A 144,179-nucleotide genomic window follows, 5' to 3' on the forward strand; every position below is an offset into this window, starting at 1 on the left:
GGCGTCACTACCGACTTCAAAGGCTTCTCCACCCTTGGAAGTGACTCGTGGATGTGTAGGTGGCAGGAGGAGGGAGCTGCAAGCAGGACTCCAGCCTCTTGCCTTTTGGCAAGGAAGCAAGGGCTGCTGCAGAGGCCAGAATTAATTCCTCCTGCTAGCCAGGAGGCCAACACGTTGGGATGAGCCAAGCACGCACCCCACACTCCCACAAAAGCAGGCTTCCCTTTCCTTAGGGTAGATTTCTCCACTCCACTTTCATTAGTCTGGCTCCACAATCTGATAGTGGGTGGAAAAATGGGCTTTGAAAGCAGCCAGCCAAGCTTGAACTGGAATCCGGGGCTCAGTGGAGAATGACTTCACTTTTCTAGGCCTTAATTTCCGCATCTGCAAAACCAGAAAATCACTATCTGTTTTACCAAATTGTTTTAAGATCAAGGAGAAAACTAAAATCTGTCGATGAGAACAGAGCACACAGTAGGTGCTTCCTAATTGCCAACTTCGATTACTGTCATCGTTACTGCTACTATGCCCGAAGGCCTTTGGCTGGTTTCCCTCACTAGCTTTAATTCCATTTCTCTGCTTTCCTCTCCTTTCCTTGCAAGCTAGAGGACGTAATTCATCTTGCTCCCCTCCCAAATCCTACCTCGCTTGCAATATTCTCCTGGGTTTTTTCAGAGCCATGCTACCACCTGGAATTATCCCACTGTTCTCTCTCAGAGGCAATAAGATCTTTCTTTATGAAAAAGCCACAGCAAAAACCAGTTGAAGCATTTTAGATGTGGTCTGACCACCGCCCGTTCAGCTCACCCAGAACAATGTCCCCTCTATGGAGGCTGCGTCGTAAATATCTTACTTGCTTATCCTAGGCTGGGAAGTGGTCTCCGGGGCCAAGAGATTGCTTTCTTCTCGTTTATTTATGGGGAAGACTTTTAAAATCCCACTCTTTGGGTCTGTAAAGCCCATTACTGACACGGACAATGGCACGGTTTCACTAAAGCAACATACCTATCGCTCAGTGCCTCAGTTTCCTCATCTGGAAATGTGTCATGACCTCCTGTTACTAATTATGATGCCTGCTAAGACTATTACTATCATAAATAACAGTATTAGGAGAAACACCAATTCTCAGTTGCTGAGGGTTTACAATGTCGCAGACACTGTGCTAAGTGCTGTGTTTCATTCATACCTCCATTAATACAGGTCATCGTCATTACCATCCTCGTTTCTCAGATGAGGAAATTCAGCATCAGACAGATTACATACACATAGTCAAGATTATATGATAATAAGAGGCAGAGCCAGGCTTTGAATCTAGGTCAAAGGCATCCCAAAGCCCAAAGCCTAACCAGCCCCAACAAACTACCACTTGGTAACCATGCTACCATAGTTACCATAGCAATTGAGAACCCAGTAAGAAAAACTCACAGAGCATGACCAACACCACTGGGCGGGATGGAGTTTATCTTTCCTTCTATTATTTTTATTAAAAGACCAGAACACCCTAGTAACTACCAGCCCCCGCAGCCTAAACAGGCGGTAACCAGGGCTTGCTGCGTGTTATTATGGTCAGCCTCACCCGAGAACTAATAACACAGCATCTGCGCTCTTCTATGACCCTCCAGTCCCTGGGAGCTATGAGCAAACTCATTCCCCTATAAAAACAAAGAAGCCAAATTGGTTTCAAAGCAGCTGTCTTTATTATCTGGAGGCAAGGAAAAGCTTACGAAAGCTTTCTTGGGATCTGAGCCTGGTTTTGCTGTCTTTTTGTAGAAGACCCTGAGGGGAGCGCCTTTTGAGTTAATTCTCTCAGCCCCAGTGCAGAGTGGGCACAGGCTGCCTCCTGGCCTTTAACTCAGAGCTGACATGCCCCCGTGGTCCTCTGGGAAGTTCCAGGCTGGCTTCTGGAAGAACGGACAGAACCTTGAATGCCCAGCAGGAAGGGCCCTAACTGCCCCAACTAGGAGAAGGCTTTCCACTCTTCAGCAGCAGCTGATGTGAGAAGACACAGTTTTCTTTGTTCTTGGGCTGGTCAACAAAATCTCTACACTTAGTCTTCTCAGCTTGAGGCTGGGAGCTTAGTTTCTTCCTCTCCTATGATGAAGACATGGCAAGTGGTCAGTCCCACATCCAGAAGCCTCCACCAGATGTCTCCATGGGTGCTTTCTTCTCAACCATCAAATTCTTAACCCAGTTGTCACCTCATCCAAGAAGCCTTCCCTGACTACTCAACCGAGAGCATCACATCTCCCTGTTTGTTTTCTTTTCATTATGATAAATTACCTTGTTAGTTTAGATATTTGATGGCTTATTGACAGCACTCCCCGTCCTCCCCACCCTGGAATGTAGGCCCCAGGAGGGCAGAGTCCTTATCTGTCTTGTTCACTTCCGTGTTTCTAAAATCTAGAACAACGCTTGGTTGTAAACTAGGTTTGTTGAATGAATAAATTCAACAAACAAATAACTGATTGAATGAAAGATGGAAGATGAGTACTCACTTCTATTTGCCACTTAAGGAGAGGGAGGACTGATGAAAGCAAAGCAAAATGGACAAGCCAGCAGTCCTGTGAGCTCCATGAACAGCCACCACACTTCCTCAGACCCCATCCCTGGCCCTTTTCTCTGTCCCTACTGAGTGGTTGGTTCTCCACTAGACTGAGCTCCTGGCAACATGAGGCATTGTTTCATCTAGTTTCTTATCCCTAAAACCAGCACAGATCTGGGTGTGAGCAGAGCGGGGCATCAGACTTTCTAGATTCAAACTCCACTGACCCATGTGTGATTTTTGACAAGTGATTTGTACTCTCTAAAGCCAGCTTCTTCATCAGTACACAGGGATCATAATAGAACTTCCCTCCTAGAATCCACGCAAGGATTAAATGCGACAGCTGTGTATAGTCTAGGCCAAACTCAATAATTATAATAATAATTACAATCATCACTAAATGTTTTAAGGTCTTAAATGTATTATTACAGTACCAAGTGTTTTAATATGTGTAAGTATTTATATACATATTTAAAATGTATTATTGAATATTCTTATGTCATAAATAGATTATTATAAAATGTTTTCCTGTTTAAAATGTATTATTAAATATTTTAGTGTTTTACATGTGGTATTTTTTAATGTTTGCTGAATAAAGAAATTTTTTAAATGAATGATTTCATTTCTTTCTCTTTCCCACCCCCTGCCCCTTTTCCTCTGCAAATTGAGGGCTTAGGCTCTGAAACCTGGACTATGACAGCTCCATTTCTATTTCTATCCTTGAGTCCACATTTCTTTCCATGCAAAAAGGTCTAAAGTGAGTATTCTTATGGAGAATAGCCCGAACAAAAGCTTTGAAATCTAACAGACCGGAATGTGAAGCCTGGCTCTGTTATCTATCCCTTTAAGTTTCTTTCATTATTTGCAAAAAGAGACTCAGGAAATCTACCTACTTCGCAGGTTCATTTTGAGGGTTAAAGGGGACAGTGTGTAAGAGAGGGCTCAGTCCAGACTATACACATTTATTGAGCACATACTCCATGCCAGCTCCACTACTAGGTACCGGGGATAGCTCAGCAAACAACAGAGCTCCCGCTCTTGTGGAGCCCCAGTGCAGCAGGCTGGTGTTTTTGTCTTTCTGAGTGGTGGACTCCATATTTCCTGGAAGGCCAAGATTCTCAAGTCCCTGTCTAATTATGTGGCTGTCTGCCTCCTCCAGCAGTCTTTCTCCTCCACTCACCTCTCCTTCCTCTCTTGTTCTTTATCTAACTCACAGTGGCAGACATTTAAAGAATATGCAGAGCTGAGTATGCAAGGCACAAAAAACTAGAAAGATGCTACCTTAGATGGTGAGCAACTGAGAGCAGGGTCGATGCTGTAGTGGGCACTGTGCTGATTGTCCAGATCCCACCTTGGATAGAAGCATTATTCCCTCACCTGCTGGGAATATTGCCAGCTGATTGCCAACTGGTAGCCTCCCTGGAACTGCCCTTGGCTAAATTGCTTTTTCTCTCAAGGTTACATTCCCTCAGCCAACATCCAATGACTGGTTCATGCTGGTCTCTTTCTTCCAACTCAGGACAACTCGGAAAGGCGGTCCCAGTTCCAGCAGTCCCTGTGGGTCTACCAACATCTTATAACTGCACCACTGCTCACTCTCTCCTGCTGTCTAATCTTGCTTCCTTCTTTCTCATCTCACATAGTAATCTCCATCTCAGAGTCAGCCTCCTGGGTGAATTCAACCTGCAACACAGTGCTATCCTTAGTGTCTAGCATGTAGTCAGCGTCAATCAATATTTGCAGACTAAATGGCATACTGTTTAGAATTCTTGTGATGGCAAGCAACTGAAACCCAACTCAAACATAAGAGATGAGACACTCAAGTATCTGAAGAGCCAGAGCATGTCAATGTCATCAGGACTTGCTCTCTCTTCTCGGCTAAGCTCTGTTCTCTTCCCTATTAGCTTTATTCCCAGTCCAACCATCTTCATATGGTGGCTCCTTAAACTTCAAGTTTGCATTTACCCAACTTTCCCCACATTTTACTGTTTATTATTTTAATTGGCAAATAAAAATTGTATAGGCCAGGCATGGTGGATCACGCCTATAATTTGAGCACTTTGGGAGGCCGAGGTAGGAAGATTGCTTGAGTTCGTGAGTTCAAGGCCAGCCTGAGCAACATAGTGAAACCCTCATCTCTATCAAAAAAATTTAAAAATTAGCCGGTCATGGTGACATGTGCCTGTGGTCCCAGCTACTCTGGCGGCTGAGGTGGGAGGATCACTTGAGCCTGCAAAGTTGAGGCTGCAGTGAGCCACGATCATCTCACTGCACTCCAGCCTGGGCTGCAGAGTAAGGCCCTATGTCCAACAATAGTAATAATAATTGTACATATTTATCATGTACAACATGATGTTTTGAAACGTGTACAGTGTGGAATTACTAAATCAAGTTCGTTAACATACACATTACCTACCATACTTTTTTTTTGCAGTGAAAAATCAAAGTCTACTCTCTTAGCAATTTTCAAGAATGCAGTACATTATTATTAACTATACTCACCATGTTGTACAATAGATTTCGCCACTCAGCTTTAAGACCTTCAGAGAGAGAGAACTTGTCTTTCCAACAGTACCTGAAAAACTACCAAGGCTGAATTGCCTTGGCCTGGTCACATGACCATCCCTAAGCCAATCATTAAGACTGATGAACTGACTTTCCTGATTGGCCAGGCTTGAGAGGCATGGACACACCGTGAGCTGGACAGAAGGGTCAACTCCACCTAAACCACAATGATAGCAGAGAATCAGTGGTTTTCTTAAGGAAAAACTGGAAAATTCTGCTATAAAAAGGGAGAATAAATGTAGGGCAGTGAAAACTCCAAGGGGGCCGCTACAAGTAATTTATACAAAAAATTCACCTTACAACTTTGATTCTTCCTTTTTCCATTATTCATCCTTCCCAGCACTTAGGTATTTTGGGAGAACTTTCAGTCTTCCCTGGAGATACAAACGACACTATCAGCCAAGAAAATGTATAGGCATTCTGTGCATCCACTAATAAAACAATCAGGAATCTTAAAAAGTACCTGCAAAATTCCTAGTATCTTTACAAATCCAGCTCTAATGTCATCGCCTCCTGGAAGTCTATCCTAAATCATTCCAGAAATAATCCTCTGGTCACTCTCTTCAGGGTTGCTCTGTCCCTGTTGTACTGACTCCATAAGGTGCCATTATCTATTTCAATGTCTCTTCCACTGACCTATGAAGCTATACATAATGGAGCTTCTCAGAGAAATATTCTGTATACAATGCAAGCTAAATATAGACCTTTTCAGGGTCTGTTCTCCAACTGGTAAATAGGTGTTTGGCCAGGATGTGCGAAACCTGCTAAAGGAATCCCTAAAAAGGTTTGTGGAGATTCTAGAACTTCTCTCTTTCACAGAGCTTGCCATGATCCCTGGGTGTATAGTCAATGGTAACAATTGCTTATATTCGCAAACACTCTCTTGTGCATGCCTTTTATCTGTTGTTATTATCAGCAGCAGTCATTAGTTTATGTCTCATTTGTTGAGTTCATGATGTGTACAAGCCCCTGGGGTAAGCAGTTTACCTATATCATTGTATTCATTCCATATGGCCTTAAGAGGGAGGTATGGCTTATTTTATAGATGAATAAGCTGAGACTGTCTCAGAGAAGTCAAGTGATTTGCTCATGGCTACGCAGCTAGTAAGGAGTGGAGCCAGAGCTCAAACCCAAGTCTGTTTGGCTCTAAGATCCTTGATGTTAAGCAAGGAACTAGTATTATGCATCTCATCTTTACAAAGTCCTGTGAGGGAAGCAAAAAAGATCTGCTTATCCCCATTTTGCAGATGGGAACCTGAAGTATAGATTATTAAAGGGAAATTTACAGAAAGTCACAAATACATCCTGAAGAGCATAAGGATCAGCTATGCATCTGCAAGAGACGGTTGTTATTAATTCAGAAAAGGGAAGCGAGGTGCAGAGAGCACTGAGGAATGCTTACTCTCCCAGAGATGTCTGGTTTCAGACACGTGTGTGAATGAAGCACTTGGCACAAAATAGACTCTGGATAGACATAAGCTGAGGCCGAAGCCATGGACGCAGCAAGCACAGAGGACTCCTGACAGATGTGATATTTCATGTGGAACCATTCATTCACATGATGGATGTGAGGCGGCGAGGCTGAGCCCAGGGTCCCATAGAAACCGGCATCCACGGGGAAGCACCTCACATGCCACAGCCCCCTCCCCACTTAGACTTGGAGCCAGCTCCCAATACTGCCTGCGGGCTTCCTTCCTTCCTCAGCAATAAGCTCCACTGTAGAACTTTATCAAGTGTTTCCTGACCCTGCAGTAAGTACCTAACATTGCCTGTACTCTCCCTATTCTGCCACCCCCGCCCCCGCCCCGCCACAGCCTGCACCTTGGCTGCAATATCTCCTCCTCATAAATCACACAGCCATATTAACTGTCTCTCAATCAATCTCTTCCAGGTGTTGGCTCAGACAGTCTCTCAAGCAGAGTGTCTCTCCCCTTGAGGCTTAGGCGCTAAGAGCCTCCTCGTCTGGGAACAGTTTAAAGCCAGATAGCTTCTTTTCTTTCTCAGGATTTCTTGATTCAAACTTGAGACCCCCAGGATCCACAGACTGCAGAAAGCTTTGAAAAACCCAGGAGAGGGTCAAACAGGCTCTAGGGGCATTTATCAACAGCCAAAGGCTTGGTAAATATTGCCAATGTTTGATATTTCCACCAGCACATATACTGCAAAGGAAATCTAATCCTCAAAGCTGGGGCTTGAAGCTGAAAATGTTGGATTTTCCAAATTCAACTGTAAATAGGAGTTTGTTTTAGAGAGTTGCCATTTCACATTGTCTGCTCCCTTTATTGGACACTTTGGTGGGTGTGGCAGAGATAATGCTATGTATTCATAGAATTCTATTACAATCTTTTATTTCCCACAATCTTTAGTTAGTTTGAGGACATGTGACTAGGTCTTGGCCAATGGGAGGTAAACAAGCATATCCTACCACTTCCAGGTTTGGCCATGAGATTCCCTGTGCAATCATCCATAATCTTCTTTCCTTTCCTCAATTACCTAGGAGGTTGTGTATTCAAAATGGAAGGAGTCTTGATCCCTGAATCACTACCTGGAGGAGAGCTGCCAAAGATGACCGCCTAATCCATGTGATGAAAGTGAGAATCAAGCCACTGAATTTTAGGGGTTTATTGCTGCAGCATTACCTAGCCTATCCTAATACAATTAGATTCAGAAAAGCCTATCAGTTTGCATGATATGACTTCCACCTACTTACATACTGCCTTTCATAACTCATCTTCACTTACAAATGCCATAGCAGCTGTGATTAGTGGTATATCCAGTGACAAGGAACATCAACTGTTTAGTTGATACTTAATTTGCTGTAAATCAGGCTATCAGTTTGCCCCACTAATTAGACTTTAAATTCTATCAAGGAATCATAGAACAGTGGTTAAACATGTGGGCTCTAGAATCGAGCAGACTTAGGGTTTGAATACAGCTTAATCATACACTCTAATGTGTAAACTTAGGCAAGGCTTAACTTTCTTTTTTTTTTTTTTTTTTTTTTTTTTTTTTTGAGGCAGAGTCTCGCTATGTTGCCCAGGCTGGAGTGCAGTGGCACAATCTCGGCTCACTGCAAGCTCCGCCTCCTGGGTTTACGCCATTCTCCTGCCTCAGCCTCCCGAGTAGCTGGGACTACAGGTGCCCGCCATCACGCCCGGCTAAATTTTGTATTTTTAGTAGAGACGAGGTTTCACCATGTTAGCCAGGGTGTCTCAGTCTCCTGACCTTGTGATCCACCCGCCTCGGCCTCCCAAAGTGCTGGGATTACAAGCGTGAGCCACTGCGCCAGGTCTGGCAAGGCTTAACTTTCAACTCTCTCATCTGTAGAGAAGAATAGTATTTGTAGTAGATACTGTTGCCTGCTCTTTTCCTAGATCCCTTCTTTAGAATTGAAGGATTGACTCTCCACCAGAAAGATTGTCAGCTGACAGCCTTCAGATGCCAGAAATAGCCTCATCAGCAGAAAGCTACCTCTTCTAAGGTCACAATCCTTTCCTGAGATGGCCCACGTCCAGTGATGGATTGATGGGGAAGTATAGAAGTCTGATCTTCTGGCTGGGTGCAGTGGCAAACGCCTGTAATCCCAGCACTTTGGGAGGCCAAGGCAGGTGGATCACGAGGTCAGGAGATCGAGACCATCCTGGCTAACATGGTGAAACCCCGTCTCTACTAAAAATACAAAACAATTAGCCGGACGTGGGGATGTGCGCCTTTAGTCCCAGCTGCTGGGGAGGCTGAGGCAAGAGAATGGCATGAACCTGGGAGGCGGAGCTTCAATGAGCCGAGATCATGCTACTGCACTCCAGCCTGGGCAACAGAGCGAGACCCCGTCCCAAAAACAAAACAAAGCAAAACAAAAGTCTGATCTTCTTTCTTCCTGTCCCCAACTTGGGACAGCTCAAAAAGGCCATCCCAGCTTCACAGCTTGTGATGGAGAGTCCCTAAGATGGTCCTAAAGATCTCTGCTTCTTGATTCTCATGTCTCTGTATCATCTCCTCCTCATGAGCATGGACAGGATCTGTGACTTTCTTCACTGTGATGGAACACAGTGAAGGGGAGGATGTCACTGTGATTATGTCACACAAGACTGTAAGGTCTGACTTCCCAGAAGGTTCTTTCCTTTGTTGACTTTGATGAACCAAGTGGCCATGTTGGGAAGACCCATGTGGCAAAATAAACTAAATGTGGTCTCCTGCCAACAGTCACCAAGAAATGGAAGCCCTGAGGCATACAATCTGCAAGAAACGGAATTCTTCCAACAACCACAGGGGCTTGGAATAAGATGCCCCCACCAGCTAAGCCTCCCGTTCTGTCTGACATCCTGATTGCGGCCTTGTGAGAGACCTTGAATCAAAGGACAAGCAAAGCTATGCCTGGACTCCTGACCCACCAGAACAGTGAGATACTAAATGTGTGCTATCTTAAGCTGCTAACTTCGTAATTTGTTATATAGAAATAGACCACTAATATTAAGCTTTCTGTGGGGTTGGCTAAAGACTTCATTAAGACTTATTACATGGGAGGCTGAGGCAGGCAGATCACTTGAGGCCAGAAGTTCAAGACCAGCTTGGCCAACATGGTGAAACCCCATCTCTACTAAAAATACAAAAATTAGCTGGGCATGGTGGTGTGTGCCTGTAGTCCGAGCTACTTGGGAGACTGAAGCAGAATAATCACTTGAACCCAGGAGGTGAAGTTTGCAGTAAGCTGAGATTGTGCCATGGCATTCCAGCCTGGGTGACAGAGCAAGACTCTGTCTCAAACACAAAAACAGAAAAAAGACAAATGTCCTGCTCCTTCCTCTGTTTACTCTTGCTTCCCTTCCTTCCCTTTCACAGTTGTTGGTCCCAAGAGCACTCCTGTCTTCACTCACTTTCTGCTGCTATAACAGAATACCACAGACTGGGTAATTTAAAAACAATAGAAATTTATTTGGCTCAATTGGCTGACAGTTCTAGAGGCTGGGAATTCTAAGAGCATGGCACTAGTGCCTGGTGAGAACATGAGATAGAGACATGTGGGGCATTAATCCACTCATAAGGGCAAAGTCTTCATGACCTAATCACCCCTTAAAGTCCTCACCTCTTAATACTATTACAACAGCAATTAAATTTCAGCATGAGTTTTGGCCAGGACATTCAAACCATAGCAATTCCCTAATGAATCTCTTGCACTCTAAACTCTTAAGGTCTACTTCTCAGAGAACCCAACCTGTGACACCTATTTAATATCTACTTGTTCCCTTTTCTGTTTTGCTGTTAAACTCCGATTTGTATACTTGATCTCCTTGAAATGACCGTATGCTTCCAGGGAGGCAGACCCCAACCCATGGATCAGTGAGGTGGACAGATGGATGAATGAATAAATAGAGGGATGAGTGGAGGGAGAGAGTGAGAAAGAAATTGAAAGATGGATGGATGGATGGATGGATGGATGGATGGATGGACGGAGGGATGGATGGATAGATAGATGAATTGATGGATAGCAACACTTTCTTCCTTGCTGCCTGATGTCCTTACACAGAGGTCTGATATTTCTCAAACCCTTGCCTATAGGCCTAAGCTAATGTTTGTGGTCATTTAAAGGACTTTTTATTTCCTCTATGTCAATGGCAACACAAAACATGAGACTTCTCTTCCCTAATGTGCCTCATGTCTCTTTAAATGGAAAATGGAGTGGGTATGCACATTTTTTTAATGTTCCTGTTATCCATTGTCACCTTCCCATGGAAGCACAAACAAGAGTACAAGCCTGGGATATGCTAGGTTCCCATTGAGACCAAGGAGGCAGAAGTTTTCTCTGTCAGTGGCTTACTGTCTGACCTGTGCCAGCCCCTTCCCCTCTCTGAGCCTTGGTTTCCTCCTCTGTCCAATACGAGCGTCGAATGAAACAGTGTCTGAGCTCCCCATTCTCTCTGTCATGCCCTATTATTTAGGATATATGTGAAATGAATAGGATTTCATGTGCAATGAAAAGACAACTAAGTATAGCAATAGTAAAATGTATATTAAAATATAATTAACAAGATTAAAATCTCCAGAACTGTTGAAGCTGCTCAACAATTTTGTCAAAGATATAGACTTTTCTTTTTTTAATTTTAATTTTAGATTCCGAGGGTACATGTGAAGGTTTGTTACCAGGATATATTGCATGACACTGAGATTTGGGCTTCTATTGATCCCGTTACCCAGAGAGTGAACACAGTACCCAACAGGAAGTTTTCTCAGCCCTTGTCCCCCTCCCTCACTCTCCCCAGTGTCCATTGTTCCTAACTTTATATCTGTTTGTACCCAAGATTTAGCTCCAACTTATAAGTGAGAAGATATTTGGTTTTCTGTTCCTGTGTTAATTCACATAGGTTGATCGCCTCCAGCTCCATGCATGTTCCTGCAAAGGACGTGATTTCATTGTTTTTTATGGCTGTGTAGTATTCCATGGTGTATATGTACCATATTTTCTTTATCCAGTCCACCACTGATGGACATTTAGGTTGAGTCCATGTCTTTGCTATTGAGACTAATACATGTACAGACTTTTTCAATCCTTTCTCTTCACCATATTTAACATGTTGGCTTCCAGTCTCATTCGTGTCATCTCATGGTCATATTATAGCTGCCAGAGCACCAAATATCATACTTCACTCTAGTATCCAAATCAGGAAGGAAAGACCCAACAACAACAAAAAATTGTTTTAACAGGAAGGGAAACTTTTATTAGAAGCCCCTCAACAAGATTCTTCTATGTTTCTTTGGCCAGAATTGAATCATGAGGCCACATCTTGCTGTAAGGAAAGCTGGGAAAGTGAGTACTTGACAACAACAACAAGCTGGGATTTCCATGGGTGTTTTGCTGCCTTGATCAGGGCAAGGAAACAAGATATATTTGAGGGAAGGAACTGAGAGCATTTGCTCGGGGGGCCTCAAAGGTGGGTGTCAAGTCATCCATGCTCCAGTCTACTCAGAGAGACAGAGCAGCCATGAATGAAATCATTTGAGGCCACAGTGAACACATATGAGAAAACAGGGGAGAAACAGAACCCTTGAGTACTGAGTGGTTGTGTTTGAGGGAATGGAGGCAGGGAGGAATTGGAGATATTGATTGGATGGGGATGAGCATGAAGAGACAGGAAATCCTGACCTCTCGCTCATCCTGCCTGGTTTCAGGGCCCTTCCTTTTGTCCCCACATTTGTACTTGCTGTCCTGAAATCTTCCATGTTCCCTCCTGATGGAGACCAGTGTGAACTTGCCACAGTGCTCTCTTGCTGAAACCCCTGACATTGTTTTCCATGTTCTGAAGAGTAGAGAGGAAATTCCTTCAACCAGTTCCCAAGGCCCTCTGTGATCCAGTCTCTGCCAACCTTACTGGCCCTCACCACCTCTGCTCTCCCAGCTCCCTGCGCTCTAGCCACACTGACCTCTTCCCGTTCCTAGAATTGATTTAGCTCAGTCCCACCTCAGGGCCTTTGCACATGTGTCCCCTCTACCTGGAGAACAACTGGCCCTTATTTTTGCTAGTTAATTCCTACTTATCTTCCTAATTGCAGCTTGAAGAATACTTCCTCAGAGCAGCCTTCACACTTTCCTACACCATCACATAAATCAGCCATACGGACAGGTGTTCACCTAAGTCTATCCCTACCTCCCCCACTTCCCATACACTTGCATTTCAGCTCCAAGAGGGCAGGAATGATGTTCATGTATCTTGCCAAAAGCATAATAGTGATTAAAAGTGGAGGCTTTAGAGCCCAACTGCATGGGTTTAAATCTCAGCCATGCCACACACTAGCAGAGTGACCTTGAGCAAGTTTCTTAACCTCTCTGTGCCTTACTTTCCTCATCTGTATAAAGGTAAGAATAAAATCTACTTCATAAGATTATTATAAGGATTAGATGAGTTAAATGTATATTAAAAGCTTCACATAGCACCTCATATAATATGTGTTATATATGTATTTGAAATAATAATAATAATTAGTATTATTATTATTGTTACCTTCACATTCCCAGTACCTAACAAATGCTGGCACATAGTAGGTACACACACAAAAAAAACTTGTTGAATAGATAAGTGATTGTTTATTTCTCTCACTCAAGGCAGAGATAATTGTGCCTTTTTGTTTCTTTATTCCCATTATAGGAACAGGACTTGGTGCATAGTAGTTCTGCAATAAACGGGGATTGACTCAGTGCCTGAAAGTGAAATGATTCCTCCCCAAGCCATGTGGACTCCCAATATTGCTATCTGCTTTGAGCCTTCCCCCTTCCTTTTTGAATCCAGGTGGGGATCTTCAGCTGCCTGGCCATGGGACAACCTCCCCAGCCCCCTTTGCATCCCACCACCCCAGCCAGAGATGCAGAGCAGCTTTGATCACTGACAGCAGTCTTCTTGGAAGGAAGAAAGAGAGAGAGAGAGAAAGAGAGAGAGAGAGAGAGAGAGAGAAATCTGGCCATTTAAGCTCCCTGAACATGACACTTATTAATAAAAGGAAAGGATTTCAGCTCTGCTGCAATTAGTTATCCATCATGCAGGGCAGACATGGCTTCAGGGTGGCCATAAAGCTAGAAGTTGGAAGTGGGGGGACAAGTGAGAAGTCACTGCTTTCAGATATTAAACTCAGGAGCAAGCCTGGGCTTGTGCTACTTGGTTGAGAAAGGCCTGGAACCCTTAGAATTCCCCAATCTCATTGGATTTTGACAGCCTTAGGTACTACATCCCCAATTTCCTCCTGTTTTCCTATTGTTGTTAAGTTTTTTGTTTGTTTGTGTTTGTTTTTTTCAGACAGGGTTTTGCTCTGTTGCCCAGGCTTGAGTGCAGTGGTGTGATCATTCATGGCTCTCTGCAACCTAGACCTCCTGGGCCCAATCGACCCTCCTGCCTTAGCCTCCCAAGTAGTTGGGACTATAGGCATGTGCCACCATGCCCGGCTAATTTTTATATATATATATTTTTTGTAGAAATGGGGTTTTGCTGTGTTACCTAGGCTGATCTTGAGCTCCTGGGCTCAAACCTTCCCTCCCCTTCGGCCTCCCAAAGTGCTGGGATTACAGGTGTGAGCCACTGTGCCTGGCCTGTCATTAAGTATAATTATACATTTAATACATGAATAGGTTCTTCTTGCTTAACTCTACAGATAAGGGTACATGGGCCCCACCCCACCTTGGTCTCTTCATTGTCTCCCAAGAAGTAACCATTGATAGCATTTTGGAATATATGTCTCTTTCCAGAACTTATTTTATGCTCGACTTTCTCTGTACCTCATTCAATAGATAGGCTTATTTTGCGTGTGTATATATTAATATGTAGACTTTTCAGTTGGAGTACGTTGATTTGCTTTGTTTTTCTTTCTTTTTTAATAGCACTATCTTGAACATGTGATGCTACACCTGGTTTCTTTTGTTCAATGATGCCGTATAGGTCTATACAGAACAACCTCATTCTTTTTTACTAAGGCATAGCATCCCTAAGGGTAGATAAATCCTAGTTTATTCAACCCTAGCTGCATATTAATTACTGAGGGGTGTGTGTTTATGTAAGGGAGGGAGGAGTCCTTTATAAAATATGAATGCCAAGGCCCGTCCCTGGCAGAGTTGAATCAGAACTCCAAAGTTCAGGCCTGGGCATCAGTGTGCTACAGTCCTTCAGTGATTTTAATGTGCAGCAAGGGTCAAAGCTTATTCATTTAGCCAGTCCCATACCAGTCCCCTGTTAATACACATTCAAACTGTTTCCAAGTCTTTGCTATTAGGAGGGGGAAAAAAAGCCTTTCTGGGCATCTCGTTTTCATTCTTCCCTGTGCATCTGTGCTGGTATTTCTCTAGAGAAGGTTTTTGAACCTCAACACTATTGATATTTGGAGCCAGATAATTCTTTGTGATGAGGGCCTGTCTTGTGCATTGTAGGGTGTTGAGCGCCATCCCTGGTCTCTACCCACCCAATGCCAGGAGTACCCATGCACGCACACATCATGACCATCAAAAATGTCTCCAGACATATCTGTGGCAGGGGCGGGGAGGGCAAAGTCACCCCTGGTTGAGAATGACTGCTCTGGGGAGGAACCCAAAAGGGAAGTTACTGGATTATATGGGACATGCACTTTTTCTCCTTTCTTTCTTTTCCTTCCTTCCTTCCTTCCTTCCTTCCTTCCTTCCTTCCTTCCTTCCTTTCTCTCTTTCTTTTCTTTCTTTTCTTTCTTTCTTTTCTTTCCCTTCCTTCCTTCCTTCTTCCTTCCTTCCTTCCTTCCTTCCTTCCTTCCTTCCTTCCTTCCTTCCTTCCTTCCTTCCTTTCTCTCTCTCTCTCTCTCTTTCTCTCTCTCTCTCCCCTCCTTTTTTACAAAGTAATTCCGGCTGAAGGGGAGGGGTGGATACTTCCCTCATCCTGCCCCTACCTCGAATTTCCAGAATCTACTCTCAGTCTCATTAAGGTCACTGCCTCTGTCCTGGTTGTTCTCATTTTATGCGTAATGAAAATAGTGGACAAGAGGGAGGAAGATGAGGTAAGCTGTATTGAGAGACAGAAAGAGGCTTCCCAGGGACTCTGTGTGTGTTTATGTGCACGTGCGTGCGTGTGTTGAAAAGAAAATCAAATTCACAGGCTGGGCAGGAAGAGAAGGGGGAGAAGCAACAGGCCCAGCCAGTCGTGTCTCTTTAAGCAAGATAAGCCCCCTGGCCCATCCATCTCTCCTGACACTATCGGCCTGTTGTCTAAAGTACTTACAGTTCTCTCTTGGAGGGAGGAGGCCTGACCTGGGGATGCTGGGGGAGGGGAGGAAGTGGGGCCTCCAGGACAGGGCACCCTGACTGGCCCACTTCCCCAAAGAGCAGGGACGCCTTGCAGACTGAGGTCACCCCTCCCCTCCTCCACCCTGGGCCTGGCCTGTTTTTAGCTCAACCCTGAGTGCTGGAAAGATGGGCTGGTGCTGGCTCCCTACCTGGGGCCCCATTCCCAGGGGAATGGAACCACTTGAAACTGCAACTTGTCTTTCTCAAGTGGCCGGGAGAGAGTGTGAGCCCCAGGATAGAGAGAGTGAGCAGAAGGGAAAGGCCAAACCAACCTCAGCTCTCCTGCCTTTAAAGGGTCCTTCAAAAGGCACCGTGTTCACCGTGATTCTTACTATACTATGAAATAGATATGATTATCCTTTAAAAATCCTTTATGTGATGAAATAGGTCTGAGTATTCTCCCTGTCTCAGACACTGAGACCCAGAGAAGTTAAATATCTTGACTGGGTTCACAGAGCTAATCAGAAGTGTTGGGTAGGATTAGGACTTGGACTTCTCTAAATTCCAAAACTGGTGGGGTGTGGTGGCTCACACCTGTAATCCCAGCACTTTGGGAGGCTGAGGCTGGTGCATCACTGGAGGTCAGGAGTTTGAGACCAGCCCGGCCAACATGGCAAAAACCCGTCTCTACTAAAAACAGAAAAAATTAGCCAGGCATGGTGGCAGGCACCTGTCATCCCAGCTACTTGGGAGACTGACGCAGGAGAATCGCTTGAACCAGGAAGGCAGAGGTTGCAGTGAGTCGAGATCGCACCACTGCACCACTCCAGCCTGGGTGACGAAGCGAGAATCTGCCTCAAAAAAATGAAAATAAAAATAAAATAAATTCCAAAGCTGACTTCTGGCCTCTAACAAGGATATTTCTTGCATCTCCTCTGTGATGAGAAATCATGCCGTGAATGATTGCTCTGAAGTGATGTTTACAAAGATCATTGGCTTGACCAGACTTTTAGTCGGTTTCTGAATCTTTTCCTGGGCCCATCTGTGTACTTCCTTGTAAAATCCAACCTTAGCAAGAGCCCTGCTAAGTCAGGTTAGCCTGTATCTTCAAACTCCATATCTGATCACTCTCCATATCTGATCCCGCTCCATTTGTGACCAGGTTCGTCACCCTCCACCACTCCCCAGGCGATGTCTGACCACCCTGGCCTGTCTTCAGCAAGACTCCTGTTAGGTCAGTTTAGCCAGAATTGCCCTGAGCCCTAATGCTTCCTTTCAGTAATATTCTATCCACTGACCCCCAACCCCGCTTCCTGGCTATAAATTCCCACTTGCTTGTGCTGTATTCAGAGTTGAGCCCAATCTCTCTCCCCCACTGCAAAATTCCATCTCACTGGTCCCTGCACCTATTGTGACCATTCCCCCACCTTGAACAGGCTGCCTTGCCATCTTGAACAATCATCATGAATGATTTTTTTAAATTTCAACTTCTGTTTTAGATATGGGGTACATGTTCAAGATTGTTATATGAGAATATTGCATGATGCTGATGGTACGGATCCCGTCACACAGGTAGTAAGCACAGCACCCAGTAGGTAGTTTTTCAACCCATGCTTCCCTCCCTCCTTCCCTCCCCTCTCTAGTAGTCCACTGTGCCTATTATTCCCATGTTTATATCCATGTATGCTCAATGTTTAGCCCCCTCTTAAAAGTTAGACATGTGGTATTTGGTTTTCTGTTGCTATATTAATTCATTTGGGATTATGGCCCCCAACAGCATCCATGTTACTGCAAAGGACATGATTTTATTCTTTTCATGGCTGCATAGTATTCCATGGTGTATATGCACTGCATTTTCTTGATCCTATCTACCACTGATGGACACCTGGGTTAATACCATGTCTTTGCTATGGTGAATAGCTCTGTGATGAACATGAGTGCAGGAGTCTTTTGGTAAAATGATTTATTTTCCTTTAGGTATTTACCCAGTAATGGCATTGCTGGGTCAAATGGTAACTCTATTTTAAGCTCTTTGAGAAATCTCCAGACAGCTTTCCACAGTGGCTGGACTAATCTACATTCCCACCAACAGTGTATAAGCGTTCCCTTTTTCCACAGCCTCACCAGCATCTGTTGCTTTTTGACTTTTTAATAGTAGCTATTCTGACTGGTGTGAGATAGTATCTCATTGTGGTTTTGACTTTCATTCCTCTGATGATGAGAGATGATGAGCATGTTTTCATATGTTTGTTGGCCGTGTGTATGTCTTCTTTTGAGAAGTGTCTGTTCATGTCCTTTGCCCATTTTTTAATGGGGTCGTTTTTTGCTTATTGATTTAAGTTTCTTATAGATTCTGGATATTAGGCCTTTGTCAGATGCATACTTTGTGAATATTTTCTCCCATTCTGTAGGCTATCTGTGTGCTCTATTGATAGTTTCTTTTGCTGTGCAGAAGCTCTTTAGTTTAATGAGGTCCTATTTGTCAATTTTTGTTTCTACTGCAATTGCTTTTGGAGGACATGGCCAAAAATTATTGGCCAAGGTCAGTGTCAAGAAGAGCATTTCCTAGGTTGTCTTCTGGGATTTTTATAGTTTGAGGTCTTACCTTCAAATCTTTAATCCATCATGAGTTAATTTTTGTATACAGTGACAGGTAGTGGTCCAGCTTCAATCTTCTGCACGTGGGTAGCCAGTTATCCCAGCACCATTTATTGAATAAGAAGTCCTTTTTCCATTGCTCGTTTTTTTGCTTTTTTCTTTGTTTGTTTGTTTTATTTTTTTTGAGATGGAGTCTTGCTCTGTCACCCAGGCTGGAGTATAGTGGCAGGATCTGAGCTCACTGCAACCTCCACCTCCCAGGTTCAAGCAATTCTCCTGCCTCAGCCTCCTGAGTAACTGAGATTACAGGTGCCCACCACCGCACCTGGCTAATTTTTGTATTTTTAGTAGAGAGGGGATTTTGCCATGTTGGCCAGGATAGTCTCGAACTCCTGAACTTAGGTGATTTGCCCACCTTGGCCTCCCAAAGTGCTGGGATTACAGGTATGAGCCACTGCACCCAGCCCCATTGCTTGTTTTTTTTTTTTGTTTTTTTGTTGTTGTTGTTGTTGTTGTTGTTGTTGTTGTTTTGCCTTGTCAAAGATCAAATGGCTGTAGGTATGCCGCTTTATTTCTGGGTTTCCTCTTCTATTCCATTGATGAATGATTTTTTTCTTTAATGACATTTAGCCATTCATTCTTTATTCATTCAACAAACATTGCTTGCAAATCACCTTTGTGACAGGCTCTTCTCTGAGTACAGGTGATAAAGGCCTGGACTCAATTGCTGATCAATTTCTATTAATGCTCGCCTAGATTAAAAGACCTGCAGGCCAGGCGTGGTGGCTCACACCTATAATCCCAACACTTCGGGAGGCCGAGGTGGGTAGATCATGAGGTCAGGAATCGAGACCATCCTGGCCAACACGGTAAGACCCTGTCTCTACTAAAAATACAAAAAATTAGCTGAGCATGGCAGCACATGCCTGTAATCCCACCTACTCAGGAGGCTGAGGCAGGAGAATCGCTTGAACCTGGGAGGTGGAGGTTGCAGTGAGCTGAGATCATGCAGCTGAACTCCAGCCTGGCTGTAGAGCTAGACTCCATTAAAAAAAAAAAAAAAAAAAACCCTGCGGAAGGAGCAGAAAACCAAATACCAAATACCACATGCTATTCCTTATAAGTGGGAGCTAAAAGATGAGAACTCATGGCCACAAAGAGGGGAACAACAGACACTGGGGCAGTGGAAGGTAGAAGGAGAAGGAGAGGAGAAGAAAAAAATAACTATTGGACACTAAGAGCTTGGTACCTGGGTGACAAAATAATCTGTACAACAAAGCCCCATGATACGAGTTTACCTATATAACAAACTTGTACATGTGCCCCTAAACCTAAAAGTTAAAAATTAATTTTAAAAATGTTTTAATCAATAAAAATAATTTAAGCCTTATAAAAAAGACCTGCAGAGACCTTGTATATTAATCAGGGTTCTCTAGAGAGACCAAACTAATAGGATAGATGTAAATATGAAAAGGAGTTTATTAAGGAGTACTGACTCACATGATCACAAGGTGAAGTCCCACAATAGGCCATCTGCAAGCTGAGGAACAAGAAAGCCAGCCCAAGTCACAAAACCTGAAAAGCAGGGAAGCCAACAGTGTAGCCTTCAGTTTGTGGCCAAAGGCCCAAGAGCTCCTGGCAAACCACTGGTGTAAGTCCAAGAGTCCAAAAGCTGAGGAACTCGGAGTCTGATGTTCAAGGGCAGGAAGCGTCCAGCACGGGAGAAAGATGAAGATCAGAAGACTTAGCCAGTCTAGTCTCTCCACGTTCCTCTGCCTCCTTTCATCCTAGCCACATGGGCAGCTGATTAGATGGTGCCCACCCAGATTGAGGTTCGGCTTACCCCTCCCAGTACACTGTCTCAAATGTCAGTCTCCTTTGGCAACACCTCACAGACACACCCAGGAACAAAACTTTGCATTCTTCAATCCAATCAAGTTGACATTCAGTATTAACCATCACACCTTGATAGCCAGCCCTTATCATTTTGTCCTCCAAAACACTACATGTCCCCAAATTCTGTCTTGGGATTTTGTAGCACATCTAGGGAACCCAGGAGAAACAGTCCTATAATATTTGCCATTGGGTTTACCATGATGGTGTCATGAAGAACATCATCAAAAAATTATGCAGCACTGCAACATCTTTACAAGAACCCAAGGGAGACCTTGCTCCTGGTTTTTTGCAAACATCTCAATTTGTTTGTCTTTTACGAACTCACGAGCTCTTATAGCTGACTATAATTCTCAACTTGTTTTGGCAGCTAGGAAGCTCAGAGCCAAATATATTTCTGTTAACTACACAGAATGTTCCAGTTCTGAAGGCTAAGAAGTAAAATACCCTAAAACTTCGTGGTGTAAAATGACCATTTATTATGCCTTTGGATTCTGAGGTTGGCGATTTAGACAGGGCATAGCAGGGGCTACTTGTCTCTGGACCATGATGCTAAGAGTTGAGGGTGGAATAATCGGAAGGCTTTTCACTCACATGGCTGATGGTGGATGCTGGGTTTAGGCTGGGGGTTTCAAATCCTTGCCACGTAGGCCTCTCCTGTGGTCTCTCCCTGTGGGCTAGTTTGGGCTTCCTCATAGCATGGTGGCTGGGTTTCCAAGAGCAAGTGTTCCAATGGGGGAAATTAGGTGGAAGTTGTACCACCTTTTTATGACTTAGCTTCAGAAGGGTTGCAGACTGAGGAGGTAACCCCCATTTTCCCCAACCTAGTGCCTGGTCTATTTTTATCTCAGTTCTTAGTGCTGGGTAACATTAACCCCCTGGTACATCCTATCTGTCAGAAGTAAGCTGCTGGATCCAACCCATAATAAAGTGAAGAATCACATTCCACCCCTTGATAGACACATCGAGGTTCTGAAGGAGAAGGAGTGTAAAAATATTGCTGTGGCCCTTTTGAAAAATAATGCCACACAAGACCAAATGGAACTCAGTGATAGGTGCTCGTTACTCTTGGCTTTATCACTATTTTGTACATTGTTGTCTTTGTGAGTGGCATGTAGTTTTGCAAGCAGCCTCAAATTCTTTATGGAAACAGGCAAAAGGTAGACAACAGCTGTGACCAGTGCCATTTTCTGAGTATTTGTAATGTGCTTGGCACTGAACAAATAGTTCCTTCCTGGTGCCTTCACTCATTTAATTCACAAACAGCCTCTTATCAATATTTTGCAAGTGAAGAAAGTGGAGCACAGGAAATTGAAGTTTACCAGATCTGACATCACTGAATAGTGGCAGAGGTGGGGTTCAATTCCAGGCCGTCTGATTAGCTCTGCCCAGGTAGTCACCTCATACACCTTCGTTCTTATCCTTTGAGCCTTACTTCACACCAAGGGCCTGACCTGGTGTTGTAACATGAAGGCTACTCCAGATTTGCCCCTCTCCTCTGCAGAACATCTCCCCTGACCACCAAGTGTTCTGAAACGCCACTTTTGCCAGAAAATAAGAGAGTATTCAGCAACCCCTTCATATTCATCAAAATTAGCATTCTCTCCAACTTAGATCAGCCAGCCTGAGAGAAACGAGGCAGAACGTTTCTGAGCACCCACTTCTGGCCCAGCACTGAGCTAATGCTCATGAATGCAAGAACAAAGCAGTCCATGTCACACTGGACTGAGATCTCCTCGAGGGCAGGGATTGGGGTTGTTTGGCTTTGTAGTTTGGCACATTACAAAATGCACCTAGCATGGTGGATGAAGAAAGTGGAAGTGTTTGTCTATCCCAGGAATGAGACCTTAGGTAAGTGACAACCCTCTAAGCTTCCATTTCCTCATCCATAAAACAGGGATAAGAATATTTTCCTGCACACCTCACGGGGCTATACTGGGAATCCTTTAACTCAGTAGGTCTCCCTTCTGGCTCTGACTTCCAAAAAGCTCAAGGGCAATTTTGAGACCTATGCATGATAATCTTATAAAATGCTTAGCACGTAATCAGCCCGCAATAAACAGGGCTTTGGGAGCACTCTGGGTCTTCTGCTCTGCACCCCATTGTAGTTGATGGCAAAGGGAAGGAAAGATTGAATGAAGTCATTGGTCTTCTCCCTTCCCCACCTCTGAAAGGGGCAGCCTCAGTGCAATGGGATGGAAACTCGGGCTTTGGTGTTTCAAGAACTAATGGAAATCTCCTAAAAACCTATTTTTGTAAGGCTTTGATCCTTCAAGCCAAGATCTTTGGGCCAAATGTCTGAGTTAGTAGATCTAACCAAATACAGTCAATGATGCCCAGAGGTTTCAGCCTCTTTGGGGTGTGCCTAGTGGAGGGGTGTTGAGTGAGCAGGTGGGAGTAGCAACCTGTTTGCAGAACACAAGAAGTTAGCTCCAATGGCCAGGTCTTGCTTTGTCTCTCTTGGCCCAATTAGCACTGACTGCTATTTTTATTTTTGATGTAGGATGTGGCTGGTGAGTCAGGAAGAAAAGGGTGCCTCATTATTTGTTCCTTGCTTGCTCTTGGAAATATCAAGAATACTTGGCCCTCAAGACAAACCCCAGCTCTGGGCCTAAAAGCTAAGTCCAGATATGTTATATATTTATTCAAGGCAGCAATTGGCCAGGAAACGACTATAAAACACACATTTTGAATAAAAGAGGGAGATTTATGGTGCAATGGCGAATCTGAGTCATATCTCTCTGCCTCCCCCAGGCCAGGATCCCTTAATCACTAACATACCCCCAGCTTGTACACTCGGTGGGCACAGAATTGCTTCCTTCTGGTCCTGTCCCTGCTAAAGATGTGATGGGGATTGTGCTACTTTATCTGACAGTCGGTAAATGAATTGCCAATTCATTCTGAGCTTAGATGGGGGCTGGTTTTTTCCTTGGGAAGAAAAAAAAAGTGGGGTTCTTTCATATGTATCTTTGATCAGTCGGGACTTGACAAATTATTTTCCTAGGAATTTCTCTATCCGTAATGCCGCTGGGAAAAAATGGATTTGCTCTAGAAGAATAGCTTTTATGTTTCAGAAATTAGAGCAATGTAAAAGCTTTCATTGAGTTCCTTTATCTCTCTCTCTCTCTTTTCTCTCTTCAATTGTATTTTTCTCTAGAGCAAGGAGGCAGGTAGCAGAAAGAGCTAGAAAAGTCCACTGATAATAGATAGGTTTCTGGCTGCTTATTTCAAGTGTATAAAAGTAGCAAGAAAATAAGTCTCAACTCCATTATACAATTGGTATTGAGAAAGCAAAGTCAAGTCTTCTACCCCAATTTTTCCTTGCAATAACTGAATTTTTCTCATTAGAACTCTTGTTTTAGGGACAAACTTTAACCTGTAGAATACCTGAATTGTATTTCAGCAGGATGCAACCACGCCACAACTATCTCATGCCCATGGCTTAGACATCAACTTACAAAAGGCAGAGCGCTGGGACAGAAGATCTTGAGGTTATTTTCATATCAAAGTTTTTATCAGCTATAGTACAACCTGAAAGAAAAAAATGTATTGAAAATATCATCACACAGAACCACACAAACAGTTGGGTGAGTTGTGCACTGCATAACTCCAAGAGGCACCATTGAGATGGAGTATCAATGTGAGTGACTTACCCTTAGGATTGTGCTGTGCACAAGCTGTAAAACTGTGAATGGAAGATTTGAAAGGAAACTCAAAGATAATCATAATAAAGGGCAATCTTGGGGATCTGGATCAAAGGAACTAAAAAGAGTTTTGTTAGGGACTAAATGAGCACCAGTAGTTTTGGTCTGTTTATTTCTCCACTCAAGATTCTCTCTCTGGGAAAGAAAGTCTGTAAGTGTCCATGAGTCAACTACTCCCAGCCCCTTGTCTAAGAAGGAGAAAGCTCTCTGGTTAACAGCTTTACTTTCTTAGTAAAGCATACCCTGAGATGAGGATTTGGATGCAGCATTTTATTTGGGTAAGGTGGGTAGGAAACAAGACGAGGAAGGGAAGGGAGCCAATGTGTTAAAGTAGTAATGTGCTAATGCGTAGGTCACCTCTGTGGGCAACTGGGGCTTGCTGGCAACTGATCCCTGCTGGAGATCCTCTGAAAGCGTGTGGAACATGCTCAAAATTGTCCCACCAAGGAGACAGAAGACTTGGATATTTACATACCAACCCCCATCTCTCATTGCTTAGGGGACATTCTAGGAGGCCTTAATTCCCTGGCACTTATAGCTTGACCCACACACAGGCCAACTACACATCTGTGGCCAGAGAAAGACCTCAGGCAGAGAGATACTGATGCGGGAGGTAGGAAGTTGTTGGCCTACATGAGAACTACACACCGAAGCTGCAGGCGACCTGGAGGATGGGCCCAGGAGATAGGGCCAGGCACTGACAACATCTGCATACTTGCCAAGATCAGTCATAAAGAGAGAAAGATAAATGCCTCCCACCAAAAACAATTGGGGTGGCATCTCCAAAAGAAGAAGAAATGGATTCAGGGAGGTCACAAGTCACCTAATGGCAGTCACACAAGGGTTCCAGAACAAGTACAATTTTGCCCAGGATTTTGCCCCATCTCTGCCACTAAACAGCCCTATGACCTTGAGCAAGTCACTGACTCCACTTTGGAGATACTCAGGCTTCAGGTTCCCCTTCTCAAAACTCTGTAGAAGAATAATATCTGACATTTTCAGGGGCCTCAGACCTCGGGGATAAAAACAGGGGCTCCTCTCCCAGTGGTTTCAGAGTTGTAACATAAAGCAAAGGCTAAGTGAATTGTTCTCCAGCATGAGATGTCCACTAAGTGTCTGCCCCACTTCATCAGATGGGGGTTGAGAGTTCACATCACAGCTGAGCTCAGAATTTGCCTGCAACAGGAAGGACCTTAGATGGGAGAGTTTGTGTGGGGTCTTAAAAAGCAGAGCTGAGGCTTCCCTAAAGAGAAAGAAGACATTCTGCCTGTGGACAGCAGCTTCAACCATAACTGAGAGTCACAGCCTGCCAGTTACAGAGTGAATTTTGCCCAGCCCCCACTGCCAAAAATTCATATGTTGAAGCCCCAACCCTCAATACGACTGTAGTAGAAGATGGAGCCTTAAGGAGGTAATAAAGGTCAAGTGAGTTCATAAGGGGGTTTCCTAGTCTTATAGAAAGAGGGAGAGACACCAGATCTCTCTCTCTCTCTCTTTCTCTCTGTCTCTCTCTCCTTCCCACCCTCATGTGCCCACAGAGAAAAGACCATGTGAGGAGACAGCCAGAAGGTACACATACACCATGGAATACTACTCAGTGATTTTTTAAAAAAGAATGAACTATTAATACACCCAATGCCTTGGATGAATCTAAAGGGAAGTATGCTGAATGAAAAAAAGCCAACTGCCCAAAGCTTATATACTGTATAGTTCTATTTATATAATATTCTTGAAATAGTCCTATTTATATAACCTTCTTGTCATTTATATAACATTCTGTATAGTTCTATTTATATAACATTCTTGGATAAAATTATAGAAATGAAGAACAGATTAATTAGTGGTTGTCTGGGGTTAGAAAAAGGGTTGCAGGGGTTATATGTGGTTATAAAAGAGTAACACGAGAGATCCTTGCGGTGATGGAAATGTTCTGTGTTTTGACTGTGGTAGAAGATACTACATGCATGCTAAAATTGCATGGCACTAAATACACACACCCACAAGTGAGTACAAATAAACTGGAGAAATCTGCATAATATTGGTGGTTGTACCAGCATTAATGTCCTCATTGTGCTATTGTACTAAAGTGTTGCAAGGTATTAGGATATATGGGTAAAGGGTATAGGGGATTTCTCTGTGTTTTCTTACAACTGCATGTGAATCTACACTTATTTCAAGATAAAAAGTTTGAGAGGCTGGGCACAGTGGCTCACACCTGTAATCCCACCACTTTGGAAGGCAGAGGCAGGTGGATCACTTGAGGCTAGGAGTTTGAGACCAGCCTGGGCAACATGGTGAAATGCCGTCTCTACTAAAAATACCAGAAAAATCAGCCAGGCATGGTGGCATGTACCTGTAATCCCAGCTACTTGGGAGGCTGAAGCATGAGAATCGCTTGAACCTGGGAGGCAGGGGTTGCAGTGAGCCAGGATCGTGCCACTGCACTCCAGGTTGGGTGACAGAATGAGACTCTGTCTCAGAAAAAAAAAAAAAAATTTAAGAGTTTAAGAAAAAGGGAGAGAATACAATGAGTCTGGAGAAGGAAGGCCTAGCAAGAGCTGGTCAGGCCCTGACTTAGTTTGGGCTCACCCCAAGGGCAGGATTTGGGAGGATTTGGAAGGTGATCCCAGGGAGGAAGAAGGATGAAAGGAGAAAAAGCCAAGTGATTGACTTATTGAGCTGATTACCGCTGTGGGCAACCAGAGTGCAGGCCTCTGAGGACCCTCTGAGGAATTGTGTAGAATGTACCTCCAAATTGTCCCTCCAAAGGATAGGAGGCTGGGGCCTCCTTCCACCAACTCCCCACCCACTCTACAGAGAGTGTTCCCAGAGTCATTATTTCTGGGTTGTGCCTGCGTTCAGGCCAAGGGAGCCTCAGCTTTAGAGACAGTCCTGCTGCAGAAAAGCAGATTTGTGGTGGAGCTCAAGGTGGGATGCTGTCAGCATACACCGAACCTCTGCCCTTAGTATGTCTGAAATTAGAGGTGGGCAGAGAGGATGCAAGACATAGCACAGGAATCCTCTGCTACAGCAACCTGGACAGGTAGAACCCTGTCCTCCAATGAGCACATCTGGTGAATCATTCTTAATCCATTTATTCAGATCATAGTGAACACCTTCCAGGGTGAAAATACAAGCAATTAAGACTGGAGCAATCCTGCCTCTGTGAAGCTCTCTTGGTCCCAGGAAAAAATCTACAGTTAGAGAAACGAGAAGATCCCAGTGCTTTGAGAGGCCGAGGTGGGAGGATCACTTGAGCTCACGAGTTCAAGACCAGAGTGGGCAAAATGATGATACTCCTTCTCTACAAAAAAAAGGAAGGAAGAAAGGAAGGAAGGAAGGAAGGAAGGAAGGAAGGAAGGAAGGAAGGAAGGAAGGAAGGAAGGAAGGAAGGAAGGAAGGTTAACTGTGATTAATCTTTTAAAAAAAAAAAAAAGAAAGAGAAGATTCTCCTAACTCGTTATGTTATGAGGTTGTGTCATGAGGACGGCAAAGTCCTCCTGAGGGAAGTTATGGTTTTTGAGGCTCTGTTATTAAATGTGTAGAGAGGGCCAGGTGCCCTGCTGATTGCTTTACATGAACTCTCTCCCTTTATCACTACCTCAGGTCTGCAAAATAGATCTTATCACTTCCACTTTGCAGAGATGGAAACCGAGGCTTGGGGCAAGTTAATAATTTGCTCACACGCTAGAGGGCTAGCTGGGCTTCCAAGACCAGGAGGCCAGTCTTTAGCTACAAGATTACAAATCCTCCTTTACTTGTCCTGAGGTTGACATCTCCAAGGACATGCCACCCAAAAGCACTGCTCTGTCACACTCCAGCCACCATCTCCCTCTGTCCCTCCCTCTCTTCTTTTAGGCACATGGGAAAGGACAGCGATGACATGAATCATTCCATCCCCTAAAGGAGTCTGGACAGCGTGGAGTGGAAGACAAGCCACCACGAGCTGGGGAACACTGGACATTCACCATGTTGCTTGGTATAGGGACTAGCACACGGTACATAAATGAAAGCTATTATTGCTATTGCCACTACTATTATCAACACTGGAGGGACATCAGTCAAATATCAAAACTCTGCCAGGAACAACCTTCAACTTGCAGACCAGGCTGTCTCCTCCACCCCAACACTCACAGTTCTAGGAACTGGAACCAAGTATGCCTAAACCAACATATTCACTAGGATTAACACGCATGACTTCTTTCTAAGTGGAATCAAAATGAATTCTGGCCAGGCGAGTGGGCTTCTGCCTGTAATCACAGTGACTCAGGAGGCTGAGGCAGGAAGACTGCTTGAGGCCAGGAGATGAAGACCAGCCTAGGCAACATAGTGAGAACTCATCTCTTAAAAAAAAAAAAAGCCAGGTATGGTAGTGTGCACCTATAGTCTCAGCTACACAAGAGGCTAAAGCGAGAGGATCACTTGAGCCCAGGAGGTTGAGGCTGCAGTGAGTTGGCACTGCACTGCAGCAGCATGGACAACAAAGAAAGATCCCATCTCTTAAAAAAAAAAAAAGAAAAAGAAAAAGAAAAAAGCATTCTGAAGTCAGAAAAGAAAAGGTGAGGTGCTGATAATCAGTCTTTAGAGGTATAAAAACTACTCTTCCTTCTTTGTTGCCACAAAGGTCCAAAGTCGACAGTCACTTACAAAACCAGCTATTTATTTTATTATATTATTTTTAGAGAGAAACAGTCTCCCTCTGTCACTCAGGCTGGAGTGCAGTGGCTCAATCATGGCTCCCTGGAACTTCCAACTCTTGGACTCAAGCAGTCCTCCTGCCTCAGCCTTCCAAATAGCTAGGACTACAGGTGCATTCCACCATGCCTGGCTAATTTTAAAAATTTTTATAGAGATGAGGTTTCACTATGTTGCCCAGGCTGGCCTTGAACTCCTGGCCTCAAAGCTATCCTCTTGCCTCAGCCTCCCAAAGTGCGGAGATTATAGGTGTGAGCCATTAGCCACTGCACCCGGCCCAAAGTCAGATATTTAAATAAGATTTAAGATGATGCCTGTGGGAAAGCTGTGTTTTAATTATTGTTGAAAGTGATGATACTGATGACGGTAGTGGTGGTGGCAGTGGTGGTGAGGATGATGATAGTGATGTTTTCTAACCTCTGCTGAGCTTAGGTCTATTATAAAAATAGTCGAAGATTATAGGGGCAAATTTTCCAACAAGAGAAGGAAGAGGAGAAAGACAAGAAGAAGCAGCATTAATAATTATAAATCCAGCCGGGCGTGGTAGCTCATGCCTGTAATCCCAGGATTTTGAGAGGCCAAGGCTGGTGGATCACCTGAATTCGGGAGTTCGAGACCAGCCTGACCAACATGGAGAAACTCCATCTCTACTAAAAAGACAAAATTAACTGGGCATGGTGGCACATGCCTATAATCCCGGCTACTCGGGAGGCTGAGGCAGGAGAATCGCTTGAACACGGGAGGCGGAGGTTTTGGTGAGCCGAGATCGCACCATTGCACTCCAGCCTGGGCAAGAAGAGCAAAACTCCATCTCAAAAAAAAAAAAAAAAAAAAAAAAAAAATTATAAATCCTAGTTAATCTTTTCATGAGCTAACAGCTATTGAGCATTTTCTCTATACCAGGTGATATGGTTTGGCTGTGTCCCCACCCAAATCTCATCTTAAATTGTAGCTCCCATAATCCCCACGTGTCCTGGGAGGGACCTGGTGGGAGATAATTGAATCATGGGGGCGGGTCTTTCCCGTGCTGTTCTCGTGGTAGTGAATAAGTCTCACAAGATCTGATGGTTTTATAAAGGGCAGTTCCCCTACACAAGCTCTCTTGCCTGTCACCATGTAAGACGTGCTTTTGCTCCTCCTTTGTCTTCCACCATAATTGTGAGGCCTCCCCAGCCATGTGGAACTGTGAGTCCATCAAACCTCTTTTTCTTTACACATTACCCAGTCTTGGGTATGTCTTTATTAGCAGCTGAGAACAGACTAATACACCAGGCTCTGTGCTAAGCATTTTATGCTCATTGTCTCATTGAATCCTCAGACAAACGAGGAATCTCTGGGATAAATACTCATAGTAACCCCATTTCACATATGATCAAATGGAAGGTTAAAGAGGTTCAGTGACTTGCCCAAGGTCACAAAGGCAGTAAGTGACAGAGTGAATTTTATAACCCAGTTCAATTAGAGAACAAAGGTGAGATAAATGAGTACCTGATTCGACATGTGTGTTGTGTTTATTAAAAGGGAATAATAGCTCATCCCATGCCATAGTCTAACCTCCCAAGAGGACCAAGAAAGCACACAAATAGCACCCTCAGAAAGTGAAGACAAAGAGAAATATCCAGGTGTCACCTTGTCTTTTAGTTGAATACATTGGAACATTCCATGATGAGCAGTCGGCTGGTCGGTACCAGTACCCAGCTCTGTCACTGATGGGGCCAGTGGCTCTCATTATGGAAGCTTTATCCCTTCCTCCTCAAGGTAGACAGGAGTGTCCCATCTTCCTCACAGACTCATTTCAATGAACAAACAAGCTAGATTTTATTTACTAATTCTACTTCTAGTTACAAAGATAATTCATCTCCATCACGAGGAAAACTGGGACATCCCCAAAAGAACAAAGAAAATTTGAACACCCAGAGTCCCACCACTGTTATTGTTATACATCCTAAGAGTGCTTTTGTTTCAAGTGTGAATGTGTGCTGGTGTGTTTAATAAAATTGGAAGCTGCTGTGCAAGCTACTTGAAGCTTCTTTTGCTTGCAGTGAATCTTAAACATCTCCACAAATGTGTTTCTTTTCTTTTCTTTTCTTTTTTTTTTTGAGACGGAGTCTCTCTCTCTTTCATCCCAGCTGGACTGTAGTAGCGCCATCTCGGCTCACTGCAACCTCTGCCTCCCAGGTTCAAGTGATTCTCCTGCATCAGCCTCCCGAGTAGCTGGAATTACATGCATGCACCACCAGGCCCAGCTAATTATTGTGTTTTTAGTAGAGATGGAGTTTCACCATGTTGGCCAGGCTGGTCTTGGACTCCTGACCTCAGGTGATCTGTCTTGGCCTTGCAAAGTGCTGGGATTGCAGGCGTGAGCCACCACACCTGGCCCACAAATGTGTTTCTTAATGGCCATGTGGTATTTCATCATGCACTAATTTATTTAACCAACTCCATATTATTGGATATTAAGGCTGTTTCCTATTTTGCATGATTTTAAAAAATCACGATAGACTTCCTAGAAAATAAATTTTATATACATCTCTGATTATTTCCTTCAGACCAATTCCTCAAAGCAGAATTATCAGATTAAATGATTTGCACATTAAGACTTTTGATACATTTTGCAAACTCTTCTTGCAAAGGTTTATCTAATTTGTATTCCCAACCATTAGTTTATGCGATTTCCTACTTTCTCATTAGCGATAGGTAATATTATTTTTTAAATATACATTTGCCAAGTCAATGATTTAAAAAATTATATTTAACTTGCATTTCATTGATTAAAGTCTTTCAAGCATTTGTTGAACATCTACTTGTTAAATACTTCACTGGAAACTTTCACAGATATTATCTCACTTAAATGCACAACAGTTTTTTGAAGCATGTAGAATATCTTCTTTTTTTTTTTTTTTTTTTTTTTTTTTTTTTTTTTTTTTTTGTAGAGACAGAGGTCTTGCTATATTGCTCAGACTTATTCCTGGGCTTAAGCAATCCTCCATCCTTGGCCTCCCAAAGTGTTGAAATCACAGGCATGAGCTACCAAATCCAGCCAATTATCTCCTTTTTATAGAGGAGGAAACTTAAGGCTTGGGCTAACTTAGGTTTCACGGTAAACCCTGCCACACACCAGCTGTGTAATCTGGGGGGAATTTTCAACCTCTCTGAGCTCAAGAATACTAACGAGCTGACCCTCTTGAAAGTTCTTGTGTTTCTTCTACCCTATAAGCTTGGGTCCCAAACTGTAGAGGACCAGAAGCCAGGCAGATGCTGTAATACTCCTCTCTTGAACGCAAAAAAAAAAAACCCTACCATCTCACATATCCAGAGTCTGTCCTCTGCGACTTTAGAAATTACCTGGAAAAGAGCCTATCACAATTAGTAGGTCCTGTACGAGTAAAGATATCAACCGCACATAGTGGAATGTTCCTACATGTTACTGAATGAAGGAATGTGAACTCGGTGATCGACAAACCTACATGTCATTCCTCCATCACAATTTCTGCCTCAGGACATTTGCACACGTTATTCCCTCTGTCTGCAATCCTTTTCCTCCCAACCTTTTACCTGATTAATTCCTACTCATCACTAGGGCTATGCTCAAGAGTCACCTCCCCCAGATGGCGTTAGGACCCCTTGCCTTATCCCTTTATGCCATCGTGCAGTCTGTCTTTGTAGTAATTTCCACTGCCGCAATCCACTGAGGATGCACATAATTTCCTAAAGGCTGTTTCTCTCACTAAATGGTAAGTTCCAAAGGAGACAGCCCCTCTCTTTTTGTTCACTGCTGTGTCCCCGGTACTTACCACACGTCCAGTCTAAAGCAAGCACCCTCCAAATATATTATCGGAATGTAACAATGTGCGTTGTGCCTTACCATGGTTTTATCAACACCATGATGAAACGACATTAACTCTTGGACATTGTATCCTTAATCCTACTGATTCAGTGAAAAGATCCACTGTAACAATCGTTTGGAACCCAAAGAGGTTAACCTGTATTGGTTATGAAATGACAGTGTCCATTGTCTGATTTGTGAAACTTGCTGTGAACATGTTTTTAACGATTTTCCAATGGTGGCAATTGTTTGAGCTGTGGGGTGGGGACGCTGATTCCTAATTTGGATGATGTTCCTCTGAAAGGATAAGACTGACTGTCGTATAGAGTTGATAAAATTAGTTTCAAAGGCAATTTTTTCAAAGGCAACTCTTAAAAAAAAAAAAAAAAACTGAACCCATCAGAATAAATATCTATTTGGAGCACAGTCAGAACCTGTTCAGTGGAACTTTACTAATGCAGTCCTTTGGGGGAACAGGAAAGCCACTGACCTAGTTTCTCCATTGCACTTGAAATAAGCTGAATTGTCATTTCTTTATAATTAATTCACACTTCTCAGGGCTTCTTTGCCTGGGAAAGGTCCCAGGAGACCTGATTAAATGAATAATTTGTAATCAACAAGCCAATTGTTTCTTTTTCAAGGGGATGTGGCATATTTGATAGCTCTTGATAATTTGAGGGGTGTGGGCATCAAAATTACAAAAACAGAACAAATCTGCAGCACAAATGTACTCACCAATTTGCTGCTCTCTTCTGTCCCATATGTGTTCTAGAGGTCAAGTTCACAAAGCCTAGATCCATGGATTTAAGATAAATATCGGATTCACTAACGGTTCATAAAGTTATTTGCAGTGGAACCTCCAAAATGCCTGGCTCCAACAATTAATTCAGAGAAAGAGATTCTTGAAAAACCCAAACATTAGGTGTTACATATGGTATGACCGACACCGTTTTAAATCAGTCGGAATTCCTAAAGACTTTTCTTCTCCAATGCCTACACAAATTCCATTAAAACAAACAACCTCATTCCAGGGATATAAACCAGTGGGTACATATGTTCAGCTTCATCACACTCAAGGACAATGGATCCCAAATTCCCCTGAGATGGGCATGAGAAATCACGTGGGGTGATAAATTCACATGCAAGGCAACCCCTTCCTGTTTCCTCCACTTCCTATCCCCTCTATTCAGTCGGTAGAAAGAATATGAAAAAAAAAAAAATGGGTGTTCAAGTTCCTTGTACTTGTTTAAGCACATGGTATTTATTAGGCATTAATTGGCACACAAATATAAGGCACGAGTACTTAGTCCTCACCCTCCCCCCTTAGCAACATTAAAAGACATAATCGCATAGGGACACTCACTTACAAACACACTCGCACTCTCTCACGTACTTAAACACACTCAGCCTCACATCTTACCCTGTTCTGTTTATTAGGGTCTGTTTAAAAAAAAGGAAAAAAACTTCTTTTTAATCAAAAAAAGCAAAGCACATTCGAAAGAGGAAAAAAACAAAAAAACACAAACTTGGTTTTGAGTATCAATAAAATTAAAAGCTCTTGGCCAGCTCGTATGCTGGGTTTCATTTCATGTTATTACTTAATTAGAATTCCTATTTATAAATAAATAGTACCAGTAAAATATTACATCTGAAGAACCCTACCATAACGCTTTACTTACACACTTTTTTTTAATACTGTTTTCGGCTTTCAGTAAACACAGTTTTGGGTCGGCATTGGTGTGGGCGTGGTATCTTTGGAGAGACATCATCGGTGACCGTGTCTTGCCTCTTCTGTAGGAATTATGCATTTTGCTTCACATCCAGTTTGGATTGTTGGTGATGGAGGTTTGGAAGGTTGGGCTGGTCTTGTTTTTTTTTTTCAATTTTTTTTTTTTTTAAATCAGGAAGAATATTTATTTTGGCTTTCTGTCCACAACTCTTGTCAACACAGACCTTGCACTGTTATCACAGTCCTGCCTGCATGTAAACCGGGGCTTTTTAAGTTTTTCAAAGCAAGCTTTCCGGAAGGGAAGCTATAGGCCGTTTTAGCGACAGACAGCTGGAAAGACAGAGCTGGCAAGACGGTAGGGCTGAATAAGACAGGATGCCAGGGGGCGTCAGCGTTATCCTGACTCCATGGGTAAGTAAAGGCAAAACTGAGCATGTGATACTGGAGAAGGCAGGACAAAACCAAAGCAAATGGGGACATAGGGAGGCTTTTCAGAAACATCGCATGGCAGAGGTAGGTGCTTTTCTTAGTCAAGGGGAAGGGTGAATTTAGGTTTCAGGGGTGGTTTACTTGAAGGGAATCCCGCAAGTACACATTTTGATATATACTTGCCTCAGACCTCCCCCCAAATAAGGGACTGGGTCCCATTAAGAAAATTGAAAGAAAAAAATATATTATCATTTATTATATAACAATGTCAACATTAACACCAAGACAAGGAAAGACTCCAGCTATGCACTAGGGAAAAACACTCAACGAGGCAAGACTTTCTAGAGCCCAGAAGAAGGAATGGGGGAAGAGATCTGGGGAGTGGTGTGAATGTGGCTGGTTGATGAGTGTGGTGGTCGTGGGGGGTGGGACTCAGCTTTTTGTGTTTGTCTTTTTAAGTTTTGAGACAAAACAAGAAAGTCACATTTTTTAAATTGTGGTTTCAAGCTACTGATTAGATCAGCATCCAGCGACCTTGAGTGCAGATGTGAACATTGGGTGAAATGAAAAATCTTGTCCGTGGGGTTCTCTTGGCTACTGTCTCTCTCCTTCTCTCTCTTTCTCCTCTCTCTCTCTCTCTCTCTCTCTCTGTCTCTCTCTAGGAAATGTCTGTTGTGAAGCAGGCCTCGCTTTAGCTATTGTCGCTCCACTCTGGCACCATGCCAACTCCATGCACAGAGTGGTACTGATGTGGGGACAGAGTCCTTGGCACGCCATGCGAGTAGAGGAACTCGGGGGGCTGAAGGGTGCCAGGGGACTGCAGGCCAGTCTGAGGCCCACACTGCCTGACCACAGGCTGGTGGGCCACGGAGGTCTGGTGCTGGAACATTCCCTCTCCCAGCTGTGGGGAGCCATGGTTGGCCATGCCTGCCAGCCGGGGGACCAGGGGCCCCGAGGTGAAGTGAGCAGAGAAGTGCTGGTAGGGTAGCCTGTCCATGGGCTGCACGGTGGTGACAGTGCAGCTGCTGTAGGAAGGCATGCTTGGCCACGTGTTGCAGCTGATGTCCTCCAGGCTGGGCACAGGCTCACTGGGGGGCGCAGAGCTGGCATACATGCAGGCCTGCCGCTGTGCCGACTCTGTCCTGTAGGAGGCACCCAGGCCCTGCTGCTGTGGGTAGCCTGAGCGGTAGAAGGAATCTTCTTCACTGGGTGATGTCTCCATGTAGGGCTTCTTATAGGGATGGTCTGTGGTGGAACATTCTTCCTCTGTGAAGACAGGAGAGACAGCAGTGAGGCCAGGAGCAGGCACCAAGCAGCTAAAAGTGGAGACAGTTATTTGGCCAAAGTACTGAAGAATAAAGCCTGAGAGATGGTTAGCCCTAACTACCATTCTGAAAACAAAAGAAGGGGGTGGACTGTAATGGTTAAGACCTTAGGCTATGGAGTTCTATGCAAATAGTTTCACCTTTCTGGGTTCAGCTTCTTCATCTACAAGATGGAAAGGGTAATAATAGCATTTCCTACAAAGGGCAGTGTTAAGAATTAAAGGGAAAATACATGAAGCACTTAGTCCAGAGCCCAGAAACACTCAATGAATAGCAACTAACCAGGTGCAGCGGTGCATGCCCATAGTTCCAGCTGCTTGGGAGGCCAAGAAAAGAGGATCACTTGAGCCCAGGAGTTTGAGACCAGCCTGGGCAACATAGTGAGAACTTCCATCTCAAAAATAAATAAATAGCAATTATTATTATCTTTCCTCTTCTCCAGCATGTAAATTTCACAAAAGCAGGACATTGTCTGCCTTATCCGTCACTTTATTCCCAGAACCTGGTAAATACCTACTATTAACAAGAGCATCAACAATAAGTCAAGACAAACACATATAGTGTGTACTCTGCGTAGCACGATTCTAAGCACTCTCCATAAAGTAACACATTTAATCCTCACAACAACCCTACCAGGTGGGTTTTACTATTATCCTTATCTTACAGATGAGAAAAAAAAGGACTCATGGAGGTTAAGAAACTTGCCCAAGGTTTTACATGGCTGATAAACAGTAGATCCAGGATTAGAATCCAAGTAGTCTGACTACAAAGTCCTTGTTTTCCACTGTCTTGATACATAGAGAAGGCATGCAATAAATATTTGTATGATGGATGGATGGATGGATGGATGCATGGATGAGTGGGAGGGAGCTTGAATGAATGTTCAAATGCTTTCCTGATTCTTTATGTGAGCAGGTGCCTAGTTAATACTTGTTAAGTTGGTACAAGTTAATGTGTTGCTGTTTCCTGCTGAGCAAGTCACTTCCCTTCCCTGTGCACTAGTTATTTCCTAGTGTAGGGCAGTGGAGATAGTTCTGTCTCTGAAAGGGGGTCTCGTTTCACCACTTTGGGGCCACTGGCCCCTTTGAAAACAAGCAAAAGTGCTGGGCTCTTTCCTAGAAAACTACATTGAAACACAGTGTTTTGAAAACTGCATGTGCATACAAGGCTTTGCATACAATTTCAGGGAGTTCAAAAACTCCCTAAAACGCAGACGCCAGGTTAAGAAGCCTAGACGTGTCTGGATTTGAATCAGGCTCCTTTACTTAATAACTGTGTGATACTAGCAGGGCATCTATGCTCAGAGACTCATCATCATCTCTGAATCAAAGTGTGTAATACTTACCTTACTGGGTAGCTAAGAACTAAGTAAGATTGAACATATAAGTCTCCTGATTTCCGTCAACATGAACAGCTCTTGTTGCAGGGGTAACACCACCAGTCAAGCTCATGGCAGACATAATTCACAATAATACCCTCAAGGTATTCCCTTCAGGGGAAGCAATGCTTGGGGATATCTACCAAGGTGTAAACCTCAACACAGACTCATTACTTATCTGAAATTTTACCTTCCAAACTGAAAATTCTCTTTCCTCATCTTTCTGTCTCTTTCTAGTCAATAAATGTTAAGGAGTTATGTCTGTCTTTGGAGAAGTGAAGAAAAATGAAACACTGGGGCATCCATGCAACTCACTGTGATGGCTGATGGCCATGAAAACAGAATGCTGAACTAAATAACAAGAGGAAATGATCAGAGCTATTATTTATTGAGTACCTACTATGTGACCTTACTCTTCATCTCACAGTAATTCCTCAATTACAGTGTCTGCTGTAATGCCTGTCTCATAAAGGAAGAACTAAGGCTCAGAGAAGTGACTTGCCCAAGGTCACATGGCTGAGAAGGAACAGAGGCTGGAATCCAAGCCAGGTTGGATTGACCTTGCCTACACGCCTTGCTTCCAACTCTCTAGATTTCTAATATCCAGTGCCACTCATGCAATCATATAACAGATAATTACCGAGCTGCTCCAAAGTGCTAGGTATTGTGCCAGGTGCTGGAGATAGAGTGGTGAACAGGGTAGACATGATCCTGTTTTTGGTGCATGTCCTCAATCCCAGTCCATCCTACCATGAGCAGTAAGTGAGGGAGGCTGACACTCTGTGACTGAGAGGTGGTCCTCAGATATAAAGACACTAGTAAGCCATTGACTCAAGAGTAAATCCTTTGACTTTGGACTGGCTTGTAAAACAGTTCCCCAACCCAGGTACAGTAGATTGCGTTTGGGTTCCACCAACCAGCTCCATTTGTATCAATGTCCAAGTGACACCCACAGATAAGCCAAAAGTGTCCACAAACAAAACATATCTGTGTTAGGGTTGTGCCCACTTAACGGCAAGCAAACTTATTTTCAGCTAGACTCCTTCTGGGCCACATCTGGGATCTATAGGATGCCCAAAAAGTTTGTACCAAAAAAAAACTATGAAAAACACATTCTTCCAGGTGTTCTATCTACATCATGCCAATCATGCAGATGTTTGAAAACATCCAGATGAGTGAACGGCCACATTTTTCACATTTTAACTGTGCGGTTGTGTGTGTGTATGTGTGTGTGTGTGTGTGTGTGTGTGTGTGTGTGTGTGTGTGTTTGGAGTCTTGAAGACATTGCTATACTCAGCTTCGTTTTGTCCTCACCACCTCCTCCCTTGATTCCTTTCCTTCCATTCTTCCTTCCACCCCCCAGATTCATAAACCTGAGTGTTTCCATTGTTGCTGGAATCATAACTTTTGGGCTTTCCATTTAACCAGGCTGTTCCCCTTTTCAATAATAGAAAGTACAGCTGCAGGGCATCCTTGGCAAGAGAAAAAAAAAAACAAGGCAAACTAACTATTCTCAAGTTTCTGATCCCCTTCCAGATTTGTTACAAGTAAAAAAGGAAGAATAATAAGAAAACGGCCGGAACACATTTTGGAAAATCGTAAAATTATACATTCCAGTCTTTAATACCCCAAAGATCTAATGCAGAGCACTAAGAAAAACTCAATCTTGGTTTATTGATAAAAGCAAGTACTGAATATTCTCAAATTCCTCTCAGGCCTCATCACATTGTGAAGAAATTCCAACTCAAGGATCCACATTTCAGGTCAGTCATGATAAATGCTCTGGATGTAATCTCTGTGTTTATTTTGGTTATGGCTCAGTTTGTTTCCGTTTTTCTTTTTTCTTTTTGAGAGCCCAGTAACTGTTCAACAGCAAAGACCTATCTCCAGCCAAGTCATGATTAGCTTTCAGGGTTGGTAAATGGGCTAGAGTTAAGTATCAAGTCTTCTGATGAGATGAGTCCACAACTCGGCTTCAGAAAGTTGCATATTAAGAGTGGTCAATTACATTGCAACTATCCTAAACCCAAATGAGTCTCTTAGGTAACAGTAAAGTTCCTCCTGATTCTGACCATTCATGACATCATGGTGCTGTAGAAAACCCTAGTACTTTGGACTTTTCTAGATGTTTTTGATTCTAGATAAAGTGACTTTAGTATTGTATCCAGGGCACACATATTAAGGCACAGAGTTATGGCTCCAGTGCTCACTGGCCATGTGACTGTGGATGAATCACTCGGTCATTCCAATCTTAGTTCTTGATTGTAAGTGGAGATAATACCTGAGCTTTTTATGACATTTAATTTGAGGTAATACTAAGTGCAGTGGAGTTTTTATCTTCCTTGCACATAAGGCATTCAAATCTTGTCTGTCCAAATGACCTGGGTCCATTCTCTTTTCCCTCTTTCTCTTTTGGAAGACTGGACAGATAGCATTCTGAAAGCTGTCCCATACTTAGAAATATTTGGGTAGATTACAGAGCTGGAAAGCTCACAGAGTGCTTTCAAATATTAATCCTATTGAGTAAATATTGTCACTATTCTCAAATGGGTCATTTCTCTTGCCAATTCAGTTCATTCAGATGAAGAACCATTGTCGAGTCTTCCCAGACAGAGACCCTGAAACTCAGAGTAGTAATCTTTCTAGCTGAGTGACCTTCAGCAAGTTGGGAAGGTGGCTATAATTCAGGCCTTCTGACTCACAAAGCGGTGCTCATTCTGACAGATGGTCCCAGGCTTTCTATTTCATGCAACCCTACATGCTCAGCCAACATGAAAAGGTAGCAAACCTTGACTCTTATGGATGAGTAGATAGATGGATGGGTGGGTGAATGCATGGGTAGATGTATGGGTGGGTGGATGGGGGGATGGATGAATTAGTGAGAGGATCGATGGATGAGTGGGTGGATGAGTGGGTGGATGAGTGGGTGGATGGATGGGTGGTTGGATGGGTGAATGGATGCGTGGATGGGTGGGTGGGTAGATGGGTGAATGGATAGATGGGTGAATGGATGAGTGAGTGGATGGATGAGTGGGTGGATGGGTAGGTAGACAGATGGGTTGATAGATGGGTGGGGGGATGGATAAGTGGGTGGATAGGTGAGTGGATGGGTTGGGGGATGGGTGGATGGATGAGTGGGTGGATGGATGAGTGGGTGGATGGATGAGTGAGTGGATAGATAGATGATTGATGAATGGGTGGATGGAGGAATGAGTGAGTGGGTGGATGGGTGGGTGGACGCATGAATGGTGGGTGGATGGATGGGTGGGTGGGCGGATGAGTGGGTGGATGACTGGTTTTTTGTTTTTGTTGTTGTTATTTGTTTTTGATGTCCCCATGCTCTTAGCTCTTAGCATAAAGTAGGAAGAGTTGGAATGGTATTGTGGGAAGATTCTCAACTAGAAATCAAAAGAGTCAGTTCCAAATATCAGCTAGTCACTACCTGAAATCATTATATTTACTTACTGGCTTATTATATGTCCCATCCAGTAAGAATACAAGTTTCTTGAGAGCAGGAGCCTTTTCCACCGTGTCCTCCACTTATCCCAAGCACCTAGCACAGTGTCCATTATACATTAAGTGCTCAATAAATGAAGATTAACCTGATGCATCCATCCCAGTTCTGCCACTCATCAGCCACATAAGCTTAGAATCTAACCCTGTCTCTTGGTTCTCCATTAGACCCCTGCAAAATAGAGATGGGTGGCATCTCCCCTGGTTCAAAGACTGCTGCAGGGAGCTGGAGAATCAGCAAAGGAATGGATGTGAAATCTCATTTTAAAACACACAGCACTGAGAAAATGCACCCTGCAAAGCCCTTTTCCATATCTAATTCCCCGTCCCCTCTCAATCTCTAACTTTCCTTTGAATATCTGATTCAGTTCCTGGCTATGCTAGAATCTTTATTTGGGTTGCTTTTGCTTTATAATGTGAGTTGGGGTGAGAGTCAGGGGTGGGAGGGAGAAAGACAGACAAGTGCTCTCCCAGGCCCTGGGGACCTGGATTTGATTGAGTGGCATTGATAAAAGACCTTCCCAGCTTTTTTGGCTCAATCCATTGGGAGAGATAGTTTGGAGACAGCCGGTTCCAAACACAAGGAGCCCTCTGGCCTGCCTGCCTGAGCCTGACTCCTGGGCTCATTGGAAAGGAGACAGACAATGAGGGGAAGTCAGATAGTGGGGCAGGCAGGGGCCGGGGGAAAACCACCCATGGAGTTATCACTTAACGAGAATCCCAACTGGAAGGAAACCTCAGCTGATTCCTTATCACTTTACAATGTGGAGGCTGATGATGAATTGCTATTTGTTGTCTCCTAGGCAGGACAGAGAGCCCTTGGCTGGAATGTTCCCTGTCACTGGGAGCTCCCTTTTGGGGGTGGAGGGAGGTGAGAAGGGCAGAGGTTTCTGGAAAGGTGAAAGGATTTCTCCAGGGTGCACACCCCATTCACCCCAAGCCCACAGGCCTCAGTGTACATCTCAAGCCGGGCCACTCATGAGCTGGGTGACTTCGAGTAAGTTCCCCAGTGTTGGTTTCCAAATCCACAAAGAAGGGGCAATTCTTCACCTTGTTATTGCCAACCCGCCACTAAGACCTGATTCCACCCACATCTCCAGCTTCTCCCCACACCCTGGTCGGAGCCACCATCTCCTGTTTCAGACCACATGACGGCCTTTCAATGGGTCTCTGGTGCCAACTAAATAGTCCTGTGCTATCATAGCAAAGTGACGGCTTCCAAATAAAGAACTTAGGCATGTTACTCACAAATCTAAATCCCTCCAATGGATGTGCACTGGTGGTAGGATAAAATCGGACGTCCTTCATTAAAATGGCTTATACAGGTTGCCATCTCGCTGGTCCCTGCCTTTCTCTCTAGCCCTCATCCCCCACCACTTTGCCCTCGCCCTGAGTGCCAACATCCCAGCCTTCTGTTCAGTCCCAGGGGGCAGGCTCTCCCTCAGCCAAGGGGCTTCATGCATGCTTTCCTCTATGTGTGGATACCCTCACACCTCCCACTTCTCCTATCCAACACTCACTCTCCTCCGATCTCAGTCTCAATGCTTCCCTGATCTCCCACCCTAGACTGACATTCCAGTTTGATATTCCTTAACACTTTGCATATCTTCTTTATAGCATTCAATCATTTATTTTATTTTATTTATTTTATTTTTTTCTTTGAGACAGGGTCTCACTATGTCACCCAAGTTGGAGTGCAGTGGTGCAATCACAGCTCACTGCAGCCTCGAACTCCTGGGCTCAAGTAATCCTCCCATCTCAGCCTCCTGGGTTAGCTAGTACCACAGGCATATGCCAACACACCAGGCTAATTTTTTATTTTTTGTAGAGATGGAGTCTTACTATGTTGCCCAGGCTAGTCTCAACTCTTGGGCTCAAGCAATCCTCCAACCTTAGCCTCTCAAAATGCTGAGATTACAGGTAGGAGTCCCATGCCAGGCTTCACAATTTCAATTAAGCAATTTATAATTACTTGTGTAATGTCTGACCTGCTTGCAACAGTGTGAGCTTCATAAGGGTAGGCCTGAGGCAAGCACGTGTTTATTGAGCACTCATAGGTGCCAGGCACTGTTCTAGGTGCTTTCTGTGGATGATCTCATGTCCTCTCATCACAACCATATCAAACAGGTGCTATTGTTATTCTCACTTTGCACAAAAGATAGTTGAGGCCCAGGAAGGTAAAAAACTCGCCCATGGGCACACAGCTGCAAAGTGTCGGCAACTGTGAGTATTTCTACAATGGATCAGCCCCCAACTCCATCTCCCGCAGTGGCCCCTCCAAGTTGATTTTAAGTTCATCCGAGGATCCATTAAACGCTCCATGAAAGTCAAGTCATAACCTAAGAGGTTTGTGAACCTTGCATTCAAAGCCTCCCCGCCGCATCCTTCAGGAATGCATTTATAAGGATGCTGCTGTAAATATTGAACCTAAAAAGCACCATGATCCTTTTTAACTTCTTCCTGCCCGTCTTTTGGTCTGGCATTAATTTAATCGATTAGAGCTCCCTAATTCAAACCTGGTGAGCTCTTAATCAGCATGTCTGACCCAGTCTCAAAGACAGATCTTCAGTGGAAAATGAAATTTTGAGATTGTAGCAGATGAGCAAAGGTAACCAAGACAGTATAGAGTGGTGGTGAAACGCACAGGTTTAGAATCTGCAGACCAGGCTGGGGTTCAAGAACCACTGGCAGTTTTTGTTTGGAACCTTTCTGAGCCTCAGTTTCCCCATTGGTAAAGTGGGCTAATAATAGCATCTACTCCATAGTGTTGTCGAAAAAGCTTGATCTGGGACTTAGGAAGGGCACCCTTAAATATAATATAAAACAGAATCTCTATTCAGGGACCTGTAACCCATGGGACATTCTTAACCTCCTGCTTGTGCCTAAAGAGGCAGACATATTTGCAGGCATCTGGTCTCCAGTCCATCCGGCAGCAGATGTGCCGGGAGTCATGCCAGGGGGCCTGTTGGAGTGATATTGCTCAGGCCTTTGAGATTCAAGGAGTTTGGATTGGCTTCAGGTAAGTCTGGAAGTCAGGCCTCACCCAGGTCAGCTCCCAGCCCCATGTAAATACCAATGACAGCTCTTCCCTCCTTTAAAACACAAGATTGGTAAGTGTCAAATAGTCAAACTGTGTTACTTTCCTCATGTAACCCCAGCTCCAGAAAAAGCTACCAAAGCATCCATTCCCACTGGTTGTTAGCGAGTTGTTTTCTCCTAAAGGTCTAGGCACTGGGCACTGGATTCACAAAGGCTTGTGTTGACCACTAAGGCTGTGAGATTCAACAGGCCACTTTGTAGATTAACATTGGTGTCGTTTAGAGCAAAATAGTTACTACTTTCTGAGTCAACCCTGAGATAACATATGATGTGTATGATTTTTTGACATCTTTGCACCAAGCCTATGAGATGAGTCGTACCCTGAGGCCAAATTTACAGATTTTTTTTAAATGAGGCTTGGAAAGGTTAAGTAACTTGTCACTATTTATAAAAATTTTTAAATTGCAAAGGTGAACTTCATCCTGATTTATTCTGCAGACCATAAATGTAAGCTTTAGCCTACACCATCCCCTCTGCATCTGTCTTCCCAAGCTTTCACCTAGAGAGGCAGTCTTCTCTGGCAGACTGATTAAATCAATGCCAGACCAAAAGACAAGAGGCAGATTCCTCCTGGGAATCACCTTCTGGAGTGATACCTGCCACATACCCAATCATAGCTACCACCTACTGGGTACTTGCTAAATATCAGATGCTTTAGGGAACATCATCATTTACAAAGTGAGAAACCAAGGCTAGGAGAGGCTAGACCTGAGTGAGGTCACACAAGAAGCAGGGAACAGAGATGAGATTTGAACCCGCATCTCTCTGTCCCCAAAGCCTGCAGTCTCCCCACCATGCCATCTACAGCTCACGCCAAGCAATGGTTCTAGCGAGCTGAACTCCACCACACCACCTGTGCCACACACCTCTATTCTGGCTCACAAGAAGGGCCACCAGGAAATTATTTCTTTAGCATAGCCCCTTTAGATTTGAATGACTTAGAAAAAAAAACCATTCATTTCTCATGTGGCAAAAAAAAAAACACGGAATGCCTCAGCTTAGTAGATTTAAATGGGGGATGAGATGGGAAAATCATTTGTGATTTGTGTGTGTGTGTGTGTGTGTGTGTGTGTGTGTGTGTTGGTTTTTATCAGAAAAAAAAAGAGTTCAAAATCCACTTGGGAGAAACACTGACACATATGCCAGAGAAACATTCACAGTCACAAGGGGTTTTCCTACATCATGTCTTGTAATACAATCAGGGACCACTCAAGCAACCTCCCTGCCTACCAGAGGGGGTTGCAAAATAAACTCCGTTTTCAGCTTTCCAGTCAATTCTTCCTCCTTAGTGGTTAAAAATAAAATGATGCAGTCTAGGTTCATAAAAAGATATCCAAAACACATTCTAAAGTTTCAAAGGAAAAAAAAAGCAAGTTGCAAAATACATACAGTGTGATTTCATCCATATTAAAAGGTTTTTTAAGTGTTGGGTGTGGTGGCTTATGCTTGTAATCCCAGTACTTTGGGAAGCAAAGGCAGGTGGTCACTTGAGCCCAGGAGGTTGAGACCAGTCTGAGAAACATAGTGAGACCCTGTCTCTACAATAACAAAAAGAAATTTAGTAGAGTATGTGATTGCATGCCTGTAGTCCCAGCTACTAGGGAGGCTGATGTGAAAGGATCACTTAAGCCCAGGTGGCTGAGGCTGCAGTGAGCCATGTTGCACCACTGCACTCCAGCCTGGGTGATAGAGTGAGACTCTGTCTCAAAAAAAAAAAAAGTAAAAATAAATCTAGTTCAGTCTCTGCACTCTCCACGTGTGTGTGTGTGTGTGTGTGTGTGTGTGTGTGTGTGTGTGCATGTGTGTATAAATGAATACAATAGGCCTGAATATTTCAAATAAGTTTTCTCCAAAGAAGGGGCTGGAACTGGAGGTGGGAACATGTCAAGGGAACTTTTAGTTTTAGCTGTATGGTTTAAATTTCTTATCTCCATGTATTTTTGTGTTGTTTACATTTTTAAATAAATAAAGTAAATAAATGCATACTCCTTCCCCCGAACCCCAACCCAAGGAAAGGAAAAGGTAAGAAAGCAAGCAAATTGACCAGGGGTGATCACACTCACCTTTCCTCTTGGTGCAATGGTAAATTTGGCTATGCTCCTGGGGCAGTGGGTATGGGTTGGGTGGAGGCAGGAGGTCCTGGGAGGGGCCAGAAACACCATTCTCACACTGGTATTGGGACCCCAAATTGGATGAGGTGGAGAGAGCTCGAGACTCGCTGCTGAAAGGACTGTGGTTGGAGGCCACTTTTTGCCTCACGGTGCTCCTGGGGACCACGGGATATTCTTTACTGAAAGAGAAAAGATGGGAGATAATGCTTATCAGTGCCCTGATACAGATTTCCTGAGTGGCTGAACCAGGCATGAGAGAATCACCAGAAAAGTCACAGAATAAGGGAAAAAAGGGGTCTTTAATGAATAAAATGATCCAGTTATATTCATGTCCATCACATTTCACAAATGTATATTTGGGTACTAATTTTTCATGCCTTATACATCAAGCAAGTAGATTTACCAACAGTTCTATACCTAAGCAGAAAAGTAAATAAACACCCCCAGTTAAGAACCGCTTTGAACAATCAATAAACACACATGGTATTTTGAAATATGTCATTTTAGTCTACGTATGTCTTTAAATTCTCTAATTTGAAAGCTAGTTAATCTGAGTATTTATTTAGACTTAAACTGTGGGTGTCCATCTTTAAGGTGGGGCTCAGGTCATTGCCCAAAGTTAGTAAAAACTGGTAGTTGACCACCTAGGAAGGTCAGGTATAATCCTAGGTTACTCTCATCTGGATAGATTGCTGCTAGTGTCTTAGAATTTCCTGCTGAGTTTCTGTCCTTGTGACCACTGATGAACTTAACTTCTCCACACCTTAGTTTCCCCATCTATAAAGCAGGGATAATGAATGTCCCCAGTTCAAAGGGCTGTTGATAGAAGAAATGGGTTAACGAGTTAATCATGAAAAGACTCAGAAAGGTACATGGCACACAGTAAATGCTCAACAAATGGCAACCATCATCATTACTGTTATTCTTTTGGGCAGAGAGAATAGAGGGAGGGAAAGAAAATGAGAAAGAAGGAGGAACAAGGACATAGAAGATTAAAAAATAAAAAGAGAAAAACAGCATGGGATCTAAGATTACGCAGCTCCCAATTCAGGACCCCTTCCCTATCCCTTATGGGCTGTGTGTCCATCTGACACGCAACCCTCCCCTGAGCTTCAGGGCCCACACAGGCAAAGTGAGCATAATAAAAATTCCATGACATCATAGGTATAGCCTCCCTCAATGTGCTCAAAATCTGACCCCTCACACTCTTAGGATTGGTCCTCCACATTCCCTTACCTTCAGATTTCATACCAGGTGTTCCCATTTCTTTTCCTTAGAAGGACTCAGTAGAAACCTCTCCTGGGAAGAGGGAAAGTCGTGCTGTGCAGCACGAGGAGGCTCAAAGGAAATGAGAGAGGTGGGGAATGGATCAGATGTGGGAGGTTGCAGAGGAGTAGAGAGAAGTGGGGGCGGGGGGGTGCTTCAAGATAAAAGGGACAAAGAGAGAAATAGCCAAGTATGTGAAACAAGAAGAGCTTGACCCCTAACATCCCATATCCAGCATTTAGGATGGGGATAGGGAATCTTGGGCATGGCATTTACAAACTGCATATATTGCTATACAGCATTTATAAAGTATTTTGGTAACTATATTTCAAACATAACTGGCTTCCCTTGTAACCTATGTATTCTATTTCATGCATTTAATCATATTATTCTTAGAGATGATTCATAGACTTCAACACACTGCCAGAGAAACCCATGGCATCAAACAGGTTAAGAACCCTAGAAGGAGCATGTGTCAGTAAATTCCAAACTTCAGTCGGACACAATATTCACCATGACATAGAACCATCCATTCTTTAACTTATGACATTTTAAAAATTAACCATTTATCCAAATAAGTTAAGCTTCACTATAAGTGATCATATCTGTGAAATTACAGGCTTGTGGTGCTAATTATAGTTCTTTTAATGCAATTAAGACAAATGTTTATGTGCCTATGGTCATAGCAACTCAGGAGGCTGAGGCAAGAGGATTACCTGAATCCAGGAATTTGAGGCTGCAGGGTGCTATGACTGCACCATTGCACTCCAGCCTGGGTGACAGAGCGAGACCCTGTCTCAATCAATCGATCAATCAATCAATCAATGCTTGACTATTAAAATTAAAGAGTATACCTGGAATAATCTCATGTGCAAAGAGCTACACATAATGCATTTTGAAGGATCTTGAATTTGTCCATTTCATCCTTTCTGTGACTCTATGTGGTAGGTATTATTTTTGATCCCATTTTACAGACAAGGAAGTTGAGGCCCAGGGAGATGAAGCAACTTGTTCAAGATCACAGAGTTAGAAAGAGACACAACTAGAATTCTAATCCAATCATTTCCTCATAACTTTTGCATTGTCTCGCAATGACGTCTTTCAATTTTTACAACACAATATGCTTTTAGGGGAGCAGGGTTTTGGGGCACAAGACTCTTTCCACTTCTACCCCCTCAAGTGTGTGAACATCTCCACCCTATATCCCTGCCTTTGTTTGTCATGTGAAAGTACACCAGAGTGGCCAGGCAGGGACACTGAGCATCTGCCAAGTTTCCATGAGGCTATAGACACCCTCAGGACACCCAGGGGTCTCCTAGCCCAGCTTCCCTGTGCCATCTCAGAACCAAAGCTGGAGCCATCTGAGTGGCCGCATCAGTCAGAATCACCCCCTGGGGCCAGGAGGCTGAAAGGAATGGGATTAGCTTTATGGCTCTTGCTTTGTGGTTCGAGCTACGTAATGGAAAAAAAAAGAAAGAAAGAAAGAAAAAGAAAAAGAAGAAAAATTATAATAACAATAAAACATTATAAAAGTTGTCAAAACTCACTGGCAACTCTATTTAGATCTATTTAGTTCCAATATTTCGCTGTCAGAGCTCCAAGAGGAAGGGGGAAATCTCTTTTGGTTTTATATTTTTAATAGGAAAGGTTTTGCTTTTTAATTAAAGAAAATGACCTCCAAAAAATGTTGGCTGAGAGAATTTACAAGAAAATATATCAATGGACTCCGTGGAATTCTCTGTTCCAGTACAGCCAAATTGCAAAATTGCTCTCTGGAAAGGCCAAGTCCTGCTTTTGATTACCAACACAGAAGTTGGAAAAGCAATATTATCCCAATAACCACTTGTCCCTCACAGCTTGTTTCCCTCTAAGGAGCCTGAAACATCATCTCTATCACCGATCATGAACATCTCTGTTAATGCCTGAAGTACAATGTCGCCAAACCCCTCTGACAGGTGTCAAAATACGGGTGTGGAAAGGGGAAGTAACTTCTCAATCATTATACAATTACACAGGCAAAGGAAAGAAAACGTTAGAATCAAACAACAGCGGGGCAATTTTCACAGAGCCCGTCCATGGATCAAAGGAATGATCAATCAAAGAAACGTGGTTAGTATCATTATGGCAGAAATCTCTAAAGTCCTCCAGATGAGAAGATAAAACTATTTTCTTGTACAGCTTAAGAACATCCATGAAGAAACAAGGACACAAGAGAATTAAAGTGAAAGCTGAAAAGCCCTTGTGTCTCTGGAAATACAGGCAGCAAAAAAAGTTTGCTCTTTTTTTAATCGTCATTATTATCATTCTCATCTACATTGTTCTTCAAGTGCCTCCTAATGTTCCAGCCACTGTACTGCTTGACTTATATGCTTATCCTGATTTGATCCTGGCAAGAACCTCGTTTCACAGGTATAGTTAGATTTACATTAGAGATGAGAAAATGCAGACAAGCCAGGCACAGTGACTCACGCCTATAATTCCAGCACTTTGCGGGGTCGAGGCAGGCAGATTACTTGAGGTCAGGAGTTCAAGACCAGTCTAGTCAACATGAAAAACCCCGTCTCTTCTGAAAATACAAAAATTAGCTGGGTGTGGTGGCAGGCGCCTGTAATCTCAGCTACTTGGGGGGCTGAGGCAGAACAATCACTTGAACTTGGGAGGTGGAAGTTGCAATGAGCCAAGATCATGCCATTGCACTCCCGCCTGGGCAACAAGAGTGAACCTCTGTCTCAAGAAAAGAAAAGAAAAAAAAAAGAGAAGAAGAGAGGAGAGGAGAGGAGAGGAGACAAGAAAAGAGAAAAGAAAAGAAAAGAGACAAGAAAAGAAAGAAAAGTAAAAGCAGGTGCAGAGAGGTTAAGTGACTTGTCCCAGACCACACAGCTAAGAGGCTGTGTCTCACCCAGGGTCAGTCCTATTCCAAATCTCATGCCACCTAATACTTTTTAAAAAGCACATACACAGAAATGTATTTTCTCATAGTTCTGGAGATGCGGGTGCTAGCGTAGTCAGTTTCTGGTGATGCCTGTCTTCCTCGCTTGTAATGGCCCTCACATGCTAGGCAGGGAGGGTTAGAGTGGGGAACTATCTCTCTCTCTCTCTCTCTCTCTTCCTCTTTTCTATAAGGCCACCATCCTGTGAGATTCAAGCCTCACACTTAGGACCTCATTTAACCATTTTTTTTCCTATTAGTTATCCTGTTTATTATTTTCACATAACATTTTTAAAATTTTTTGTTTTGCGGGAATAGGTAGTGTTTGGTTACATGGATTAGTTCTTCAATGGTGACTTCGGAGATTCTGATACACCCATCACCCGAGCAGTGTACACTGTACCCAATATGTAGCCTTTTATCCCTCATCCCCCTCCTGCCCTTCCCTCCAAGTCCCTATATCAAGGGGAATAGTGGAATGGGGGTGAGTGATAAAAGGCCCTATAAGCCCAATATTTCAGCCACCTAATACCTAATAATAAGCAATTGTCACCTCCATACCAACTAATTAGCAAATCTCACTTTAGAAAGCATGCCGGCAATGAGAGAATTGAACATTGGCTCCACCCGGGCAATAGCAAGATCTACTGATCAATTCTACTGTTTGCAGAAACTTTAGTTTGCAACAGTCAAATCTCACTGCTCTCTCTGTATCAAGCAGCTATACTGCATCCCACGGACAAGCTCTGACAAGAGTCTGGGGCCCCCCCACCCCAACACGAGGGTATCCTGAGTACCTCGGCTGGCCTTGGGTATCAGCACCCACAGACCAGCTTTTCCCCAGCTCTGCCCTTCTCTCACATTCTGTTCCACGTGAGTGAGTGCAATGAATGACGCCATTGTCGCCGGGTCTGGGTTGTAAAACGTTACAAGGGAATATTGAAATCCATGGCCAAACTGCATCCTCAGCCTCCCTCTAGCTAATGAACACCCCGGAGAACGCTTTCCACCACAGCTGACTGAATTGGCCTTTTCACGGGAGCAGGTGGTAGGGGCGCTGGCATGTTCGGATTTTTGTGTTTGCTTGTTTTCCCCTGGTGATCCTTACCCAATTTCTGGCAGCCTTTTTCAAACAACTAAAGCAGTGCACTGGGGCAAGGCAAGGGACTGTTAAATCTCTCTTCTCTTGGAGCAAATTCCTCTTCTCAATAGTGTTTTAATCTGTGATTAAAATTAAAAAGGGGGCCACATCACCCCTTGAGAGCTTTCTTGATTTATTAACATTCTAATAAACTTGAGGAAGTTGTTCTGATCTAACATGCGTGAACACAGTAGGGACTGCGGAGGGCACACCCAAGGCTGGATTTAGCCTAATGCAAATAGTAAATAATCACTGGCCTCTTCAAGTCTGCCAAGTGCTTTCTCAGTTTACACTACACCAGCAAGCTGGAGAAGGGCGCTGGGTACCATGTTGCTGATGAGAATAAGGGGACACAATGTTCTCACTTATAAGTGGAGCTAAAGAATGTGTATAGCGTGGGCGTAGAGTGCGGAATAACAGATATTGGAGGCTTGGAAGGGTGGGAGGCGGCTGAGGGATGAGAAATTATTTAATGGATACAATGTATACTATTAAAGTGATAGTTACACTAAAAGCCCGACTTCACCACAATGCAGTAGGTCCATGTATAAAAGCTACCCTTGTACTCTCTAAATTTATACAAATCTCAAAAAAGAATGCGGGTGAGGGCACAAAGAGGTTATAAAACTTCCCCATTGCCGGTTTTTTCTTTTGTTTGTTTTTAAGACAAACTCTCACTCTGTTGTCCAGGTTGGAGTGTGGCGGCGTGAACATAGCTCACAGTGACTCCAAGCTCCCGGGCTCAAGGGGTCCTCCCGCTTCAGCCTCCCAAGTAGCTGGAACTGTAGGCATGTGCCACCACACCCAGCCAACAGTTGTATTTTTTTTCTAGAGATGGAGTCTTGCTATGTTACCCAGGTTGGTTTTGATCCGGCCTCAAGTGATACTCCCCTCGGCCTCCCAAAGCACTGGGATAATAGGCATGAGCTACCTTGTAAGGCCTAAATTTCCCATTGTTGACTCAACCAGGGCTATATGACTTGAGAGATGCCAAGAAACTCAAAGGCACTTCTCTTTCTGGCCTTAAGTACCCACCACTTATAAAAATTTTGGTTTGGGGCCTTGGGTCCCCCCTGTTAAATCTGTAGATAATATCGTATCAGAGTGGTAGCATCAAGCTCAGGCTCCAAAGTCAGGCCATGTGAATGTGCCTGCCTTCAGTATCCAGCCACGAACTTGACCACTACGTTGCTGGCTAGGTTCTCCCTTTTCCCAAGCCTCAGTCTTCTGTCTGTAAAATGTGGATAATAAAATAGCCACCTCTTCGGCGTTATAAAATGAAATGATGCATGGAAAAGCTTAGCGTGTATATATATATATATATGTGTATATATATATATATATATATATGCGCACATATATATATATATATATGCGCGCACACACACACACACACACACTGGGGACACGTTGCTCAATAAACACTATTTTGTATACATTAATATATTTTGGAGAAGAGGTTCTTAACCAGCAAGGGCTTCCAATGGGTATAAATACCCAAAAATATCAAATATTTAGAGCTGGTCACTTTTTCTAGGAAGAGGTTCACATTTGCATTGGCTACTCAAAAAGGGTCTGTGATTCAAAAAATGATTTTGACTCAAACTATAGAGATGGTTTGGAAATCATGGGGAAGATTCTTGGACAATTCATGACATCACCCTTTGTCTCAGTTTCCCTGTTTGCATAACAGAGAACAAAAGGCCTATCTCACAGGGTAGGTGTGGATCCTGTGGGTAAAAGCTAGATGTAAAACTACAGACATAAAAGGACAATTCAAGCTAAACTTTGTAAAACTACAGACATAAAAGGACAATTCAAGCTAAAGTTTGTTTGTTTGTTTTTGAGATGGAATCTCGCTCTGTCACCCAGGCTGGAATGCAATGGTGCAGTCTCAGCTCACTGCAACCTACGCCTCTCAGGTTCAAGCGATTCTCCTGCCTCAGCCTCCCAAGTAGCTGGGACTACAAGCGCCCACCACCACGCCCGGCTAATTTTTGTATTTTTAGTGGAGATGGGGTTTCACCCATATTGGCCAGGCTGGTCTTGAACTCCTGACCTTGTGATCTGCCCCCCTCGGCCTCCCAAAGTGCTAGGATTATAGGCGTGAACCACTGCACCTGGCCTCAAGCTAAACTTTTAATGAATTTATGGTAATCATTCATCAAATAGTCTAGTACTGAATTGAACAGCTCAATATTTTCATCCAGTCTTGTAAAACTAACCATTTAAACCAGCTTAACTGTGACTTAGGTTTAGCCTTTTCTTTTACATGATTTTGGAACCAGGGTAGGGTGGTAAGAAGGAGTCTTCTGAGGCCTCCGTCCTTCTGGAAGCTGGAAGGCTACAGCTTTCTCAAACTGCTTTCTGTACCAAAGGGATTGTCTTGAGGCATCTTTTGTCCCAGGGAAAATCATGTGAAGGCCACTGATCATTCAGAAGTAAGCCAAGGACTTTCTGGTGACCTTCGCTTCTGACGGTGACCTTGGCAAAGTCACCCAAAGCAACTATTTCTGAAGGAATGCTGAATGTTTTGTGTGCTAATAGAAAAGTCTGCCTCCTTCCCTGTTCCAAACAACTACCAGGTAGCGCATCTCTTGGAAAAGAAAATCTTAATGTGAGGATATTGATTAGTGGAGTTGGGTGGTTGGGGGACATGGCTTAGGGTGGGGATGGACAAAGACGAGGAACTTCCTCTAAGGGAGTTGGTTTCAAGCGTGGCTGCATACCATCGTCACCTGGGGAATTAAAAATACATGTACTGACACCTAAACTCACCCCCAGAGAATTTGATGTTATTGTTCTAGGGAACAGCATGGACATTGGGAGTTTTTAAAAGCTTCCCAAGAGAAAGAAGTATTCCACGAAAGGTATACACTGGACGATCCTATTTATAACAAAATTCTATAACAGACAAAACTAATCTATAGTGAAAAAAGGTCAGGACATTGATTGCCTCTGGTGAAGAGAAGGAGGCAGGGAGTGACTAAGGAGATGGGAAATGAGAGAATTTTCTGGGGTGATGGAAATGTTCTATGTTTTGGTAGGGGCTTAGGTTTCACAGGTATGTGCATGTACCAAAAAGTGAGAGGTGTACTTAAGATTTGTGCATTTCACCCGGTATAAATTCAACCTAAAGTAAAGGAGTGTGAACAAAAATTGAGTCCTAGTTAATGATGTGCACACTGAAGTGTTTGGGGTAAAATGTACCCATGTCTGCAATTTAATTTGAAATACATCAATAAAAAGAAGGAGGGAGGGAGGGAGGGAAGGATGGAAGCATGGATAGATGAATGGATGGATAGATGAATGAATGGAGGGATATGTGGTAGGTCAAATATATAGCAAAATTTTAACTGTAGACTCTAAGCAGTGAGTATATGGGCACTCATCGTACAAGTCGTCAATGTTTCTCACACACCTTCGATTTCTCATAATAGAACACTGAGGGGAGAACTACAGGTAATTCTAATGTTCAGTGTGAGTTGAGTACTAAGTAGAGAAAAGGGTTGCCTTTTATGTAAAACAGCCCATACACGGGCTTTGTTTGCAGAAATACAATCACGTGTTCATCTGCATTCTCTAGTGGTCACTCATTCTCTAGAACCAAGGGATTACCCGGGTGTGACTAGGGGACACCTCCATCAGAGCCACTGGAGAAAATTGTTGAAGGGCAGTTTCTGATCCATCCCTGGAGCCACTGACTCAAATCTCTGAGAGTGAGACCTAGAAATCTTTTTTAACAAGCCCCTCAGATAATTATGATGCCTACCAAAAGTTTGAGAAACACTGCTCAATTGTGGATGAATGAAACATACAATTCAATAGTGGTGAAAAATATCCCATTAAAAAATGGGCAAAAGACCTGAATAGACATTTCTCAAAAGAAGACATAAAATAGACAAGAGTTATATTAAAAATGTACAACTTCACTACTCATTGAGGAAATGCAAATCAAAGCCACATGAGATATAGCACCTTATACCTGTTAGGATGGCTATTATCAAAAAGACAAAAGATAGCAAATGTTGGCAAGGGTATGGAGAAAAAGGAATCCTTGCACACTACTGGTGGGAGTGTAAGTTGGTGAAGCCACTATGGAACACAGTATGGAGGTTCCCCAAAAAATTTAAAATAGAACTATCATCCAGGTGCAGTGGCCCACGTTCTGTCATCCCAGCACCTTGGGAGGCCAAGGCAGGAGAATAACTTGAGCTCAGGAGTTGAAGACTAGCCTGAGCAACATAGCAAGGTCTTGTCTCTACTGAAATTGAAAAACATTAGTAAGGCATGGTGGCACGTGCTTATAGTCCCAGCTACTTAGAGGGCTGAGGTGGGAGGATTGCTTGAGCCCAGGAAGTGGAAGCTGTAATGAGCCCCGATCATGCCACACACTCCAGCCTGGGCAACAGCATAAGACTTTGTCTCAAAACAAAACAAGAAATAAATAACCAAAAAATAGAACTATTATATGACCCAGGGATATACGTATATTCCTCTTCTAGATATACACCCAAAGGAAATGAAATCAGTATCTTAAAGAAATACCTACACTCCTATGATCATTGCAGCATGATTCAAAAGAGCTAAGATATGGAATCAGCCTGAGTATCCATGATACTCAGGATCCATGAGTGGATGATTCATCCATGAGTGGATGAATAGATGAAGAAAATGTGGTGTGTGTATATATATATAAACACACTCTAGAATACTATTCAGCCTTAAAAATAAAGAAGGAAATTCTCTCATTTGAGACAACATGAATGAACCTGGAAGACATTATGTTAAGTGAAATAAGCAGACACACAAAGATCAACATGACATGACTCACTTATAGGTGTAATCTAAAATAGTCAAACCTGTAGCAGTGGAGAGGAGAATGGTGGGTGCCAGGAGCTGGGGAGAGGGGAAGTGGGGAGATGTTTGTCAAAGGGTACAAAGTTTCAGTTATGCAAGAGACGTAATTCCTGGAGAGCTAATGTACAGCAATGTGAATACAGTTAACAGCACAGTATTGTGTACTTAAAATTAACTAAGAGGGTACATCTTAAATATTCTCTCATATATATGTATATATACACACACACACACACACGAAAATAAAATGGTAACTATATGAGGTGCTGAATATGTTAATTAGCTTGATCATGGTAATTATCTCATATTTACATATATTAAACTATTCCAAGTTGTATAACCTAAGTATACACACTTTTTGTCAATTACACCTCATTAAAGATGAGGAAAAACATGGATGAGTGAGTGAGTTGCTCCCAGCCCTGTTCCTGAATAGCAGATATGCTGGGGATGGGTTGGGTGGGGGTGGGGGTACCTGAGTGGGAAAGCGGGAATGTGGGAGGGGGTGGGTTCTAAGCATCCATGCCTTGATAAATAGCCATGATCCAAGATGAGATCCTTTCAGAAAAACAACTCAATTTTACAGCTTCACTTAGGCTGGCTCAGCTCCCCAGACACAACCCCTCTCTTGTTTTACATAAAGGCACTGCTTCCCTGGAGGAAGCCGTGTGGCTAGGTAAATTACAACCCTAAGAGGGGAGTTAATGCCATCTCCAGAAGGTTGTCTAACATTGTCTGGAAAACCACTTCTCATTAATTGGGCATTCAGATTACCTTTAACCACAAGCAGGAGAACACAAAAGTGCTAAGCCTTCAGTTTGAAAAATGATCATTTGAGGTTAAGAGCTGAAAATTAATTTAAAATCAGGAAGGAAGGAATAGAAGAGGGAAGTTTCAAATAGAAGAATTTTAAACTTTTAGGAGATCCAGGCTTCATACATCCCTTGAAATTGTTTGAATTTTTTTAATTGAGACAGCATCTTGCTCTGTTGCTCAGGCTGGAATGCAGTGGCATAATCATAGCTCACTGCAGCCTCAGACTCCTGGACTCAAGCAATCCTCTTGTCTCAGCCTCCAGAGTAACTGGAACTACAGAAACATGCTATCACGTCCAGTTAATCTTTTTTTTTTTTTTAATCTTTATCTTTTCTTTTCTTTTTCTTTTTTTTTTTTTTTTTTAAGAGGATCTTCCTATGTTGCTCTGGCTGGTCTGAAACTCCTGATCTCAAGCAATCCTCCTCCTGTCTCAGCCTCCCAAAGTGCTGAGATTACACACATGAGCCACCACACCTAGCCTGAATTTTTTTTCTCTATTCATATATTGTGAGTCTTTCAGAGGGTCTCTTGCTTTAGTTAGATTTTCAGAAGGAGTCTTGCACCTATTTTCAGAAGCCCTACCCTAGAGGAACAAGGTAGAGAGGGTGAAAATAAGCACCCATAGTGGCAGGTGAGGTTGGTCAGTTCCCAATGTGGCTGTGTAGAGTCCTCTCAATAATCAAACTGGAGCTGAGTAATGGGTGGGCTTCAGTCTGACTGAGACATCCTGGACTCCAAGCTTTCCCATCCACTCTCTGGTTGGGTGACTCAGATCCCAGTCACCCAAAGCAGAGCCTCAAAATACCCCTTACGTTCAGGGTCCATGCCCCCTGATGCCGTCTGCAGCACACTAAGAGAGCAAGGAAGTAAAGGGAGCTTTATTTCTTCCATGAAGAACTCTAGGCCAACCAAGCCCCCCAATCCATCATCTACTAACCCCCCTGAAAATGCTCCATAAATACTTCTTATGGTGAAAAGACCAGTCATTGATCATGGCCATTCTGTGTGAGGTGAGGTGAGGTAATAAACACCGAGATGAAGGACTTCGCTATTGCTTGTTCATATTCTGGGGTTTACGGTTACAAGAAGATGAGCAGCAGCCCAGTTTAGTGGAAAGGGGGTCCTCTCCATCCTGAAGAAAGCAAGCCTGCAGCCAGGCAGGCACCTTCATCCACACTAACTGTGTGACCTTGGGCAAGTCAACCTGGCATCTGGTTTCACCAGATCATGGACCGTATCTTAACACCTACCGGCGACTGAGCATCCCTCTGGACCAGACACTGTGCTATGTGCTTCCGTGCCTGCTGAGGCAGTTTTAAAACGCGTGGAGACATTCCTTGACACTCCTTCCAGGTAGAGGACAGAGCTTGTCCTACCTCCTTGAATCTGTTTTCTATTTGTTTGGGTTTTTTTTCGAGATGGAGTTTCACTCTTGTTGCCCAGGCTGGAGTGCAATGGCACGATCTGGGCTCACCGCAACCTCTACCTCCTGGGTTCAAGTAATCCTCCCACCTCAGACTCCCAAGTAGCTAGAATTACAGGTGCGTGCCACCACACCCTGCTAATTTTTTGTATTTTTAGTAGAGACGGGGTTTCACCATGTTGTCCAGGCTGGTCTCAAACTCTCTGGATCTGAACCCCCCTGAGTGAGTCACATTCAACCAAAAGAATGCAGCAGAAGTGATACTACCTGTCCTCCAAGGTGCAGTCAGCAAGGACCAGGCGGCTTCCACTTCCACTTTCCATGAGAAAGTCTGAACACCCTGAGTCTGCCATGCTGGAGAGGCCACATTCTGATTTTTCAGTGGACAACAACGGAGGTCCCATCCAAAAGCAGCATCAACTGTGGGTCACAGGAGTGTGCCAAGCTGGACATCCTGCCTGATCTGCCTTCCGACACCTGCAGCCCAGCCACCATCTGATGGCCAGCAAGAACTGCACAGCTGAGTCCTTCCAAAAAGAATGGCCCACCAATCGCAGACAAAATAAAAGTGCCTCCCTGGTGCTTCCTGCTTCCCCTTTCACACAGTAGCGACCAGCAAGGCCTGGTCTTTTCACCGTGAGCAGCATTTATAGAACATCACTGGGGGCTAGCAGATTGCAACTGGAGGGAACTTGGGGACTTTGATGGTCTGGGCGCTCTTTGTGGAAGCGCTGTGGTTGCCTATACTGCTTTCCTCTGTTAGAAGACTCCCAATGTGCTGTGGGGGAAAGTTGCCTCAGGTGGGACACTTTGGCTGGCCTGGTAGCATCACACACAGAGAACAGATGGGATAGTTTGGAAGCCAGGGTATCCCAGCCAGCCCAGCTCAAGCTTGGGAGTCATTTGTTATGCAGCAATAATAATCAGTACACATGTGTTACTCATTTCATCCCTGCAACAGGCCTGGAGGTAGGCTCTGTAGTGACTTCCTTTTTACAGATGAGGAAACAGACACTCGGTGGAGTGGAAAAGCCCCGGAGCTGCTCAGTGCAGTAGTCTGGACCCCAGCTCCTGAGCCTGTTTCCGTCCATGGACCCTGGTCCCCTGTGTGTTGATTCATCCTCGTATGCCTAGTGCTTGGCATACAGCAAACACTTAACAAACGTTTTAGTTGCATAAACAAATCAGATCAGAAACTGAATAAGTAAATGAGTCTCTGGGCCTCAGTTTCCCATTCTGCAAAAGGGAGCAGGTGGATCAGATGCTGTCTCCTGGAGTCCCTTCTAGCTCTACAATTCCACGCTTCTAGGAGCAGCTCTCCTCATACCTGTCATAGAGCCACTCCAGCTGGCTTTCAGAGATCTTCAGAATCTGATCCCTACTCCAGCCCCCTAGACTTCCAGGCCCCTGCCCACTTCTTCCTTGTTCCAACCCAGAAAACCCTTCTTCCCAACAGATTCAGGTCCCATTCTCTCTACGAGGCCTACTTCTACCCTCTCCATAAAGCCTACTCTGCCCCAGTCCCAGCTCTAGCCCCTTTGGCTCCTAGGAAGTTTAGAACTTGTTTGAATACATCTTGAAGACGGAAGCAAAGTCCAAAGAAAGAGTTGTTCTATGAAAAACCAGGGCCCAGATGGTTTCAAACAGTAATGGCACTCTCAAGCCTTTCTTTGTAGGTGGTTGAGCTTTTATGTATGTTTCTCAAATTTCTGTGGTTTGCATACTATCTTGACGGCGTTCCCCAAACCTTGATACCAGCCATTCTGCTATTCAGTTAATATTTCCTCTTTAATCAGCCTTAATTCCCCTCCCTTCATAGCTTCCTTCTTTTCTTCCTTTCCTATACCTCAGTCTCATTCTGAGCAATAACATCTATGAAATCACAGGCCTGATGTGTCCATGGGTCTGTGCACCATCTAAAACCTGTAATTCCCGTGCTTTAGAAGGCCAAGACATGAGGACTGCTTGAGACGAGGAGTTTGAAACCAACCTGGGCAACATAGTGAGATTCCATCGCTGGACATGGTTGTATGCACCTGTAGTCCAGCTACTTCAGACACTAAGGCAGGAGGATTGCTGGAGCTCAGGAGTTCGAGGCTGCAGTGAGCTATGATTGTGCCACTGCATGCCAGCCTGGGTGATAGGGAAAGACCCTGTCCTACATAAATAAATAAATAGTTTTTATTTTAAAAAATCCTTTGTCACCAATCTAAGGGTACTGAAATTTGGGGAAATATTAGTTTTTAGGATTATATATTTTTTTAAGCCACAGATTGATTAACCTGTCTAAATAACACTGGCACACCCTTTAATTGGTCTGCTTGAGACAGGATGTTTCAAAGACTTTATGCCTTGTGCTTTCCCATAGCTCCCAAATTTTTATAATAAGCAGTGATTGCTCCTGTAACTAGAAACCATTAAAAAATGTTGGAAAATAATGAAGACATCATCTGCGTTTTCCAAACACAGGGAATTGGGCCAAGAGCTAGAGGCGGGAACGGCCAGACATTTGCCAAGCGAATCCAAAAGTTATTTCTGTGGAATAACTGCAAGGTAATGCTTAACTATCTGTAACCCCACCTCACTCCCTTCTTCCAATTGTTGGAATTAGAGGAAATTTCATCCCTCCTGCTTTTCTCCCATAGCCAGCTGTCACCGGGTGTGTAGGGGACAGGAAACAGGATTACAAGATTAGCAGTGAGCCTGCCATTCCTGCCTGGCTGTTATCAAGGCTGACTCTGGAGAGTCATATTCCCCACTTGCCACTACTGACTACAACCTGGGGGGTGGGAAAATGACCCAAAATAAATTCTGAACAAGGGCAAAATTGGGAGCAGTGGGGAGTTTTCCCCCAAATTAGTTAAATTTTACTGAATATTAGACTAGGAATCAAGCACTCTGTAGGCCTTTGCTCATATAATTTTTACAGGAACCCTAGAAAGTAGAGGCTATACTTATCTATGCCCCTTCTGCAGATGAGAATACTGAGGTTCCATGAGGTTAAATCACTTACTCCAGGGCACATACTGATAAATGCAGAGCAAGAATTGACCCCAGGTTTGTCTGACTCCAAAGCCCTCTGTTGGAACCACTCTTCTTCACTCTTTCTCCTTCCCCAAGGACATGTCCAGAGACATTGGCCAATGACCTCGTCTACTCCCCCAACCCATCAGTGGTTAGTTCAGCCCTCTGGTTTCTTGGGCAACTCCTAACATGGCCACAAAGACATACATGGCTCTTAGGCTGAGTGGTTTGACTCAACGTGTCAATTACTGGCTTTCTACTGATGACTAGCCAAACCTTCCCTCCATTCCATCTGCAAAGTTCCTACCCATTAAGGACACCTAGTCCAGGCCTCAAGCGATCTGCAATACCTTGACGGATGGTTAGGACAGCCAATGCAGGCCAAAGAGGAGTCATCTGCCTAAATATATAAACAGCTGTGTGACCAGCCTGGGCAACCTGGGGAGATCCTACCTCTACAAAAAATACAAAAATTAGCTGGATGTGGTGGCATGTGCCTGGACACCCAGCTCCTTGGGAGGCTGAAGTCAGAGGATCACTTAAGCCTAGAAGGTTGAGGCTGCAGTGAGCCGTGATCGAACCGCTGCCCTCCAGCCTGGGCAACAGAGCGAGGCCCTGTCTCAATATCAATCAATCAATCAATCAAGAAGTAAGTAAACAAACAAAATGAACATGTGTTTAGAACTTTAGGAGAGTTGGCCAGGGGCTGTGGATAATGTCTGTAATCCCAGCACTTTGGGAGGCTGAGGCAGGAAGATCACTTGAGTCCAGGGGTTCTAGGCCAGCCTGGGCAGCATGGTGAAACCTTGTCTCTACAAAAAATACAAATTTAGGCCAGACATGGTGGCTCACGCCTGTAATTCCAGCACTTTAGGAGGCCGAGGTGGGTGGATTGCCTGAGGTCTGGAGTTCGAGACCAGCCTGGCCAACACGGTGAAACCCCCGTCTCTACTAAAACACAAAAATTAGCCAGGCATGGTGGTAAACGCCTGTAATCCCAGCTATTCAGGAGGCTGAGGGAGGAGAATCGCTTGAACCCAGGAGGCCAAGGTTGCAGTGAGTGGAGATCGTGCCACTGCACTCCAGCCTGGGTGACAGAGGGAGACTCCGTCGCACAAAACTAATAATAATAAAATAAAAACAAACAAATTTAGCTGGGCACGGCAGTGCATGCCTGCAGTCCTAGGTTCTTGGGAGGTGGAAGGATCACCTGAGCCTGTGGATGTCAGGGCTGCAGTGAGCTGAGATCATGCCACTGCACTCGAGCCTGAGCAACAGAGTGAGATCCTATCTCAAAAAAAAAAAAAAAAAAAAAAAAAAAGCTTTAGGAAAGACTCCCTTAATGACTGACATCTGAGCTCTCACGTACCTACACGTGCCCACCTGTCTCTCCTTTCATGGCCGGCTGTCCTCCGTCCAATCAGCTTCCAAAGTTCCGGGCCTGAGTTGGACACAGAAAAGCCTGGAGGGCAACTGGTAAAGTTTGAGTGGCTGATTCCCAGGAGGGGTCCTGGTGGGAGACATGGGCTGACCACACAGTCTGTGGCCAGGGAAAGCTTCTTGGAGGAAGGAAAAGCTACAAGGAGACCCAGTGATGGTTCTACAAGGAGACCCAGAGATGGCCTGGTGAGAAGGAGGGGAAAGGGTTTGACGCAGACCAAATGTGTGTTCGAAGGGCCAAAAATAAAGGAAAGAACACAAGTTTGAAGCCTTTCCTTTAGCATGATTGACACATATTAGGGGGACACTGGTGAAGGACAAACCTAGGAGGGGTGGCCAGGCCAGATGGGAAGGGCATGGCCAACCAGGCAAGAGTCCAAACCTTATACCAAGGGCAACAGGGGGCTTGGACATGTTCTCCACTGCAAAGAGACCTTGCCTGATTTGTGTTTTACAAAGATCTCTTTGGTGGCTGCCTAAAGAAAGTCCCTGGAGGAGACAAGGACTGAATTTAGGTCTCAATCAGTTAGGAGGCTGGTGGCGGCTAGAGTTAGCATACTGGCAGAAGAGGGCTGAATTCTGAGTTATGCTAGAAGGTATGATCAGTAGGACATGGTAACTGGTAAAGTTTGAAGGGATGATTCAAGACACCTTAAATCTATTATTCACCCCCTGCTCTTGACCTTGTAAAAAGGAGGGAAGCAGTGAGAGATGATGAAACCCTTTGATTGCAGGCTGGAAAGGTGGTTTCCCTTCAGCTCCCACCTGCACAGCAGGAACTTGGCCTGTAGGTCTGAGAGGTGACTCTGTTTGGCAATGACCAAGCTATCTTAATGGCAAATCACCATCAGAATGGGATAGGAACAAAAAGTTGGCACTCTGAGCCCAGGGTCATGAATAATTGAACCTCTCTCAGCTAAAACACAATATTTGTTGTCATCTTTTCCACTGACCCTGTGACCCAATTTCAAAATGTAGATGCTTAAAACCAAAAATAAATTTTAAATAGCAAACTCAGAACTTGCCTATTTTAGCCACAAAAAGTACCTTGTGAGTCCACGATCTTGAAGGAAACCAATTTATACAAACAGGAATCCATAGGAAACCAATTTATGAAAACAGGAACATGTGCACACATGTACCACACTTCTTGTTTTCTTTAATGTTTGGAAACACGGTCATTGTCTTGTTTTTTTTTTTTTTTTTTTTTTTTTTTTTTAATATTTGGAGACAGGGTCTTGCTATGTTGTCCTGACTGCAGTGCAGTAGTGTGATCATAGCTCACTGCAGCCTCGAATTCCTGGGTTCAAGAGATCCTCCTGCCTCAGCCTTCTGAGTAGCTGGGGCTACAGGAACATGCCACGTGGGCTAGCATTATTTTTTAAAAAGCACGCAAAATTTGACCTGATAAGCCCACTATCTAAAAACAATTTTTCCATTGCATGTATTTCTAAACCTAATATTAAAACCGTAGATCTAAGGTCTTTCTCCCTTTCTGTTCTTATAGGTCTCTTATCTTTCTTTGAATGAATATATCTATCTACCTGACTCTCCCTTTCCATGTCTTCCAGAAAGGATAAGGAAAACATCCGAAATGATCTCATTTTGTTTTGAAACACTAAACCCACCAAACAGAAAAAAGAGAAAACACTACACACACACACACACACACACACAACACACACAAACCTTCTTGGTCAGAGGGATCAAGATGTATTTCTAATTTGCTTGCCATATGGTAAGTTATTTTGGAAGCACATCAAGAGGTAGAGAGAATGTTCCACAAAATTGGCAATGCTTGTACAATCCTTTCAAATCAGACCAAATTCCCACTATGTACATTTGCTACAGCCCGTTCTATTCATCATATCAGCAACTATGACCACAGGATATGTAAAAATACCGAGCAATTTTTAGCACCAGCTTCCAATCCTCCAGTGCCCTGGACACCACATGGTGTCAAGTTTGTCTGTATTTCACCCTCAGGAAATCAAGTCATTAACTTCTCTTTCATTTACCAAGAGCTGTTGCCAAAAAAAAAAAAAGCATTCATCGGCTGTGACTTATGGGAAGAAAAAGAGAAAGGGTTTCCCTACAGGGAGAGAGACAGCAGAGAAAGAAGAGAAAGTTGTACCTTCTGTTCCCTGGGAGAATGGAGAATGCCAAACTCTTTGTACCTTCTCTCCACTAGAAAATGTATTCTCCAGGTTGCCCAATGGTGCCAACCACATGTGAGGGTTAGCAAAAAATGGGACAGAGGGGGCTCATTCTCCCCATTTCTCTGTGCCTGGCATTCTGTGGGCAGGAAGGCTGGTGGAGGGAGGTGCTGGGTTGCTGCTGGCTTACCTGGGTAATTTGAGGGGTATGTGTGGAGGAGAAAGTTGAGGAATCCACTTTCCTACCTTTGCATTCTTGACATTCTGTGCAGCTCCATGTCATCACTGCCCCGAAATCCTTTGGCAAAGGGATTATTCTCGATCTTTAATTGCGTGATCTGAAGGAAAGAGGGAGAGAGAGCAAGCTGGTTTTCACTTGATTGCTGCAAGACCACCTCGGGACATGAGCTAATAATAAATGTCATGGAAATGCAGACTCTGGCAACCGAAAGAAGCAAATTAAGCCAGTCACGTCAACGGGACCCACCACTTCATTCAAGTGGAGGCTTTGAAAAATGTCCTCCATTGGACAGCTTTTAAAAGGGGAAAAACACCTGGATTTGGTTTGCCCATTAATTGGAGTCATACTCTGCATCATTCCAGCCGGGTTCTTTTTTTTTTTTTCCAATCTTGCATTTTGTGTTTTAAACACCATCTAGGCCTCAATACTCAGTACCCCCTCCCCTTTGGAAAGCTGTGCATGCTGACATGACTGTTGCACATCCGGCAGCGTGGTAACCTCCATTTGGAAGGGTTGACTCCATCGTGTGTTTCTGCAGAAAACATGTCTTGATTATTGCATTCAAAAATTCTATTATGCCTCTTTTCATGTTCATTTCATAGTTTTGCAGATAGCGTTTGCTAGCTCTGGTGGAAAATGGTGTCTAATGAAATAAGCACCAATATGTATAATGATAACATATATAATAGCTACTGAACAGCACCAAAGCTCTTTAATGTCCAAAGCAAAGAAGAGAGGGTTCTATCTTGGAAATCTGTGTTGCAACATACAAGGCGTAGTTACAGAACAGGGTCTTTTTACACATTTTGGTTCCAGGCCCAGAACTTTAATTTAATCCATCAACACATTATATTAGTGTGAATGTACAGTAGCAGACCCAGGTGACAGAATGCATCCATATGGAGTTTGCTAGAAGTATTTCCTAAAAAATTGCATGTGAACTGAATTTTCATAGAGAGCATAGAGAATCATGCTATATACATGAGAGCAGCATGACTCAAACTTCGGTCATTCAGGGTTTTCTTTCACTATCACTGCCATATCTATACAGTGCCTGTACACTGGCTTAATATTTTTATTTAAGTCAAACCACTTTTAATTTACATTTATTTCATACAAATATGATGTCAGTTCTTTGTATGACAAACTAGAATCACTTGCTATTCAATAAGAAGAAAACAAACATACGAAATTGTCTCTACTCATACCCAAAGCTTGCCTTCTCTTTGTTGCAAGTGGGAATTAGACACTTTCAGAGTAGTTAACACAAACCAGTACTGAACTGAGACTCCCTCTCTAATAGAATACTAGAAAGATAATTTTAAAAAGAACAACTTTCAGCCAGGCATGGTGGCTCATGCCTGTAATCCCAGCACTTTGGGAAGCCAAGGTGGGTGGATAACTTGAGGTCAGAAGTTCAAGACCAGCCTGGCCAACATGGTGAAACCCCATCTCTACAAAAAATACAAACAAACAAATAAATAGCTAAGCATTGTGGCAGGCTCCTGTAATCCCAACTACTCCAGAGGCTAAGGCAGATGAATCACTGGAACCCAGGAGGCAGAGGTTGCAGTGAGCCGAGATCACACCACTGTACTCCAGCTTAGGCAACAGAGCAAAACGCCATCTCGAAAGAAAGAAAGAAAAGGAAAGAAAAGAAAAGAAAAGAAAGAAAGTTTCTCTGTGATTTCATCATATTCAAGTATCCCTAAAAGTCATCTAGAGTCTATCCCAGTAGTATAGTTACAGATTTAAGAAATTATGCTTGATAAATCAATGTACCCTCTAATTTCTTCATTTGAAGAGAGGAGGAATTCTTGTCTGTTCTGCTTTCTGGAAGAGATGACCTACAAGGTTTACCCCTAACCCCAAGACTGTATATTGAAAGTAAAATTATTGTATGTATGTGTACCCATGTGTATTCACCATGAACACAAACATACAATTAATATTTTAAGATATATGATTCCAACTATACAACATTCTAGAAAAGGCAAAACTGTGGAGTCAGTTAAAAGGTCAGTGGTTGCCACAGGTTGGAAAGAGGGAGGGATGAATAGGCAGAGCCCAGAGGATTTTTAGGGTTGTGAAACTACTCCCTATAATACTATAAAGGAGGATACACGTCATTATGCATTTGTCCAAACCCATGGAAGGTACAACATCAAGAGTGGGCTCTAATGTGAACTATGCACTCTGGGTGATGATGATGTGTCAATGTAGGCTCATCAACTGCAACAAATGTTCCACTCTGATGCAGGATGTCCATGGTGGGGGAGGCCGTGCATGTGGTGGGGAGAAGCTATAGGGGAAATCTTGGTATGTTCTGCACAACTTTGCTGTGAACCTGAAACTGCTCTAAAAAATGAAGCATTTTTGTTTTGCTGTTTTGTTTGGATATGGGGCCTCAATCTAACACCCAGGCTGGAGTGCTGTAGTGCAAACATAGCTCACTGCAGCCTCAAACTCCTGGGCTCATGCAATCTTCCTGCCTCAGTATCCCAAGCAGCTGGGACCACAGGCATGCACCACCATGCTGGGCTAATTTTTTTTATTTTTATTTTTAGTTTCAGTTGAGATGAGGTTTTGCCATGTTGTCCAGGCTGGTCTGGAACTCCCGAGCTCAAGCAATCCTCCTGCCTCGGCCTCCCAAAGTACAGGGATTACAGGCCGAGCCACTGTGCCCAGCCAGGTTTTCTTTGTTTTTTTGTTGGTTTGTTTGTTTGTTTTTTGCTTGTTTTTGTTTTTGTTTTTTTTTAAATGGAGTCTCACTCTGTCACTCAGGCTGGAGTACAGTGGCACAATCTCGGCTCACTGCGACCTCTGCCTCCTGGATTCAAGCGATTCTCTTGTCTCAGCCTCCCAAGTAGTTGGGATTACGTGTGCCTACCACCATGCCTGACTAATTTTGTATTTTTAGTAGAGAAGGGGTTTCACCATGTTGGCCAGGCTGGTCTCAAACTCCTGATCTCAGGTGATCTGCCTGCCTCAGCCTCCTAAACTGTTGGGATTACAGGCATGAGCTACCATGCCCAGCTGAGCCAAGTATTTATTTATTTATTTTTTTATTTTTTATTTTGAGACAGGGTCTCACTCTGTTACGCAGACTGGAGTGCAGCGGAGTGATCATAGCTCACTACAGCATTGACCTCCCAAGCTCGAGTGATCCTCCCGCCTTGGCCTTCCAAAGTGCTGAGATTATAGGCATGAGCTGCTATGGCTACCCTAAAGTCTATTTTAAAATATTTTTAAAGTATCCATGTGTGTGTGTGTGTGTGTGTGTACACATTCTCCCTCCCCCAACCTTTTTTTTTTTATTTGGGTTTTCAGAAAGACAGAGTCTCACTATGTTGCCCAGGCTGGTCTTGAACTCCTGGGCTCAAGCAATCCTCTAGCCTTGGCCTCCCAAATTGTTAGGATTACAGGTGTGAGCCACCATACCCAGCCCATTTTTGTTTAACTGTGTCTATTCCTTTAGCTTTCAGATTCTTTATTTATTTATTCTTTATTTTTTGAAACAGAGTCTCACTTGGTTGTCCAGGCTGGAGTGCAGTGGCGCGATCTCGGCTCACTGCAACCTCCGCCTCCTGGGTTCAAGTGATTCTCCTGCCTCAGCCTTCCCAGTAGCTGAGATTACAGGTGCCTGCCACCACACCTGGCTAATTTTTGTATTTTAGTACAGACAGGGTTTCACCATGTTGGCCAGGCTGCTCTTGAACTCCTGGCCTCAAATGAGCCACCCGCCTTGACCTGCCAAAATGCTGGGATTACAGGTGTGAGCAGATTGGCCTCAGATTTTTTCTTGACTCCTCTGAATGAGTAGAAAAATCTATAAAATCCTTTTGGAAAGTCATCTTAAGATGTGTACTCCTGCATTCACTTGTATTTTAAGAGTCTAAACACCCAACACCTAATGGGATTTTCTTTCTCACGCAGGCTTTATCACAATGAAATTTCACCCAGTTGACCATAAATCATCTTTTAATGGACTTGCAAAAAGTTAAGGAGAAATAGGTCATTTAAAAGTGGATGAAGGACATCTTTTCCTCCCACCCCCCACCCTGCCCCATCCCAGTCTCAGAAGTAAATGTCAAAGATGGTGAGGCTGTGACACCAGCATTTAGCGAGGATCTGAGCATCAGAATTAGTGCTCAGTCCATGATGTCCACCGAGAACTCAGAACAAAAAATTGCCCCAAGGAAAGAAGAAAAGGGGGAATTTTATGTTATCAGCAAAAACCTTTTGCTCAAATCCATTCCTTACACCTCAAACAGATTGGCTATTCCTAATCTTGTGCTTACCATCATAGCTTGCAAAAAGATGATTGCACAGGACAAGCACATTTCTTATATATTCACTTAGGTATATTGATCTTTACGTGTAACTTCTTTTGGAAACTGATTATAGATGCCTATATGACCTAAGAATTACCCTTGAGAAATGTCAACATACAACATACATTATCTGCAGGTCAAAATATCTGTCCACTCACATACTACAGCCATGTTTATTAAATTCCCTTCCTAATATGCTGTGTGTTAGATCGTGGACACACAAACTGATACACCTGGATTTTCCAGTTCCACCAAAAGACTTCAGTAAAACTTTCTTCTATTCACCATGCAAATGTACTCCCTTCAAAATCAACATAAAACCGGATATCCGGGAGAGATTTGGGAGTGGGGGAAAAACAAACATAAATACCAGCTCCAACTGAGACAGAGGTTGTAAAAATTAATGAGAATAATTGTTGTGAATTCTTGCTTTTGAAAAAAATTTTTTAAAACCCTCATGAGGACCAAAAATCTTAATTATGTCTCTCTATTAAGGGTTCATTTCCTGGTCCCGACCAGAAAGCTCATACCTCATAAATATAGACTCCTTACACAATGATTTAAGCAGGAGGAAAATGCCTTTTAATGGCAAAGTTAAGTTAATATCTGGGGATAGACATTGCTTGCATACACAGCCATTGTTGCAAGAACAGGGAAATGAAATGCCCACGTGACGTTTTTTAACACCTAAATATTTCTAGGGATTGCTCTGGGAGCTGCTGACAACTGCAGTGAAAACTTTACAAAAACGTGTTTCACAGAATGAACGTCGCTGGGGAAGATTTGAGTTTTTAAATATCTTTTTCAAGCTGTCAACCACCTGGGGAAATAAGTCCCAAATCCAGTCCGAGATCACAGCTGGGCTGAGGAAATGTGTCTCGTCATTAGGGGCCCTGTGGTATATGGGTATGTGATTGCAGCCTAAGAAATGAACCCTGTAGCATACCTATCTCCACCTGGTACCTACATCCAAGGAGAGAAAGATCATTCTGAAGGCAATGGGCCCTTTGACCGTAAAAACGGTGGCCCTTAGTTTTCCAAATTGTCTTGGCAATTTAATCACATGCATTGCTTTTCTTTCCCTGCTCATTTATCCAAGGCAAAACGCTAGACAAATAGTCCTTGAATTGATGACATGATCAGGGAATGAGCCAACTAAACCACAAAGACTAATATTTGCAGTTGTTTTTCAACCACAGGAATAAGAACTTATTTAAATTCCCAGTCTTTCAGATTCTAAACTAGCCAGGAAGTTAGAATGAGTAAGCAAAGAGTTTTCTGAAGTCTGTGTTTCGGATGGAATCGCCCTGTTAATAAACTGATCAGCTAACTAGTTAATCAAGGGTCTCATCAATCATTACTAATGCTCTGCGCTAGCTCTCTGCCAGGTCCCGCATGACACGCTTGCCGGGAATTATCTCATTGAATCCTCACAACAACCCTATGAGGTGAGTTCTCTTATTATCCCCATTTTACAGGTGCGGAAATGGAGTTAAATCATTTGCCCAAAGTCAAATAGGTTTGAACCAAAGCAGTCAGCCTCCACAGTCATCCACCTTAACCCTATGCGATGGTGAGCTCAGCTGGCTTCTACCCATGAAGTCAGAAGTCTCAACACCCGGTCCAGGTGGGACAATAAAGTAGCAAGACTGAGTCCACAAATCACATGCAACCCTGGCCCACTTATTTAAATCACACATCATATATCCATGTGGGAAATGTTTGCAGGGGCCCTGCACTTGACTGGGAAAGTGCACAGTTTTGGATTTGCTCCTGAAAAAGAAAATAGGTGTCTTTGGTGCTCTAAAGTAAGAAGTGGGGGAGGGAAACAGAAGGTTGTCTTCCATGAAATTTCTCTCCCGGATGTCAAGGAATCTGTCAGGCTGGCTAAACAGACCTTTATGCACAGCTCAACTGGGCTCCCTGACTCAATCAATACAGAAAAGAAAAGCAATTATTGTGTGTGAACCCTTAGTGTGGCCATCAAATACACATATATCCAAATGCATATTTCAAGACACACATTCTTAGACACATGATTCCCTACATTGTGCTAAAAAAAAAATTCACACATACATACCCCATTGGGCAGGCAGGCATTCATGCACATCAATCACTAAATATGTGCATTGGGAAGACATTTTTTAAATAGAAATGTAAAGGGTATTGGGCATATTCACAAATGGTTGCAGTGACAGTTTCACAGGTATACATATATATACACACAAGAAGCTTATCTAATTGTCTATTTCAAATATGGCAGTTTATTGGATGACAATTATGCCTCAATAAGCCTGTCAACAGAGAGAAGGAGAGAGGGAGCGAGTTTTCCCACATCTATCCACACCTGATGAGTCTTAAGACCATAAGCATAAGCACACAGAATTTAGGGTGTTTCTTCCAAAGGACCTGAGCACTCAGATGGCTTTTTAAGCAAGTCATTTTAATATGTCTACCCCTTCCTGTTCTCCTGTATGAACCTGAGCTTTCTTGGGGTAGACAGGGGAAAGATATGATATATTTTTGGACCCCTGTCTGGTTTGAGAGCATGTAAGTATATACATATATAGGAAGAATTGAGTTTCCTTATTGCTATTTTTTTTTCCTGGGACCATCACCACAAAGCTAAACACAGGTTTACAGCAACCATTGAGGGAAACAGGTTTCAAGCAGCCAGACTCAGATTGGCCTGAAATAGTTTTACATCTTTCAGGGCATTCGACCCTCAGTTTTGCTCTTGCTGGTTCAACAAGTGGAAGGATACTCAGAAAAATCCTCCTACCCATTTAAAAAGGAATGGTGTGTTGAGGGGAATGAGTTTTCTTTGCAAGGGCGGGAAACTCTCTCTCGACCTGGGTTCCCAGACAGGCCTTGTGGCCTGGAAAGACTGTCTATCACAGCTTGACCAGTTCACAGACAATCTGGATTTGGACATTACCCACAGCATTTTGGAACAGTCCCAGCCTCAGTTGGGGCATTCTCTGCCAAGCCAGCCTGCACTGGAATGAACTTCGAGGGGTGATGGGAGGATTTGGGGTGCTAAGCCTACCTCTCACCCTTTTCTGGCCTCTTCTGTCCCGTTCCCAGCTCCTGCAGTTCCCCCTCCACTCCAGCCTTGCTGGTGGGGACAGGAACTATGAAGGAGGTATTGGGGGGTGGGGGCGCACCATCCCCAAATCCATCTAGGTGACCTGCCCTCAAAGATCCCATATGGACCCCCCTCCCACCTTGCCCTCCCACAGCCTTCTAAGCCCAAATCACTGCTTAATACTCCTAACAGTCTACAACCCCATGAGGGCAGGTGCCCCTCCCCCAGCACCTATTGTTTGCCTCTCCAGATTTTAGATATTTTCATAACAAGGCTTAGGAAACATTAAATCCCTCCTGCCACCCGCAATAAAACGAATCCACAAGCACTTGGGTATCTAAGGAACAGAGGTGAATCCTGACAAGCGGAGACAAGCTTTCTCCTAAGGAAAAAGAGAAGATCCTCCCCCTACCCTCCAACCTGCCGCTATAGGCAGCCTGCTCCAAAGTTGTTGTCAAGCTTTGAAATGCCGAAACCAGTGCCTGGATTTTGAACCTCACCGGGTCTGACTTTCACACAATCCATCCGGCAGCATCCCGCCCCGACACCAAACTGCAGCCACCTTCTCCCAAGCAATTCAGGTGTGCCTTCCCCTCACCAAGCTGTGGTTCTGCAGGCTCTTGTCTAAGTCCTGGGAATGTTATCCCAAGCTGCTGGCGGCGCAGGTTGCTCTGTTTTCATTTTAACAAGGCAAACCTTGCTCGAGAATGTGGTCTGGAGTCAGTGATTTCTGAAACAATTAGGGAAGCATCAGGAAAGTCCAATCCTAAGGATCCCAGCAACTTTGCCACCTGCATTGTTGCCAGTTGAGTGGCAAAGTTGGGTGCAGTGGCTCATGCCTGTAATACCAACAATTTGGAAGACCAATGTGGGAGGATCGCTTGAGACCAGGAGTTCAAGACCAGTCCTGGCAACCTAGCGAGACCCTGTCTTTACAAAAAACAAAAGTTAAAAATTGACTGGGCATAATGATGGTGTGTGCCTATAGTCCCAGTTACTCTGGAGGCTGAGCAGGAGGATCTCTTGAGCCTGGGAAGTCAAGGCTGCAGTGAGCCATAATTGTGCCACTGCACTCCAGTCTGGGTGACAGAGTGAGACCTTGTCTTGGAGGGAAAAAGATTAAAAAGGCGGAGAGGAGAAAACTGACCCCAGCAGAAATGATGGCCCCAGAAATGAAACGGCAGCTCCAGAGCCATGCAATAAGCAACCTTTCTTCCCACTAGGCATTTCATAAGGTCAGTGGGATGCCTTCTTGTGGCATTTGAGTGTGTGGCCCATCTATGGTTTGACAAGTTTGTTTCTAACAGGTGTGGGTGCATACATGTGGTTGTGACTGTCATGCCAAGCCCGTGGATATACTAAAAACAGCTGAAACTCTTAGGCTGCAGCTTTGTCCCCACGCCAGCATCCTGGGGTCGAAGTTGGTGACTGCTGCCATTCAGAGGAGCAAAGTTCCAGCAGGAAACCCTTGCAGATTCATGCAAAAGAAAGAGCAGATGGCCCCAGGCACCGGTTCCCGGGCTTCGGGCTTCAGGCTTACCTTGTGGTTCTGGTAGGAAGTCACTGCTATAAACGCTGTCTCAGGAAAGACGTGAGTGCAGAACGCTGTATTTTTTGAGCCAAATCCATTATTTTCATCCGCTTTCACGATGTGTAATCTGGGCTGGTATTTGTGCATGGAATTTAGAATAATCTAAAAATAATAAAGAAAATGAGATTGTAAGAAAATCAAAACTCCCTTTGTCTCCAGATAAAACCCTGCTCCCCACCCTCTAAATTCGCCGTGTTATATCGGCTCTCGAAAAATAGGTATTTTTCTTCTGTTTTGAAAAGGGGCCAGGGATTTCATTAAAAAGAAACATTTCAAAAATAACAATTTCCAACTGAAAAAGCCAGGGTAATATTCCAGGAATCTACCCAAGGCACACAGAGCAGTAAATCAGAATTCTTAATAAAGTTTGCTTAATAAATTAACTCCCTGCATAGGGCACTTCCCACCCCCAACGGGAGCTGAGCAAGTCTGGATCGAGGAATCCACGTCTGGAGGGAAGCCTGAACGGCACTTTTGGATTGACGGGTGGTGTGAGGGCACGGGGACAAACAAACAACAAACCTGCAAATAACCCCCACTCCCCAAGTCTCTAAGGGATGCAAGAGAAGATACCAAGTGTTTGGAAAACTGAAATGTATAAAACAAAAAAGTCACCAGTTCGCGGCACAGCCTTTTTCTGAGGCTTAGGGTGGGTGATCAGACCTCAAATCTGAGGCCTTTGTTTGGAGAACAAGCAAAGCAGAGTTAGTGAAAAGAGAAGATATTTGGGGGGGGCGCAGGTGATCTGCCCTCCAAGGACGTCAGCTCATAAGGTGTGGGGAGGAAGCAACCCCAACACCCCTCAAAGAAGGGGCTTGAAAACTCCCTTTCTCCAGCTTTATCACGTTTCAGGATCCATAACCAGAATTATCTCCACTCTTGACCCCAAACAGAACGGCTACATCTGCTTTTTCAGGAATATTCTCTTTCTACTTCCTATCTTCCCCATATTTAGGGGTGCTCCCAGGGACAAGAGGGGTCCTAACTGCTGTAGTTGTGCTGTTATTTTTACAACCACCGTTATCGTTAGGAAGAGAAGGAGGAGGAGGACTTCCAGGCTGCGTGTTCTTGCTGGAGCCAGGGCTAGTCACAGATGAGCATCCTCACCAATAAAACCGGGTTTGTTGTTCTGATGAACTGGATTTTGATGCTCCCGGGAGGCTCTTAACGCTAATATTTACCAAAACGCTCTGATACATCCCCACCGAACGTGCGAATTGCCGCGTTTAACAGCCTGAAAATCTAGCCTGCCTTTTCCCGGGAGCTGCGGAGGTTGTCTCGGTGACTTTGATTATTTGCATTGATGACCCTGGGGCAGGATTCTTGGACCAACCCCGGAGCCCGGCCCCAATCGGGTGGAGGTAGTTGGGGGAGGGTAGCCGCGGCCCGGGCGGGGGAGGGACTCTCAGGCCCTGCGGCTGCCCGACCCCGGGCCGCGCGGCTCTAATCTCCGGCCGCCGTGGCCCGGCCGCCTCCCCGGCCGATAGCGACGCCGACCGGGGCGGCGTGGCGACAGAGAGACTCAGCAGGGCCCCGCTGGCCGCCACAGTCCCCGGCCGGCGGGGCCATCGGCCCGGCTTAGCCAAATTGCTTTGACGGCTGGGGACAGTGTGGAGACAGCAGCGCGAGGGCGATCTAATGGCTCCTAATTTCATTAGGGCGGCTCTGAATTAAAAGTCCGGAGTTTGGGGTGGGAATGCCTGGCTTCTAGGCAGTTCTGAGCAGCTCCGAGTCCCTCTCCCCAGCTGGGAAGGGGACTGAAGCTGGCAGGGATGCCAGGAATTTGGTGGTGGGGTTGTGCACCTTCCGCAGGCATCCGCCCCAGAGAGACCCCAAAGGCACTCCAGAGGAGGAGAGAAAAAGCTAGGAGCTGAAATGAGTGGGAACCGTCCCACTTCCCAGCGTCAAGGACCACGCAGGACCCCACCCAAGGCTCCCATCCTCCAGAAGGAGCCAGCCCAGAGATGCAAGTGGAACCTTTAGAAATGGCGCTGGTTTTCCCTAGTGCTGGTAAGGTATCCGCTGGGGACTGGCAGATACACAGTCAGAGCGGGTCAGCCAACGCCCACGCAAGCTGAATTTACAGAGCACCTCCTGGGAAGTCCAGCAAGAAGAACTCGTGGGCAAAACACCAGAGTTTAACAGAGCGCCTCTGCATTTGCCTGAAAATGCCTTCGGTGCCCTCCCAGCAGGCTCCACAGAAAGGGAATGGTTCTTTCTCCTCTCCACCCACATGCTGAGAGCTGCATTTACCCATCAGTGGGGACCCCGGGGATCCTCTTCCCATTCCAGATCCTGGGGACTTCAGTGCTTCATCCCCAAGGCCTCAAAGGAGCAGATTTCTCGTTCGGACCTTCATAAACCATCCTCCCCGCCCTCTTGACAAAATTCATTCCCTCCCAGGCCCCTCCTTTCCCTGAAATTGGCGACCATGGGCCTCTCTGTTGCTCCTCTTTGAAACTACAACCTTACAGGACAGGGAACCCCTTTTGTAACTAGAGAGACCTAGCCGCAAATCTCTGCTCCCAAATATAGGCTGTAGGACCTTGGCAAGTCACCCCCTGTCCCCTGGACTCTTCCTGTACAAAAGTTATGCCTCTCCGTCCTCCCCCTAGGCTGCAGTGAGAATCAAATGCCCTAAGATGAATGTACACACTTGTATGGCAGAATCATCCAACTACAAGTTCTAAACGTGAATTCAGAATACGTATTCTGTTCTAGTTATTAATTATCTCCTACGATGAGATCTGGGGACATTTTTTCAAAAATCAGCGTTTTGTGTTCTGTTTTTCTTTTGGGAAGGGGGGTGATGACCCTACTAAGAATCCACTAAAACCTACACATTCTTTTGGGTGGTGGGCAGGCTGCACATTCAATACCCTGCATTCAGTTTCAGGAAATTCACCAGTCCCCTCTCTTGGGTCCAATCCAGACTCCAACTTTTGGACGCCGGTTTAGGATCGCCTGCTCTGGGCACAGTGTGGAAAGGGAGAAAGCTGGATGTTGAAAAAAACAGATCTCCCCAAGAGTATCAAGCTAAAAAGTGGCACTGGCACCATAGTTCGCCTCTTATGAGTTCATTTCCCATCTGGAAAAGAGGGGGCAGGTGAGCTAGGCTCTCCCTCTCCCCTGGAACATCCCAAAATTAAGGCAGGATTGGGAAGTGGGGAGCGAAGGTATATGGCTTTCATTGTGGTCCAGCCTCTGTGCAGTATATACTGGGTATCCACTGGGCTAGAATGTCCATATTTTCTGCAAGACTGAAACACAGCCCTCCACTCCTAACCACAGATCGAATTCACAGACTCTCCAGGCCTGGAATGAGCAGCTTTAGTCATTCCTCCATCTCTAGGCAAAGGGAGAGGGGTTGGGCCCTAGCGGCAAGGATGCAGTCTCAGACCAGGTGAGCTGGGGGCCATATCTCCAGCTGCCAAGGAGCTACAGACCCAGACATGGGGAGTGTGGATCACAGGGAGGACTGCGGAGGGGCACATATCTGCCTAGGAGAGTAGTGGAGACAGAGGATGAAGTAGCAGGAAGAAAAAGAAAGTAAAGGGAAAGCGAGTGAGAAGGTGAAAGAAATTAACAGAAATGAATGAGAGAAGAAATGAGACAGAGGGGAGGAAAAGGAAGAGGAAGGAAGTCCAGATCAAGAAGGTAGAGGCAGAAAGTGATGAAAGTGGGGGAAAACGAAGGAAAGAAAAGGAGAAGTGTGGGCACACAGAGCCAAGAAGAGAGAGAAACCCAGTGAGAAGAAGGGAGAGAGGACAAGAGGCAGACAAAGCGTGGAATCCAGGCCACAGTACTCACATGCCCAAATGGGTCCAGGTGGTTGTTGGTGAGCTTGAGTTTCTGGAAGGAGACGAGCTGCCTCATCCAATGCGCCCCGGTGGCGGGAGAGTCCGGGTGCACGTAGAGGCGGCCGGGCATGGCAGGCTCAGCTTTGCCGGTCACAGACCTAGATGAAGGAAAGGTGTGACTACAGGCCTGGCTCAGAGTCTGGAGGTAGCGCACTGCACGGAAGCGTGCTTCAGTTCACGCACCAGGTGAAGGTTCTTGAGTAGTAGCTGGAAATAATCTGGAGGCCCTCCCGTCTCCCTTAGGTATCTGCAATCCCAGGTGCCCCAGCGTACTTGGTGCCTGGGTCCAGGCAAGCCCCTGGCCCAGCCTTTTCTTCTTACAGCCTCTCGCATCCCACAAATAAGTGGCGGGTTCTGGAGGTCTGGACGTGCAAAAAGCCTTGAAAATTCCTTGAAGGCTTTCAACGGGGACTTCATCGTTAGGCCCCTGCACTGCTGGCAGCCATGGGAACAATTCTACCCAAGAAATGGGCCTCTCCTCTCTTAACTGTTTAACTTGAATACCACGAGCCGATTTTGCAATTTCATAAAAATGCATGTTCAAAGCAGGTAACTCATAAAAAATAACTGTAAATGGTTTTATGCCCCAGAAATACCTCCAGCACTTGGTAACAATACCCTTTGTAAAAATCCACAACCTATGGGTGCAGCGATAGATACAGGCACCTCACTTCCTCTGAGCCTCCGTTTTCTCATCTGGAAAACCGGAGCTAATGGTTGCAGTTTCTTCGTCTGAGAATGGTTAGTAAAAAGCAATGGGATAGGCGGACAGACGCCTTTAGCACACAGTAGGAACAACAACAACAAAATGTTCACTGATTCAACTTCTCGGGAGAAGATTCCACTTTTCTCTCTCCCCGCTCCACCTGCCAACCCAGTGCCTACCATTTATTATCTGCGAATTTGTATCTGTGATCGTCGGCAGGTACAATGTCCATGAGAAGAATGTACTTCGTTTTGGGATTAAGGCCCGTCACCTTCACTTTGTAACTGGGAAACATCCGCCTAAGAGAGAGGGACGGAGGGAGAGAGAGGGGCGGGAATTAATGCCAATACTTGAAGGCAGCCTCCATCCATTTTAATGGAAAAAGCGATTCCTGGAGAAACGTGGAAGCGGAAAATAGCCCCGTTCCGCTCACCGCAAGATCCATCCCGGGTTTCCCTTGAAGTTATAAGGAGGAGAAAGGCGAAGGGAGGAGAAAACAGCAGGCGGGCAACTGGAGGTATCCTAACAGGAAAACAAACCAGGACGCATGCGCCTTTAGAGAACGGGTTTTGAAGATGCTTCAAAGGGACCTCCATTTCAGCTCTTGCTAACTGCCTTTTTCAGAGCCAGACACCTACTATTAATATTTGTGGAGAGAGGAGGTTTATTAGGTACAAAGCTAGGCGCCGATCCTAGAGGATCGGTCTAGCCAGGTGCTTCCGCCGATCCTCGCGGCGCTAAGGTGTCACGTGTACGCAAGGTGTGTGCGCCCCAGAGACGCACACGCGTGGGTGCGCACAGGCTTCCCGACCTGGCTTTGGTCCTCTGCCCCTGGAGGAGGGGATAAGCCTCGGTTCCCAGTATAGCTCGGTTGATGACCTCTGATACTGGTCTCTAGCAGTTTATTCCTGAATACCCCCACAATTTCTCCAAGGGGCCTGACACTCTTCTTTGGAGAGTCGAAATTCCATGGCCTTGAGCAAAGAAATTCCAGACCCTTCCAGATTTGGTTTCAGAAAAAGCTGAGGCCTGAACTAAGATCGAGTCGTTAGCAAGCCGATGGCCCGGAACTGTGCCGTCTCTGCTACCTTTCTGCCCCCCGGCGCACTCCAAATTTCCCTCCACCTTCTAAAGAGCATATCCGAGAAAGCAAAGATTCTCAAGGCTGGCCTGGGGGGAAAAGACAAGTTGGCAGATCTGGGCTTACTCAGCGATGACGGGAAGGGTCGAATGGAGGCCTCTCCCTCCGAGCCCCGCAGCCAAAGCCTCGCGGTGTTTATCAGCCTGAGCGAGTGCGCCCGGAGGCGGAGGCGCAGCAGACTTCGCAGGCCTTTTATAGTTAAACCCTCACGACTCCGGCTGGGGGAAAGAGGGACTCGACCGTGTCTTTCCTTCCTGGGGGACTAGGAAGAGGACTGCAGTTAGTTGATATAAACAGTACGCGCCTCCTAGTTCACTCAGGGCTTGGGCCGAGTGGGGAGCAGACTTTGTTTAATTTTAAATAATAATAAATGTCACTGTTGTCAGTTTATTGAGGGAGGCTTCGGCTGGAGAGCGGGGGGGGGGGGGGGGGGCGTCTGGAAAGGCGGCTCCACCCTCCGCCTTCACACACTCGGTGGCTTGGGCCTACCGGTCGCCTACTCCACACGCCTGCTCGGGACATCCTCTGGCTTTTTGCTTTGCGGGACGCGGAAGACCAGTCCAGCATGAAAAGGGATGTGGCCAGGACGTCCCCAGACCTGAGCGCGCGCGTACACACACACACTCACACACTCACACACTCACACTGACATATAGAGCTGCACCACTCTCCCTCCTTCTTCCCCAGAAGTCTAGCATTTCTAGCTAAAACTCTGCGAGCTTTTAAGGGGAACTCCGGGGCGAGTGTCTTGGCGAAGCTGCTGTGTTTATCGGTGTCTGTATATAGAGCCCGGCCGAGCCCCGGTTCAGTTTCAAAGGCTTCGCCAGCTTTCTATAAACAATGAAAGAGGTAGCGAATACATTCAACGATTCAGAGTTTGACAGTCGGGTGGGACCCTGGAACCACTCCATGGTCAGGGAGGGTGGGAATGAGTGTGGAAGTAAAGAAAAAGTCCAAGACCCCTGAAACCTAAAGACCTTCTAGACTCTGTCTTCTTTGGGTCTCTGTTTTCTGTTTTTTCCTTTCCCTCTTCTCTCTTTCCTTCATTACGAATCCAGATAGCACGGCCTCCCAAGCTCTTTATTTTTTTATATGTGAGGTGGGAGAAATGCCCAGTTTCCGGACTTGAACTTTTGGAGTATTTCCTCCATCCCAGGAGAGATCAATGGAGGAATCTCCCTGTGCCTCTCTAACCAGGATCTGTCTTTCTCTCTTTCTCTCTATATCTCCCGGCCTCCTCCTCTATTCTCTTCTTTCTCTGTGTTCCCTCTCCTATTGCCCCTTTCCTTCCCTCTTCTCTTCCAAGCCACCTTTTCTTCTTCACCTCTCCCGCAATTTCTCCTCGTCCCTCTCCTACACAACTAACCATCTCACCTTCCAGCCTTGGTTATGATCATTTCCGTGCCCACTTCGTGGAATTTCAGCCACAGTTCTCTTTCATGGAGAAACACTTTGATTCCCTCCATGCCCTGCAAGAAGGAGAAAAAAGTCACACTGACAAGCCCTGGCGGTAGTGGGCATTCCTTCCCCAAACTCCCCCAAAACACAGAGACTCCTCCTCCTTCCCACTGGAGCCTGTGGTCTCAGAGGGTAAAAAGTGGCCTCAGCCTACTGCAGAATTATCTGGAGCACCCAATAGCCTCTGCCCAGGGATCCCTATGTAGGCTGAGTCCCTGAGGTTTGCACCAACCACTTGAACCCACAGTGCTGTATTGTCTCCTTCTAATGACACCAGCACAAGGCTATGGAATGATCACCCATCATCAGGGTGCTTCGGAATGTCACTGAGGAGGACCAGAATAAGCAAAAACCAACCAAACAAACCAAGAAAAACTAGAGCCAATTTCAATCCACTTCACCTGAGATACAGGGAAACGAAAACAAAAACAAAAACAAACAAACAAAAAACCTAACCTAGAAAAACTAGAAACCTAATCTAGAAAACCACTCAGAATATTCTTATGTAGATGCTCAGATGCCCACACACCAAACATACAGATATACAAATACTTGCTTATTCTCGGCCATGGGGGTACAAAAATGAAGATATATGAATTTTTAAACTTAAAAATGCTTATATTATCATATGGTCTCACAGTCCAGAACGAAAATTAATCCTAAATATCTATATTAACAAACCCCCCAGGCTCTCCCTGCAAGTAGCTCTATCCACATCCAGCTATTTTGATTATAGGGCAGGCCTGATGCCATTTCACATTTTGGCTTTCGGCTAAAACTACATTTATAGAACCGATGCAAATATAAACATATATACACATATATACATATGTGCACACACACATACACACACAAACTCTTCATTTTGGAATAATTTGCAACAGTCTAAAAAGTGGGTTTGCTTTTCCTTAAAAGAAAAAAAAAATCTGTAAGTTTCCTAAACTGTGTTCACGCTCTGCTTCTCTACAAATATACACACGTTTTCCTGAAACTTAAAGGCCAAAGAAAGAAGCCGGGAAAACCCAGGAAGGACATCGAAATCCCAAGCAGGGTTTTAGCTATGTGCAAGTGTCTCTTCTGGTCGTCACCCCGTTTCACACCCCCGTGACACCTTATTTAAAAATCACTGGGATCTACTGAGGGGCCTACTTGAGCGCCCAGTGCGTCCCGGGTTTGGGGCGCAGAGCGCAAGGTGAGGCTCCTCCCTCTGCCCAGGCGCAGCTGGTAGCCTGGCGAACCCGAGGCTCCTGGTGCCCTCCGGGCGGAGCCCTGTGCGCTCCCAGCGGCCGGTGATGGCGCGCCAGCCAGCCAGGCCCCGACCGCAAGACAAATGGTGGGGCGCGCGGGTCTAGGCGGCGGCGCGGAGGAGGCAGGAGGAGGCAGGAGGAGGCAGGAGGAGGCAGGAGGAGGCAGGAGGAGGCAGGAGGAGGCGAAGGCTACGGGAGATCAGAAGAGGGGTCAAGCCATCGCTCATTGCGGCCTGAAGCGGCCGCTGACCTGGCCCTTATTAAGATGCTGAGGGCCGACTCTACACGTAGTGCTGCGGAAAAGGAATTATCTAGGCCATTATTAGCTGACCCCAAACAGCCGGATAATTGAGATTTGTCGAACAATTTAAGTAGATTTCAAAAATCCTTTGTAAAGATAACCGTCACAATAAAGTGAATGACAATACTCTAGTATTTGAGGAGACAGGGCAGAGAAAGGTGGAACTGAGTGGGAATAAAAAGGAAAGAGGATGATTACAGTCGATGGGTTTGTTTTGCTTTTTATTTTTGTTTTTGTTCTGTCCCCGCAAGAGGAGCCGAGCAGGGAAGCCAGACTCTGACTTCGATCTCTGCAAAGGGACCCGAAGAGCGAGGTCTCCTTACCTGCTGGGTGAAGGCGGCCTGTGGGGACGACGGAGACTTGCTGGGGGCCCCGAGCGCGCTCTCGGGTTTCGAATCGCAGGGCAGGTCTTTTGCATCAGGCTCCAGAGGCGTGTGCGCCAGGCCAAAGCCCTCGTCTGCGTCGGCCATGGTGCGCCCGGGGCCCTGTGCCCGCGCAAGGTTCTGCTCTGAGGACAAGAAGCAGGGGAAGATGGGGGTGGGGAGGAGAGAGAGAGAACGAGAGAAAGGTTGGAGAGCACAGTTCTAGTGACAGGAGAGAGCAGTTTGGCCCCCAGTTTCCAGCTACCAGCACCTCCGTTCCCAGCTAAAGGAGACTGCAGAAGGCCCTAGAATTATTACTATTCCTAGTATTCCTAGTATTATTACTATTACTTTATGACCAGGCACAACCTCTTGCAAAAGACCCGCGTCAGACCCGGAGGAGGCAGGCCCGCATCTCCCCTGCGCAGGCTCTCCGTGATAAGCAAGCTGCCCGTCAAATTTGTCTGGACTTCTGGAAGAGCCAATAAAGATAAGGCGTGGGTATTTTTGGAAGCCACTGGGTAGGAACCAAAAACAAAACAAAACAAAAACCCAGTGTCCTTTAGAGAATTTCTTTCTTCGCCAAATTACAAGATGCCGTCGGAACACTTTTTATTAAACCTCACAAGAGGAATAGTTTCCTGCAGCAGGCAAATATGTGTGAAATAACCCGCCTCTTGCAAAAACAAAAACACAGGAGAGGGGAACGTTATGCAGATTGAGACTAGGTTCAAAAGAGAATTCACATACATCTTTTATCAGTTACAGGCCTAACATTAAAAGTCCTTTAAAATTAAAAGTCCTTTTCTTTACCCCAACCTTAAATTAAGTAAGATTCGTTGAAAGATAAAAAGTAGCCAAACAGAAGACTGAATGAAGAAAGCCACCGTGCAGCGGTTCTGAGGGAGGCTCGTCACTGGGTGCCCGCCACCAGAGCTCTGCAGCTGGGCCGGGGATGGCGGGCATTTTGTGGAGTGACCAGGCTGAAGGGGGTTTCTCTGAACTTCAGCCAGGCCTGGCTTGCTAAAACTGCAGGCCCAGGCTCGGGATTGGCGAGGACAAAGTCATTATCGGATAAGTCCTAGGCTGGAGGCATTGAATCTGCGGCCCGGGTCCCCGCAATGAACAGAACGGCCAGGGTTTGCAGGCGTATGAGGTTAGAACACACAAAATAACAGCCGCAGAGCTGTTCAAGCCCAATGAGCCTGTCTCCTGCTCTCTAATCTCCTTCCAATCTCCTCTATACTCAAGTAGGAATTCCCCCCAAAACGGAAAGACTTTCGGAAGCGGGCACAAGCGATGGTCCCCCAAAACCTTAGCAGCTGCTTAAGCAAGGGACCAGATCCCACCCTGATCTGCAGTGGCCAGAGATCTAGAAATGGGGCCGAGGAGAAGGACAGCTTCTGAGGCCTGACTCGCAAGCAGCTTTCTTCGCCTCGTTCTCCGGGCTTCAGGGAGGCGGCGACTGGAGCTCCGCAGCCTACTCACAACAAAAGAAAGCAGGGCTGGCGCTCCCACACGCGCTCCCATTCACTGCCGGCCGCGGGGAGAATCCTACCCCGCGCCCTCGCCAGGGTCCCGGGGAGCTCCGGGCTGGCGGAGACGAACAAGATGCGGTTTGACAGAACCAGGCCGTGCTTCCTGCAAACCTCAATGCCGCTCCGCCAGCCGCGGCGGCCTCCCGGACTCCATTCTCCGCGGAGCTCCGAGTCGCGCAAAATCTCTGCAAGCTGCGCTCTGCAGAATGCAAAGCCAGGCTTGAATCCGCCATTCCCGCCGCCCCAGCCGACTCGGCCGACTAGCTCCCTCCTGAGCCTCCTGGGCCATCTGCCGGGACGGTTACCTCTCTCGGTGAAGCCGGTGCATTCACAACATCCTCTGTTGCTCCTAGCAGGGAAGCCGGCGGCGAGGCGGGGGTGCAGGCATGGTGGCTCCGGGGTTTATGCGGAGTTTACTGCGTACCCAGAATAGCGGCTACTGCTGCTTACTAGGGCGCACCTACCGCTGGAGCCTCCGCGGCGACTGCCCCCCTCCAACACACACCTCCTCCGCTGTGCGCTTGCTCTCGCTAAATACTTCCAAGTTGCCAAGTGCCAAAGAACACAAAATAGCCTCCAAGAGCACCGGCAACCATATAATCTCAGTGCCCCGCTCCTCCCTTACACCCCCAGGGAGGGAAAGTTGGGAGCCCAGTGAATGGTCGAAGTCCTTTCTGGGCGCAGCTTTCAGGATTAAAGTTCTCGAATTCGAGGTAAGAGTCAGTCTCTCTCTCTCTCTCTCTCTCTCTCTCTCTCTCTCTCTCACTCTCTCTCTCTCTCTCTGAAATACAAGCCAACTCAGCTGAGCACAGTGACGTTGGGTTGCCTCGATGCTCACAAAGTACTGAAATCGCCTATCCAACTAGATCCCACTGCACTCTGCCGCCCTCCCCCTTCTCTCTCCCTCCCACCCTCCGGTCCTCCCTTCCCCCCCACAACTTTTCCACTAGATTTCCCGAACACTCAAATCACAAACGACTCACAACCCAGACCTGCAATAACTCCCTCCTCTCTACCCCTTTCCCAACCTCCATCCATCTCTGCTTCTCTGAGCAAGCAGTGGCTGCAAAAACTCCTGCACAAATCATTTCAAACTCGGTCGGCTTCTAACCGGGAAGTAATCTCAATGACGCTGGCGGTGCAGAGAACCGAGTCTGGAAGCACACACACGAACACACCCCGGGCCTCCGCAGCCTTGCAGACGTTCTCTCCAACGCTGACCTCGAGAAGGAGAGCTGCCTGACCCCGCCTGGCCGGCGCTCGCCTTTCTGACATCTCTCCTCCACCCCCTACTCATCACCCCTACTCTCAACGACTCTAGGGTGAAGGCAGGGTGAAGGTGCATTGGAATGGGGGCCGAGATCAAAGATGCCAAGAAATCGCTGCGGGCCCCCACCCCCACCCAGTGGGGCCACCAGACCTCCCCTGCTCCAGGTGTACACAAGGCAGTGCCCAGTTTTATTAAAATAATCAAACAGTCACTGGAGACTGGGGAGAGTTTTCATCTCCGCTGGTCTCCTCTCCTTGCCCTTCCCCTCTCTGAAATGTATTTTTTTTTTTTTTAGGGTGAGTTGAAGAGGTCAATAAAAGCATAAACACAGTCAGTAGGTCTCAGTCTGAGCAGACCCAGATTGGGACACCGAATATGGGTGCGTGGAGTAAATGTCAGGAGTCCTGTTCTGTTTCCCATCCTTACCTCCTGTACCCCCATCGTCCTGATTTTTCTAGGGTCCTGATAAGAGACTTGGGCCTGCAAGTCAAGGTCTGGAGAAAGGGATGGAGGGAGGAGAAATGCCCGAGATCAGCAGTTGTGTAACCCTCTGTGGCTGCTCTGCTAAAATCCCAGGCCAGGCCACTGCTGCAAAATGCCAAAGTGGAGAATCTCCAACCCTAAATGTGGGGCAACCAGGGAGAAAACCAACCCTCCCTTGCTATGGTGCTCACTCCACCTTCCAGGTTTGTTTGCAAACAGATCTTTGCCCAGGCGTTTTATTTATTTGTGAGAACACCCTCACCCTCCAAGTCAGCTTGGAGGCCTTTGGGCTTGCTAATAAGGCGACGCTAGGTCGAAGACACAAAAAACAAACATGGTATCGGAAGGAGGCTGAACCGCTACATCTCCGGTAGAGGGAAAGGGAAATCCAGAAAGACCTCCCCAATCCCTTTAAGTTCTCAGAGATTTGGGGATAAAATTGATTCCCATAAATAATCTTCAGGCCCCTCCAGAGAGGAAAAATCTGGACTCTCCCAGGTAATAGCCTAGCCAGATTTGCTTAGTTCATTGAGCACAGATGGTCTGGGCCACCAAGCAAAATAGGGATTTTCAAACCTTTCGAGAGAATCCATTCTTGCCAGGTGACACACGAAGCCATTCTTATTTTGTTCATGAAAAGTAGCAGCACAGCGAGGGAAGGTTCAGCTAGATCAAGACGGGGTGAAAAGCCAAGGAGGGCCAAGTGCAAAGAGAAACCTATTTCCCCCCTTAGTCCTCCAGGGCGAAACTCACCTCCAACTATCCCACCTCTTCTTCGTAGCGCAAAAGCCAGGAGTGCGCCTCGCTGGAGAGGAGGGCTCAGGTGAAGACTTCCAAAAGGACCCCCACAAGAGACCTCTTTAGGCCAGGTCTTCTTCCAACGTCTGTCAAGAAGAGCACGTACCTCCCAGCTCAAAGTTGGTTTGTGGTCTCCGACAAATTAAATATTACTGTTTATTACCAGGCATACCCCAATAAAATAAAGAGGCAACCAGGCGATAGCGACTATCTCACCAGCCGCTGCACCTATAGGACTTGGAGACGTCACGAGTCACGCAACCGGCCCGCGCTCTGTCACGCTTGGCTGGGGGGCAGCGGCGGGAGGTTAATTTCTCTCCGTCTTCGCATATCAGTGCCGGGTCTGCGCAGCCACAAGTCCCGGACGTTTTGGCCCCGGGAATAAATAAAGACATAAACCAACCCGGCTTTCTCCGGAGAAATGAGGGTGATGAACCTAAGACACAAACAGAGCCAAGATCGACTTTCTTAGGAAGGGGGAGAGGAGGGAACTCTTCACGAAGGGAGGTGGGAGTCCACCTCAGACCTCTATTGGAAGGAAATCGAGTTGTTCCGGGAGACTGAGATCTCTTGCATAAGGCATGGGATCCTTATTATTAAAAAAAAAAAAAAAAAAAAAAAACCCGCGGAGGAGCTCTTGGCAAATGAATATCGAGGCGCCGCTCTAGCTGGTTAGGCTTGGGATGCGATAACTGAGTGCCCTCCTGCAGACTTGCATAGAAATAATTACTGGGTTGTCGTGGAGGGGACACGAGACAGAGGGAGTTCTCCGTAAATGTGTCTTGCTGAGAGAAAGGTCCAAGAATGCAATTCGTCCCACAGTGGCCCGGCAGGGGCGGGGTGCGAGTGGGTGGTGGAGTAGGGGTGGGAGTGGAGAGAGGTGATTTCTGTGGAGGATAATTATAGCACCAGGGCCCGCCGAGGCACGAGGCACTCTATTTTGTTTTGTAATCACGACCACTATTATTTTTAGTCCGATCAATGAGCATAATTTCTATGTAGTCCAGCGGTGGATGCGCGCAAACTTCTGCGCACCGCTGGAAACCCACTAGATTCAGTTGCAGAACGTACCGCGTAGACGCCCCTGGTGGCGCTGAGAGAAGAGCTAGGCCTGCCCAGCACAGAGCCGGAGAGCGTCGGGCCTTCCGGAAGGGTAAGTTCCCCGTCAAGGGGTCCTGAGGGAGCCGGACGTCTGAATCTGGGCTTGCCCCCAGCTTCGGGGTTCGATCCTGGTTTTTGCGCGTCCCTAACCCCCAGGGCTTTCCAAAGCATGGCCTGGCTCCAGGCCCGTTCCGCTCGGGACTGGAACGGCAGCAAAATGTGCAGGGAGGCAGTCGACCGGCAGAGCTGCTGCGGGAGCCAAGGTCAGGCCCGTGGGGAGAGCGGGCAGCTTCCAGCGCTGGCCACGAGCTCCCAGGCCAGCTGGGCTGCAGACCCCTTTGCTTCCAGAGAGCACAACCCGCGTCCTTTCTCTCGGCCAGGCTGCAGTGGCTGCCCCGGGCTTCGCTTTCGTTTCCCAAGTTGTTAATAACGATATTTTCCCAAATCCGAGGCTCGTTCGGTGCAGCGTTTGCTCCCAGATGCCAAGAACGCAACTTGAAATCCTTCTCCCAAACCCTAGTTCGATGAGATGAGTTCCTATTTGACCTCTGAGCCGAGGCGTGCCGGAAGCCGAGGCCTAGGCCCCGCCGGGGCTGCAAGGGAAAGGCGAAACTCCGAGCGTAGCGACTTTTCCATGTGATTCCTTTCTCTGGCATCCCGGACCGCGGGCCTTGCAGCCACCTGGACCGGCATTCAAAGGTTTCTACAAGTCCAGCTTCACAGACTGGCTTTCCCAGACGCTCCGGAGCCCGCACCACGAACAGAATAAAGAAGAGACGAGAGATCGCAACTAGGTTTGAGAATCCTGGTTCTTTTGCCTAATCGTTTGGGCAGTAAACTCCGGAGCCGGCTACAGCGCGCATCCTCCCTTCCTCCTTTCGGAGAACTGTCGCTTTCCCGAACCTGCTCCCAGCTGGGTTTTCTCCCAAAGTTTATTTTTCTCGTTTTGCAAAATTCCTGCCCTGATTTTAATATTGCAACAGGACAGCAGAGGTTCCTCTTTAAAAAGTCAAAACCCAAACCAAAGGGGCCGATTGCTGTTGATAATTTTTTTCTTCACTTGCTCCTTCCGTTTTTAAGAAAGACACATCCAAAACTACCCATTGTTTTTCTCTCAAAAGAGAACTCACTTTCAAATGCATCATCATCTATTTCTCTCCCGATATGTCCCCACCTGACCCGGTGGCAACTTGGGGGTGTGGGGTGGTGAAAAATAGAAGTGTGGACGGGGCTGGGAAAATGAATAAGAATTATAACAAGAGAAATGATGACAAAAGTAAACTTTGACCAACTCAATTTGCAAAAGAAAGGGTTGGTCTGAGGGTGAGACATTCCCTGGTTTCTCAAGGGGGTCACTTTCCCTTTTACCCAGTTCAATCTGGCTCTGTTATATTTTTTCCAGGAACACAGTATGTCTCTTCCCAATGTTTTATTCGGTTGCTGGTTTCCCCACTTCTGACCAGAGGTATGCGGGAAGAACACTGGCTGTTATTATTATGATTATTGAGTATCCAATACTCTCCTCCAATATTTCCACCAAGAATTATTATTGCTACTCTCCTCATTCATGTTAGTGTTGCTTCGTGTGCTTTAGATAATAATTGTCCTCGTTACTCTCCAAGTTTTTTGTTGTTGTTGTCGCTGTTGGGTTTTGCTTTGTTTTTGCTTTTTGTTTTTCCTGTTCAGGGTAATGAAATGAGAACTGGAAGAGGCGATATCATTTCGAGGCCCAGCTGAGAAGGATCCCAATGCTAAAAATGTACACACTTCGAAGAGCAGAAAGGTGGAAGCGAGTGGTGCTTGGACACAAGGATGCCACTGTCCTATCTCCTCTAATTTGGGAAGTGACCAGCCTAGAAAGGTGAGGGTCCCAGCTGGGAGACCATGGAGTCCCTCCAGGGTCACACTGAGCCTGAGAACTCCAACCATCCTGCAGGTCAAAACCCACTGATAGGTCTCCCAAAATGTTTGGGGTAGGGGAAGAAACAGACGGCATTCCAGGTCTGTAACCCTTTAAGAGAGAGACTCGGACTGATATGTCCAGGTCTAGGGTGAAGATGGGGGGCCTGTCTGGACACCTTCTACCTCAATTGAAGGACTCCTTGGAAACCTGGGAGCCCATTGCTCTCTGGGACTCAGGAAAGACAAATTTTCTTTGGCAAAGGGAACAGTGTCGCGCTGTCGACAGAGCAGACTATTTTTCTTGTTCCCTCACAAGGTGGGGGTGGGGGGAAAGAAAAGGAAGCAAGAAAGAAAGGGAAATTAAATCCACACGTGTTAAGCTCGCTCAAAGGGCCAGAGTTAAAACCAGAGATGAAACTTCAACTCCAGCTCTGGCTGTCTGCGGGCCTCTTTCCAGCCAGCCAGGCCTCACAGAGCAAGGCATCCCCACCGGAGAGAATTCGATCTGATGTTTCATAAAGTGCTTTATTTAAGGAGAATGGGTGTGGGTCTGTCTCCAAGTCTATGCTGCAGAAATCCAGAATTTGCAGCGGCAAAGAAAACAAAGGAGATAGCAATTGTAATAATAATGACCCTCTTTACGAAAACTCATCCTGATATCCTCCAAATCAACACAACAATTCAGGCAATATTCAATCAATGACCATTAAATCATCCAGGTCATTGATTTACAAAATTCCTAAGGTCTGATCAGGCTTTCGGACTTGGGCCTAGCTGGGTCAAGAGAACCTGAAATGCTGTTGTGTTGATTCTGAAATCACCAGTTTAATCAGGACAGTGAATCTCTACATCCTTCATGCCTCTCTTATGGGGAGAGATTTTCTTGAGAGAAGACACGACAGGTCTCAGCTACAGAGCTCTGGTATACATGGGAGGGAGTGGAGGCGGCCACCCCGCCTGGAACTGTGAGTGAAAACTCTAGTAATGACCTTGAGGAGGTGAAGGGAGGTGGGTGGGGGTATGGGTGATGAGGGAGGCCAAACCCCAATCTGGAAGGATCTGTCACTGAAACAATTGCTTGGTCGAGACCTCTAATTTTTCTTCCTCTCCAGCTAGTCTCCTATGGCTCCCTGGTGCTGGGTTTCTGGCCTTTGGGACATCCTAACAGAAGGGTCCAGAAACAGGGACCCCAGACACCTTGCTCCCTCTCCCAAATCACACCCAAAACATACTGGGGTGAAACAACTGACAGAGGCTCTCTGTGGCGAACAACTGACCGAAGTCGCCAGTGGAAAAGTTCCTGATAATTATTTCCGCAAGGACCCTGAATTTCCTGGTCACCATGGCAACCTGGAAGTCCCACCGAATGCTCTCAACAATGGGGTACCCCGAGGACATTCGCACAATTGGCTGCACAGTCTGAGGCCTGAAAAGCGTTTCTGCCTACCGTTCTTGACTTCCTGGAGCCTCCTTAGTGGGTTCAACAGAGCAGAGATTTTTTAAACTGCCCCCTTTCTTAAACAGGAGAGAAAATTGAGGTTTAGTACCAGGTGGTTCAGGTCTTGAGCAAAATCCCTGTCTTTGAATTCAGAATGCTTACCCCAGAGCCGATCGTGTAAAGCCTATGGTGTATCTTAATCGAAACCCGTGGCCCAAACATCTCAGCCAGGAACCCGGGACTTTAGGTGTCACTTAATCTCTTCACATCTGTTAACTACACCTATCTGCATAGGAGGCCCCCCACATCAGTCCAGGCAACCTTTTTATTTGCCTGGGGCCATTTCTCCTAAATGGAAGGAGAAAAGCCTGAGCATTAGAAATTGTGGCATTAATGTCTGCAAGGGCTAATGGAGTGAAAAGAATACATTATTCTTTTCTTTTTAGAAAAAAATTTCTATTGTGGATGTAATTGAAATAACATTAAAATAATATTTCTGATTGCACTGCTTTCTTCTTGAATGTGTATCGGGGCGGGGGAAGTGGCTCTTTTCATTTTGGGGTGGACAGTGGATAATACAGGCTGATTTTCTTGTGCCCAGCTCAGAGGCACTGAGCCTGCAGGGTTTGGGAGCAATGCAGGCAACCAGGAGAGAAAGGGTGACAAAGAGAAGGCGTCCAGGCCTCGGAGGTCTTTGGCGGTGGGATGGGAGCAACTCCTCCTCTGGGTCCTCTCTCAGCTTTGTTCCATTCTGCTGCCAACCCCATCTTTCTCCCAACTACTCAGGAAAGACAAAATTTAACTTCTCTCCCCCTATTTCCGACGGGACATCTAATGTCCCTCAAAGCCGCTGGCTGGCTCTGTAGTGCCTCCACCCATTCCTTTCCCTTCTGAGAGCCCAGGCAGCCTACAGAGGTTCTCATTTCTAACCGAAGGCCTCCTGTTTCCTTCCCTCCCCAGCATTTTGCATTAATATTTTCAGAAGAGTCCTACTTGTGTCTACACAGCCACCAAGAGAGCAATGTGGGTATTTTAGGCTCACAAATCTGTTAGCATTTGAGGTGCAATAATAGCTAACATTTATGGCAGGCCAGGAAAGAGCCATTGTAACCTGGTTTTGCTCACACAGTTAGCTCTGAATCGCTCTATAAGAAGGGGGATCAATTCTCTTCAACCTTACAGAAGAGGTTTCTGGCGGTCTGGCCACCACCCCACGCTGGTGGGATTCCAACCCATCAGAAGGAAGGGTTCCTCTGTCAAGGCAGAACCGGGAACAGGGAGTGGTCTGTTGGATTGGGGGAGTGCAAAGGGCACTTTTTCAGCATCGAAAAGCACATTTAGTTGAAAACGGGGCGGGGGAGGGGCTGTGGAATTGCTCCTTCTGTCACGGAGTGAAGGCTCAAATCATTTCTGATGTCTCCGTCTTTTCTCCCCACTCCCACTGAGGAAGCAGGGGCCCCAGAAGAGAGCCTGGGGGCAAACAGCCCAGATTCACTGGCATTAAGCAAGATGGGAGGGAGGACGGAAAGATGCTGATGTTCTCCTTTCCAAACCTCACTGTTCTATTCCCAAGTCCTGGCCCACATTCATCACAGCCTCAAGGCCAGTACATACTGTCTCCTGGCTTTGAGGGAGGAAGATGGGTGGTTGGGATGGAGCCGGGGAGAGATGTGCCCGGCTCCAATTTTTTTTTTTTTTTTAAACAAATAATTAGGCTCTGAAAGGGTGAGGACTTGCTTGAAGTCACACAGCCCATGCTGGAAATGCTCCTTCCCTTTCCCTATTCTCCCGTGCCTTCAGGTAGGGCGTTTAAGGGATTCCCAGCAGTTCCCGAGTATATGTGGAGGCTGCGCACCGGCGTGCTCAAGCGGCTGTGGGCTCAGTCTGCGGAGGACGCCCCGGTGAAGTGTGGAGTTCGCAGCTCGACGCGGCCACCCGGCCTCCCTGTTCCAGACCTTCCCCTCCCAGGCACTGCGTTCTCCGGCCAGGGACAGCACGCGCCAGGCGCAGCCCTTCTCCTATCTTTGCTCTGCGGCTCTCCCTGGGGCCGGAGGAGTCCTGCCGCCTCAAAGCCCCAGTGGTGACAAGAAGGTCCCAGACCTCATAGGAACACCCGAAGGGACCTGCCGCTGGCACGGCTCCTGCAGCCTCCCCAGGCGCTCCCTTCGCTTCCCGGTGTTTCAGGCTCTTTCCACCGCCTGTGTGATCTGGGCGCAGCGCTGGCTGCCACACTTGCAAGTTAGGAAGAAAATGACTTCTTTAGAAGGTGGGGGACTCTGAGATCCAAACCCCTCCAGTAGCGCCTCAAAGGGAGGTGCAAGGGATCCCCACTCTCTCACTTCCCTCCCTTGGGTTCCCTCCACCTTCCTTCGCCTGTGTCCTCCCTGCTTCGGAGTCATTCCTCTAGTGCCTGAGTCTTTCCTCCTCCACGCAGAAAACATCCCCTCCGAGGCACACTCAGGTGATCCTGCCTCATCTCCAGGATCCTCGGCTACCCCCCAGCCCAGGCCACCCCTATTCTAGCAGACACCAGGCTCAACGTTTGGGGTTCCTCCCAGATTTCTCAGCCTGCCCTGCTCACTAGCAACGGCTCCCACAAGAGCCCCGCGTCCTGGTTCCTGGTCCCCATGGGTGAGTCTTGATGAGTGCCCAGGACCCAGGAGACTGAATTTTAAAGACAAGGGCCAGTCCTATAGCAATTCCTGCCCCTGCGGAATGTTTTTTTTCCATCTCCATCTTCTAACAAAACCAGAGGGTCCAGGCTGCCCGGCTGGAGAGGTGGGCTTGTGTGTCTGCTTTCTGTGTGGCTGAATATGGCATTGTCCTGGAGTCTTTCTATAGGACTATGTCATTTGAGGGGGAGCTGTATGTGTCTCTGTGATGTTGTGTTGTTGTGTGTGTCTGTGTCATTACATGTGCTGCCTTGAGAGGGGGCATTTCGAAAATAGTTACCTATGTACTTTTTCTGTGGACCTCCTTATGTGAAAACACCTGTGAGCCTGTGGAACATGGGGTCTTGTGCACGTGTGTGGTGGGAGTTTGTGTGAGCCTGTGTGTCATTGTGGAAAGCAGTGTGTGTGAGAGAGTGTGTGTGTGTGTGTGTGTGTGTTTAGAGGGTGGGGCAGCCACAGCCCAAACATCACCTCGGGTCAGATGGTTTTCTGGGCTCATAAGTTAATGCTCAGTGCCCCCCCCTCTTTTATTGGCCACTTTTATGATTATTATTTTTACCGGCAGCTCCAAGCAAGGCCTGTGGGCCTGGGCCTCCTGGAAGGCAATCACTGTTCTGCCATTCAGCCTGGGAGGCCAAAGGGGCTGTCTGCAGCAGCCTGGGCCACCCGAGTCTATATTTGGAAGCAAATTCCACAGCCACTTCCTGGGAACTGGGAAAAAGGTGCCTGGGAATTGGAGAGGACAGTGTTGTCAGTGCAACTCTGTCCCCGTCCCTGAGCGTTCAGGGGATGCCCCCACACCCTTGGCAGGTTGGAAATATCAGGTGCAAGATCCATGCTGGGCACGATCACGGGGCAGAAATGCACCACTTTGCAGTATTGGAGGCACAGTTACTTCCTCTATAGGGGGAGTGAAAGGCATGAGTAGGCGATATACAGGCACAACCCAGCTACTGACATACAAAGCACCTGTACCACAGCTGTGCACATGCTCCCCCTGCACACGACTCCTGGGCCTTCCCCAGTCCCAGAAGGACAGGCGAGTTGACTCTAAACCCTGATTATGTGTACTTCTTGGAAGTTGATTCCAGGAGATCAGATGAACCAGTCTGGCGGCCCACAAGTCCTTTGCCCAAAGCAGCCTTTGACCTTGTCCCCAAGGGTTCGCAGACCTGGTGGACTCCAGGGAGGGTTTGCTTCTGCTGCTCTATAGATACCAGGGTGACAGCTCCAGGGCTGGCATGATTAGAGACAGCTGCTTGCAGCATATCTTTCCTGGGCTAGGTAAAGACCGGGGTTGCTGAGCCGATCCCTCTGCCAGTCACCAGCCACGCGCTGAAAGCAGCAGCAATGCTCTGGCCTCTGCCACCTGTGACACCACGGGGCTGGGAGAAAGCTGGTTCACCTGTTCAGGGTGGCCCAGCCCCTCACTGACACCACCACCTCAGCCCTCTGTTCCCAAGGGGTCAAGCAGAGAGATGCCACAGACCCGGCCACTTGGGAGTCACTTATAGCACACACAGCCATGCACAGCCACCCACTTTATATACGGGTGCAGCATTTCTATCTCACACACACAAGCGTGCCAGGCAGCCACCCACCATGTGTCTAGGTTCAGCAATTTTGTCACATAGCTGCCACCATATTCATCACACATTCATACAGACATACATAGTATATATATACACAAATACATGTATATATTAATATATGAATTCACACATGCATAGACACAGTCACGTGCACATTCCAGTATTCAAAGTCACACACAGCCACACACGCACATACCCACATACACACACGGCCTGATCACAAACCCACTGCTGCTTTCATGGTCACATTCAACAACACATCACAGACACACACTGAATCTTTGATATGCACAAACACACATGTATACTCGCATGCTCAGCCTCACACAATAGGCACATACCCACAAACATACACCTCTTTGGCCACATACACATACTGTCACAGGCATCCTCACACAAAGGCACACACCCACAGATACACACCAATTCAGACACACAATCCTGGTCACTCACAACCACCCACAGGCTCACAGCTGTGCATAAATGCACATCAGTTCAGTCACACACACACTCACAGTCACACTTACACTCCCTGTTGTCCACCCTCACACACAACCACACACTGCCCCCCACCCCCAATATAAGTCCCCCTTCAGTGTCAGGCACACACATCGCAACCAAGGCCATGCATACATACACATTAAATTGCTCATACATGGAGTAGCTCACATGCACTCACAGCTGTGTGCACGGTGCAGTCACACACACTCACACACTGTGCATGTGCAGTCACGCACACTCTCACACACTCAGTCCCAAACCAGCCACACTCACAGTTACAGGTCTTCCCCCTGAGTCAGAGACATTAGCCCAGGCATACACTTGGATCCACGCATACCCTCACTGTCACATTCAGATCCATTCACTCAGGATTCACACGGTCACTGCGTCATCCCAGGGTCCCCCACACATCAGCCTCAGACCCTCATGTATCCTCTTATGTGGCCACACACACGGGTACACTTGGAGGCAGGCTGCCCCTGCCCAGTCAGGCGGAAGGAATTGTGTGGTCACGATTAGAGATTGTTCCCCATTGGCATGGTAAGGTTAGCCTGGAGAGAACCCCTTGATTCCACAGGTCCCACTCAGACTAGAAACCACCAATTCAGGAGGAAAAAAGACATGTGGGTTTGGAGCAGGCAAAAGAAAAGCCCATCTCCAGCCGTATCCTCAGTCCTCAGCCCACCCCTTCAGGTCTCAGGGTTTCGACACAGCCCCATTGCGTGGGCTATAACTACTCAGGGTGGGACCTGAATAGTCCCTTAACAATAACTAGTCCAACTTTTTAATTTTATGTATGGGGAAACTGAGATCTAGAGGTGCAGAGAGTGAAGGGAGTTGCTAAAGTTCTCCAGGAGTTCGAAGCAAGCTGAGAATGGGACCCTTTTCTTCTGCCTCCAGTGCAAACCACACTACAGTGACCTCTGGGAGATTCCTGGACCCCATTAACCCCTCTCCTCACAGCACCACCACTGCCATCACTATCGTTCCACCCAGTGGTCCCATCTAGCCCCCAAGGATGCGTGAGCTACCTGATACTGAGCAAAAATGAAGCATCAGCTCATGTCCTGATCCTGTTCACAACCCTCCAAAGGTCAGGCACCATGGCTCATGCCTGAGATCTCAACACTTTGGGAGACCAAGGTGGGAAGGTTACTTGAGGCCAGGAGCTCAAGGCTGCAGGGAACTATGATTGCACCACTGCACTTAAGCCTGGGTGGCAGAGTGAGACCCTGTCTCAAAACGAACAAACAAAAAGTCTTAGAATAAAACCCAAACTCTTTCCCGTATCATTAAGGCCTTGCAGGAGCTGGCCCCTGCCTGCCCTCCTACCTCATCCTGCCCCCCTTTCTGCATCTCCATTCCACCCAGCTCCTTCTCTGATCCTCATTTGTACCAGCCTTTACACCTACCCCAGGGCCTTTGCACATGCCATTCCCTCTACTCCCAGCTCCCTTCACAACTGCCTCCTCTGTGGCCAACTCCTCCGTGAGGCCAGCCCTGACCAGTGGCCACTGAAATTCCCTCTCTCCATCTCATCACTCTGTTTTATTTCACAGCACTGACCACTATCAGAAGCTATTTTATTATCCTTAGCAAACTAACGCAGGAACACAAAACCAAACACTGCGTGTTCTCACTTATAAGTGGGAGCTGTACAATTAGAACACATGGACACAGGGAGGGGAATAATACATACTGGGGCCTGTCAGGGGAGGGTCGGGGGTGGGAGAGAGCATTAGAGAAAAGAGCTAATGCATGTGGGGCTTAATACCTAAGTGATGGGTTGATAGGTACAGCAAACCACCATGGCACACATTTACCTTATGTAACAAACCTGCAAATTCTTCATATGTACCCCGGAACTTAAAAAAATAATGATTTTTTAAAAAATTATTTTGCTTGTGTATTCGTTTCTTATCTGTAAAGTGGTACTCCCTTCTGTTAGGGCTTTTGTGAGGATTAAGTGAATTTCTAGAGGTAAAGCTTTTAGAAAACACTCGGTGTCTAATAAGCAACCTGTATTGCTGTCATTTTTTGTTATGTGCTTAGTTATTACGTTTCCACCTCAGACTCTAAGCTGCTAAAAACAGAGGTCACGGCTGTCTCATTCAACACCGCATCCCAAGTATCCAGGATTATGCCCTTCCTGTAATTGACACTAGTTAAACCTGTGTTAAACAAAATATATGATGGTGTCATAACAGATGGACTTGAACCCAGGGAGACATATGCAAAACATATACAGATGCTCCTCGACTTAAGATGGGGTCACGTTCCAATAAGCTCATCGTACGATGAAAATATTGTTAAGTCAAAAGTGCACTTAATACCTGGATAAACCCATTCTGAAGTTGGAAAATTGTAAATCGAACCATTGTAAGTCAGGGACCATCGGCATAAAGAATCAATAAAGTGTATAGGACCAGGGAGCGCTCCTCCCACTGGGCAATAAAAATAAGAAGATAATTCTGAATGGCGATCAATTTGCAGGGGGAAATACCCCCCTACCCAGCAGCATGTTTTTTGGCTTTCTGAGCCTCGCTTCCCTGAGAAAATTCCTCTCCTTCTGCCCCAAGTGGCCCCCATCACTGATTACCCCTCCCTTATCCCCTGGGCCTTTCTTTTGCCTACCTTTCCATCTCTTCCCGGGAGCCTGGAGAAGGAGCCAGTAGATAAGTGAAAGTGGTATTTTTTATAGGCTGATAAAACCCATGCTTATCTAGAAAGCTCTGTCCCATCTCCCAGTGTCCCTAATTGATCATTTGCCCAATGCCCTCTCCACCAGGGCTACAGACACCAGGGAAACGTCACTCAGGCCACCTCCTTGGCCCTCTTGCCTCTCTGTTTAACTTCCCCGCCCTTTGCCGCTGTGAGAGAGGGGCTGCCCCTATGCAGTGTTTGCCAGGAGAATTTGAGGAATCAGGAGGGAGGTGAGAAGAGATGGGGAGAGGGATAGTGGGGTCCAGACTTCCCCAAGTGGGTTTGCTGTGCCACTATTTAATGATGCTAACTATATTAAATTCTATACTCTAGCAGCCTCTTAAATCCGTTTATGGCCCATGCTAGACCCTGAGCTGTAATAATAATAAAAATAAAATAAAGGATTTATGCATCCAGGGTGTGGACCCGTCACTGGCTGAAAAGAAAGAGCTGTTTCTAGCTGATTTTGCTGGCCTGTTGCCCACACTCTGACCTCCTGTTTTCCCTGGGTGGAGGCTCCCAGGAGCAGGGAGAAGAACTGGATTCCTGGCAGAAAAGGAGATTTAGGGAAGCAAGAAAAAGCCAACTTAAAAGGAGCATTGGCTGGGCTCTTCTCAAACCAGTTTTTCTAAACTCCAGTCTCTCCACTTCCTTCTCTTGGGCTCATATAGAAGAATTTGTTTGTATTGTAGCTTGAGCAGACCTAAACCCAAATTGTGACTAGGAATTGAAGAGAGAGCAGACAAATGGAGTGGATGTTTGTCGCTTAGAGAGGAAGCCGGATATTGTGGTCAAGCCTTAGGCATTGCCACGTGTCCAAATCCTGGCTCTGTCACTTCCTAATTGTATGAACTAGAACTAGGACTTACAAACTAGGGAACATAAGTCTCTTCACCTTTCTCAGCCCCAGTTTCTCAATCTGTATAATGGGTTTCATGAGAATATCAGCTTCAGGTTGTTGTTGAGAGGAAAAATAATATAACATAGAACAGTCATATGCCATATAAAGACATTTAGGTCAATGATGGACCACATATACAACAGTGGTCTCATAAGATTATAATGCTGTATTTTTACTGTACTTTTTCTATGTTTAGATGAACAAATACCACTGTATTACAATTGTTTATAGTATTCGGTACAGAAGCATGCTGTTCAAGTTGGTAGCCCAGTAGCAATAGGCTATACCATACAGCCTAGGTGTGTAGTAGGCTGTACCATGTAGGAGTTCACACTTGAACCAAATTGCCTAGCAATGCATTTCTCACAACATATCCCTGTTGTCAAGGGACATATGACTGTATATGTAAAACATCTGGCACAGGTTTAGAGTAGGTCTTGAGTGCAATGTGCTGAAGAATGCCAGTCCTCTCGAGATAAGCAGAGGCAGGCTTCACCTGAGTCCCAGTCCACGGTGGGGAAAGGAGGCAGGAGAAGGATTCAGCAACCGTATGTGTAATTGATCTCCTGGAAAACATTAATACCAACTGATCAGTATCTGGAAGGAGAAGCTAAGCCTCCTCTGAGCAAGGTTTCTAAGAAACAGGAGGCAGGGTGAGGACAGAAGGAGGAGGGAAGAAATGCTCATAGCCTGGTCTGATGGGTCTGGAGATCCCTGGCCCCCATCGGGGGCAGGGGTAGGAAACATGGCTGTTCTGCAAATTCATAATTATGGAGCAATGGCCTCTCTGGGCTTCTGTTGCCGTGCACCCCCATCTCTGCTTGGCACTTAAGAACCTGAGTTGTAACCGTTGACTTCCAGGCCTGTCTTCCCATAGGACACAGCTCTTTGGGGGCAGGAACTCTGTGATTGTTGTCTCCTAGCTCCCAGATCAGCAAGAAGCGCTCATTAAGTGAATGGTCAAACAGGAGGATGGGGGCCTCTGGCTTTCTATTCCTGGCATTTGGTATTGATGAGGCCAGAGTCAGGGACAAGGAGTGAATGTGTTCAGTTTTTGTGCTAGTTGTGGCATAATTCTCACTATCTGATTACCTCCTATCAGGAAACTAAAGGAATACATTTGGATCCCCAAAAGAAAGGAAAACAGTATATCAAAGAGATATTTGCACTCCCATGCTTGTTGCAGCACTGTTTACAATAGCTAAGATTTGGAAGCAACCTAAATGTCCATCAAGAGATGAATGGATAAAGAAAATATGGTACATATACATAATGGAGTACTATTCAGCTGTAAAAAAGAAGGAGATCCTGTCATTTGCAACAACATGGATCCACCCATGCTGGAGGTCATTATGTTAAATGAAATAAGCCGGGCACAGACAGACAAACTTCACATGCTCTCACTTCTTTGTGGGAGCTAAAAATTAAAACGATCGAACTGACAGAGATAGAGAATAGAATGATGGTTATCAGAGACTGAGAAGGGTAGTGGTGGTGGTATGGTGAGTAGGGGGGTGGGCATGGTTTATGGGTACAAAAAATAGTTAGAAAAAAGGACTAAGATGGAATAAGATCTAGCCTTTGATAGCACAACTGGGTGACTATAGTCAAGAATAATTCAATGGTATATTTTCAGATAACTAAAAGAGTATAATTGGATTGTTTATAACTCAAAGAATAAATACTTGTGGAAATGGATATCCCATTTGCCCTGATGCAATTATTAGGCATTGCATGGCTGTATCAAAATATCTCATGTACCTCATGAATATATACACCTACGATGTACCCACAAAAATTAACAATTTTAAAGAAGAATCCATTTGGAGCCTATGGAAGATTGATTGCATCTAGTGACCCCATTTTCCATGCTACCTTCTACCCATGCTGACTCTAGACTTGGCCTCCGTGACTGGCTTTCGGCAATGGGATAGTAGCAAACTCAACCCCTTGTATGCTTCTACACTCTCATCTCTCTGATTTCTTTATGTGAGCAATTCTGGGCTATCCTCCCGGAGGATGAGACACATGGCTGAGTCTGCCCAGTTGTCTCAGCCAAGGCCCTAGATAAGTAAGAAAGTCCAGCTAAGATCAACAAAGACACCTTGTTAACTGCAGCTGACCACAAATACCTAAGCAAACTCCATCCGGCAGACCTGTCCAGCTAACCCATAGATTCATAAGCAAAAATAAATGTTTATTGTTGTCAGCCACTGGTGGTTGTAGTAATTTGTTATGTAGCATTATTGCAGCAATATGGCTAACCAATAGAGCCTTGAGCTATATCTAGCCCTAACTGGCTCCACATTTGAGTTTTTGGCAAGGAAAGAAATTTTGAGGTTCCAGTTGCAAACATTCAGCCTTACTTTAATGTCAAGGGTTGGCTATTTAAAGCATCAGAAATAGAGTGGTGCTTCTGGCTTCAAAATTATGGAAACTGGAGCTGACAAGAATTCCAATAAGGCTAGGTTTACACGGAAGCAATTTCCCGGTTCATCTAAATCACACAGACCTGGGTTTAGTGAGGCCAAGTGAGTGGAAGCCCCTTCTGAAATCTATGGCGGGTTTTTCTGTAGTACAAGTCATGCAATAGTGGACAGCATCCATTTCCTTCTCTGATGACAGCATCCTGAGTTTCCCTTCCTAGCCCTCATTACCCAGTAGATGGCCAATTAGCATATTCTATCCTCCAGATGCAATGATTGGTCCAACTGTAGGCATGTGTTTAAATTCTATCTAATCAGAGGTTATTGTGGGATATCTGCCAGAAATACTGGGAAGAGAAGGCCTCTACTGGCCTTAGAATGTGAAGGATGGAAAGCTTAGTGATACTGGCCACCATCTTGTTACCAGGAGGGGAGAGCTTGCCCAAACAGGCAAGTGATGTGACGTCCCTAAGGTTTAGTATTTTTCATCTGTAAAAGGAGGATAATAACTATGTCCCCTCAGTATTGTTTTGAGGGTTTGAGGAGATAATAAATAAAAAGTACCAGGCAAATAATCCATAAATGTAAGCTATTGTAATTAATTTGGTGCAATTATTGACCTAGATTAGTATCTGATATTTAACTTGTAACTAAAAATGAGCGTGTGTGTGTGTATGTGTGTCTGATATTTTCCATGTTTACATGGATGTTAATAAACGTATCTATAGTATCCAATAATCTGGGCTCAAGACCCAGCATTGACAATTACATACTGTGTAGTTTTTGTAGATTAACAAGCTTTCTGAACCTCAGTTTCTCTATGTCCGAAATCAGGAAAATTACAGGACTCACGTAATCAGTTAGAAAAGTAGATAAATGATAACAATATATGTCAGGTACTGTGCCTGGCACAGAGTGAGGACTCAATAAATGTTCCTAGTTTTTCCCTCATTTTTTCCCTTGATACTTGTTTAAATCTCAATTTTAAAGAATAGGTAAGTACATATATACTACAGTGTACAACCTCAAAGCCGAGACCTAGTGAGCAAGACAAATCACCCCAAATTTCTGCTGTGGATAACTCAAGTCTCTGGGACATGGTGGGACATGGTTTTTGGAAAGAGGAAGCTATGAGACCTCAGTTCATAATGTATTCCCAAGGAAGAATCTACAAGCTCATAATGCATTCCCAAGGAAGCATCTACAAAGTGTCAGTGAAAGAAGTTGAGATTGTAAAATGTCTTCAGCAGGTCAAAGCCCAATAGCAAGGATGTGGGTTTAAACACCTGGAGGTAGCTCAGGCACCGTTTTATGGCAATGCAGCTGTAGGCTGTCCTGGTCCAGTTTTCCCCCAACCCCCAAAACTCATAAAGTAGCCATGCCTTGATGTACGCGAAGAAACAATGAATGAATGTACTTTGACCCATCTGCTATAAGAGCTCAGAAATTTACCAGAAACAACGTACATTCCAAACAAAGAAGATATTGGTGCTGACCACATGGATCCTGGGGACAACATCCTCTTCTCCCAGGACTGTCAGTCTCCATTTATTTATGTCAAAGCCTGATTTCCCCTTCCATACCCCTACAAAGGAAATCAAACAGTACAGGGGTACAGTATACCAAGAGACCTCTGGAGGGATATTAAGCAATAATGAAAGACAGTCTTGCTCAGAGCTGACCTATAGTTTCTCTTCTGCTGGATTATGAAGGGAGTTCAAAGGATGGCCCTAAAGCCAAGGTGACTGGCTAAAGCGTTGACATTGAAAAAGGGCCTTTCATCTTTGTGTCTACATTCTGGTTGAAAGTCATTATCATCTCTAGAGCTGAGTGGTTGCAGGGTGGAGCTGGTGGTCACTCATCCCAGCTGCAGCTCGGTTTCCACATCTCAGTAGCCCTGAGCAAAGTTGCCTGGAAGGATTCATTCACATGACTGCTCAAGCATTCAGTGAATATTTGTTTAGAATCCAGTATTGCAACACTTCCTGGCCCATCCACTGTCTAATGTCTCATTTCATCAACATGGAGAAAAAGGAATGGTGAAGCTTTCAGTGAGCTCTGGTATGATGTAAAAACAACCTAATTCCTCTTGGTCTTTTGGGACTTTGGGAGAGTGTAGGTGGTAGGGAAGGGATCCCCAGTCCAAAAGCACACATTGAATCAAGCTTTGTAGATAGATCCCACTGTGTAGGGTATTTTTTTGTCATGGTTTCAAGCATAGACAGGCAGATATGGGTGACCACAGGTAAGTTATTAAAACTGTCTGACCCTCAGTTTTCTCTTCTGTAAAATGGCCACAATACTACCTACCTTTTAGAATTGTTGAGAGGATTAAATAGATTCTTATGTAAAACATGTAATGTATCCCAAACAGAAGGTTACCAAATCTAGTAGAATTGCTATCTTTTCATATGCCCAATGTGTAGAACTAAGAAAATTTAACCCCCCTAAAAAGTCTTTCAGCCTTTTAAGGGGGAAAAAGCCAACTCCAATTAGGTTGTTTCTCAGCCTTCCTGACTGTATCTGAAAAAGTGAAGCTGTGAACACCCACCACGTAAGGATATTACAAAGATTGGGGGTTACATTTGCAAAAAGTCTGCCACACCGGAGAAACACAATAACCTGGTGTAACTGCCATCGTAAGTGACAAGTCAGATCAAGGAGCCCATGGGACAGAATTTGCCAGGGTTTAGTTCACTGCTATTCTCTTAACACTCACTTTTCAGCTCAAATATGAGAACTTAGTTAATGTGCCACTGGTCTACCGCTGAGAGCATCTTTTCCACCCTGTTTCTCTGGACCAGCTGAAATAAATGTATCAGAAGTAGATTTGAGCTATACTTGGAATTAACTGAATGCTCCAACCTTATCTAATTCTAAAATCAACCTCCAGGGTTACCAAGTAGGGGCTTGTAATTTAAATAAACATTGACTGTCTATCACCTGCTTGAAAACTATTCTGGGTGCTAAAGTTACAACAGTCACCAAAACAGACAAATATTTCTTCCCTTAAGAAGCTCATATTCTAGTATCATACCAATCACCAATGCATAAGAGGCCTACACAACTGGATATCAACTGCATCATGCTTTCTCTCAAGTGTCATTCTGGAAAGAACCATACATAAAGATCTTTGCAATGGAAAGGGTAGAATTTACCCATATTGAGAAACAGATAGAGATACATATAGGTCTATATAAATACGTAGCTCGAGATACAGAAAATGATTTGAGTACTGGTCCTGTATCAGGGATTGTACTAAATGCTCGACTTAATTTTAATTCAAATTTAGTCCTCACAACAAGCTTCGAAATAGGAACTCTTCTTGTATCCTGTTTAGAGATGAGAACATTTGAGGCTCATAATATAAGTAATTTGATTTAATAAAGAATTGCTCCAGAACTCCAACCACAATTAGTGTAAATAAGTGCAGCTTGTGAATAAAAGCTGGGTTCCTGGAACGAATTAGAGGGCATGAAATAAATTCAGACCAGTTAGAATATGGGGCAGTGGAAATGGTTTTCATGTGCATGTTGAGAGGAAGGAAACCAGAGGCCTTTATGTGTTAGCAGGAAGGCAACCTTCCTGAACAAATCTTGAAAAAGTGACCCCAAGAAAGAAGACTGATGGAGACACACCTTGCTGAAGATGACTTAAAATGGATTGTGGTTTGAAGGTAGGTTTGAAGAGTCACATGGCCTTGAAAACCCAGCACCCATAAAGTCTTGGCCAATAAACCTCACAAAACTATGAGCTAGTAGACACAGGAAGCTAAATAGACTTTTTCCAAAGACCACTTCAGTGGAGTTCATGGAAGGCAAAGGCTTAGAGCAATCTCATATTAAGTGTCTAGTGAAAAAGCTGTCACCTTCCAAAGGATTAAATGTTACACCTGCAAAAATGCATGCAGAAACATTAGACAAACTCAAATAGAGGGATGTTTTCCAAAACAACTGGTTTGTACTCTTCAAACACGTCAAGATCAAGAAAGACAAAGAAAAACAGAGAAACACTTCCAAATTATAGAACAACCTATCAAGTAAATATAATGCATGATTCTGGATTGGTGGAAGTGGCGTAGCCACAAAAGCCATTATTGGGACAATTGATGGAAATGAAATGTAAACTGGATTTGATAATAGCATTGAATTTTCTGATTTTGGTTATTGTGCTGTGATTATGTAAGATAACGTCCTTGTTTTTAGCAAATGCTTTGTGTTGTATTTAAAGAGGCACAATGTCTCTAACTTGCTCAGATGGTTCATTAATAATTATTTACATAGTGAGAGAGAAAAAGAGAGACTACTATCTGGAATGATTCTGTCTGGTGAGGAATTAAACGGAGAAAAAAGCAGAACCAAAAGATGAAGAGACATTGCTGGGGTCCTTTGATCTAAATATACCTGAAGCTGACATGTCCATAAGCTTCCACATTTCATAAGCCAATAATTTCTCTCCTTTAAAATTTTATTTTTGCATAAGCCAGTGTGAGTTGTGTTTCTCTGAGTTAAGTGAAGTCAGCTGAGAATCCATGAGTCTTGCTGATTATTGTGATGTAATATATGAGCACCACATTGTGGGCACTATGCTAGGCAACAGGTGTAAAAAGATGAATAAGACCCACTCGTCTTAAAGGTTTCACAATGCTCCAATAAGGAGATGAATGTACAAGCAAATCATTGTAATACTGGTAATGCCTCTAACTGAAAAATCTAAATTCTAAAGGGGTCCAAAATCCAGAACTTTTTGAGTGCCAGCATGATGCCACAAGTGGAAAATTCCACGCCTGACCTCATGTGACGGGTCACAGTCAACACAGTCAAAACTTTGTTTCATGCACAAAATTATTTTAAAATATTGTATAAAATTACCTCCAGGCTAGGTGTACAAGGTGTATATGAAACAAATGAATTTCATGTTCAGACTTGGGTCCCTTTCCTAAGATATCTCATTAGGTATTTGCATATATTCCAAAATTTGAAAAAATCTGAAATCCAAAACTCTGCTGGCCTCACGTATTTATGATAAGGGATATTCAACCAACACAATACCATCTGATTTTGCTCAATGTCTCCTCATTGCTTCAAATAGTCTCTCCTCTTTTTTTCTTTTTTTTTTTCCAGACAGAATCTCACTATGTTGCCCAGGCTGGAGTGCAGTGGTACAATCTCAGCTCACTGCAAACTTTGCCTCCCAGGTTCAAGTGATTCTTCTACTTCAGCCTCCCAAATAGCTGGGATTACAGGCATGCACCACCACACTTGGCTAATTTTTGTATTTTTAGTAGAGAGGTTTTGTTGGCCAGGCTGGTCTTAGACTCCTGACCTCAAGTGATTCGCCTGCCTCAGTCTCCCAAAGTGCTTGAATTATAGGTGTGAGCCACCACACCTGGTCCTCTTTTTTCTATCTATCCAAATTATCATCCTTTAGAAGGCAGCCCACGTTATCCCTCCTTCATGAGCCTATGAACCACTGTTTTCACAGTGATTAAACCATCAAGCATCACTTTATGTGAAAAATGGTAAGTAACACCACATGCCCTACCATGCCAACTGCATGCATAGCTCATTGGGAATAAAGTATATAGAGATGGGTATATAACAATAACTACAAAATGTTTTTGAAATTCACAAAACCTTATTAATAATCTAATTGGTAGTTGGATGAAAGGTGTGAAGGGGTATGAGGTAGTGAGGTGGGAAGGTTAATGACGATTTCCAAGAGAAGAAACTGAGAGAAATTCTGAGGTGAACGTTTTCTCAAGCCTGATAAGCCATTTGAAACATTGGAAAACATTAACTGGATCTTTTTTTTTTTTTTTTTTTTTTTTTTTTTTTTGAGACAGATTCTCGCTCTGTTGCCCAGGCTGGAGTGCAGTGGCACAATCTCGGCTCACTGCAACCTCCACCTCCTGGGTTCACGCCATTCTCCTGCCTCAGCCTCCCGAGTAGCTGGGACTACAGGCGCCCGCCACCATGCCCGGCTAATTTTTTGTATTTTTATAGAGACGGGGTTTCACCGTGTGAGCCAGGATGGTCTCGATTTCCTGACCTCATCATCTGCCTGCCTCCGCCTCCTAAAGTGCTGGGATTACACGCATGAGCCTCCACGCCCTGCCCATTAACTGCATCTTGAAGCATGAATCTGGGTCAGAAGCTCTGCAGAATTCATTGCTCAGTACAAAAGTGAGAGAACCATCGGTACCCCAAACCTTAGCCTCGTGCAATATACCAAGGTAACAAGCTTACATATGTACTCCCTGAATCTAAAATAAAAGTTGAATTGAGTACATATGGACACAAAAAGGGGAACAATAGACACCAGGGTTTACTTGAGGGTGGAGGGCCAGAGGAGAGTGAGGATTGAAAAACTGCCTGGTGGGGACAATACTACTACCTGGCTGAGGAAATCATTTGTACCCCAAACCCCAGCAGCATGCAATTTACCCATATTGCAAACCTGCACAGGTACCTTCTGAATCTAAAATAAAAACTTGGGGAAAAAATTAAAAAAATAAAAAAGTTTAAAAATAAAATAAGGCCAGGCATGGTGGCTCGTGCCTGTAATCCCACAGCACTTTGGGAGGTCGAGGCAGGTGGATCTCCTGAGGTCGGGAGTTCGAGACCACCCTGGCCAACATGGTGAAACCTCGTCTCTACTAAAAATACAAAAATTAGCTGGACATGGTAGCAGGCACCTGTAATCCTAGCTACTCGGGAGGCTGAGGCAGGAGAATCGTTTGAACTTGGGAGATGGCAGTTGCAGTGAGCCAGAATGGTGCCACTGCACTCCAACCTGGGTGACACAGTGTGACTCTGTCTCAAAAACAAAACAAAAAATAAATAAATAAATAAATAAATTTGAAAAAGAATAAAGAGAATAAAACAAATGTCCTGAAGCATTTGTTCTTATGATGCGCCAAAATCTGAAAGAGTTCGATATTAAAATCAAAATTGCCTTTGAGTTGTAAAAGCATGTAAATATACAACTTTATTTCAAAGACTTATATTTCCTTTCCATCTAAAATGAAATTGCAGGCTTAAATTTCATTTGGTAAAATATAAAGCTTCTAGATTAGAAGTGTTTTTAACAAAAAAAATGACTGAGTTTCACAGAATCCTAGAATTCTTACCTAAAAATTAAACTGGGTTAGAATCATTGGGGATTAGTCACTCTTCCCACATAATAACCACATTTCTTACATGACAACATTGCTGTGAATTTGCCAAGAAGGCAATAAGGAGGCCCTGCTTCAATGCAGGATCCACTATTAATTTTTGTGGTCTGTGCCATCATCTGAAACTTGGATCTAAGTAGAGTCTGAGCCCATGTCTGCATATGGCTAACCACCAAGGGTGTAAACAAGAGTCTCTCTGGATATACACTCTACATGCATGGTATTAGTTTGCTAGGACTGCCATAACTAAATAACACAGACTGGGTGGATTAAACAATAGAAATGTATTTTCTCATGATTCTGGAGGCTGGAAGTCTCCAGAGCAAGGTGTTGGTGGGGTCGATTAAGTACTGGGGTCTCCTTCCTTGGTGTGCGGATGGCTGCCTTTCCCCTGTCTTTACATTGTCTTGCCTCTGTCTGCATTTTTGTGTGCTGATCTCCTCTTCTTAAAAGGACACCAGTCATATGGATGAGGACTCACCCGAATGACCTCATTTTATTTTCATTATCTCTTTAAAGGCATTGCCTCTAATTACAGCCACATTCTGAGGTACTAGGGATCAGAACTTGAGAACATGAATTTTGGTGGGACACAATGCATCCAATATCTTAGGTGCCAGGCACAAACACTTTACGTACCTGATCTTATTTAATGCTCACAACAACTCCATGAAGATGGCAATATCATCCCCATTTTACTGGTGGGTAAGCTGAGGCTCAAAAGCCTAAGTAACTTGAATGTAGTTATACAGCTGCTAAATATTAGTGCTGAAACTTAAGTCTGACTGACACCAAACCCTATACTCTTAACCATCACCCTAAAGTGTCCCACACCCTTGGCCATCCACAAGATGATTTTAAGTTTGTGACCAGATGAACTTCAGAAGAAATGTTAATATGTATCTCTTTATTGTAATGTATGCTATTTAAAAAGATGAACCCAACAAACCCATAATGGCTTCAGATGAAGCCGAAGTAGACATTTAGCTTTAGAGAAGTAAATAAAAGAGAAAATAGAATAGACGGTGCTTGAATATGGCAAAAGTCATTAAGTGAATTTAACAGTAACTAAATTCAAAAAACAGTGATTTCTGTAATATACAAATTCATACAACCACATTACAAAGTCATCAGTTTGCCTTTTGTCAGCTTAACACCCAGACTCATCTCTTTCAACAGTATTTAACCTCTAACTGAAGACGATCATGAAGTCGTACTTCTGCCTAACATGACACAACTACCCCACATACAACTGAAACTGTGCTGATGCCTTCCCACGAGAGAAAATAAACTGTCTTTGTCTTTGCGTAGTGCCTATTCTTCTCCTAGCTGATTTAAACAATTATAAAACATCTATTTCATCATGCACCTTGCCTTCTCTCTCTCTCTCTGTGTGTGTGTGTGTGTATGTGTGTGTATACGTGTGTGTGTGTGTGTTTGTGTTTCTGTCTTTCTCTGTCTCCAGCCCTTTTATTCCCATACCCCTAGCCTTTGGAAAAATAAGCCGGCCATTACACCATTAAGACTTGGCTGGAAGAACAGGTTTCAACCACTGGTTAAGTTTTCCTTCTAATTTCTTCCCTTCCCCCTGGTGCTGCATTCTTTCCCTGCCACCAACAGCAGCCAGCATCTTTCATCAGTTATTCACCATGGATGCTGGGGCTTTATTAGCAAATGAAAATGGCCCAACTCCAGCTGACATCAATGGGGTCTCAGCTAGGAACAGGACCAGAGCATTTCCTGTGGCCCCAGCCTCAGACAAGCCAGTTTGAAGAAGAGCCAGTTGGCTTCATCCAAGCTACCAGTGAGCTATTTTTGACATAAAAGATGCTGAATTTAGCTGATAACTGATTAAAGAAATTTTAAACACAGCTAGTTTGGGTTTTAATATCTTGGCAGTGGTGGCAGATAGACAAAGGAAAGATACCAAATTTGTTTGGGCAAGTTATTTTTGAAAACAATTAATCAAATCCCATCAAGTAACCAATTGCTTGCAAAACAACTGTTTGATTGAGTTGCATCTGTGTATTTTCCTCTGTCTCCCATCTTTCTACTACCTAAATCAGTTTATGTAGGAAAACAAAGCCTTAATATTTTCATGAACCTGAAGTTGGCACAGCAATGGGAAAAATTCCATGAACACACCAATATGGTATGTTCCTTTCCTCTTCTAAGACAAACTAATTTCAAAAGTTAAGATAAAATTTTCTGAAATGTTTTGAGTATGTATGCAATAGTAAAATACTTTCTGGTATCCAGCCAGAAAATAATATCTTTAAATCTACTTCAGATCTTTTATTTTCCATAATTCAAAAAAAAAAAAAAGGATTCACCCAGTTCTTTCATCTGCTTCTTTATAACAACTTTATCTTGCAAGGCAAGAAAGTATCATTGTTTCTCCTTAAGACCTGGAGAACAAGACACCCAGAAAGTCCAAGGGACCTACCCAGGCTCCACAGTCATCAATTAGTCCAGAATGGTTCAGTTGTGTAGTTTAACTCTTGGCTTCATTTTCCCTCCTCTGGGTTGTTCGGTATGGTTTGACATAAAATTTTATCAGAAATTCCTTTTGCTTATTTTCAAGCCTATAAAAATGAGACAACGACTAAGAAGAACTGTCCAATTCAGTCCTAACAATCATTTTTGAACTTTGAAATACTTATCCTTAATTAGAGTCTGGTCAGCACTATCACAGTGTAATGCAACAGTATATTCTTATGAGGATGTATAATAGCTACTCATTATTGCTGGTTTACCGCATACAGCTTTTTAAATCTCTACCTCAACCTTTATGAGCCAGCCCTCATATTCCCATTTTACAAAGAAAGAAACTGAGGCTCAGTAAAGTGAAGGCTGCCCCAAACCACACATGCAGATGTTGACACTGAAAATATTTAGCAAAGTTAGCCGTGTGCATACTCAAAGTCCCAGCAATTGTACTCAAAAGAAACTCTTTCACATATAAAAATAAATGGCATATATGAAGAAGCAGATACAAAGATGTTCGCTGTATCATCTGTAATGGTTATAAAAAAACTCTAAAAATCCACCAGCTGAGAAAGTGACCTTGGGCTACTTACTTAACAGTATGTTTCTTATCTGGAAAATGAGGATAGCAATAGCAACTATTTCATAGGGGTGAGGATTAGGTGAATTCATTACATAAAATGGTTAGAACAGTGCTTGGCACGTAGGAAGTATTATGCAAGTATTCGCTACAATTATTATTCAATCAAAGGTTACTATGTTGCAATTAAAATGAATGAAATATATTTATATAATATAATATTAATATTTACAACTATATATTATCTAAAAATATGTATCAAACTCAGAAATATAATATTGAATAAAAAGCAAATTACAGACCTGTATATATAAGATTTATGCAAATTAAAAAACACAAACCAAAATTTTTAATTGCTAACGGACAACTGTATATTTTATGAAAGTATAAGAAATTAGACTGCAAATAATTTGCCAAAATTAGGACAGTGGTTTCTCTAAGAAGAGGAAGAGAAAGGAGGACAAGTTTATAAAAGGAAAAAGCACTTGAACTTTATAGTATTTTGCTTCTGTTATTAAAAAAAAAGATTTGAAGTGAATATGACCACTTGTTAATATGTGTTTCTTCTAGGTGTGAGTACATAGGTATTTGACATATAAATCTATGTACTTTTCTGTATTTAAACAGCTTTTTAAGTATAAAGAAAAAAACCCACAAAGTTTATGTTTATGTTGCTATGAGAAGCTCACACTCAACAGATTTGAGATCTTGCTATCCTTCTGTTTTTTTGGCTTCATTCCTGGCAGGGAGAAGGGGTAGATTGTACTTGCGAATGACAACCCTCCCCCGCCAAAAAACGCATCATTTAGTATCCAACTGTGCAATGATCTTTGCAAAGAACTGTGAAGTCATTTTCAAAATCCATCTACAGGGAAGAGCCCAGCATTTGTCATTGTACCATAAAGTACAGAAACCTACACCCACACCCTGAGCATCAGAGACCACTCTATCACCAAGGGGACCAGAAAAAGATGCAGGGGAAATATCATCTTCTAGGGCCCCCCCAGTATTTTACACAAAGTGAGGATTCAACTCAAGAAAATAAGTGAACACACTTCTAAAAGGGAATAAAGTTTTATCCAGACAAATTCATTTTAAAAGTTGATAGTTTGTGCATAACCTTCCATTTGTAAATGCCACCCTACTTTTTAATATGACCACAAACATTTTCAAGTTTAATGCAAATTTCCTTTCTTATTGAGGTCTATTCATATACAATGTGGCCAGGTTCTGGTTTCAGGCATTTGCCTCAACTGCCTGTGTAACACACAAATACAGGTGTATGCATACACACACACACACACATGCCAGAGTAGTAACATAGTAACAGTAATGCTAGTTCTATTTTGTACAGAACCACCGAATACAACATCTTTCTATTTGGAAGAAACCAGTATTGGAAAATTTTAACATCCTTCCCCTTTTTAGACATTGGAAGTTATAAGATACTTTCACTGATGGTAGAATCTTAATTCCTCACTTGTTTTTCTAGTTTTGGCCTAAGATACTGTCACCTATGCTGCATCAGGAAGAAATTTGATGGCGCAGAATGCACAGTGACACACAGAGAATAGAACACAACTATGTATTAAGATAATAAAGCACTAATTATCTTAGCTCCTCTCATAAATAAAGAAGTGTTTGTGCCAGGCACAACTCTAGATGCTTTACATTGCTTTGTCACATTTAATCCACAGAGGAAACCTTTCAGGCGGGTGTTGGTATCATCCCCTTTTTCAGATGAGAAAACCAAAGCACAGCACTTGAGGAACCAGGCCAAGTACGTAGACCTAAAAAGTCATGGACCAGCATGTGGATCCAGGCATCTGGGCTCTTACACACTACGCCATGGCTCTATGTTGGGTCTAAAAGGTAATGATTCAAATAAGAAAAAAATCAATCATGCTTAGATGATATCCAGAAAATATACAAGGAAGAGGTCACAGTTGGAATGGCCTCAGAAAAGCAAACTAGAGAACTGGAGAAAGGAACTGAGACAGAAATGTATTTTCACTGTATAACTTCTAAAAAAATAAAATTCAAATTTGATTTTTGTAATAATTTGAATTTAATTTTTATAATATGCAAGTATATATGAAACGGACATACATTTTGATACCTTGACTGTACAGTGCCTTGGACATCCTAAGTGTTCCAGAGCTATATGCTGACTTGGCAACGAGTGAGTTCCATGTGCCAAAAAATACGATTCCTGGTATCTTTCTGGGGCCTCGCTGTGGTAGCAGAGGAATGCATTTGAAGTTTGGAGGCCTCACCTGCAGAAGCCCAATCCTCAGATAAGAGGAAACTTGGTTAACAGCCCCAGCTCCTATGTTTAAGGGCTCCCCGCAGGAATCTTGGCCCCACATCCGGATCTTAACCGAGAATTTTTCCAAAGCCAAATTCTCACACCCCATTACCTTTCAGGGCTTAGTGCTGGCTCCAAGAATGAAGACCTGCTAGGATTTATGGGAACTGCTAGAGAAAGAAACAGGACTTGTGAGTCCATGGGTGGGTTTCCTATGAACAGCCGAGGGACTGACTGATTTCTGTCTCCATCAAGTCTACCTTTCCATGCTGTCTGCCACCATGTAGTTCAGCAAATTGTCTTTGAATTTGCCTTAGAACCAGTTGGCCTGCTTTGGCGTGGACTTAGCTGTTCTCCTTCCAGCATTTTATTTTCATTTATTCAATTGTGAGTGGTGGAAGATGGCGTGGAAATTAAGGGATGGGGAAGTGGCTAGAAGACTTGGGAGAATAAATGGAGGAAAGAAAGAGGATATGGAAGTAGGGGTCAGTTAGATTGTAATCATTTGCTTTCCAAAACAGATTATCTGGGCTGGAAAGCATCTTATCAGGTATGTGAGTTTGGGCAGGAGATTTGTCACTAAGAGCCTCAGTTTATACACCTGTAAAATAGGACTAAGAATGCCTCTCTTGCAGAGCTGATGTGAGAATGAAGTGAGGTATTTTCAAGCAGTTGCCACAACTTCTGCATGGGGTGAGTGTTCATCAGGTGGTGAATATTATTCTGAAAGGGAGAGGAGAATGAGAGAAAGCAATAAGAAGGCTGCAGAGAAAAAGAAAAGACCATGAGGACAGCAACCATTTTCTATTATTTTTTCAATTCCTTTAAAAATTACGTATAGCATAAGTAGGACATGTGAAATGCAAAAATAAAAAAACTGAAAAAGTATAAAACAATACACAGTGAAAAGCAGATTTTCCTTCTTCTTCTTTAATAATTTAGTTGGCTCTGCCTGGAGGTAACCATGGTGACAGGATGGCAATGTCTTTTATGCCCCTCTGGGGAGTCACTACACACACACAAACACACACATGGTTGCATGCTATACAAACCATTCTGCCTGTTGCTTTTAGTTTCATTGTCCTTTGCTTATATCCTAGAGATGCTTTCATATTTGTCCATACAGAAAGCCCTCGATCTGTTCTATAGCTGCATAATATGTCACTGCTCCTTTTACTATAATCAGTTTAACCAGTTCCCCATTCATGACCACCAAGTCATTTTCAAACTTTGGCTATTACAGCAGTGCTGCATTGAACATCCTCATACATATGCAAATGCATGACCACATCTGTAGGACAAACACCTAGGAAAAAAATTGCCATGTCAAAAGGTTGTGCTGTTATCATTTTGGTGGCACACCAAATTGCCACCCCCCATAGGAGTTGTAAGTGCCCATGTTTGAGTGCTTATTACCCACATCCTCAACAACACGATATGCTAATTTAACATTTTTCATCTACACCAACCTTACTAAGCTTTAAAAGAGCCAGGCAATCAATGTCTAGGAGAAGGACTCCGCAGCTTGCTGCTTGGGTCATTCCAGAAAGCCAGACTTAAAGGGCATGCGCTTGTGAAAATGAACTGTGATGGAGCCAGGATTTCTTTCCTGAAGGCACTCCCTTGATCTCCACACAGGAGCGCCTGTTTCTCCGGTCTCTAGAAGCACAGGTCCCCAGCATGGTTCCCTAGGAAGCCTCTTCCCTTCCCTTCATGAGGATAGGATCGCCCTGGTATTGCCTCTGGCTCAGGTATGTCAACATTTTCTCCCTGTCTGGTCTGAATTGCAGGCTGAGCTTAAGGCCTGGAAGGAAGTGACCTCTTATTAATAAGGAAGCTTTGGAAAGGTGGATAGGGGTAGAGGCTACTCCTGGGGGCAGAGTGGTCAGATGTTAATGTTCTCATCACTTGGGAAAAGGAGCAGAAGTATAGAATTCCTACACTCTTAGTCAAACCAAAGAAGTGAAATGGTTGGAAGATGAATGTTGTTGGCTCTGAACAGCATATTATGGAACACGAAGCTTTTCATTCATGTGTATTTATGGGTTTATATTTACCCAATAAATATAACAATGGATGAACAGCTGTTGAGAAGGGGAGACCTGGGCTCCCAGGGAGGAAAAGTAGAAATCTGTCATCCAGGAAAGGAGCTGGTGGTCTCAAAAGGATTTTTATCTTGGGTAGTTTATTTGTCTTCTTGAAATTCATGCTAACTCTTAGCAAGATTTTCTCGGGTGCTCCCAGAACAAAGATGGAAATCAAATGGGCAGCTGATATGCACAGACCCTGGTATGCTCACATGCATGATAACGCACGGGTGTCCTGCTGATAACTGGATAGTTCACCCCTTCCAAATGGACAATCTCATTGGCCATGGAAAGTCTGAGTTCTTACTAATCTTTCAGCCCCCTCACCTTTCCAATGTACCCAACCCTAGAGAGGCTAGTGCTAACTGAATGCAGGACTTCTTGATGTTGCTATCAAAGTGTTCTCCTCCACTTTCTAATTCTCTCCAGGCCAGTGTGACCTGTTTTTAGTTAAATTTGCCATAATCAAGGAAGTTTAAGTTCAATTGCACCATTCTGGGCCAAGACATGAAGAGTTAATCATAGAATGAGAAAAGAAAGAGAAGAAAAAAAGAAAAGAAAAGAAAGAAAAGGAGGAAATAGATGGGGGAATTGCAAAACAGAATGAACAAAGAGGAAAAAAAAAAAAGACACCAGAAAGGAGGGACTTTGAAATATGGCAAATGTGGGGAGAACAACCAGAAACTTGGGCATGAAATGAGAAAGGATGAGGCAAGGAGAAAAGGGGGAAGAAGACAAGAAAAAAAGAAAGGAAATTAGGAAGAAAGTTGTGAGGGAGGGATAGAGGGAGAGAGAAAAGGCGGAGGAGGGAAGAAGGAAAAGGAAACCGAGGAAAGAAAAAAAGGAAAAAGGGGAAAAGAGGACGTAACAAGAAAGACTATGGAGGGAAAAGAAGAAAACAAATGGGACCCAGAAAATGCTAAATAATGAAAAATGAAGTCAAGAGAGCTTTCTGGACTGTAAGGCTTCTGAAATTCTTTCCAAGGAACCTCTGCGACGCGCTTCTGTGACAGCACATGCATCCTAACCTCTTAAACTAGCTTTAGCTCTTGGCTAGGCGTATAAAGGCATTTTCGATTAGCAAGCCCGAGCTAAAAGGCCGCCACAGCGGCGGGGCCCGGGGAGAAAAAGCAGCATTCCCAATTCCCATGCTCCCAGCTCCAGGTTGTCGGTCTTTTGGCATCCCCAAGCCAGGGTGCTCAACCTGGCCCCCTTTCTTTCCTGCTGGTGCGGCCACCCGCTCTGGGACAGAACTCTGGGCCTGCGTCTCAGCTCTCCCTCTTAGCGCCCCGGCTGCCCAAGCCTGGGGACGGAGCCCGCAGACGCCCATGGCGCACTGGCGCGCGCCCGGCTGGGAGTCAGTTTGGAAACCCACAACTCGCCTTTCTTGAGCGGCCAGCCTTAGGATTCTTTACGATACTAACCTATAATTTACACATTAAATTATATTATATATTTTATATATAATTATATTATTATATATTATACTGGAATTTACACATTTTGATTCCGCCTGTAATTTGCCCTTGGAGTTCCGATGCCATAAAATCCATGGGGTCTGGCAGAGGAACCCCCACCCCACCCCCTAAGGCCCCAGCTCTCCCTGAACTTCCTTAAGCTACTACAAATAATCGCGTGGAAGGCGGCCAAGAATAACCAGAAAATAAACACAGCTCCCCCGGTCCTCTGAGCTCAGGCCGCGGATCCCTCCAGGCCCCACCTGGCTCTTCTCCGGCCTGGGGGAGGCGAGGAGGCTGCGCCACGATCTCTGTACTCATTGTTCCCACCGCGCTGCCCTTAACCCCAGAAGGACTGCTCCCCGACCTCGATTCCTAGCAGGGTGACTCTCTGGCGTTTGTCCCCGCTGTCTTTCCTAGCAGGAAAACTGACGGCATTCAACCTCTGTCAAAAAACAAAAACAAAAAACAAGAACGAACATCCCAAACCCCAACAACAAAGAGAGAAGGCGGACTCCAGAGAGTTTTCTCCTTTCAACTCCAGAACTTTCCCCGAAACATAAGACGCCCAGTGCTCATCTTTACACCCTTAGGTCTGCGCCTGCGGATGGGGACCACGGGCTGTGCCGGAGCGCATAGCCGCGGGTATGCCCTTAATTTTCGTGTATATAATGAAGTGTGTGCGCGCTAACGCGCCTGCAAATAATGTGTGCGCACAAAGTCGTTTCTGTCTACAGATAATTACGCCTAAATTATCCGTGGCAAACAACATATGCAAACGACATATGCAAACAACATATGCAAACGATTATCTATGTGCAGATAATTCCATGCCCACGAGCCGACGATTTGCAATTCTCAAGTACTTCTATGTGCGTTTAATTCTGCGGGCAAATTGTTCCGGATACAGGTGATTTGGTGTGTGTGTCAGTGATTCCACCACTGAAAACAATTCTGTAGATGTGTCGATGCCTTTAGAAGAAAGGGCTCCAAAGAATCGTTGGTCAGCGCGCGCAACTGCGGCATTGGCTAAATCCCGGAAAGCAGCGCGGAAAAACAAAATGTGCTTTGCTTCCAACCGTGCCTTCTCTCTGCGGAAACCGCCTGCTCCCTGCACTGCACAGAAAGCAGAGGGCAGAAGGGTGAGTAGGTGTTCTGGGTTCTCTGTTTTGCCTCCTCCAAGCTTCATGCTCCGTGAGGTACGGCGCGTTCAGGTTGCTGCATCAGTTTGCACATCGCTGTGCCGCGCTCAGTCGGGAATTGTCCCAAACGCCCGATTTCCTCGGTGCCATGTGGGCTCCTAGCTGCCGCCACAGAGCGCCCGGACCCTATCAGGGTTTCCCAGTGCCCGGGTACCTGCAAGAATCTTCCCAGGATTCCAGGATGGGAGCAGTGGGCCCTGAGCAGCGCTGCCGGTAGCAAGATGTTGCGTTTTGCCAAGCTCTCACTCGCTCTTCGAAACCCCAGTCGGTAAGACCTTGCGTCCCCCACGGGCACTAAAATGGAGAAGCACGTCCTGGCTAACGCAGTCTGTCTCTCCCAGCACGCTCACGTGTGCCCAGAATTATAATACAATATAACACATCGTAATATCGGATATTATACCACGTTTACTTTCCATTAGGATGTGTATATTGTGTTAGGCTGTGCTTATGTGTTTGTTACCACGTGCTGTGATACTGTATCTCTCAATCCCACTACCACGTGCCACGCACCTACTCGTTTATTTCATTCGCACAATTACCCTGCAGGTAGGAGTCATTTCCAGCACTGCCTACTCCAGGCGCAGAGAGGGGAAGACACTTACACAGAGTCACCCAGCAAGAAAGGGGCAGGGCTCCGACTGGAACCCACAGTCTGAGGACTGGCCTAGGAGTGAAAAGCAGACATCCACCCACAGGAAGCTTTCCTACACCACACATTGCTGTTTCTGGAATAGCCCAACAATATATATTTATTTTATTACATTCTCACCATCTGGCTGAGAGAAGCTGCTGCCAGCCTGCATGCTGCAACCTGCTGGCTGAGGACCCAGTATGGACAGGCCTCCAGTTCTACTACAGACCAGATAAATCTTGATCTAGCCATTCCCTCCTCCTGCCTCCTTCACTGGCTCCTCCTAACAACCCTAAGAGCGGAGTACTGTTATCATGGTTCCCAGATGAGAGCCAGGTTCAGAGAGGTTAAATTGCTTTCCCAACATCACTTAGCAAGTGAGGGAAGAGGTTCAGCTTCGGCATTCGGACTCCAGAGCCTTTGATTCTGAAAGCTACATTTACAGATCCAGACCCGCTCCAAAGTGTCCCCAGTTTAATTCCAGTTGAAGCGTTGATGGAGGACTGCCAGTGGGAAACAGGTTCTAGTGAGGATATTCTTAATGTTTGGGAGTTGGGAACATCCTTGGGATGCAGCAGAATCTCTGGATCTTCTTCCTTACCCCCATGGGGAGGTGTTCCTGAACTCCAGTTAACGTCTTTAGAACCAGGATCGTGGTCCAGGACCTCATTGTAAATTAGCTGGAGATCTGCAGGCTGCCTCCCTGATGACAGGGCTGAGGATTGATCCTTCATGTATTCCAACCTTTCCTCCTCTTTGTATGCTGCGGGAGGAGGAAGAGGGTGTGCACACGCTTGTGTTTAATCCCCTCTCCAGCTGCAAAAGTCAGGGGTCTCTGTGCCCTCAAAAATATCCCCAACAACTGGAAGACCATAACCAACCACAGCTCTTAAGGAGCTCCCAGAGCAGGGACTTCTGGATCTTCTCTCAGACTTCCCTGTCTCTAGGCAGAGGTCTACACTGGTGAAATTAAGGGAAAGGAAAGGAATCAAGATCCAGTCCAGCTGGATTATGTGGACTCCTGCCCCAGGCAGCCATACATTTCCCACCACCACCACCCCCCATACCAAAGTTGTTAGGGACACTTTGTGGACAGATTCACTGGACTTTGTTAGTGTAGAACAGGCTCTATCCTTGAGTTCTGTCCTAGGTTACAAGATGCAGGAGCCTGAAGAAACAAAAGTGTTAGAAATTGGTGCTTTCTGGGGAAAATGGGATCCACTGGGATTGAGATCCAGCAGACATTTCCTAAATAGAAAATGTCGACACAGTTGTACCAAACCCTAGCCCTGTTCCTCTGCTGCCCAGTGACCTCAGCTCAGCACACACAAACAAACACATAGCCTCTAAATGCAGGAAGAGAGTTTCAAACAAACAAATACAGATTTGTTTTGTTTGCCTTTTTTGCTTGCTTTCTTGCTTTCTCTCTCCTTTCTAGGTAAAAGTGGTGTATTTACACTTCTCATGACATAATGGAGATGAAAGAAAATTAGAAAATTATCTGGAAATTTTGGCCTGTCTTCTACTCTCCCTTATATACTTAACTATCTGAAAATTTGGGAAAAATTGAGAGATGTAGTGTCTGACCAGGGAGATTGCTTTAATTCTCTAATTTGGGAAACCGAGCGGGGCAGCCTCTGAAGCTCTTCTTTCAGCCATGAACATACTCAGAAGCCCATGAAGCACAGAGAAGACGCCAAGGTAACCACCACCCTCGTCACCACACCCATCACCACACCCATCTCTCCCTCCCTTCTCCATCACAGCCTTGGGAGCATCGTGGAATTTGCCAGGGAAACATAAATCCAGAAATACTGTATCAGAAAAAATCAAGAGAGTGAGCAGGGATTCAGCCACAGCTGGAGAGCGGAACACTGTGCTAATACAATCTGGACGGTTGTCCCTGTAACAGCAGATGTTGACTACCTGGCAAATCCAGGAAATTCTGGGAAATTCAATATAACATTTGGATAATTGACAGTTTTGCCTAGATAATTCAAGGGACTTATGATGGAGGAATCTGTAATTAGGCAGCGAATTCAAACCTCTCTAAACGAGTTTAGGTGAATTGTGTTTTGTTTTAATTCAGAATGCGCAGTTTTCACTGGAATTTCCACCTGGGCCACACTCAAGGAGGCAGAGAACAGCCCATCCCGGTGGCCACTTTTCTTGGCCAAGCCCCCAGAGCAAATCCCTGGGGGCCCTGCAGGGCTGGAGTGGAGGCCACTGGGAGGGGAGGGTCGCTGGGAGCGCGCGCGGAGCAAATTTGCCCGCGCGCACCCAGAAACGATGACATAAGTGGCGCTGATGAGCGCTGCGCGACTGAAACGCGACTACATAAAGGGTCCGCCGGCAGCGTGGGCCGGAGGGATTGCTTCACACTCCGGAATTGGGCCCAGACACATTTAGAAATGTTTTGCTGGACGTGTGCCCCGCAAGGGCGACAGCGGCAGCCGGCAGCCGGGTTGAAGCTGCGCCGCTGGTCACAGGCTGGCGCGCGGCGGCGGCCACAGAGGCGTCCTAGGTAGAGAATTCCTCTGCTCTTGCCTGTTCTCCCCCAGCCCCCACGTTTGTGTGCCTTCTGGGGGCAGGGGTCTGTCTGCAGCCTGCAGCGCCCCAGCTGTGACCAGAGAAGCATTAAGGAGCGGCGCGGGCAAGAATTTGGCATCAAAGGAAGTACTGTAGGTTTGGCATCGGTCTCTCCCGCTGATCGTCGGGCTCCGCGGGGCAGAGGACCATCCTGGTCACAGCTGGGCCTCCAGAGCTCAGCACCGAGCCTGAAACTAATGGGATGTTTATCAAATCAATGAATGAACCCAGAAATCAGGCTTTCAACCCTAACATTCTCGTTCACACGGAATGCCTCATTCTCCTTATTCACATGGAATGCCTCTTTCTGGCTTTGTCTCCTCTGTAGAGTAACAGGGCAGTCTTTCGGCTTCTGCCCACGCTCTTACAACTCAGTCATAAGAAGGGATAACCACAGAAACATCTGACACCGATTGACCACCTACACTTTTCTACGAGCTTTTCAGTCATTTAATCTCCCAACAACCGTGGAGGTAGACACCGTTCTATCCCCATTTTACAGAGGAGAAAACGGGAGGTCAAACAGGCTGACCCAGGCCGCCTAGTTCCTTCGTGGATTTGACGACTGTGGGAATCCCATGCTAGGAAGGCGGGCGTTGCTACAGGGCACGATGAGTGTTGAGCCCATGCCCCAGTTTCGCCAGACTTAATGGCAATTCCTACACAAGTCCCCCCCAAAACAAGGAGGGCCAGCCTTAGCTTCCGCTTCTCTCTTAGTTGTATATCTGGAGCCAAAGAGTCCAAACCAGCTCACCAGCTCTAAGTGTACAGATTAGGGCTGGGACCCGGAACCGGCCTGGGCATGTGTTCCTGCGCGCTTACTCCTGAAGCCAGGGAAAAAGGTTTGCCTGCGATCCTGACCTAGGCCACGCATTAAAAGACTGAGTAGAATCCCTAAAGCCTCTAAGAATCTAACGTCCTAAGAAAGGGCACCCCAGAAGTAGATGGCGATGTACCTAAGCCCTGGCATTCAGGCTCTGAGCCCCACCAGCGTCTTTACGCACAGGCGCAATTGCGCCCGGCAGGAGGGCACAAACCCGGATCCTGCGCGCCGGCTTCTGGTACCTCCCGGCTTCGACTTCGGCCACTGTACACTCGTCAAAATAATGAATAGAGAGAGAAAAGAAGGGGCGGGGAGGTAGGGGGCATTGTGAAGGGGGGTGGAATATTTTGGAAATAATACCCTGAGAGAAGGAAATATGGACAACAGTTTATCAGCAGGCCCGCCCCCATTGTCCGCATGTTTAAAACCCCTAAGTAATTTTAGATTGTGTCTTCAGTTAATATATCTCTCTCTCTTTCCCGCGGGCTGACAGAGAAGCGCCATTGCTGCAAGATGTCTGCAGAAATGGGTCTTTAAGAGTTTCCACATTGTTTAGCTACACAAACGTGTTTGCGGTTCCCGAGGCCCTCCCCCTCCCCCACCCGCCTCCGAATCTCATTTCACTTTATGACTTCAATTGTTTGAGGATGCCCGCGCCACATAAATCCTGCTTCGAGATTAATCTCCCTGCTCGCTCGCGCTGGGCGCAGTGATTTTTTTTTTTTTTTTTTTTTTTTTTTTTTTTTTTTTTTTTTTTGAGTTCTTTAAAAGAGGGCGCCGGGCGGAGATTTATTAACAAGGAAAAATAGTTTATTTTTATAGCCAGAAAGGTGGGGGTGGGAGTGGGCCGGGAAGGAGAGCCCTTCATATGGATAAACAGTGAGGCTGAGAAGGCCCGGGGGGTGTTAGAGAGCACTTCAGCTGGCGACTTGAACTGTTCTCACTGCCCTCAGCTGAGCCGTGGATGCTTAGCCAGGGGTTTGCAGGACCAAGCCAATACTGGCAGGTGTGCCATTGTGGGTCGGCTGTTGTGTTGTGTGTGAGCGAGGATCCCATATACTCCCTGGGACAAGCCTCTTCAGAGACATGGAGCCAAGGTGGAATTCCTCAAACAGGCTTCTTTTCCTCTAGGGCTGTGAGCTTTGGGTCAGTTGGAGTGGAGGTTCTTAACATGACTCCATGGATGGCTGTCACAGGTCTTCAGAGTCTGAATGCTGTTCTCAAAATTGTATTTTGGGTGTATTTTTCTGGAGAAAGTCCATAGTTTTCATCAGTGTCTCCATGGGTACTTTACCATCCTAAAGGTTTAACATCTGCTAGTTAAGATAGAGCTAAGCTGAAGCTTTCATCTTTCCAAGCCACTGGTCGCCTGCAAACTCAGGTCGTGTTCTTCGACTAGTTTAGCATGTACCCTTGAAGAGTAACCAAAGCCAGGAGTCTTAATCAAGTGCATTGTGGAAGCCAGTTTCCAGCTGAATTGTGGACTGGTGATTAGCTTGTTTAGAGCTAATAATCGATTAGATCTGATTCTTAGCATCAGATCAAGCACCAACAGGCCCATGTGTTACTTTTAGCCTCTACCTGGCTGTCTGACCTTCAACCAGTGGCAACTCCTGCCTGGGCCTCAGTTTCCCTTTGGGAAGAGACATTTTTGAAGTGTGTATGTGTGTGTGTTCTCTTTCACAGCCAAGTGCCTTAGGGGTACGTGTAAGAAAAGAACACACAATCTTGTTTTTTATTGTTGTTTGTTTTTGAGACAGGGTCTCACTCTGTTGCCCAGGTTGGAGTACTGTGGCACATCCACAGGTCACTGCAGCCTCAACCTCCTGGGCTCCAGTGATCTTCCCACCTCAGCCTTCCCGGTAACTAGCACTACAGGCATATACCACCAAGCCTGGCTAATTATTTTTAATTTTTAAATTTTTTATCGAGATGGAAGTCTCATGTTGCCCAGACTGGTCTTGAACTCCGGGCCTCAAGTGATCCTCCCGCCTCAGCCTCCCCAAAGTGCTGGAATTACAGGTATAAACCACCGCCGGGGGCCTGTAATCTTGTAATGTTCCATCCTGCCCCGACAACTCCCTGAGCTTCTGGTGGAGAAGGATGGTTCTTAACCTTAGAGGGAAAGTGGATCCCACCGAGAAGCTGATTTTAAAAAGATGAACCAAAAAGAGAGAGAGAGGGAGAAAACAAAAAGCACTTACTTAAATAGACGATTCTGTATGCAGTGTTGCGGGGCCTCTAAAGAGGTCTTATAAGGCCCCCTGGTTAAAGTAAAGAGAAGCCGCCTCAGCGAACCTCTGGGCTCTGGGCCACGTGAGCCGGTTGGCCAGAGCCTGGCGTGCTCCGTGCTTGGCTAGCCAGCGGAGCGGGGTGAGAGGGTGAGAGAAGGACGCTTCTCCTTTGATTCGCAGACCCGGGCGCAGCCGGAGACCGCCCGGCACCGCGGCGTCTGTCTGTCTGAGCGCCTACTCGCGGGTCCTCTGCTGCCCCGAGTGAACTCTAGGCGCAGCTGGACCGGGGTGAGGGCGCGCGGTGAGCCCAGGCCAAGCGCTAGAATAAATGAACTGGGGGCCCAACTGGCGGGGATTTGCCAGGGACCCAGTCCTGAGCGGCTTGTTTGGGATACTGAGATTAAGGCCTCAGAGGAGCACATGGCTAACGTCTGCAGCCCTCGGAGGGTCACTGACGCCCCCTGCTTTTCCTTCCAAATGTCTTTCCCCGAGGCTGGGGACACCTGTTCTGAGCAGAAGAGGGCCATGGCCCAACCTGTTTGACCCCGCCCGGGTCTCCTTTCGCGGGAACATACACACCAGTCAGCTGTGCTGCCGGCTGACTTTCCCTAGACAGTGCCAAAATGTTCTAATAATAACAATAGACCACCAAAAATAAGGCTCCTTCTACTTTATAAAGATCTTCCAACTCCACATCTTACTAAACTCCAACAACTCACTTAGTTCATAATAGAATTTCTCTCTGCAAGATGACGGGGCTGGGCCCAGAGAGGTTAAGCAAGGGGCCCAGGAATGCACAGTAGTGGAAAGCCTGGACCTAAACTCAAGGCTTCAGACTAAATTTCTGTCGTTTTCGACTATACCACAAACAACTTCTTACAACAGGTTCTCCCACCCCAAGACAAGGCACCCCAATACGCATGCTGGCATCGCGGTGGAATGGAGCCCACGCCAAGCCTGAGTCCAGGAGTCTCAGGTCGAGCTGTGGGAAAGAGAAAATGCGGATTGGAGGTCAGGTACATCCTTACCAGCAACTTGGGGTACACAACCGGGGTCCCAGCATCCCCTCCTCTAGCCCTGCGCTCATGTCCCCACTCTGAGGCCCGTGGGCACGGAGGTGGCACTGACCTCCCGGGACCCCTGCATTGGCTCACACTTTCACTTCCCTCCCTGCTCCGCAGTGTCCATAAAATACCAGCGGTTCACCTGCCTATAGCGAACGGATCCGAGGGTGGAGGCGATGACTTACCTGGTTGCGGGTGGATGGATAAAGAGGGCCTTTACTTGGAGCCTAAGCCCTGGCGCGCGCGCACCACGGCTCGAACTGCTCCATCAAGCATCCACTGGCCTCCAGCCGCGTTTCCGGTTGTAGCACTGGGCGCCCCCCGAGTGGACCCGATAAGCTATCGGCCCAGCCCAGGAGGGGCGGTCAGCGGCGAGTCAGGGCACCTCGGATCCGCTCCCGGCTCCCGGCCCGGCTGCCTGCCAGCGGCCGCTCAGGACAGAAGCGAGATGCCTGCCTAGGCGTTTCTGGTTACAATCACCTCACACACCGGCCTGCATTCCGCCCCCCCCCAACCCCCATCCTTACCACGAAGTCTGAAGTCACACCTTCTCCCTGGCTGGGAAGCTTTGCCAGGGTGGGGGCGATGAGTGCTGGCCGAGGTTGTTAATCTAAGGAGCTCCAGCAGGTCCGTAAAAAGGAATATTTTCGATGGTCAGAAAAATCAACATTGAATTAGGTGTGTCACCCCCCCGCCCCCACCCATCCACCGGGAGTTCATTTTCTACTCATTTAGCCGGGACTGCTGTGTGTTCCTGATTGTTTTCTGGGAGGGCTGAAACATACAATTTAACGGACACTGATGTATTTTCTTTTTATGAAGATGAAGGTCTTACAGGGTAGGAGAAAGCAAATCTTGGTTCACAGGTAGACTGAAACATAATAACAATGATCATATATGTAGCTACCATTTGATGAATGCTTACATGTATTAATCCTTCCACAAAGTCTGTGCGGCAGAACTATTATTTTACCCATTTTGCGGATGAATAACCAGAGGCTTGGAAAGGTGAAGTGACATCCCAGAGCAACATGGCTGTAGGGACTTCACCCAGTTAGGTCTGTGCTAAAGGTTTGTGGAAAGTCTGAACCCTGCTGATGGAAAGAAAGGAATCACCCCACCCCCTGCACCCACCACTAGCTGGTCTTGGGGAGCAGTCTGACACCCAAAGGAGAAGCAGTCAAAACTGAAAAGGCCCTGCACCCTTCCTTCCTTGCCCTATGAAATGATTCATGCCAGAGAAAAATTCCACACAGAATGACTCTTAACTTGCTTGGGAAGTGGGACTCTGCCGATTCATTCTGGATAAGATGAAGTCTAGGGCTTTCCCAAACTTCTGTAAGAAACACAACCAACCCATCTGGGTTTCTCTGCAAACCCCGGAGTCCCCAGGATGAAAGCTCAGGCCTCAGTGACCCCTTTCCTCTTCCCTCTCTGCAAGTCTTATTTCTCTGTTTGGTAAGATCTAGGAGCCAGGGCCTTAGCCATGCCTCTGGGGTCACGCCAGGCTTTGTTGAACCTCCCCCCATCTGGAGAACAGGTCCGCCCAGCATCCATAGGGCAATTAACCTCATCCCACCCTCTCCCTACCAGTTTCCTTAAAATAAATGTGACAAACATGAGCCTAATGATCTGCTGAGGGAAGATCTATATGCCTCAGGACTGTAACACATGGCTCCCTCCTTCCCCGGGCAGAGCAGGCAGCCCTACTTCAAAGAATAGCCGGTTAGTGATATTGCAGGGTTTCCTGGCTTTCAGGAAACAAACAACCAAGTTCTTTGGGTCAGGATAACAGCCACAGATAGTAACACTAATGATGATGATGATGACGACGATGATGATGATGATGAGGCCCATATTTATTGACCACACGTGTCAGGTTCTGTGCTAAGTGCTTCGCATGTGCTAACTCACGTGCTCTTTGCAATGACCCTAGAAGGCAGACAATACAATTGCCCCATTTTACAACCAATGACTGCTGAAGTCGTGAAGTCAGGTACCCACACTCCTGGAGCTAGTAGGTGGGACAGCAAGATTTGAACCAAATCCACCAGTCTCTAAATAATAATAGGATTTTTAAAATCCTAAAAAATTATCATGTGCACTTATGCACATGATGAAAAATATCAAACAGAAAGAGTATGCTGTGACCTGTGCCCTCTACTCCATTTCCCCTCCCCCCAACCGCTAATATCAAAGTTTCCGTTTTGTGTATCTGTTTATATTCTTCATACATGTGTATAAAGGCATATGTTTATATAAAAGTCTTTTAAATTGCAAATGGAGTTCACAATACAAACTGCTCTGCACTTTGCATTTTTATTATTTGGTTAACTTGATGACATATTTGCAAAGTATGGCCTTTTCATCGATAATCCTTCTACATAAAAGGAGATTTTGCCAAACAAAAAGAAGTGGGTGTTGGTGGAGCTTGTTCCCTGGGGTTCGTAGAGAGTCAGGTTTTGTTTTTTTGTTTTTTGTTTTTTTTTTGCTCAGGGTCATTGTAGCGGCTTGGGGACAGAAATGGGGGGTGGGGCAGCAAGGGGAGGGAGGGACAGGGAAAGAGAGAGAGAGAGAGAAAGAGAGAGGATATCGGGAAGTTCAGACATCTCTTACATTCCAATCAGAGATAGCAGATGTCCCAGGAACAAAACATGCTCATCCGCTCTTGGCACAGGAGTGTCACTCAACTTGCAGGAGATTTTCAAAGCCTTAAATGGTCTCTCAGAGACAGGGCAGAGCCATGTTCATTTTCCATTCTGTGCAGAGGGGCAGGCATGCTTTTTGGTAGAGGGTTGAGTAACGCCTGACTCACTGGACAACAGGAACTGGGAGATGCGCCTGGCCTATTTTGGCTTTCCATGGGGTCTTCCCTGCCAGGGCAGAGTAAAGTTTAAGGAATTATTTTGTGCATTTCACTCCTCACTGCCACTACCATCCCCAACACTATCACCACTTAACATTTTTAAATTTTCTTTTATTTATTTTGGTTTAAATTATTCAAACCAAGATATGTTTTTCCCAAATGGCATTGGTGTTGTCCTTCACATGATTTTTAAACAGTTTCTTCCTGACAAACCCATGAAGCTCCAAAGTGAAGGCTTCCAGGCAGCAGCCCAAGTGACAGGTGGGAGAGGCCAGTATGGCTATCCCCAGGGCCTGTGAAACCCAACTGGAGAGGCTGGAGTAGCCAGGACATGAGACAAAGGGTGGCTGAAGATCCACAACTTGCTGAAGATCCACACTGCCATGTCCCTTGTTCAGAAGAATAGTAGCCAAGGATGTGGTCTGCCTCTCTCTCTCTCCTGGTCCCCCAGTTTCCTGTTCTCTATCAAAATATAATGACACCTCCCTCACCTTTTTGCTTGGTCTCTCCCTTTTCCCAATTTCTCTAACTCCTATTGTCTCTTCCTCTGCCCTTACGTGAGCCTGCTTTCCTTCCTTCCTTCCTACCTTCCTTCCTTCCTTCCTTCCTTCCTTCCTTTTCTCCCTCCCTCCATCTCTCTATCCCTTCCTTCATTTTTTCCTCTCTTCTTTCCTCCCTCCCTCTTTTCTTCCCTCCCTCCCTTCATTCCTTCCTTCCTCCCTCCCTCCCTTTCTTCCTTCCTTTTCCCTTTCCTTTCTCCCTCCCTCCCTCTCTCCCTTACTTCCTCCATCCATCCGTCCCTCCCGCCGTTCCTTCATTTTTCCACTTCTTCTCTTTTCCTCCTATAGCCATCATTCCCCTTTCTTATTCCTTCATCTTTTCTCTCCTCAGAGCTCTCTTATTTGGGGAGGAATCATTATAATGAGAAATGCTCACAAGGTCTCTGGGGCCTTCCCATCAAGGATTTGGGGGAACATAATGGTAACTGAAACAATGAGTCCAGTTTACAATACTGGAGGGAATGTAAATGGTAACAACCTTCCTAGAGGCACTTTGGCAGTTTGCATTTTAGTTTACAGGTTCATTTATAACTGTTTCACTTCTAGAAAACTTTTCTACAGAAATAACACATAAAGAAATATGGGCAAATATTTACCTGTAAGAATTTTCATAGCAGGGAAATACATAACAAAAAAGTTAAAAGCTTAGATGTCCAAAAATAGGAGGTTGGTAAAATTATGTTTTATCTGGAGATGAAATATTATGCAACCACTAAAAAAAATTTTTTTTTTTTTTTTTTTTTTTTTTGAGACTGAGTGGTGTCTTGCTCTGTCACTCAGGCTGGAGTGCAGTGGTGTGATCTCGGCTTGCTGCAACCTCCACCTCCTCGGTTCAAGTGATTCTCCTGCTTCAGCCTCCCAAGCAGCTGGGATTACAGGTGACCGCCACCACACTCAGCTAATTTGTGTGTGTGTGTGTGTATTTTTAGTAGAGACGGGGTTTCACCATGTTGCCCAGGCTGGTCTCAAACTCCTGGACTCAAACAATCTGCCTACCTCAGCCTCCCAAAGCACCCAGCCAAAAATCCTATTTTAAATAAGAAAAGTAAATTAAAGGTAGTCCTGTATGTATGTGCTTTGTTGTCGTTGTTGTTGTTGTTGCTGCTGTTGTTTTAAGATGGGCTCTTGTTGCCCAGGCTAGAGTATAAGGGCACAATCTTGGCTCACTGCAACCTCTGCCTCTTGGGTTCAAGCGATTCTTCTGCCTCAGGCTCCCAAGTAGCTGGGATTACAGGCGCCTGTCACCACATTCAGCTAATTTTTGTATTTTTAGTAGAGATGGCTTTTCGCCATATTGGCCAGGTTGATCTCGAACTCCTGAACTCAAGTGATCCACAGGCCTCAGCCTCCCAAAGTGCTGGGATTACAGGCATGAGCCACCGTGCCCAGCCTGTATGTATTTTTTTGATTCCATTTTTATAAGTGTGTATCTGCATATGTGTATTCATACATATTTAAAAGGTGATATATGTATACACACACACACATATATATACATATATATATATATATATGCATACCACCACACCTGGATAATTTTTAAATTTTTTGCAGAGATGGGTTCTTTTACATTTTTAAAAAGGATGGAGATTGGTTCTCACTGTGTTGCCCAGGTTGGTCTGGAACTCCTGGCCTCAAGCAATCCTCCTGCCTCAGCCTCCCAAAGTGCTAGGATTACAGGCATGCGCCACCATGCATAGCATCCCTTCCCTCGTATTTCTACATTTGAAGCTGAGTGATGAAATTATGGTGTGGTTCATTATAGTGTCCTTTCTGCTTCTGTATATGTTTGAAACTTTTCCATAATGAGACATTTACAATGTACGCACAGTTCTTCAGTGAAAACAACATCATTCAAGGGCGTTTCCCCTTTGGGGCTGTTGTGTAAGAGCTTCCCCCAAAGTTTTCTTCGCCCTTGCCGCCATGATTCTAGATTCTAGGGATTCCTAAGCCCAGATGACACCCTGCTAACCTGAGCAGGACCACAGTGGGAGGAGGGGAGCGCTTCCCACTCAAACTTTCATGTCTGATAATGAGCTGTCTGGAAAGACCAACAAAGACTACCAAGGAGGCAAAGTCTGGTGAAATCAATCAGATGGGCTTGCAATAAGAGGTTATTCTGGGAGGCCAGGAGTTAACATAGAAAGTCTTGTCTCCAAAGGGAACTAGAAGAAGGACCTTTTAGACTGGGGTGGGGGACATTTGGTTGCTACTATGAATGAACAAACCCACCAAAGCTGAAACAGGAAAATGGCAATGTTGAGCGTCTCAGTGGGCTGGAGAGAGGCCCAGTGCCCCTGAGGCTAAGTAATCCCAAATGCTTTGAAACCTTCTGACAGCGGGGCCACTGAGAGCCACGGAGCAATGAGAGGGTGGGAGCAGAAGGTCCCCTTACAAAGGGTCTGAAGTTCTAGGCACTGAGCCATTCTGGAGAAAGTTAATTATTTATTGGCCTCTCTTGCCAAAACCCTTAAAGGAATCACCAGTAGACGTTCTTGCCCACTGGCCTGCAGAAAACATGCATGCTGGCTGGCTTTGGAGAGAGGGGAGATGAGGCGGAAATTTTTCACAGCTAGAAATGAAGCCTGTTGGCTTAGCCAATGGAACAGCAGCCTGTAAGTTTCTGAGGAAGGGCCTGCCTCTGTCTATGTAGTCAGCTGCTCTGCAGTGACTGCAACACAGTAGGCATCCGTGACTCCTTGGTGTTTATGAACTAAGGAATTCATTAATATTTGTTGACTTTGTGCAAAATGGCCCCACCTTTATTGCAGCATTTCCCAGAGAGTGGTCTACAACTACCTGCTTCTCTGTCAGCTGACCTATCTGCTACAAACCCTGATTCCTGGGCCCCACTCCACCTTCACTGAATCAGAACCTCAGTTCTGCAGCATCTACAATGTGAGCAGTCAGCACAGGTCATTCTTATGCCCCCCACAATTACCATATTGCTACAGACACCTTTGCCATTCATTTATTTTTATTTTTATGTTTATTTTTTTGAAACAAGGTCTTGCTCTGTCACCCAGGCTGGAGTGCAGTGGTGTGATCTTGGTTCACGGCAGTCTCAACCTCCCTGGCTCAAGTGATTCCCTCACCTAAACTTTCTGAGTAGCTGGGATACAGACACACATCACCACGCCTGGCTAATTTTTGTATTTTTTGTAGAGACAGGGTTTCCCCATGTTGCCCAGGCTGGTCTCGAACACCTGGACTCAAGTGATTTGCACTCATCAGCCTCCCAAAGTGCTGGGATTACAGGTGTGAGCCACCATGCCTGGCCTTGACACTTAGTTTTAAAAGACACTGAGATACAAAGGAGACAAGTTGTGCAAAGTGATGTAACAATAAATATTATTTGTACCACTCATTTTGTAATATCACAGGTAAATATTATACCTACTATTTATTTCAGGTTTATTATGTGTCAGACACTGCACCGAGAATGGTGTATACATTATCTCATTGCAGCCTCAAAATAACTCCTTCATGGAGACAGTGTATCCATTTCGCAGGAAGGGACTTGTTGCATAGATAGGTGAAGTGACTATTTTTAATAAAATGTATCAATATTGCTTTATTAATTATGAACAAACAGGTCTCGAACAGGTGTTTGAGACCAGCCTGGGCAACATGGAGAAACCCTGTCTCTACAAATGTACCGTCTATGTTAATATGGGGTATTAATAAAGGAAGCTGGTTGTGTCATTCTCACAACTTTACTAGGTCAGTATCATGATTATTCCCATTTTATAAATGAGGAACCTGAAGGCTAGGGAGATTCACTTTCCATGTCTACAGAGTTCAGAAGCAGGGATGCAGAATTTGGCCCCAAACCTTCTGAACACCCCAGGAAATAATGAATAATGGGAGCTGAGGCTGTTTTCTGGCTACAGCCAAGAACCCTGTAGTCTTTCTCTGATGCAGTCTTTTTTTTTTTTTTTTTTTTTTTCCCAGACAGTCTCACTCTATTGCCCAGGCTGGAGTGCAGTGGTACAATTTTGGCTCACTGCAACCTCTGTCCCCGGGGTTCAAGCCATTCTTGTGCCTAAGCATCCCAAGTAGCTGGGACTACAGGTGCATGCCACCACACCCGTGAAGCCAGATATTTTTAAATATTCCATATTCTAGGAGAATATGGAAATGGGGTCCAAGGTTTCTGAGGAGCAGAGATGATGTGAAACAAAAATTAAGACATTCCGGATATTGGGCTTAAATTTGTGTGGGCCCATCCCTTACTCAGTTTACCTACCTGTTAAATGGGGAGATGGGCTCCGGAGAGTGGTCCAGCAAGGGTTAAATAGGAGGCAATTCATGGAACTATTAAGGAAAAGAGCAAGGGACCAAGAGTCAAGAAACCTTGGTCCCTCTCTTGGCCTCAGTTTCCACAACTGTAGGATGATTCTGAGTTCATCTCTGTGTTCCTGAATCCTATTTTTCATGACCTTCCAGTTTAGACTATGAGCCTTTCCGTTAGCTCAGAAGCTCAGTTCTTATAGAAAAAAAATTAAGATTCTGGACAAAAATGCTCCTAAGTGCAAGTGAACTTGGAGCGTTTTCCCAGGTCATTAAAAAGGGAAAATTAGCCTCCCTAAGAAAACAAATTCTCCTCTCACTGTAAGTGTGGGTTATCAATCGGAATTCTGATGACTTTGGGGCTGACAATTCTAACAACCACTTAAGTCTCACCCTCCACCTTTTATCTGAGTGCTACACAAACATTGTTAAACACGCAAGCCAAGGCCAGGGAAAATGGTATCATCTAAGAGGGGAGAAGACCCAGGGAACCAAAGTGTCGGCAGTCCCCCTCCTCCCAGTCTTTGCTCCACAGAGCTAATCAATGGCCGGGCTAGGCTTAGCATTAATAAGTGTGGAGTCTTGCACTTTTGACCTAGCTGTTAGATAACCATTCCTTTAGCTCAGCCGTGGGTTATTAAGCACCACGAGTCAATTTGATAAATAGATGACATTTTATTTATCTAAATTTCTGGGGGAATGGTGTTTATTTTAAAAGAGAGGAATGTAATTTATAAATAATTTATTTGCACGGGATGAGTTGAAACATTGAATCCTCATTTGGGGAAACGAATCACTTAAAAGGATCCCTTATCCTTTACTCATTAAAAAAAAAAAAAAAATACCGATTCTTGATACCTGGATTTTTCTCGTTCTTTTCGGACTCCTTAATGCCTAATTGAGCGGGATTTTGATTCACTGTTCTAATATTTCCCATTCAATCTCATGGTTCAAAATACATTTCTCATTTGCCACAGAGCAGTTGCAAGTCTGCAATGATTTACAATTTTGCAAAAGTGGAGTCTATTTCCTAATTTAGGATGGGTTAAATAAAGGTATTATGCATGTACAAAATGGAATATGTTCTGACAGCTCTGATCTCTCTCTCTCTCCCTATTAAGTAAAGCAAACAAACAAACAAAAAACAACAGGTTAAAAACTAGTTTGAATGCATTATCTTAAAATGTCTGTATGTTTTATTAAAATAACAAATGCTTATGCCTTCTGACTCAGCAATTTCATTTCCAGAGATGCTTGCAAACTGGCACAATGATATTTCTACATTACAGCATCTTTTAGGATAACATAAGATTGGAAACATTTTAAATGCCCAACAGTAGGATTAAAGAAATCTCGACCACCAGAAGTGGGGGTTCATACCTGTAATCCCAGCACTTTGGGATGCCAAGGTGGGAGAATCACTTAATCCCAGGAGTTCAAGACGCCCCTGGGCAACATAGTGAGACCCTGTTTCTAGAAGAAAAAAAAAAATAGCACGTTGTGGTAGCGCATGCCTATGGTCCCAGCCACTCAGGAGGCTGATGTGGGAGGCCCAGGAGGTGGAGGCTGAGGTTGAGTCATGATCACACCACTGCACTCCAGCCTGGGTGACAGAACAAGACCCTGCTTCCAAAAAACCAAAAAGAAGTCACAGATTAGTTCCTACAGTGAAGTGTTACACAGCCATTAAAAGAAGGAAAAGAGGAGCCATCTCTGAGATAAATTCAGAAATAAGCCATGTTTTCATGGTGGGTCTAGGTCTAGTGTGAGCCAGTGCATATGTAAAAGGAGATAGATTCCTGAGGAATGAGGATGATGGTGGCTCTGGGCTGGGGAAATTCACTGCTGGGGACAAAGATGAGAGGCAGATTTCTCACTCCTCATGCTATTTTAGCCTTTAAAATACAAGCCATGTGAATGCTTCTTATTAAAAATAAGTGAAATTACCTGGGCACTGTGGCTCACAACTGTTAATTCCAACACTTTGGGAGGCTGAGGCATGTGGATCACTTGAGAGGTCAGGAGTTCAAGACCGACCTGGTTAACATGGTGAAACCCTGTCTCTACTATAATACAATAATTGGCTGGGTGCAGTGGCTCATGCCTGTAATCCCAGCACTTTGGGAGGCTGAGGCAGGTGGATCGTGAGGTCGGGAGTTCAAGACCAGCCTGGCCAAGATGGTGAAAGCTTATCTCTACTAAAAACTACAAAAATTGATCTGGGCATTGTGGCAGGTGCCTGTAATCCCAGCTACTCAGAAGACTGAGGCAGGAGAATCGCTTGAACCTGGGTGGCAAAGGTTGCAGTGAGCTGAGATTGCACTACTACACTCCAGCCTGGGTGACAGAGTGAGACTCCATCTAAAAAAATTAAAAAAAAAATCAAAATACAAAAATTAGCCGAGCGTGGTGGTGCATGCCTGTAATCCCAGCTACTAGGGAGGCCGAGGCAGGAGAATCACTTGAACCCAGGAGGCAGAGGTTGCAGCCTAGGTGACAGAGCAAGACTCCATCTCAAAAAAAAAAAAAAATTGAAGTTATAAGTAGTCAAAGAATGTGAACTTTATGCATAGAAGAATATCTTAAAAGACATACACAGAGTTGGTGATCTCTGGGTGGCTTGGTCTGTGGATGCTATTACACTTCTCCTCTTTTGTGTGTCCACATTTTCTGCTATTTCTGAAATGAAAATAAAAAGAGTTCTTTTGTAGATTAAAAAAAAAAAAGGAAGAGGAAAGAAAATGACTTTCCCTTCTTTGTCCTCAGTGGTGTGGATTACTTTATACGTATATTCAATATCTCTGAAGTAGTCATTGTAAAATGACTGCGGGTGGTGGGAGGTCAGGAAAAGACTAATAAAAAAGAGGTTTATGGGCATTTGAGTGAGATGAGAAGGACTTCCAGATGCACAAAAGCCAAGCTCTGAGAAAAGAGAGAGAAGCCCTGCACCAGGATGAAGTGAGATGTGCTTCTGAGGTTCACGGTCACCCTCTCCTGGGTCTCCCTGCTGAAGGATCCCAAATGCCCTGTACTCATGATGACTGCCCAGTGGGAAGATGGCGGGGAGATGAGAAGCAATCAGGATTCCCTTTCAAGGATGAACAAACTCAGACACTGACCCCTCAAAGGTCACTGAGGACCAGGGAGAGGAGATTCCAAGTCTCTCTGCATAGAGAATGCCCTTCCTTTGCAGAATAAGAAGAATATCTAATTGTAACCAAGCACCTAATCCATGCCAGGCACTGGGCAAACCATTCTGTATGCATTGTCTTGTCTAACCTCATAGGTTGTTATGGGGATTGAACAAGGAGAATGGCCCCTGTGCAGTGGACCACCTTGCAGCTGACCATGGCTACACTCTACCTGCTGCCTTGTCAGTAGGTTAGATCTAAGAGATAACTGTGGTCCTCTATTAGAGAGGTACGGTTAGTGCCTGCCTGTATCTGTTCGCATTTTCTTTTCCAGCATGCTAGCCTGATTTCTAACTGACAGCACCTGAAATTCTTTGCCTGAGGAGTGGCACTGGAGTGGGCAAACCCTCCCTGTTCACAGGCAAACTGGAATTGCTGTTTCACCTCTACCCCCAGGGCAGCTCTCAAGTGATGACCAATGGAACATGGTATGTAAATACTGCAGCCTTTTGGATGGGTTAACGCAGGGGTGTGTGGTCTACACTGACTTTCACAATTCACCAGTAGGATTAAGCTCCAATATCCTACAGAGTTCACTTGCTGGACAACTCACCCTGTATTGACTCGCTCCCATCCTGCCTCACTTCCCCACACCCCTGCTGTATTTCCTGGCATCTCCTCCCAAATAAATTACTTAAAACTTTGTCTTAGTTGGGTGTGTGTGGCTCATGCCTGTAATGCTAGCACTTTGGGAGGCCAAGGTGGGAGGAATACTTGAGGCCGGGAGTTCAAGACCAGCCTGAGCAACAGAGTGACACCGCCCCCCACCCCCACCCTCAGCACCATCTCTACGACAACAGAAAAAAATTAGATGAGTGTTGTGGTATGCACCTCTGTAGTCCCAGCTGCTCAGGAGGTAGAGGTGAGAGGATTGCCTGAGCCCAGGAAGTTGAGACTACAGTGAGCCATGTTTACATCCCCGCACTCCAGCCTGGGCAACAGAGCAAGACCCTGTTTCAAAACAAAACAAAACAAACCTTGTCTTAGGATCTGCTTCTGGGCACCCAGTCCAAGGCAGCTACTGTAACCCATCCAATGCTCTCTTTAAAAAGTCTATGATTCTGGGCCAGGCGTGGTGGCTCATGCCTGTAATCACAGTACTTTGGGAGCCCAAGGCCAGTGGATCACTTGAGGCCAGGAGTTTGAGACCAGCCTGCTCAACATGGTAAAACCCCCATCTCTACTAAAAATACAAAAATTATTCGGGTGTGGTGGCACACACTTGTAATCCCAGCTACTCGGGAGGCTGAGGCACAAGAACCACTTGAACCCAGGGGGCGGAGATTGCAGTGAGCAGAGATCCCACCACTGCACTCCAGCCTGGGTGACAGAACAAGACTCTGTATCAAAAAGAAAAAAGAAAAGGAAAAGAGAAAGAAAAAAAGTCTGTGACTCTTGTTTGCTTCCTCTTGCATGATAACTTCCATCAATAGAGCACTTAATGAGTTTCAAATCTCATTCACACCTCTTATCACAATTCAGCTTCCACTAATCCTGTGGGGCAGATATGTAGACATTACCACCCCCTCCTTTTACATATAAGGAAACTGAGGTTCAGAGAGGTGATGGCATTTCTCCCAAGAACACATACAGCCAGGAAAAGGCAGAACCCAAATCCAAGTCTTCCCATTCCACTTCTCCCCTCTGCCCATTCTACTATTCTGCCTTCTTCAAGAATATCTGGTTTCTATATATCATTTTATATCTTTTTTGCATAATATCTCATACAAACTTCACAAAAACTCTATGAGGATGTTATTACTATTATTATCATTTACAAGTAAAGAATCCAAGAGTCTTTGAGGTTAAAGCCATTTAGTCTGAGACCACCTGGCTAACAAGAGGCCTTTTGACTTCTTGTGCAGTTCTCATTCTGTAACCTCAGGCTATCTCTCTCCCCATCTCAGTTGCCTATTTTATGGGACATACAGAAACACCTGTGGACACAGAAGAACTTCCCAGGAGTCCAGAACCTAAACAAATTATTGGTGTTGTTCCAATACCATGGGACAAGACCCTCTAAGTGGCATGGAACACAGTTAGTCCAGGTCACTTAGAGGACAGTTTGAACTAAAAAAAAAAAAAAAAAAAAAAAAAAAAAAAAAACGTCTAAGAGAACTTTGCTGTAACTTTGCTATATTTTATGGCAGGGGATTAGTTACAAGGCTGAGGCCCTAGCTCTTGCTTCTCCAGTGTGTCTTGGGGGAGATAAGGTGATCTTTGGACCTTGGAGAAAGAGATCATTATAAGGACCAATCATAATAAATTCACAGCGGTGTAAGGGAAGCAAGATGGGTCTCCCCTGGATTACTTCTCTCAATACCATGTTGTTGACCCCCATAGTGGTGCCTTCCTTGATGTGATGGTGAATCATACTGACTCCATTTCCCTTGCCAGCCATTGATTTAGAAAAGGGCCTATAATCCAGTTTTGGCCAATGACATATAGGAGTTTTCTGGGAGGAAGGGAACTATGGTAGCTAGTTTCCAAAGACCCCCTCTACCAATTAATTGGGCCCCCCAGTACTCATGACCTTGTGTTGTCTCCTGGTCTCCAATCTGGGCTAACCCTGTGCTTACTTTTGACTCACAAAGTATGATGACAATGATGTTGTGGAATTTCCAAGTCTAGGTCATAAGATGGCTTGCAGCTCCCAGCTAGATCTCTTGGCATATGTGCTCTGGGGGAAGCCAGTTATCATGTGAGAAGTCTGATTGCTCTGAGGGTGCCATATTGTGAGGAAGCCCAAGTTAACCACATGGAGAGATTGCACGGACAGAGAGAGATGCCTGGCCATCCCCTAGCTGTTCCAGACATCCCATTTGAGGCACTAGACAAGAAGTCATCCTGCACACCAAGCTCAGCTGCCATTCAAATGATTATAGTTCCAACTGTCATCTGACTGCAGTCTCAAGACAGACTCCAAGTGAGATCTGCCCTGCTGAACCCACGCAACCCAAAGAATCATGGAAAAGAAACTTCTAGGGAAAGTTTCTTTGTTTCTAAGACAGAGATATGGGGAAAGATGACACCACTCACCCTCCACTTTATTCCTCTGGATGTCTCAGGTCTAGATGCAGTCAGTTTGAGAACAGGAAATCCAGTTGAAGGCAAGGTCCACATGTTGAGGGCAACAAAGCAAAAGAAATGGAAAAAACCTGAGTTCTTGGGGGCACGGTGGCACTGCTGAATCAACTGGCCCTGAAACCTACCCTACGTTAGTCCTCTTGTTGAGTGAAATCATGTCTTCACTGTTAGCACCAGGTTGAATCTTGGCTTTGTGTTACTTGAGCCAAAACCTTCCTAACTACAGGCCTACCTCAGAGATATTGCAGGTTCGGTTCCAGATCACTGCAATAAATTGAGTCACACAATTTTTTTGGTTTCTCAGTGCATATCAAAGTTATGTTTATACTATAATATAGTCTATTAAGTGTGCAATAGCATTATGTCTACAAAAACCAATGTGCATACCTTAAAAATATGTTATTGTTAAAAAACGCCAACAATCACCTCAACCTTCAGCAGGTTGTAATCTTTTGGCTGGTGGAGGGTCCTGCCTTGATGTTGATGGCTGCTGGCTGATCAGGGTTGCAGTGCTGAAGGTTGGTGTGACAATTTTTTAAAATAAGACAATAATAAAGATTACTTCATTGGTTGACTCTTTTTTTTTTTTTTTTAAAGATGGAATCTCGCTCTGTCACCCATCCTGGAGTGCAGTGGCACGATCTTGGCTCACCGCAAGCATGCCATTCTCCTGCCTCAGCCTCTGGATTAGCTGGGACTACAGGCGCCCACCACCATGCCCGGCTAATTATTATTATTATTATTATTTTGTATATTTAGTAGAGACGGGGTTTCATCATGTTAGCCAGGATGGGTCTTGATCTCCTGATCTTGTGATCTCCCCACCTCAGCCTCCCAAAGTGCTGGGATTACAGGCATGAGCCACCGTGCCCAGTTGACTCTCTTTTTTCACAAAAGATTTTTCTGTAGTATGGTGTTGCAAGCATTTTACCCATAGTAGAACTTTCAAAATTGGAATCAGTCCACTGAAATCCTGTTGCTAATTTATCAACTAAGTTTATGTAATATTCTAAATCCTTTGTTGTAATTTTAGCAATGCTCACAGCATCTTCCCCAGGAGTATATTCCATCTCAAGAAACCACCTTCTTTGCTCATTCATAAGAAACAACTCGTCCTCCATTCATGTTTTATCATGAGGTTACAGCAATTCAGCCTCATCCTCAGGCTCCACTTCTAACTCTGTTTCTCTTGCTGTTTCTACAACATGTGCAGTGACTGCCTCCTCTGAAATCCTGAATCTCTCAAAGTCATCCAAAAGAGTTGAAATCCATTTCTTCCAAACTCCTATTAATGTTTACATTTTAACTTTCTCCTATAAATCATGAATGTTCTTAATGGTATCTAGAATAGTGAATCTTTTCCATAAAATTTTCAATATACTTGGCCTAAATACATCAGAGAAATCACTATCTGTGGGAGCTGTAGACACAACTGAGACACAACAATATTGAAATTAGGCCAATTAATAACACTACAAAGGCCCCTCAGTGTACAAATGAAAAGGAGAATCACATTTCTCTTGCTTTAAATCAAAGGCTAGAAATGATTAAGCTTAATGAGGAAGGCATGTGAAAAGCAGAGATAGGCAGAAAACTAGGCCTCTTGCGCCAAAGTCAGCCACACTGTGAACGCAAAGGAAATTTTCCTGAAGGAAATGTAAAATGCTACTCCAGTGAACAAATGAATGATAAGAAGGTGAAATAGGCTTATTCCTGATATGGAGAAAGTGTGAGTGGTCTGGATAGAAGTCCAAACCAGCTGCAGCATTCCCTTAAGCCAGAGCCTAATCCAGAGCAAAGCCCTGACTATGATCCTGTGAAGGCTGAGAGAGGTGAGAAAGCTGCAGAACCAGAGTTGGCAGCTGGCAGATCTTGGTTCATGAGGTTTAAGAAGCCGTCTCCATAATGTAAAAATGCAAGGTGAAGCAGCAAGTCCTGTTGGAGAAGCTGCAGCAAGTTATTCAGATCTAGCTAAGATCATTGATGAAAGTGGCTACACTGAATGACAGATATTCAATGTGGACTGCTCCAGAGATCACTAGATGCAAGGTCTCAGAGCAGCACAATGTATTACCACCATCATCCTGGGGCTTCCCAGAATCTGGGGTCCTCTACGGCACATCAGGACCCCAGGTGCCTCCCCTCCACACACCTGGTTCATCATCAGCTTGGAGGCAACATTTTCTTTGAAGTTGGTGTGTCTCACCAACTGCTCCCAACTGGTTTGAAATTGAAGTCTTAAAACCTACCAAAGTCTCCTCTTCTCCTTTGTTATATTTAATCTTCCTCCATAAACAGAAGCTCACGTATATTCAGCTCACAGCGGATCAAGGAGAGAGGAGACTTGGATGAGCTCCTCAGGCTTTGTTTAATCAGAACCAATGTCAGCTTTCCTGTGTGTACAGTGTCCAAGGCTGATTTAATAAAGTGGATGTGGCATCTGTACCAAGTAGAAATGATGAGGAGATAACTCACCAATCTCTGCTTGCCTTAGAAGGAGAGTGGAAAAACTAAAAATCATTTGAAAATGCTCCAGGTGCTTCACATATGTAAGCAGGTACCTCAGACTCAATTTGAGGATTCAAAAGTACCAAACAGAAGAGGGGAAAACCAGGACTGAGTATTCAGCTGGCATCCACCAATTCTATTGTGTCTGTTATTATGGCCAGCAATCTTTTTGGAGTCGTTAATGTCCCTGCTGTAT

At 45.1% G+C, this 144,179-nt stretch overlaps 1 protein-coding gene and 1 long non-coding RNA gene across 6 annotated transcripts; one reads left to right on the plus strand and one right to left on the minus strand.

Annotated features, from left to right (window-relative positions):
• Positions 1–33,782: 33,782 nt before the first annotated feature.
• Positions 33,783–87,816, minus strand: TBX5 (T-box transcription factor 5). 2 transcript variants are annotated; one of them, XM_050749772.1, is made up of 9 exons: positions 87,556–87,816; positions 83,473–83,657; positions 81,518–81,612; positions 79,182–79,301; positions 78,247–78,394; positions 74,386–74,538; positions 65,429–65,520; positions 46,080–46,306; positions 33,783–35,967 (listed from the first exon to the last, which is right to left on the minus strand). In XM_050749772.1, the coding sequence occupies exons 2-9, from the start codon at positions 83,617–83,619 to the stop codon at positions 35,393–35,395; spliced, it is 1,557 nt and encodes a 518-aa protein (XP_050605729.1). In that variant the 5' UTR covers positions 83,620–83,657; positions 87,556–87,816; the 3' UTR covers positions 33,783–35,392. The 2 variants fall into 2 exon arrangements, with proteins under 2 accessions (XP_050605729.1, XP_050605728.1); XM_050749771.1 differs by lacking the exon at positions 87,556–87,816 and adding an exon at positions 85,355–85,909.
• A 686-nt stretch (positions 87,817–88,502) lies between these two features.
• Positions 88,503–92,546, plus strand: LOC126931537 (uncharacterized). Of its 4 annotated transcripts, none has more exons than XR_007717867.1 (4): positions 88,503–88,753; positions 89,222–90,562; positions 91,428–91,568; positions 91,716–92,546. It is a non-coding gene; the product is annotated as an uncharacterized LOC126931537 (long non-coding RNA). The 4 variants fall into 4 exon arrangements; XR_007717868.1 differs by having other exon boundaries at positions 88,668–88,753; positions 89,222–89,495; positions 90,104–91,568; XR_007717866.1 differs by having other exon boundaries at positions 89,222–91,568.
• The last annotated feature ends 51,633 nt before the right edge of the window (positions 92,547–144,179 follow it).

This window comes from Macaca thibetana, chromosome 11, assembly GCF_024542745.1.
Source record: "Macaca thibetana thibetana isolate TM-01 chromosome 11, ASM2454274v1, whole genome shotgun sequence".
Taxonomy (NCBI): domain Eukaryota; kingdom Metazoa; phylum Chordata; class Mammalia; order Primates; family Cercopithecidae; genus Macaca; species Macaca thibetana.

What these genes read in the sequence shown, in the direction of transcription:
- TBX5 (XM_050749772.1), bottom strand. Translation starts at nt 83,619, where the DNA reads ATGGCCGACGCAGACGAGGGCTTTGGCCTGGCGCACACGCCTCTGGAG. An exon ending in AAATTCGCAGATAATAAATG is followed by an intron (nt 78,395 to 79,181) that starts GTAGGCACTGGG and finishes TCCTTCATCTAG; the next exon opens with GTCTGTGACCGGCAAAGCTG. An exon ending in AGAATGTCAAGAATGCAAAG is followed by an intron (nt 46,307 to 65,428) that starts GTAGGAAAGTGG and finishes TTTCTCTTTCAG; the next exon opens with TAAAGAATATCCCGTGGTCC.